This window comes from Homo sapiens, chromosome 17 (genome assembly GCF_000001405.40).
Source record: "Homo sapiens chromosome 17, GRCh38.p14 Primary Assembly".
Taxonomy (NCBI): domain Eukaryota; kingdom Metazoa; phylum Chordata; class Mammalia; order Primates; family Hominidae; genus Homo; species Homo sapiens.
Genome location: NC_000017.11, coordinates 34,542,368 through 34,683,232, shown reverse-complemented (window position 1 = coordinate 34,683,232; position 140,865 = coordinate 34,542,368). Strand labels below are relative to the sequence as shown.

The window sequence follows — 140,865 nt, the reverse complement described above, 5'->3', positions numbered from 1 at the left end:
AGTAGAAAACCATGTTTGGGAGACAATTCTACTTTCTTCCTCTTTACCATCTTAAACTCTGCCCCTCACTCCTTTCTTCCAATTAGGCTGAGAAGCCCAGGATGGTTTTGCTCTACTCAACACACCATCTTTCCTAGTCCTCCAAATGAGCTGATTGCCTGTCATTGGGTGGATGGTCATTGTGCCCTCTGCCTTAACTGGGAACTAGTTTTCTGGTGCAGGCTGTAGCAATGTAGCCAATCAGTGCAGGCATGCAAATGAGAGAATCCTGAGTAGCCTTTTCCCTGGCCACTCACCAGCAGAGTTTTAACCTCAGCTCTCTGATTGGTCTGTCAGAAGACAGCTTGAGAGTTCAGGCTCAATTATCTTTAATGGGCCAGTGGACAAGGGAGGGAACAAAAGAGTAGATGTTAGAAGAAAACAATATACTTTTAGTTCACTTGGGAATGCATCACATCAAAATTTTGCATTATGTTTGACTTCAAATACTTTTAACAATTAGTTGACTCCTGCTGAGTCAGATGGTCTGGGGAGTGGGAAAGGGTGTGGGAAGGGCAGACCAGGACAAACATGGATGGATGTGGTAGCTATCCCCCACAACTGACACTTCCCACATCATAACTTGTCTCCTTTTTGATTGGTGTCAGAGCCCTCTCTGTTGCCCCCTCCCTCAGATGTGTTCACTGGACCTCTCCAACATTTAGCATCAAGGCCCCTGGGTGTGCCCAGAGCAGGGTTCTGTGTGCACAGACCAGTCATGAAGATGGATTTTTCCCTGCAATAAATATCGACTGATTCATAAATCTGGTTGCCAGATTCGATCAAAGTCGCTGCCTGCATAATCTGGGAGCAGGAAGACGCCAGTTAATTCTGTATCAGGCCGGCTGTTTCTCAGTGGAAGATGTATAAATGACGATGTCTCTTAGCTCCCTGCAACTTGGGGGCTGTGTGATGGGGTTGGGGGAGAACAAATCCTCCCAGCTCAGGTGGCAAGTCTCTGAATGGTGGTGAAGACTAGGATGAGCCAAGGGACAGAAGGTTCCACAGGGCACGACTGCTGTCCTTTCCCCCTCATCAGCCCCTGGTCTCCTCCACTTCAACCCCTCCACTCAGACTGAAAGTAGATAATGTTGAACATCTGGATGAAAAGCAGAATCAGCCAGCCCCTTACCCAGATGTTTCTAAATACCTAGAGTTTTGTACAGAGAAAAAACACATCCTGACAATGATGAGTTTTCATCTTTTATCCAGATATTGAATGTCAGGTAAATACTGTCTTGGGGGTCCTTAATTACTCTTTCCTAGAACCCCCTTTTTCACTTGGGGTCCCACAAGCCCCTAATGGGGGAAGGCAGGAATTCTTGCTGTCAAATTCCCTTTGGATGCCTTGGGGAGGTTTCTCCTCATACTGTGGCCAGCTCTGTGGCTAGAGCAATAGGGTTTTGTTTAAGGTGGGAGAGAGAAGGGACCTGCCCCTCACTCTTCCTCATTTCTCCTCCTCAATCCCTCTGGCCCTTGTACTCGTTCCCCCACTCACCTTTTCTCTTACTCATTCATCCAGTTAGTCATCCTTTCATTTTCCTAGCAAATACTTGTTGAAGGCTAGGCATGTTGGCTCACACTTATAAGCCCAGTACTTTGGGGGAGATGAGGTGGGAGGATTGCTTGAGGCCAGAAATTCAAGACCAGTCTGGGCAACAAAGCAAGACCCCATCTCTACAAAAAAAATTAAAAATTTAGCTGAGTGTGGTGGTGCACACTTGTAGTGCCAACTATTCAGGAGGCTGAGATGGGAGGATCACTTGAGGCCCGAAAGTTAAGGCTGCAGTGAGCTATGATTGCAGCCCTGCACTCCAGCCTGGATGACAGAGTGAGACCCTGTCTCTAAACAAACAAACAACAAAAAGCCTTCAAATACTTGCTGAACATCCACCTCATGAAAGCCCTACTTCTCTGAGGCATCTTTCCCATGCAGGGCTCAGGATCAACATTCCAAACTGCCCCCTTCTATAAGAGTGACTCTAAGAAACCTCGGCAGGGGCTGGGGTTCCTTATGCCTCTTAACTGAGAGGCACAGGAGCTCACTGTGTCTAGCCTGGAGGGTTGGGGAGGGCCTGCAGTAGATGCAGCTGCTGAGGACATGGGCTCTAATTCCAGCTTGGCTATCAGCTCTATGGCCTTGGGCAGGTCCCTGAGCCACTGTATCCTCGCCAGTACAATAGGGGTACTGGTAGTAACAGTATCTGCCTCACAGGATTGCTGTAAGATAAAATAAGTTAATACATATAAGAGTTTGTGGGCTTTTTCCCCTTCATCCGACCAATTCTCTGATTCTCTAACACTGACTGGATGTCTTGCAATTCAATTTAAATCTGATATACTAAGTATCTGGAGTTACTGTCAGACACCACAGGTTAAGGACTCAGTCCCATAAGACCACCCACACCTCTGATGCCAGTCACAAGTATCAGCTTCTCAGGTTACCCTCACTTCTGTCTGACTTGGCTGCAAGATCAGCCACCCAATGGGTTCATTTTGCCCACTGGCCAGATAGAGCTGATTTATCAAGATAGAGGAATTGCAATAGAGAGAGTGTAATGTACCTATGGCTGGCAAAACGGGAGACTGGAGCTTTATTATTACTCAAGTCAGCATCCCTGAAAATTCAGAGGCTAGAGTTTTTCAAGGATAGTTTGATGGGCAAGGGAATGGGTGCTGCTGATTCGTTGTGGATGCAATCAAAGGGATGTGGAAAATGGTTCTTGTGTGCTGAGTTGGCTTCTGGGTAGGGGCCACAAGACCAGTTGAGTGAAGAGTTGTGGGTCTGGGTGGAGCTATCAAACATCAGAAATGCAGAAGCCTGAAAAGACATCTCAAAAGACCAATTTTAGGTTCTACAATAGTGATGTTATCTGCAGGAGTAAATGGGGAAGTTACAAATCTTGTGACCTCCATAATAATGGCTGGTAGTTGTTTATGTCTACATCTTAGCAGAATTCAGGCTCTTCTCATCCTTCTAACCTGGTTGGTCTTTCATTGTTTTACAAAGGTGGTTTAGTTTTGGGGAAGGGCTATCATCATTTAAACTATAAACTAAATTTCTCCCAAAGATAGCTTGGCCCAAGCCCAGGAATGACTAAGGGCAGTTTGGAGCTCAAAGGCAAGATGGGGGTTGGTTAGGTCAGATCTCTTTCACTGTCATAATTTTCTCACTGTTATAATTTTTGCAAAGACAAAATTTTGCAAAGGGCAAATTTCAGGAGTTCCCACAATCCCTCTACCAAGGGTTCAATAATTTGCCACAGTAATTCACAGAACTAAAAAAAAATGTTATACTTACTATTACAGTTTATTACAAAGGATACAAATGAACAGCCAGATGAAGAGGTTCATAGGGTAAGGTGCTGAAGGGTCCCAAGCGCAGGAGCCTCTGTCCCCATAGAGTTGGGATGCACCATCCTCCTGCCATGCAGACATGTTTGCCAATTTGGAAGCTCTTTGAACTGCATCATTTAGAAATTTCTATGGAGGTTTCATTACATAGGCATGATTGTGACCTTTGTTGATTAACTCAATTATCAGCCCTTCTCCCCTCCCAGCAGGCTGGAGAAAGGGGTTGAAATTTCCGAATCCCTCTGGTCACATGGCTGGTTCCTCTGGCTACCAGCTCCTGTCCTGAAGCTATTTAGGGGCCCAAATATCACCTCATTACTATAAATTCAGGTATGGTTGAAAGGGGCTCTTTATGGATAATCAAAGATGTTCGTATCACTCAGGAAATTCCAAAGGCTTTAGGGGCTCTGCACCAGGCACCAGGGACAAAGACCAAATATACAGATGGGGTTTGATGTCACAATTTTTGACTTTATGATAGTGCAAAAGCAATACTCATTCAGTACATTCCTTGGTCTACCATGCAGTTTTGTCCAGTAAGCTCATCGTAAGTCAAGGAGCATCTGTACTGTATTTTTCGTTATACCACAAAGCTAAAACAGTGCCTGGAGAGTGCATGTGCTCCAGTGTTGGTGGTTATTTCTACCCTGGACTGGAGTCCTTGACATCCCATTCTACCAAGGATATATTTTTATTTTTTATTTTTAAATTTTATTTGTAGAGATTGGGGTCTCGCTATGTTACTCAAGCTGGTCTCAAATTCCTGACCTCAAGCAATCCTCCTGTCTCAGCCTCCCAAATTGCTGGGATTACAGGTGTGAGCCATCATGCCTGGCTTCATTCTACCAGGGATATAAAGCACCTACTGTGTGCAGGTCACTTGCTGGTGCATGGAGGGTACAAATATCAGTCAGAGATAACCCCTGACATACCCTCCAGGATGTTCACAACAAACACAGAGAAAGAGCACTGGGGCTGGGCTGGGTCAAATGTTCCAATTGTTTGGAGAATTATGGGAAATTTCATGGAGAGAGAGGGAAATGGTCTTTGACTGGGTCAATGGAGGATGAATAGAGTGAATACTGGGGCTGGGAGGGTGTTCTAGGAGAGGCACTAGCATGAGCAAAGGTATGGGGGTGGAAAAGAACCTGGTCTGAGGAAGAGGAGATGAGAAAGGGAGCTGAGAGTGGGAAAGCAAGGAAGGGTGCTGTCACATTGTGGAGGGCCTCAAATGCCGGATGAGGGACTGAGCCTAATTCTGTAGGCAATAGGGAGCCATGGAGGGACTTGCAGGAGGGGTAAAATCATCAGAGCTGAGCTCCAATGTGGTTTCTCTGGCAGTGACATGATGATGGGATTGAAGAGGGGTGAGACAGACGGAGAAGGCCAAGGCCACTCTTGAGTCTGAGTGAAGCTATGCAGAATGGACAATGACCACACACAAAGCAAAGGGTAGACTGGAACCACACATAAAGCAAAGGGTAGACAGGAAAAAGAAGGGGCTGACCCCTGGGGCAAGGCAATGAGGCTGGATACACTATATCTCTTCTGGTAGCACCTCAGTTTCCCTCTAGGTAAGGGGAGTAGCTACCTCAATTCAGGAAGGGGCTCATGCAATTTGGAATAAAATCCCCATAAATCCACAGAATATTAAAGTTGGATACCCTCTAAGAGATGATACAGTATAAGCATGTATTTCATGGTGACAAAAATGAGGTCTAAAGAAGGCAAGGGGTGTTTTCATTGACACATGTCTTGTAAAGGGTATAGCCTGGACAAGCCCACCAATGGCCCTTGAGGGAGGTCCCAAACACACCCCTTCCCTTGGCCCAGCTAATTAAGTGCTATTAAAACCAAGTCAATTTCTCTATTTTGAATAGTGCTGCAATAAACATATGTGTGCATGTGATTTATAGTGGAATGATTTATAATCCTTTGGATATATGCTCAGTAATGAGATTGCTGGGTCAAATGGTATTTCTGGTTCTAGATCCTTGAGGAATTGCCACACTGTCTTCCACAATGGTTGAACTAATTTACATTCCCACCAACAACAGTGTAAAAGCATTCCTATTTCTCCACATCCTCTCTAGCATCTGTTGTTTCCTGACTTTTTAATAAGACCTGGAACCAACCCAAATGCCCATCAATGATAGACTGGTTAAAGAAAATGTGGCGCGTATACACCATGGAATACTATGCAGCCATAAAAAAGGATGAGTTCATGTCCTTTGCAGGGACATGGATGAAGCTGGAAACCATCATTCTCAGCAAACTAACACAGGAACAGAAAACCAAACACCGCATGTTCTCACTCATAAGTGGGAGTTGAACAATGATAACACATGGACACAGGGAGGGGAACATCACACACTGGGGCCTGTAGAGGGGGTGAGGGGCTAGGGGAGGGGTAGCATTAGGAGAAATGCCTAATGTAGATGACGGGTTCGTGGGTGCAGCAAACCACCATGGCATGTGTATACCTATGTGGCAGACCTGTGTGTTCTGCACATGTATCCCAGAACTTAAAGTATAAACAAACAAACGAACAAAGAAACCAAAAAGCCAAGTCAATTTCTCAAAACTGTACCAAGCACCTATTGTATATATACCAGACGCCTAGTTAGGTACAGGAGGTCCAAGTGAATGCCACAGTGTCTCCACCCTCAAAGAGCTGCAGCAGATGAGAAATAGAGACAAGCACACCCATAACTACACACAATGTGACAGTGCAACAAGAATTTCAACAGCATGAGGTACCATGCTCAAACAACCCTGCAAGATATTCTAGGGAGCTCTAGCTCTCCCTTTCACCCACTCTCATCTCATTTTCTGTCTGTCTGTGGCTATCTGTTGGCTCTGAGTATCTTTTACTAATTTTTTCTTTCAACACTCACACACTCACACTCATATACAACCTCCAGTGTTAGCATAGACCCTCCTGATTGAATAGAAGCATATGCTGCAATGGAGAGAAATGTGCAGCTATAATTGCCATAATAGTTGGAACTACTCAGTGGAAATTTCCTCTCTGGCCTGGCTTTGAATCCTGGTTTCCACTGCCCTCTCTCACACACTCTATCACAGCTGGGTGGTTTACAGGTACCTGGGTGTAACATCTCCTTGCCGTTTTCAAACACCTACTTGACTGTGGTCAAGGTGGTGCTAGCTAAACTGAAGACCAACCTCATTCAATGATGTGCTTCTGCATTAGGCACTGTTGGAAACTCTGAGGAGTGAGCAGGGAAAAAAATAGACAAAATCTTTACTCTCATGGAGCTTATGTGGAGAGAAAAGCAAATATATACAAAATAGATTCGATGGCCAGAGGTATGGAGGAGGAAATGCGAGACCATGGGACTTAGGCAATGGTAGGGCTGATTTGCAATTCTAGATAGTGTTGCTGGGGCAGTCTCTCTGGTCTCTCTGAGAAGGTGATATCTGAGTAAAGGCCCAAAGAAAGTAAGCCAAGCATATGATATGGGAGGATGTGAAGGCAGAGGGAACTGCAATTGCAAAGGCTAGGAGGCAGGATGGTGCCTGTGGCCTTTGAGGAACAGCAAAGCAGCTGATGTGGCTGGAGAGGAGTCTGCACTGAGGACAGAAGTAGGAGGTGAGGTCAGCGAGATCAGAAAGCCCAGGTCACCAAGGGCCCTGACAGTCATGGCAAGAATGTTGTTTTTACTCTGGGTGAGCACCAATCCCACAGGAAATCCTCTAAGACTCAAGCTCAAAGGAGAGATAAGCTTCATTTTCCTACTTGCAAGAGCTGCTGCCTCCTCCTCTTCCTCTCTGGTCTCCCTCTCCTTCCTTCCTTCATTCTTAGCTATGTCAGGAATTGGTGCAGGTGGCCTCCATGGCCCTGCACATTCAGCTTTCGTCCAGCACTATTCCGATGCCACCCATGGGCCAGGGCACATCCTCTGTCCTGGGGTCTTACTGCTGTCTTGGCCTTGGAATGGCTGGCTTGTCCACTTGGGTAGAGTCAGCCTCAGAGGGAAGTGAAGACAGGTCTGATCCCAGTTGAGCATCTGAGCTGCTAGTGTTGCCAATGGGCCTAGCCAGGCTGGCAATGAGATCAGCTGTCTGCTGACTTGCTGGCCTCTGGCACTCCTGACAGCATCCTCACACCCCCAGCCATGTAGATAACATTCCCTCAGTCTTTCTCATGTTTCCCCACCTGGTTGCTTTCTAAACTGCAGAATTTTTAAAAAAATCTAATCTAAGGGCAGTAATGGGAAGAGCTCGGGCTCTTGTGCCTGATGGCTTCTGATCCTCGATCTACCCTATACCTGCTGTGTGATCTTGAACAAGTTGCTGAATTCTTCTGAGCCTCAGTTTCCTCACTCATACAGTGGGCCTAGTGGCACTGATGCCTACCTCATGGGATTGTTGGGAAGACTGGATGTGATGATGCATGCAAAGGTCCTGGCATGTCACCAGCCCTCAGTGAACCTGGGCTTCTATGATGGGAGCAGCCACAATGCTGGGTAGATCCTGGGATCCCTGCCTCCCTGGGCATCAGGGGACCAGAGGCCCCAGAGCCTCTATTTCTCATGTCCAAGCCCCTGCTCTGGGGCCAGGGATCTCTGGAGGCAGCTGTGGTTCCAGCACTGCACTCTGGGCCCAGCCCCAAGCTTTGCAGTAACACAGGGACTGTCCTCATAGTTATGCCAGTCTGTGTTGGAATCAGTTTGGCTTTGGTCCTCTCTAAGGTGACATTTGTTGATCCAATCCGTTCCTCTTTTTCTCTTTCAGTGCATAGTTTCTGCAAGTATTAAAATATGACCATGTGCAGCAGAGTGAGGAGGGTGCAAACAAGGGAGTCAGGAAATCTGGGATCTCACCCTGCTCACCCTGGGGACCTGGGGAAGGCCACTTCTCCTCCCTGTGTCTCAGCAATCATTTCTGTAAAAGCTCCAGTTTGGCCCAGAGGATCGGGGGGGTCCCTCTGGCTGGGAAAAAAATCTATTCTGAGGATCAAAAAAAAAAAAAAACAAAAAAAACAAAACCTAAATCAAACCCAGGTTCTGGTGCCAAAGTCAAAAGCTTCTCATCTGTGAAAAGAGGTTTTAAATTACCCTGTGTTTAAACAGGAAGAGAGAGGGAAAATATTAATGGAGCTGAGACTGGAAAGTCCAAGTGAGATCCTGCTCTTCCAGCAAAGCGAGCGAGGGAGGGCGTGATTAGTATCTTCAGCATTGGAGCATTTTGATGTAATCTTTGATTTAAAAGGTTTTGCAGGTGCGTGTGTGGGGGTGGAGGAATAACTCTCCCTGCCCAACCTGGAGGTTCAGAGTAGGCATCAGGAAGGGGAGGGGGAGGAGATGGGCCCCCGAGTGGGACACCAGGGAGGATGGTGGGGCAGCTGGGGGAATCTAGCCAAAAAACCCGGTCTGAGAGTGGGGGTTGTCCTAGAGACTAGGTTGGGGAGTAGTCAGAAGAGGGAGGAGAAATTTTCCAAATCTAGAGAAGGAGTCAGCCTTGCTTTGGAAAGCCTGGCATCACCAGTGGGGTCTTCAGAATTTGCACTTGCCTTTTTCTCATCAATGTGTTTGAGCATCCATGCTGGGTACTGGGGTAGGGGTGGGGATACAGACTAGGGGAAGTATGTTGTGCCAGTGCAAACTGGGGCTGGGCAGGACCAAACTGGGGAGTGCCGAGGAAGAGCCTGAGGAGGCCTGGAGAGCATCATTGGATGGGGCAAGAGGTGGGGAAGGGGCATCTAAAGGCATTTGGGAGGTGGGAATTGTTACCCAGTTGGAGGACTGGAGAAATCAAATGTGGGCAGAGTGTTCCAGGTAGAAGGGCAGCAAAAGTCAAAGCTCAGGGGCTGGCAAGTAGGGGTCGGCTTGTAGAACAGGAAAAGGTAAAATGTCAACCATGGCTTCTAGGCCCACTGTCCATTCTTAGAGACCCAGGGCACTTAGAAAGGGCAGTCATGTACAAGGAACTCCATTCCTTGAAGGCACAGCTGATTGGACCAGGGTGAACCCCTAACCTATGCTGAGCCAATCACAGCCCTGCTTCTCATAATTGAGAATCTGAATCCTGATGGCAGGGAGCAGGTGAGGTGACAGGAGACACAGTGTGGGAGTGGGAATTGGTGCCAGACAAAGCAGAGCCACCTGCCACCCCAGTGCTGGGGCTGTGAGCAGGGAAAGCCGGTGTGCAGCAAAGAGCAGGAGAAGGAAGTAGGGCTGGGGAAAGCCTGTGGGACCTGATACGAGTTGTCCTGTTGGGTCCTTATGTTAGCATGTGTGGGTTTCTGTTCCTGGCCACCAAAAATCCCTGGGCTAAGACCCCTGGCTTGCTACAGGATGGAGCATGTGTGCTGGAGAGGTGTCAGGTGTTTAGAAATGAACTTGAGGAGTTTGGAGCCAGATTGGGCCAGGCTTTGAATGCCAGGCTTTGAGATCACACGTACATTTGTAGGCAGTGATGGGTGGGGAGGAGTGAGTCGTTGACGTTTTTGAGCAGATCTGGAAGCCCAAATGTAGTGGAAAGGAAAGGGTCTAACCCTGAAGTTTAGGCTCCAAGTGTCCCCAGCCAGAGAGCCCAAGGGCTGGGTGACAGTTCAGAGTCTTCTCAGTGCTCCATGCAAGTGTGGGCCTAGGTCTCCATGGATGAAGGAGGCAGTTTCTGCCAGAGTCCCTATGACAACCCCTCCTCCAGGATTGTCAGTCTTAAGTAACCTTCCACTACCCTACACCCCCACCACACACGCCCAATATCACCAGCCATCCACAAGTTCATCCCTACCCAGCTCATGGAAACAAGATCCTCCTTGAGCTCCCAGCATGGTGGCATCTAAAGAGCCCAGGATTTTAATTCTGATAGATCTGGGTTCAAATTCTGTCTCACATTTATAGCTGCATGACTTTCAGCAAATCCCTCAACCTCTCCAAGGCCTAGGGCCCTCATCTAAAAACCATGAACAATGATACTTCCTCCTTGATTTGTCATGAGGATTAAACAGTGTGATGAATACGAGAGACCTATTGCATGTCTGGCACATTGTGCAGACTCAGGGAGTTCACTTCTTCCCACAAGAAGGTGGGTCTGGTCAAGTCTGCATTGCTCTCACGTCCGAGAGGGTAGGATCCAAGTGTATCATGGGCACTCTTCTATTTCCAGTAATGATGGCATGTCTGGTGCTTTGTGGGTATTTAATGCATGCTCACTGAATAAATAAATGAATGTATAAGTGACCCCAAGTGACCCGGGTCCTGGACTCCAGAGGCTATAGCCTCTTACCTAACTTCCCCTTCCCCCACCATGAACATGCAATCTTCAGAGCTGCCCCCTCTGCTCATGTCCTGGGAACCCAGTTCCTTGTCAAGGTTTTCAGGGCCTTCCCTGACCTGGCAGACTGACCCAGCCTTCTCAGGGTCCCCTGGAACCAGACAAAGCTTCCAGAAACTCATCTCCCTGCCCAGTGGCCTCTTCCATTGGGGTCTAAATATCTCTTCCCCTGGCCCCACCCCAGGCATCTGGCTGAAGCCTTCTGCCTTCCCAGTGCTGGGCCCCTCTATGCCTGTGAGTGGCCCCAAGTCTGCCTCCCACTCTTGTACCTTGATGTCAGTCTTGCTGTCCCCAATCCCTCATCCTGTCTTCTTTCACCCTGCAACACTCTCTTAGGGGATTACCACCAATTAGAGTATAGCAGGTATCCTTCCAGACCTTTTTTTTCTACATAAAGTTTAAAATCCTCCCATAACATCCCCTTATACTTAACATAACATCCAAACTCCATTCCATAGCTGACAAAGCCTTGTGTGATCTGGCCATGCTTTCCTCTCTGACGTCTTCCTTCCCACTCACTTCCCAGGCTTCTGTCTGACGGTCTTCAAACACTGCAAGCTCAGGGCCTTTGCACAGGTCATCCTCTTTGCCTGGCACAGTCTTGCCCTGATTCTGACTAGCTCCTCATCACTCAGGTTTCCACAAGATGCCACTTTTTTGGAGAGGTCTTCCCTAGCCACACCATTTAATATTGCGCCCTATATTTTTCATAGCACGTAGTATTATTTAAAATTGTCACTTGCTGATTTTCTCATGTGTGATCATCTCTCCCTCTGGAATGCAAGGCCCATGAGGACAGGACCTTCTCTTTTCTATGACTGCATTATCCCTAGTAACTAGATGAGAAACAGGCACAGAAAGCTCTCAGTAAATATTTGTTGAAAGAATGAATCTTTCCATATATGTGAATAGACAGTGTTCGTTTACCGAAAAATGGGTCACACTGTAGGGTTTTGTGGCTTTTTTCCCTGGTTGTGTGGGCGGGTAATTTTCTGCCTTCCATGTTCACTGATCACTGTCGGCTTACTTGTCCATCACTGCCATGCTCTGAGAGTCCCCAGAGGGTAGAGCTCATGCACAGAAAAGGGAATGGTCTGTCTTTTGCATCTGATGGATCTGGCTTCCTGTCCTGCCCCATGCTGGCTCTGAGGCTGCAGGCAAGTTCCCTGCAGTTCTTGTTGCCTCAACTGGGATATTAATGGCTCCCACTTACAGGCTGCTGGGAGTGAGTGATGGTGTATGTTCAAGCCTCTTCCCAGTCAGCTCCAGGCACCAGTGCCACAGATGAGAGGTTTAACTGGGTCTTTAGCAGCCAGATCGTGGCTGTAAACACTACGAGTATTCCTCCTCCTTGACCCCTACAGCCCTGACCTGGGGCTTAGAGCTGTGGCAGCCTGTGGGCCCCAGCCTCCATCCCCTGTAGGGTGACAGGTGGGAAGGAGATCCAAGGGCCCAGGTGGGAAACTAGACAGCCCTGAGCGGCCAGCCTGGCCCACTCCCCAGCACCCTCCCCATTTCTGGGAAAGAAGAGAACAAAAATAAACCTCACTGCCATCAAGCAATTAAGTGGAAATCAAATAATCCCAAGGACAGAAAAGGCAATTAATAAAGGAGCAATGAAAACTAACAGAACTGCGGGGCCTGCGAGGAAATGCTAAGCAAACACAAACAGGGGCAGCGGCGGGGGGCTGTCTGGAGAGGGCTGGGCTCTGGGCTATAGCTTCTGAGTGTGAGGAAGAGACCCCTGCAGGCTGGGAGAAGTTGGAAGGGGGAATCCGCTAGTCTGACGGGAGAGACACAGCTTAGCCCGTGGGGAATCCTAGACAGACTGAGGACACAAAACTCCTGCCCTGGAGGATTAGGGATGGAAGTGTTTTAAACCACTGTTATGTGTCAGGTCTTGTACCAGGTGTTTTTATACAACATCAATTCCCAAGAAGTTTATTTTCAGCTTGACCATTCCATCCAGCACCAAACCCAAAGTCCTCCATCCCTACGGCTCACAAGGCCCTACTTAATGAGGCTCCCATCACCTTCAAAATCTTCATCCATAACCTGCTTCCTCCCACCACTCTGATCACCCTTCTGCTTCTCAAACACTCCAGGCACACTCTTGCCTCAGGCCTTTGCTCTGACTGGCCCGCTTGCCTGGAACATCCTTCCCTTAGAAATTCACAGGCCTTGATTCACTTCCTCCCTTTTTCTCTAATGCCACCACTTCAGAGAGGCCTTTCATGACCCCTTTTCCTAAAACAGCAACATGCCCTGTCCTTTGGTCCTTATACCCTTTCCCTGATTATTTTTCTCCATGACAGTTATCCCCCACACTGGATATTTTATATGTTGATTTGTTTTTTTTCCCCATCTTCCTCTTGCTAGGATGTGATGTCCGTGAGAGACATTTGGACTCTGATCCCCAGAGCTATAAAATAATAAATGTATATCATTTAAGCTGCCATGTTTGTGAATGTGTTACAGCAGCGATGGAAGACTGATACCAATAATGTTTGGAAGCTGCTTGACTTCTGAGTGGAAGCCCTGGCCCAGGACTTCTTCAGAACAGAGGGTGGACTTTGGGAGAGGACCATGCACAGGTCCTCAGTATCCTGGACTCGAGACTCGGGGTTTAGAGGGATAGATGACCATGGACTGGGCTCAGCAGGGAAGACCTGGTCAAGGGGAGAGAGAGAAGGGGAGGCACAGTGGGAGGAAGTCTCAGGTCTGTGACCTTGGCAATGGACAATGTTTCCCCTGCTAAGGCCAGGGCAGCTAGTGGTGGGGTGTTGGGGTGGAGAGTTTTCGCCAGAGTACCATGAAGCTACGCCCCTGACCCACAGTCCCTTGGCCATTGCAGGGCGCTCTGCCCTAATCCTGCCCCCTCCATGCCTGCCTTTGGCTCACAATAAGCATGCACATACCCCCACAAGTACAAAGGTTCGGCCTCTTGGCTCAAGCTGCAGTGGATCTTTGATTTTGATCCCGGCCTTACTGAGGTCTGGAAGATGAGGGGCTGTCCAGGGAAAAGGTCTGGGTTGGAAAGAGAAGCCAGCTAGGAAGGGAGGGAGAAGAAACAAGGGCAAATCCTGTGTTCCTGAGAAAGTCACTCTCCAATCTAGGACTTAATGCCTCATTCATAGAAATCAAACCTTCCCTGTTTGCCCCTCAGGGGTTACAAGGATCAAAGTAGAGACTGGACGTAAAAGCACTGGGTAGCAGGCAAGAGGCAAAATCTTATATTGAGTGCCCAGGAAGGGCTCAGGTCTTGGAGGCGGGCAGACAGTCAGACAGACTTCAGCTCCAAGTCTGCCCTGTTCAGACTCGCTGGGGGTTCTTGAGCACTTTGCCTAAGCCCTCTTGGCTTCCATTGCCTCGTCCATAAAGTGGGGACAGTAACTCAGGTCCACATCTCTTACCCACAATTTGGAAAACAACAATCCCCCAAAACCAAACTTTTTCAAAACTCATTTGCTGACAAAACTTGACTTTAAAGGACATGAGGCTGTAAACATATAGGGCTTATTTGTTTTGCTTTGTGTGCAGTCACATATTTCACTGCAGATACATTCATGCATTTGATTACAGGGCACACCCCTGGAGGCATTATGAAATAAACAGAATATCCACCGAATTACCTTCCAAAAATCTGGTTGCAAGAGTTTCTGAAGATGGATGTGGACCTATAGCACCTGCTCGATGGGGCTGAAATGAAGCAGTCCTCCTGTGACTCCCTAGATACAGTGGGCACTCAGTCAATGGCCAGATGCCCCTGTAAGGAGGCAGTAGTGTTCCCATTTTACACATCAGAAAATAAAGGCTTGGGAAGGTTAGGTAACTTTCTCAGGATCACCCAGCAGGTAAGTGGCAGAACTGCATTCAAACACAAAATTCACAGTCTTAGTCACTATACAGGTCACTAAATAAAATGTCCATTGTCAGGCGATTTGTTTTTCCCAGAGTCAATCCAGGATGAATTCTATTCATGACTTGTTCATCTCCCACTTCCAGCTTGGCCCTGGCCTCTGCTGGACACAGGACTCAGGGAAAGGCTGGTGGAGTCTTGGGCTCCTTCCTCCTCTCTCGACTTGATGCAGGCAGAGTTTGGGAAGCCACAACTACCATATCTCTGGGCGATCTTTGGCCTTGCACAGAGAGCTGGGTTTTGTTTTATTTTTAGAGAAGGGGTCTGAGCTCACTGCAGACTCAACCTCCTGAGCTCAAACCATCCTCTTACCTCAGCCTCCTGAGTACTTGGGACTACAGGTGTGAGCCATTCTGCCTGGCTTAGAGAGCTGTTATAGATCAGCACTGGGAAATGGATCTGTCCAGCCATTACCCTTCCCTCCTCCCCTGGACCATTCCCACCAAGGCCTCTGGGGATCGGAGGGGAAGGATCTTGCTTAATTGCACCTGGAGCTGGTGTGCAGGCCCCCTCTTTGCTATGTGGAGCCCTCATGGGCCAGTTTAACCTAAGCTCTTAAAGTCAAGGAATTGTGGGGCTTGGGTGGGGGGTCAAGGAATGCTGGCTGGGGGAGCCTCAGCACCACTGGATCACTTTGGGCCATGTGGGAGCATGGCCCATGAAGCTGGGGCCCCCAGTGATGTTCTCTGTGCAGCTGGGCGATTGTGTGCAGCATGAATTGAGGGCTTGGTGGCAGCCCACAAAGGGATCAGCCTTGAAGACTCAGGGCAAACAAGAGTTCCCTGTCCCCAACAACACTAGTGTTCCCAGCAATGCTCTGGAGCCCAGCCACCAAAGCCTGCTTAGGAACCAGAGGGATGGTGAATAAGCCCGATGATAGAATCAGGATCCAAGAGGATCTTGGTGATTGGAGCAAAGTCCAGGATCCAAGAGGATCTTGGTGATTGTAGCAAAGTCCAGCATCCAAGATGAAGCTTAACAGAAAGAAAGGGCAAGTCCTGCTTTGGGGGTCTCAAGAGTCAAGGCTGGGGTCAGCAGGAGTGACAAAGACCTGGGGGCTTCAGCAAACACACAGCTAACATCAGGCAGCAGTTATGTTTTTGGAGGGGGAGGTATAGATGCCCAAATAACTAATATTCTCCTGGCCTCTGTTAATACAGCAGCCAAACTAAAAGGCAAGACTGTTCTTTTCCAGGCAAGTCCAATTCCCAGTATGAGACATGGGAAGGACTTTGACAAAATGGAGTGTGTCAAGGGGATGGCCAGGAGGGGCCCTGAAACCATCATATTTGGAAGAAGGGCCTGGGGCCAGCACTGAACATTGGGGTTTAGAGTCAAGGATTTGGAACTCCTTATCTGGGAGGCTGCCCAGTTTATTTTAATTGCTTATTTTTTAAATTTTTGAGACAGGGTCTCGATCTGTCTCCCAGGCTAGAGTGCAGCGACACAATCAAGGCTCACTGCAGCCTCCACCTCCTGGGCTCAAGTGATCCTCCCACCTCAGCCTCCTGAGTAGCTGGGACTTCAGGCACAGGCACACACCACCACGCCCGGCTATTTTTTTTTTTTTTTTTTGAGATGGAGTCTAGCTCTGTTGCCCAAGCTGGAGTGCAATGGCACGATCTTGGCTCACTGCAACCTCCGTCTCCTGGGTTCAAGCAATTCTCCTGTCTCAGCCTCCCAAGTAGCTGGGATTACAGGCATGTGTCACCATTCCTGGCTAATTTTTGTATTTTTAGTAGAGACAGGGTTTCACCATGTTGGACATGCTGGTATTGAACTCCTGACCTCAGGCAATCCGCCTGCCTCAGCCTCCCAAAGTGCTGGGATTACAGGCGTGAGCCTAATTTTTGTATTTTTTTGTAGAGATGGGGTTTTGCCATGTTGCCCAGGCTGGTCTTGAACTCGTGGGCTCAAGCAGTCCTCCCTGACAGGCGTGAGCCACCCTGTCTGGCCCCAGTCTGTTTTAAGACAGCTGTAACTGGTGACATGTCAGGTCTAAAGGCTGAATGACATGGAAAAGCATGAGGAACTCGGGGTAGAGATGAAGAAGAACTTCCTAAATGCTTAGGAATACCAGCCAAGATCTTACCTTCCCTCAGGGTTCGGTTAAGAAAAACATCCCTGCTGTGGGATCAGGACAGGGGAATGGCTGAGATGCCCACAGGGTGTCCCGCCCAGGCCCACCGAGCAGGGAAGAGAGGAATATGGTGCAAGTAGGGTGAAGAGCCAGGGGTCTCAGCAGCCTCATCAGCGGGGTCCGTGGCCCCAGGTGGGAAGGAGGCAGCAGGGCGAGCCTGCGCACATATTCTCCCTTCTAATTATCCCCCCAGCCGAATTGATCTTCCAGCCTCCTCTCCTGCTGGTAGGGAGAGGCCTTGTTTGCTGCCTGCATGTTTACCAAGCAAATGGTTTTTAAAAGCTTTCACAGACACAGAGAACCCATTTAGAAGCCTGGGTTGGTAAAATTATTTATAGAGATTAATGGTTATCACTCTCGTGCCTCTAGGAAATCAGGAGCCATATGCCGCAGCGTGTGATCAGGGTGGGGTGGGGGTGCTGGGCCCCTCTGCTTCGGCTCCCTCCAGGCCCCACCTCCTCCTGCGGTCCCCGCTCTGCTTCCTCTCTCCTTTCTTCCTCACTGCCCCCTTGCTGTGTACCTTCTCTCCTGCACCTGGTCTCTGTGTTTCGTTTGGAATTTCGCGTTCTCTCCGACTCCCTGCCATACCCCTTCCCATCTTCCTCCGTTTTTCTATGTCTGTTCTTTTCCCTGTTTTCTCACTGCCTGTCTTCCTCAAGGTTTATATTTGGATTTGTAGATTTGTTTCTCTGCGTGGTTCTCTGCCTTTGGGACGCCCTCTGGCTCTCTCTCTATCTTTTCCTGTGGTTCGGTCTTGGTAAATCCCCCTATGTCTCTCTGTCATTTAATTTCCCCCCATTTCTCAATCTCCATCTCTCTCCCATGTGTCCTGTGCCCTTCCTCCAGACAACCGCCTCGGGCAACAGCAGGCGGCCTTCCTCACGGGCCTGCCACACATTCATCCTGCGCCAGGGTGGGGCCGTGCACGTGGGGGTGGGTTTCTGAGTGTCCTGGGCCTGGCTGCCTCCACCTGGTGGGGACTCTCATGGCTCCATGTGTGCGGGGACTTGAGGTGGGATCCTCTGCTCCCCTCAGAGAGACAAGGTGATATGGTTTAGAGAATTGTCCCCTCCAGACCTCAGGTTGAAATGTGATCCCCAATGTTGGAGGTGGAGCCTGGGGGGAGGTGCTTGGGTCATGCTGTGAACCCCTCATGAATGGCTTGGTGGCCTCCCCAGGGTACTGGGTACTGAGGGAGTTGCTTTCCGCTGGTTCACATGAGAGCTGGTTGTTCAAAGGAGCCTGGCACCTCCTCCTCTCTGTCTTGCTTCCTGTTTCACCATGAGACACTCCTACTCCCCCTTCACCTTCCTTCATGGTGAAAGCTTCCTGAGATCCTGGCCAGAAGAAGATGTTGCTGCCATGCTTGTACATCTGCAGAGCCATGAGCCACATAAACCTCTTTTCTTTATAAATCGCCCAGCGCCAGCTGTTCCTTTATAACAGTGCAAAATGGACAAACACACAAGGCCCAGGGTGGAAGGGCCCTCCATCCAGGGCCACCAAGTGCTGGAGAAGGGGAGCAGGGGAGTCGAGACCGGGAACCAGTGTACCGTGTAGGTCTCTTGTCCACCTCAGGCTGAGACCCCCAGGACAGGGGGTAGGTGCCAAGGGGACGAGCAGGGCTCCCAAGAGTCAAGGATTCCACGGGAAGCTCTTGAGAACTGGGTGGAATTTGAAGTTTCTCTGAGATCAGGTCCACCAAGGCCCTCTCAAAACAGGCCCCCACCCACCAGCAAGCCCACCAAGTGTCCCCGGGCCCTCCAGTCTCTGATGCAGGCCTTCCAGGGGAGGAATTCCCTACCTGTGAAGTGCTGAGTCCGTTTTTAGACAGCTGTGCTTGAGGAGGCATCTTCTCTACACTGCGCAGACACCCAGCTAGAGACTGCAGAAATTCTGGAAATAGAGTCCCTTATTCTGGGGTGCCTGGCCTGATGTGGAAGATGTAGCCTCCATGTGTGTGGGTGGAAGGAGTGCTTGGTGTCCTGGAGTGCGGAGACAGACAGACTGTGCTCCAGTCCAGATGCAGGTGGCCCTGGTTACTAACCGTGTGCCCTGGGCTACTCACTTCACCCCTTGGCCTCTTCCTCTGGAAAATGGGACTGGTGATCATGCACCTTCATTTCAGGGTTGATGGCAATGTGATATGGTGATCATGAACCCAAACTTGGGGTGAAGGAGGCTAAAGAACTCCCGTGTTCTAATTCACACTGCCCTACTTTCTAGCTGTGTAGCCTTATGCAAGTTACTTAACCCCTCTCAGCCACTGTTTCTTTGTCTATAAAATGGTGATAGAGATAGTCCCTTACACCACAGAGTTGTGAGAATAATTCAGTGGGGTCCTGTACACACAGTGCTTGGCTTCAACAAGTTACTTAACCTGTCTGTGCTTCAGTTTCCTCATCAGTAAAATGAGGATAATAACAGTGCTCCCTTCTAATGGTTGTGAGGACTAAAGGAAATAGCACAGTAAAGCATTTGGACCAGTGCCTGGTACAGAGGAAGTGCCACATGAAGGTCACCTATTGTCGTTGGCACGATGCTTGGGCCAGAATAGGTTGTGATCCATCTAAGCCCCACCTTCTTGGACTCTGACCCTCTCCTCCTTTGGAACCCTTCGCCCTGATCCCTGCCAGGTCCACCAGGCCTGAAAGAAGAGAGTGTCTTGGTTATCAACAGAAATGCCTTCCTGTTCCTCCTCTCTTCCAAAACTACATGGGGGAAAAGTGGGGGTACAGCCTGGGCTGCAGCAGGGGGAGGTGGGGCTGTGGTCTCCTGGGAAGATCTCCCTCCACTCTCCTGTTCATCCATCCATCCATCTGCAGGTCTGCAGTGGAGCCTCTAATAGCTCTTTAATGAACTTCCATGAAGTCTTTCACATTACCTGCCTCCCAGGACACCTGCTTGCTGCTCCCTGCTGGCTGCTGCAGCTCAGAGAGTGCAGGATAGGGACGGAGATGGGGAGCCCCAGGTGGAGAGGCCTCTCACCCTCCATATGCCCCTGGTGGGAGTGCCTGGAGCTCCAAGCTGAAGTCCCAGGAGGACTGTGCTACCTACGTGACCCCTCAACTACTCCAAGGGGGATACAGCAAACTGGGCACAGGACTCCTGGGATTTGGGGTACCCAGGCTTTTGTGGCCAGCCTCCTCCTCCTGCCCCATCTGCCATTCGGTTGTCCCATCCTTTTATCTTCCCCAGGAATTGGTGAGAGGAATTCAAACTGGTGGTAGTGGTGGGGGTGGAGGTGGAGGTGGGGTGTCCCCAGGTTCTTGTTTTCTGGCTTTGTACTTGACCTTACATTTAGAGACATTTTGGAATCTCCTTGTCATCTGGACCTCAATTTGCTACTTTACGAGATGAAATTAACAGCCCTGACCTCACTTAGCCTTTTATGGGGGCTGGGGGCGGGATTTACTAATTAATAATCTCTGTAATAGCAGACAGCGTTTATTCAGAGTTTACTGTGTGCTGGGCTTATGCTCTGATGTCTTACATGGTCCCACTGAGTGTTCACAACCTTATGAGGTAGGGGCTATTGTGCCGTGGTCCCCATCCTCCATATGGGAAATTGGAGTGGTCACACAGCGAGTAACTGGTGGAAGAGCCAGGATTCCAACTTTGCTCCAGCCCAGTGCTCTTTTTACTGAATTATTATGGGAGACTCTAAAGATCCAGGACCTTCGCTGGAAAAAGGTGATGATTTCCTCCCTGGGGAAGTAGGCGTCATGTGAGAAGGCTTTCCCTTGGGGGCAGGAGGGTGGTCAGTGAGGTGGGTCAGCTCCCGGGAGTCCTATGGGAGCCCTCCTTCCCATGGGAGGACTTACGGCCAGGTTTGCTGGGAGGGATGGGGTTGGCACAGAGGGCCTCTCTGGTTCCATAAGGCCCCACTTGAAGCCAGGGCCAGTTGGGCTGTGAGTCATGAGTCAAGACCAAGGGAAGGTGAGAGAGACCTGAGCTGGAAGCCCTTTTGCTTGGACTCTATTCTCAGCGCACCTGGCACCTAGTAGGTGCTCGGTTAGTGCTGCTTGAATGAATGGCTGACTGAGGACCCCCAGCAGAAGATCCTGAGTCCCCATTGTCTGGCCTCTAGAGCCCTCCTCTGTGAGACTCAAGGGCTAGGTATGACTAGGAAGAGAAAGGCCCTTTTCTGCTCAGAGTGTGGGGCTGAGGCCTCCCTTCAGGAGGGAACACGGAAGTCTTTCCACTCCCGTTTGAAAAAAAAAAAAAAAGAAATCTTAGTGAAGCAAATGCTTCATTAAGGGAGGGATGATAACAAGGGAACAACTACCTAGAAGCAGCAGTGCTGGGCCAGCCAGACGTTGGGGTGCACACCCCTGCCACTGAGGGCACCATGTCCGTAATCCCAACCATCTCAGTTTTCAGATGAAAGCTGGCCACTGCCATCTTGGGAGCATTAAATAATAATTGATTTTGAAAAAGTACAATCATGACTCTCATATGGAAATAAAATGAACATGTGTTAAAGATTGCATTTAACTCACTAATTAGTGAGGGACTCCATGAGATATTACAACCTGTTCAAAGCAGAATTCCAGGTACCTCCCATATATGGTCAGATACGGTATGCTGACACGAAATTACAGAGAGATAGATGCAAAGCCTAGTGATCTAGTCAGCATCCACAGGACAACAATCAATTGCATTCCTCTGCAGACAATTTGCATTTTTATGGACCAGAATTATTTGCATTATGATAAAGTTGGGACATGAATGTCAGCAAGGCAAGGGGCAAGGAAAGGGAGGGAGCCATCAGAAGGGACCTCACATTTTTGTTTTTGCACTGGGCAGCCCCTACCCAGGCTTGGCTTGCCCACTCCCAGTGCTAGGGCACAGTGCACTCGTGCAGGGCACTGGTACCTGTGCATGATCAGGAAGCAGGCTGAAGTGAGTGGCTAATCTGAGACCTGTATCTTACCTGTGGGTGAGCAGTTTGTGGCCTGAGCCCTGTACACAGACTAGGAAAATCATTCCCACAACCTCACTCCACCCTCTGCCTTATGGGTAAAGCCCATCAGAGGTAGTAGGGAAGCAAATGGAAGGCCAGGTCTAGGAGGCTGGGGATAGAGAAAGGGGAGCAGCCTTGGTGGTGGCAGAAGGTTGGGAACCTCCTGCAGGTGGTTCTAGTGGCAGGAAGGGGAGAGGGGAGGGAGGAAAGGTTTGCAGAGAGTGAAGGAGAACAGGGAGAAGAGGCAAAGAAAGGAGGAAAGAGGGGAGAAACAGAAAGGTAGCTTGATCTGAGAGTGGAAGTCCCAACCTGGCAACTTGGCCTTGATGGGTGGAGCTCTCCTGGGCCTCAGCCTCTCACTTGTAAAGAAAAGGTGAGATATGGATGAAATTGGAAATCATCATTCTCAGTAAACTATCGCAAGAACAAAAAACCAAACACCGCATATTCTCACTCATAGGTGGGAATTGAACAACGAGATCACATGGACACAGGAAGAGGAATATCACACTCTAGGGACTGTGGTGGGTTGGGGGGAGGGGGGAGGGATAGCATCGGGAGATATACCTAATGCTAGATGACGAGTTAGTGGGTGCAGCGCACCAGCATGGCACATGTATACCTATGTAACTAACCTGCACAGTGTGCACATGTACCCTAAAACTTAAAGTATAATAAAAAAAAAAAGAAAGAAAATTTGCATGTTCCCCATTCCTTCTGGCTTCTCTTTGGGTCTGCCCATACGTAAGAGCCTGGTGTTCCCCAGACCCACCAGGCACTCCCGTGCCTCTGTGCCTTTGCCTACACTATCCCTTGGTTGGAATGCCTTTTCTTCCTTGTCTGCCTGTCAAAGCCTTATTCACCTACCAAGGTCCATCCTTGTCTGAAAGTCACCTCAGCATTCTTAGGTCTTCCCAGGCATACTTGGTGGCTCCTCATTGCCCAGATGTGGTCATGGTATAAGGTGGTAGGCGAAGAGTAAGCGACTTAATGCCCGACACACTGGGTCTGAACTCTGGCTCTGCCCCTATTAGACATTGCCACCTTGAGCAAGAAATAGTCTCTCTGAGCCTCAGTGTCTGTATCTCATGGGCCAGACTTATTTGCTTTATTATAAAGTTGGGACGTGAATGATAGCAGGGCAAGGATCCAGGGAATGGGGAAGGATATCAGAGAGACCCCACGTTTTTGTTTTTGCACTGGACAGCCTCTACCCAGCCTTGGTTTCCCCACCATCAGTGTTAGGGCAGAGCCCTACTGTGCAGTGCACTGTGTATCTGTAGTGCACAGATGTGCGGAGATGGTTCAAGGAGATGATCCTTGTAAATCCCTCAGCTCTGTCCTTGGAACCTGGTAATCACTAAATAAATGTTGACTATTGGTATATATCTGTAAGGAAGCACATCTTTCTGGGCTCGCTGGGGGTAAATTCTGGCCACATGCCCCATGAAGTTGGGCTGTGTCTCATTTATGTGGTATCCCCATGCCTAGTTCAGTGCCTGGGCCTTAGCAGGCTGTTGAGGAATCCCTATTAGATGAAATGATTTTGGAAAAATAATGACAGGTGTGGAGGAGCAGGGAAGGAATGATAGGAGGAGAGACTCAGCTGGGCAAGGTGTGGAGGTCTGAGCTGCCAGGAGGAGCTGCCCAGGGCCAGTAATAATTGGCATGGGGGGGGGCAGGAGGAGCCCAGCTGAGCCTGGCTGCTGGTAGGGGAGCTGGGCTCTGGTTGGGGACTCATCTTTCCGTATAGGGGCCCTCTGGACTTCTTCCAGGACTTGGGAACCCTCCCTGGACAGATGGAGATGGGAGGTGGAAATCAAGCCACCTTGATTTCTCTAAGGAGAAAAAAGAAAACTTGATGTCTGCTAAGAAGTGCTCTCCTTTTTCTCTGAGATGGGGTCAGGGAGCACTATATTAGCTTTGTCCTAGTGCTGCCTCATATAAACTAAGGCACAGAGAAGGGCAACACATTGACTTAGGTCACATAGTAAGTTGGCCCGTGTGTAAAACGTATCCCCTTGAGTCACCTTATTTTACAGTCACAGAGTTGTGGGAGATAGGATCACAGAGCTTACTCTTTCCTTTTTATAAGTGAGAAGAGGGGAAGCACCAGCCAGGTCAAAGGAAGCTCCAGAGAGGAAGCAGTGAGTTCAAGATGAGGACTCCGTCCTGCCTTCTCTGTCTGGGGGTGGGGACTTTGCTCCAGGGCCACTCGTGATTTGAGAGCCTGGAGCTTGGTGATGAAATGGATGAAGGGTATTACTCTCAGAGCTCAGGCAGGGGCACCTCTGCCCACCGGTAGCTGGCTTGGCAACATCTCAGGCTGCTCTGGAAACAGAGGGGCTGGGGGCTGCCAGGACTGTTGGCAGCGTGGTGGCCACACTCTGGGAATGGGGAGAAAATGGGCCTTGGAAAGCGGCTCTGGGCCCCGGTCCAGCATCCTGGGCCTGTTCCTGGCAGTCCCCACCTGGATCCCAGCTGCTCTGAACCTGTTCTGTCACCACACAGGGTCCATCCTAGCAGCTGGCCCTGAGCCACCTCTTCCTACCCTCAGTCACGTTACAGGTGGGGACCAATTCATCCAGTTGCTCTTCCAGCCAGGGAACCTGGGGGCCCTGAGCCTTCAGCTTGTCTCTGTCCCTCTCCGTCCCTGTCCTAGCTGTCTATCTGCTTTGAGGAACCCTGAGCCCTGGATGCAGAGGCTACAGGGCCAGGTGAGGGTGGACAACTCTTTTTTCAGCAGGTCCTGGGCCTTGCAGATGAATAGGGGAGGAATGTGTGTGTGTGTGAAGACTAACCCACTCAGTGTTTGTATGTGCTTGTAGACGTAGTTAATCTTCACAAAAACGGTATGGAGTAACTAGCATTATTCCTATTGTGCAGACCAGGAAGCAGACTCAGGGGTGAGAATTCACCTGGGCAAACCCATAGAGCTTTGAGATGGTAGAGCCAGGCCTCAAATGCAGGCCTTTCCAGGCACGGTGTCTCATGCCTGTGATTCCAGCACTTCAGGAGGCCAAGGGTGGGAGGATCGCTTGAGCCCAGGAGTTCAAGGCCAGCCTGGGCAATATAGTGAGACACCATCTCTACAAAAAAATTTAAACATAAAAATTTAGCTGGGAGTGGTGGTGTGCACCTATGGTTCCAGTTACTTGGGAGGCTGAGGCGGAAGAATCACATGAGCCTGGGAGGTCACGGCTGCAGTGAGCCGTGATTGCGCCACTGCACTCTAGCCTGGGCAACAGAGTGAGAACGTGCCTTGAAAAAAAAAAAAAAAAAGCAGGCCTTAAAGCACATCACCTCTTTGTTCATTCCCATACCCCCATACCAGAGACCTCTCAGTGGGAGGGACAGATGCAGAGGCAAAGGTGCCCAACTAACATGATGCACAGGATAAGAGGGGTGACAGGATGGTGCTATGGGAACTCAGGGGAAGGGGCTACAAATTCAGATGACAGGGTAGGTTTCTCAAGGTGGGGCATTTGGAGCCAGGCCTTGCTGAATGAATGTGGACTTCTGTAGGTGCAAGAGTGAGAAGGGCATCTCCAGCACTGAGGGCAGCAATAATAAAGGCCTGAATATCAGTCAAGGAAATTTGTGCTGGATCCTGTAAGTTTTCTCCCTTGTGGATGTGACTGTTTGATTAATATCTGTCTCTTCTTTCTAATTTGTAAGCTCCATGAAGCCAGAGGGGATGTCTTTTTATTTACTTTTTCCTCATTGTAATTCTAAAACTTAGCACACTGTGGGCAGATACTAGATGCTCAATAAAGGTTTGTTAATGGAATGGGTAGTGCCTGCTTCAGCTTGGCACTCCAGAGCCCCTTCCTCTGCCCCGCTCTCCCAGGCCAGGCTCCTGGGCTGGAAGGTGGAGGCTATTCTGCAGCACTGGCCTCTGTTCTCTCTCCCTCCTTGGCCAGCCCATGCCTACCTACCATCTGTGGGGCCCAGGGCAAAGGGCAGAAGGGAGGCTCACATACCACATGTCTAAATACCTACAAGTCATTAATTCAGCAAGCAGATTGGTAAACAAAATATGTTTTATCCACCTCCCTTGGCAAGTATACCTTCACAATGACAAAATCGAAAAATATGTATAAAGCTTTGGTGGCAAATATTGAAGACAACTGAATTAAATTTCTCCTGTATGTGTGCTGGTGTTCTGTTGCGGGTTGCTGATGTTTAGATGAGTAATAATAGAAAGGCACATAAAAGAAGCCAGACCTAAGAGACTAGATAATGCTTGATCCTGTTTATATGAAGTTCAAGAACAGGCAAAAAGAATATAGGGGGATAGAGATCAGAAAAGCAGTTGCCTCTGAGGTGAGTTTAACTGACAAGGAGTATGAGGTGTTTCCTGGGACAATGCAGTTATCTTTTATTTAGACTGGAATGTTGGCATGGTGTATATACACTGAGCCAAACTCATTCAACTGTATACTTAAAATAAGGGCATTTCACTGTATGTAAATTATACCTCAAGTACAACAAAAGCCTTAATGACGTCAGAATCATGAGAAATTTAGAATAAATTGGTGTTAAAAATCACAGAAAAATTGGCTAGGCACGGTGGCTTATGCCAGTAATCTCAGCACTTTGGGAGGCTGAGGCAGGTAGATCGCTTGAGCCTAGGAGTTTGAGAGTAGCCTGGAAAACATGGCAAAAACCCGTCTCTACAAAAAAATACAAAAATTATCTGAGCATGGTGGTATGCGCCTGTAGTCCCAGCTACTAGGGAGGCTGAGGTGGAAGGATTGCTTGAGTCTGGGAGGTCAAGGCTGCAGTGAGCTGTTTTCGTGATACTGCACTCCAGCCTGGGTGACAGAGTGAGACCCTGTCTCAAAAAAGAATAATAAAAATTACACAAAAATAGATGTACTTAATGCTTAAATTATTACTCCATAAAATTTATTTTTCTTGCCATTATGTTTAATTGGTTAAAATTTAACATCAATTTTGTTAAAATGAGGATCTCCATATAACTTGGAACATAACAATTCTGAGTGACAGGAGGCACCCCATGTTCTTTAAGGGGGTGTTTGTGTGGTGTGTGTGAGTTCCAGCAGACAGCTGCCTGTTTTTAGAAAGTCGTATTGGAGCATATCCAGACCCAATTTTCCAGATATTGCCTAAGGCTGCTTTTGAGGTACAAGGGCAGAGTAGTTTTAACAGAGCCTGGATGGCCTGCAAGCCTGAAATGTGGCTAGTTGTGACTCACATAAAAAAATAAAAAGAAACAGGTGAAATTAATTTTAATAATATATTGTATTCAGTCCAATATGCCCAAAATGTTATTATTTCAACAGGGAATCAATATTTAAAAACTATTAATGAGATATTTTATGTTCCTTTTTTCATGCTAGGTCTCCGGGATTTGGTGTGTATTTTACTCTTACAGCTCATCTCAGTATGCCAGGCAACATGTCCAGTGCTGAATAGCCATTTGTAAACAGCAGATACTGTATTGGACAACCCAGGTAAAGGATTAGAAAATAAAATGCAATCTTATTCAGTGTCCAAAATTTGAAGGTATTTTTCTTAAACATTTAAGTTCAAGTATAGTACAAAATTGAAACATTATACTTATCTCACATATACTTTCAAAAAAGTATTCAAAATCACCTATAAAATTGAAAGGTGTAATTCACATCATGATTAATGAATATAAAAAAATTAAACAAAAACCATTTGAGTACAGCTAAAATTGTATTTAATTTTTTGGAAAACATACTTAACTATTATTAAATATTTTATAAAGATAAAACTGTTCACAACTGTAACATGAAATGTGCCATTTTTAAATGTAATCAATCAGCATCGTACTTTTTACGTGTAGACCTACGTATGTACCATATGATTCATACGAATTGCTAATGTAGAAAAATGTTTCTCAGCTGCCATGTCAACCATAGTAAATGCTACAAATAATAATTTGACAACTCATGAGTTCTTCCAGAACCATGCATTGGAACAGGAAGACAGCTAGAGAATGGACACTTGGCATTACTTGGAAACGATACCTTTTCAACAATCTATTGCATTCATGCTGTCAAAGAGCAAGGATTTGAAAAGCTAATTAATTATCTCCTTTCTTATCTAAGAGCTTCTGCTGCGCATACCCTCTCAACATTCTGAAGTGGAGCCTGATGTCACCAGCAGCAGATCCCAGAAATCTTCACAGCATTCTGACTCTGTTGTCTTTTCTTTTGAGAACCTAGAGCAAAAGATGTGGAAAAACATTTCCCGGGGCCTGAACAGTGTTAATCATGAAAGTAGATGTTTAGGATTATAGGCTGCATCATGACAGTGCTGAACATAATAATTCTGAGTGACAGGAGGCACCCCATGTTCTTTAAGGGTGTGTTTGTGTGGTGTGTGTGAGTTCCAGCAGACAGCTGCCTGTTTTTAGAAAGTCGTATTGGAGCATATCCAGACCCATTTGTCCAGATATTGCCTAAGGCTGCTTTTGAGGTACAAGGGCAGAGTAATTTTAACAGGGCCTGGATGGCCTGCAAGCCTAAAATATTTATTTCTGGTCCTTTGAGAAAGTTTGTTAACTCCGGGCAGGGGCCCCTTTTGCCTAGATCTGAAGAGTTCTCCTCCTTGAACCCCCTTGAACTGAGACCGAATGTACAATGGGGAGTCTGTCTAGACTTCTGCTGTAGTTGCAAGCTCTCTAAAGGAGGAGACCCAGGGAGCTGGGAAGATCTCCCAAAGCAGCTCCTCCAAATGCATTCTGAGGGCTACAGCTGTTTTCTGTAGTGAGTTTGCTGTCCCCATGGCATTTGCGATAATATTCTCTAACCAAAGTAAGCCAGTGGTCGGGGCAGAGTGAGAGAATGGTTCTCTTTGCTTCCCCTTTTTGCCAGGCCTTCCCCATCCTTTATAAGAACAGCCAGAGAGAATTTCCTACTCTCCTCTCAAGGTGCAGAGCTTGCACTAAGCTCTCTCTTCTGGCCCCAATGTTCTGGAGAGTGGTAGTGATGATAGTGGTGGAATGTAGGAGAGCTGGACTCCTCATCTGCCTGGGGGGCCTGATTCAGCTCTAGAGGGTGTGGCCAATGTGGCTGGAGTTGTGGGTAAGTGGATAAAGAGCACAGCATGTGGGTGGGGGCTGCTCACCTTGTTGTGCTGATGGTCAGAGCGGCATTTTGTTGGTTTCTGCACCTGTCACCTCCACTAGATGCATTGTTCTTGGCCAGCCCTTTGGGCCTACACGATGCTGGGCACATAGTGGATCCCCAATCAGCAGAGGCAGTCAGCCATCCATGGCACATACTGTATGCCAGGCACAGGTAGAGAGTTAGAAAATGAATCCAGAGGGTGTGTGCTCTCGAGTGGTTCACAGCCCAGTGGGAGAGGCAGAGATGCCAGAGCTCAGGCCCTCACCCTGAAGACAGGGTGCTCAAGGAAGTGCTTATTCTAGGACTTCCAAGCAGAGTGCCACAATTCAGCTTGGATGCTTCAGCAAAGAGGTGACAGACTGAGCTCCTTGTTGAATGAAATCTCGAACAAATGAGTCTGATGCTGGGGCCGTGAACTTTAAAGATGTGGGAAGGGATTGCTTCTGAAGTTTTAAATTGAATTCATTTAAAATGTTCCTTGGCTGAAAGTGGGATGGGAGGAGAGGGCCGGAGGGAGGGGCTGAGTATTGAAGAGATGCTGAGGGCAGGAGGACCCAGGCAGAATGCCAAGTTGGAGGGTGGTCTCCAGGGTCCTTCCCAGGCTCTCACCCAGCCACGCCTGCTGAGAGCTGGGGGTGAGAGAGATGAGCTGTCCTCGCTGGAGGACAAATCTCTGGAGGAGGGGATGGGGTTGGGCCGGCGCTGGAGCAAGAGATTGGCGCAGTGAGTGATGGCCCTGCCGGCTCCACTAACCCCACGTGAGGGATGAGAGGTGAAACGCCCCCTCCCCTAGCCTATTCCGGAGCTGGCTGCCACGGGACAGGGAGGGACTGCTTTTTCTTGGCCTGTTTGGGGGATGCAGAAACTAGAAAAGGCATCTAAAAGTGGCCTCCATGGAGCTTTAAGGGGAATCCATGGTCAGGAAGCAGTCATTGCATCAACCACTCCCCTGGATGGTGTGTAAGGGGTCCATGTCCCCTCCCCAAGTTAAGATCCGGGTTCTTCTCTCTTGCTTAACAGACGGGGAGGGAAAGGGGTTTGTCCAATGTCACATGGGATGGGGGGTGAGTCCTGGGGGCTGGGCTGGGTTGTGATCATCTTCGTCTCCCCATGGTCTCTGCAGCCTCTGACTAAAGAGGGGCATTGAAGGAGAAGGATTGATTCAGCCCTCCTGATTGTCCTCTACATGCCCTTTCTTCTGGTGAACCATGGGGCAGGAGGTCTGGGGGATAAAAGGTGGAGACAAGACCAGGGCTTTGAACAGAGTCTGGTGTGTGTCGCTGGATGGATGAGCCGTCCTTCCCATTTCCTCAGAGAGTCCTGGAAGTGGGGAGGGCTCTGGTGTTCCATGGAGCAGACTGAAAGCACCCACAAGGTCCACCCACCTGGGGTGGCATAAATGTCATCTCTGCACTCCCCTAAAGGACACCTATAAGGGGCAGGGGAAAGGGAGAAAGGCAGCCTCCTTGAGGGGTGACAGGATCAGAGACAGATTAGAAAGATGGCTCTGCAGCTAAAGGCTGTACATGGGGAGAGCCGGGCAGGGAGGCTGGGTAAGAGGGTGTCGTCATTATCCTGGGGAGAACAAGGGGTGGGGAAACAGAGTAAAAGATCCAGCAGGGGCCTTATGCTGGTGCTGGGAACATTAAAAATGTGGAAAGGGACTGCTTCTGAGGCTTTTAATTGAATCCATCCAGTCCTAATCCTTGTGTTGCCTTCTTGTCACTTAGGGAAAGACTCATCTCTGCACTGGCCTCAGTTTCCCCATCTGTAAGATGGGAAATCATCACAGCAGCAACCAACTTAGTCAGTGAGGCCTGAGAACAAGAGGGCAAGCAGGCATGAAAGTGCTTTGACATTGCAGAGAATAGATGGAGGGACTGTTGGCAAGGACTTGAGAAAGGTTTTATAGAAAGGCGTGATGGTGGGGAAGGGAGGAGGTGATGGGGAGTGTCAGGAGATGGGGGAGTCAACTCCCCTGGAGGCGTCCTAGTTGCTTTCCTGGAAGCACAACGCATTTATTTGACAAGAGTATTTGATACAGTCTTCTAGGAGGCGGCCTCTGATTTGGGGCGAAAGGGTGAACTTTGGCTTTCTTTGTGTTCCAGCCCAGTCCTTGATTGAGCTGGAATGCAGATAACTCGCTATCAGTGAAGCTGACAGGGAGGCAGTTCAGAAATGTCTCTGGGGGGTGGAGGTGGGATAAAAGCTATTCAACTACCTAAAGCCCAATCCAAAGGTAAGAGAACCACTAGGAACACTGAGATCAGGCTGGGAGGATCTGGGACGGCTCCTGGAGGAAGTGACTTGTGGGCTGGTCATGGGAAGGATTCCAAGACTGATGCGGAGAGAGAAACAGCCTGAGCAGAGGGGCTGGCTTCGGGAACCTCAGGGGATCCCAGCCATTTTTCTCCGGAACCACCTGAGAGGTGAGAATGAATTGGATATGGAATGATGGCTCACCTGACTTTCTAACTTTTGGTTCTTGGAGGTGCATGTGGCAGCGCCAAAGGCTCCCAGCTAGTGGGTCCTCCCCAAGAAGCCCTGCCATCGTGGGCCCAGGGACGTGGATACAGTGCTTTGTCCCAGCCTCCCAGCCCTGTAGGAAGACTGCGAGCTGGGCTGGGCTCCAGGCTGCTCTCTGCAAGGCTTGCCTGTTTACCACTTCGCTGCGGAGCAGATGGATGACACGAAGGCCACATTTTTCTCCCATAGCAGTGGGGAAATGAATCTCACCAAGTGCTGCTGACACCATCCTCCCAGGTTCCACATCCATCGTGGACCGGGGCTGCTGACAGAGCACAGGCCCATCCCTCAGCCCTGCGCTGGGGCCCAGGGGAGAGAGTGGTGACAGGGCGAACATTTAGCATCTCTCCCTTCCTCGGTGCAGCCCTTTCCCTCCCCCAAGATCCGCCCACGCCACTGCGCAGTCCCAGCCCCGTTCTGCTCCTCCAGGCCTGGGGGCATTGAGGGCACTTGGAAACAGATGCTCCCAGGCAGGGAGATGATGAGGCTGTGATCTGGGGAGAGGCGAAGAGAAGGCATTGGCTACAGACCTGACATCCTCACAGTCTTAAAGCATGATGAAGGGTGGTCATTTCCCTGAAGCACCCAAAGGCCAAGTCTGCCCAAGAGTGAGACTACTGGGAAGATGGAAGATGGAACAGTGGTTAGGAGAGCTGGATTTGAATCCCAGCCCCTTTATTAATAAAACTCTAGGACTTTGGAAAAGTCACTCTACTGCTCTGGGTCTTGTTTCTTCCAATATTGGAATGGATTCCTCCCGGTACTAGGGATTGGTGATTCCAGACTAACAAGCACATGCTAGGAATTTAAAGACAAAGTACTCATGTTCACTGTTTATTGAGCACTTATTATGTGCCTTAGACTGTATGGAAAAGATCACTGATCTCCACAACCATCTTTAGAAAAAGTCAACTTCACCCCCATTTTACAGATTAGGTAACAGATACTGACTCAAAGTCACATGCAAGAAATAAGGTGAAGAACCAAGATTCAAATCCAACCCTGTTGAACTTCAAAGTCCTTTCTTCTTGCTAGATGACATGTCTGTCCCAGGGCACAGCGAATCTTGGAAGCCTGCATGTCAGGAAATCTTGTTGAGGAATTGAAATGAGGGATTTGGGAATCCTGAAAAAGCCGTTTGGGAAAGTATTTCCATTCCTGGCTTCAGTTAACACCTAGCATAGCTTCATCTCATTTAGTCCCTGTCCTTCCACCTTTCTCCTGCATCATATCTGTTGTTCTAAAACCTATTGGTCTAATCTTCTTGAGCCACTCCCTTTGGAAAAGTCTCTCCTGGTACACTCTGGGTCAGGATAAAGTCCAGACCCTTAGGACTGCCTTGCCTACCTGCCCTGTCTCTCCTCTCCTGCCATTCCCAGCTTGCTCACTGAGCTCAGTGGGACAATCCTTGTGATTTTCTAAAATTTCCCAGGCCCCTCTTGCCCCTGGGTCTTTTCTGGGGGTCTAGATTTCTCCTCTTGCCAGCATGAGTTCTCCTTATGTTGTCCAGAAGAAAGTTTTGAACCCTTACTAAAGCCTTCCCCATCTATTTGCCCATCAGACTTCATTCCTTCCCTGCCCCGCCCCCAACCCCTGGAAAGCTGTCTGGGTGAGAAGGTCGTCCAGGTCTTTTTACAGGAGGCTGAGTCTGAGCAATCAAAGGCAGGGGTTCTCCCAGTCTGGGTGTAGAGCTCGGCTCCTGCCACGCCTGCCCAGAGACTGTGGGTTGTGGGCAGGTTAGGATAAGCAGGAATCCTCTACAGGGTTGATTGGACCTCACAGGAGCTGCCTCCCAGCCTCCATGGCTTCCCAGCGAAGGATAAATTAAGCTGTTGCACATTCATTTCCTTCCAGCAGAAGGACGGGGAGTACAGAGTATCCCAAACAGAATCGTCATGCTCCAATTCATATCCACATTGTCTGGGAATGCATTATGGGCTAGTTGGGGTTAGAGATTTTATTTCACTTTATTTTGGTGGTAACTTCCACTGCCTGCTGAGGCAAGCGAGTGGCCTTGTTTACGTTAAAAGGATCCCCCTTCAGGTGTGACCTAGGGCGGGATTCCAGTTGGGACCCTGGAGCGGGGATTAGGGGTTAGGAGGGCCTGGGCTGTGACTTAAGTACAGTTCTATACCTTACCTCAAGTTTTCAATATGTTCAGTGTCAAGGCCACTTAGAGAAATGAATCAAATTCAGAAAAGTCAGTGTGCAAGTGTGCACACCCACATTCCCTTTGTGAATCATTTCAGGGGGCTGTGGACTCCCTGATGTCCTTCACAAACCTCCAGTTAGAGCCCTTCTCCAGGGTTTGAATTCAGACTCCATAACCAATGCCCTCCCCTCGGCCATGCCCTCCCTTCCCAGTGTTTCTGACCAGGGAAGAGTCCCTGCCTGTGAGTCTCCCACCCCACCGTTCTCCCACTACCCCCAGCTAATGGCTGACTGTCATCAGATTGTTGGTGATGGGGTGGTGGGCCCGCCTCAGCCTGGGAGTCCTCTCAGCTACCTCACAGGCCCAGGGCAACCCAGGATGAAACTGGCATGCTGGGCTGGAGGCCTTGGGCCCCAGGAACTTACTATGTTGGGCTCCCTTTCCACCTGAGAGGGAGATGCTCACTGATGGTGCATGCCAGCCTGTGATGCTCAGTGGGCCATCCAGCTCCCTGTGAGTGAAGCCTCTGCCCCTTCTCACATCCCCGCCAACTCAGAATTAAACACACGTATGAAGCTCCTTCTGTGTGCCATGCCCTGAGCCAGATGCAGGGATACAGTGTTGACTAAAACAAGGCTTCCGTCCTCATGGAGCCCTTCATCCTAGTGGGGGAGACACACAGCATTTAACAAAATCGGGTGTCAGGTGGGGGTGGGTGCAGGCAGGACAAGGGCACAAGCTGGAGGGATGGAGAGTGACTCAGGGCTGCTATTTTGGGTAGAGGGGTCAGAGAAGGGCCCTCTGAGGAGGGGATAGCCAAGCAAGAATCGGATCACTGGCTTTTCCCACTGGTCCTCCAGTCCTGGATCAAATCTTCAGGATGTGAGTTTCCACAACACTGACTTCAGAGGCCAATGGGTCTGGGAGGAGACAAACAGAAGACAGCTTTTGGGTCCTGCCCTGGGATCTGGCAGCCTCAGCCAAAGTCTGTGCATCTCCTTGAACATACAGGTGGACACCCCCAAGACCAGGGACTGCAGCCCTCCCAGGAGGCTCATCATCCTGAGGTAGGAGGTGGGACTTGACTCTGGAGGTGGGGCTCGGACACTGGACTGAATTGAGGCTAGCTAAAACAGGGATGGGGAGGGGAGGAGGTGGTGAACTGGCATGGTGGAAAGGGAGGCACCTTTCCATAAGACATGCCCACCAGTGTGCCTTGCCAGTTTACCATTGCCATGGCAACACCCAGAAGTTACTGCCTCTTTTCGTGGCAACGACCCAATGCCCTGGAAGTTACCATCCTTTTTCTAGAAATTTCTGCATTATCCTGCCCTTAATTTGCATATAATTAATAGTGGGTATAAATATGACTGCCACCCTGCCTTGGAGCTGCTACTCTGGGCACACTGCCTATGGGGTCGCCCTGCTTGGCAAAGAGCAGTACCTCTGCCGCTTCAGTAAAAGTCACTGTCTAACACTACTGACCCACCCTTGAATTCTTTCCTGGGCAAAGCCAAGAACCCTCCAGGGCTAAGCCCCAGTTTTGGGCTCACCTGCGCTGCATCAATACCAAGGAGTAAGCATTTGCAGATGAGGCCCATGGATGAGGCATGCTCCTCCCAGGTGGTGTCTTGCCATGGAAAGAGACTCCCTGCCATCAGAGACAGTGGCAATTCCTGGTGATACCCAGCTCTGAAAAGGGTATAGGCTCCTCTCTCTTCTCTTGCCCTGGTTGCCCCGACTGCAGAAGCTCTTTCCTCTGGAAGGGGCCCAGGCTGGTGTGTCTGGTAGTCCCTGTCCCAGTGCACAGCCCCTTCAGGGGGACTAAGATGCAGGTCTTGGAAGAGGAGAGGAATGGAAGGATGGAGTGGGGAGAGGTGGCAGCCAGCCAGCTTGTGAACACAGCCCAGAGAAAGGCTGGCTGTGATAAGCTCCCTGCTGCAGGGCCCAGGCCTTATCTCCACCCTGCAGATAGACATCTCTGCTGGGCTAGAAGCTGAGGCCCACCATGGTCCTTGGAGTTCTGTGCCTGACTGAGGAGTGGGAGTGGGGCTGTGCAGGGCCTGTAAGCTCCCTGGCCTGCCTTAGCCGAAGGCCTGGTTCTATAGCTGAGTGTCCAGGGCCTGCCCCGCCTAAGCATTCCTATCCCCAGTTAGTGTCGCCTGGACAAAGAAGATTAATTTGTTGTGCCTCCTCCCCTCTACACGAAAGATTCAGTTCAGACCCCTTATTTTAGAGTAATTCCAGGAAAAAACCCGTCTTGAAGGATGCTTTAAATGTAGCTACCCTTGACACCACTTTAGAGTAAGCTCTTTTTTGAATTGTCAAACTGATGGCTTGAACTCCTCCTGCCCCAAATTAGCAAAACATCAATATCTTTCTTTGGGGTACTTCTAACATCTTCTCAAAAGTACCCCTGAGAGCTGACTTAGTTCAAGAAGGAAGTCCTGACTCTAAACACCAAACCAAAAAATGAAAAATGTTTTAAAAATTAGAGTATCAGATGGAGGATCAGATCAGATCTCCCTGTCACATCCCTTTAGAAAATTCATCTTTCTTTGGAAAATGATAAAATAATAGCTTGCATTTACTGAGGTGAGATGTGGGCCAGACATTTTCTGTTATTCACAGGCAATAACTCATTTATTCCTTACAAGAACCCTATGAGGTAGGTGCTATTTTATCCCCATTTCATAGACAGAGAACTGAAGCTCAGGGAGAAATCAATTCTGCTGCCTTCCACGGCCAGGCCAGATGGAACCTGAATCGCATGAGGTGCCCTTTTGTCCCAGCCAGCCTCCGACAGGCCTCTCTCCATCCACAGGAAGGGTTTTAATCATCTCTCCAGGATCTCTGTCCCTTTCCTCCCAGAAGTCCAGGGGCACCCCTGAATGAGGGCCTCTGTTCCCAGGTTGCAACTCACCTGGCATCAGCTCCAAATAAATCATTTCATGAGAGTTAATAACATAGTCCCTTTAACTGCAAAGTGTTTTCACATAGAGAGCCCGCTAGTCTGCTTTAATGAACAGATAAGAATCTTTGTCATTAACTCAGTTGTTGGCTTGCATGCAAATGGCTATTCTTCTGAGTGCCATGAGACTATTTATGTATTATTTTAAGTATGGAGTAGATATGCTCCTGGTCACCCCTCCGTCTGAGAAGCTCTTATTCCAGTAAGGACCTCTGAAGGCCATTTACACAGATGGGCAGCAGTTCCCCTCTGCAGAGACCCCATGGGTACACTAGAGTCTGGAGGGCTGCTCTCTTTACTCCAGCCCCTCTCCATTGGGCCCACGCCTGAGTTTGGCAGCCACCCCTGTGACCTCCGCCTTCCCATTAGCTGCCTCTGGTTATTACTGTACTAGAGCTGTGTGGCTCCAATAGCCAGGGTACACATGCATACATGCAAGTGCGCATGTGTGGTGGGTGTGCGTACGTGTGCCTGCATGTTTGCACCCTGTGAGTGTGGCGAGTGTGTGAGCAGAGTGCTTAGAGAGTGTGCCTTTACAATGTGTGCCCTGTGAGCATGCAGGGAGTGTGTGTGCATTCGTGTGCCCTGTGTGCCCAGTGCCCACAGAGCCCATCTCCTGTCTCCTGACAATGGCTGCACTTTTGTCACCAGGTGTGATTGATGTTTTGCCGTGTCTTCCTGGAGTGGGGTTTTCTGGGGTGGAGGGTCGCCCTGTGGCCCTGGCATCACTAAAGATCTCGAGGATCTGCAGCTGCTGGAGCATTATTTCCTCCTTCTCCTCTCCTCTCTCCCCAATCGCTGGGATATGTGATCCCTGCCCAGTGGGCTAACAAGATTCTAGCTCTCCCACCCCTATGGGGCCTGCCCTTTCCTTGGCAGAATGCCATCCCACAAGGGATAATTCTGGAACTGAGCCTAGAGAGGGAGGGACTTTGGAAGGAGCACTTTGTGGCCAAGTGTGTCTATGTGTAGAGAGGGTGGGCTCAGGAGGGCCCTCCCCTGATATCTTCCAGGCTCCCGTCAATGTTGATGAATTGCACCCCACCAGGGGAGGGGTGGGCTGGGCTCTCTGCTTCTTGGAGTGGCAGAGTGCATTGAGATGGAGGTGGCGGGTAGTGAGGAGGGCAGAGGCAGGAAAGAGGGACCCTTCCCTTGCCACTTTCCACCATCTTCAACCTTCTAAGCTCCCTTCTGCCCTCTCTCCCCTTCCCCTCTTCTGTGTCTGGATGTGGAAGGGTCTGTCAGGTGGGGTCAACCCTCAGGGCAGAGATTGGGCCATACAGCTCTGCTACAGATGAAGGCATGAAGGCTGGCTCCCAGGACATGCCCACTTTTCCTTTGTTCCCTGTCAACTCTCCTCGCTGGCAGCTTCCCTCACCTCCCACCTTGCAGAAGCTGTGGAAGCAGCCCAGTGCCCCTGTCCCATGGGAACCACAGGAGGGCTGTTGGAAATGTTTGTAATGGAGGAGAAAGAAAGCCATTCTAGAATTGCAGAAGGTCAAGAGGGAAAGGGCCCTTCCAGCCCCACAGTGGGGCCCAAAGAGGGCTGCAGGGGCTGCCTGAGGTCACACAAGAAGGCGGTGGCAGAGACAAGGCTCTAATTCTGCTGGCCTCATCCTCAGGGGACTCTGCAGCTGTCTGCCTCATGCTCCAGAGCTGGGATTAACATAGGGGGCTGAGGCCCCCTCTGTGCTCCAGCCCTGCTCAGTGGCCAGGGAGGGCTGTTAGACACTGGTGATGGTGATGCTTGAACCCGCTTTGCAGACAAGTTATGGTTGGGCCCTGAATGGGGAGGACACTCAGAGAACATTTAGTCCAGACCCATCTCACAGGAGGGCAGAGACCCAGGAAAGTTCACACTGTGACTGGAGGTGCCCAGGGCTGCTCCAGACTCTGAGATCTGAGGGAGGGTCACCTCTTCCGCCTCCTCGCACCCACTCCTCCTCTCAGCCAGGCCCCCAAGACTCCATCCCTCCAGTCAGGCTAAATGCATCCCTGCTCCTAATCCTCAGCTTGTTTTTGACATCCCAGCCATCTGGTGGGCCCATTCTAGTACCTCTCCTCACACCATTTCCACCCTTCTCCAGGCTACCTCTCTGATGAACTGCCTGGCTTCTGCATTTGCTCCATTTCCTCTTCTCAAATTACATGCATAGGTTACTTTGCACTTATTTGTATATTTCCCTGAATGCCTGACATCATTTCTTCATGGTATGACTAGTCTCCCCCATCAGACTGGGTATTCTTCATGGGCCAGTGTCTTGTTTTCTCCCTTATCCTGGGAGCTGCTGTAGGACAGATCCTTTTTCTCTTCTTTCGCCTGAGCACTCCTTGTGGGCAGAGGATAGACGACTTGAAATTTCCAGCTCTGTCTTAACCCTGAGACTCAGTGCCTCTCTAGCACACACAGCAAAGGGGTAGTTACCATTCCCATCCTCCCTTTCTCCTTCACAATGCCCAGCCTCCTCCGACACAGCAAACCCCAAACCCACAGGAGCACCTGCCAATGGCAGCACCATATAGAGGATGGCGGAGCTGGCAAAGCTTGGAGAATAGCTGGGGACCCCTGAAGCTTGTTACTGCCCACCTCTGCCACCTCCCACCACACAACAACTGTCCAAGAGGATGGATGAAGGGAGGGTGTGAACTGGCAGATCGGGGTGTGCCCAGGCTTCATACCATGAGACCCAAGAACCATCAAGACGGAAGGGACAGCACTGGAGGGACCATCTGGCTCCTGGCCTCTTGTTGAGGGTCTTGGCTTGCTCCAGATGTGGGTGGTACCAGACTCGTGGCCACATGACCAGTCAATGCCAGAGTGAGAACCCCACTAAGCCCCTGTAATCCAGCCTAGCACTCTTGCCACTGCATCAGAATGATTCTCTGAACTGCCAGACTCCACTGAGGAGGACAGTGTGGAGCAGCAGGGAGACTTTAGAACTTGGAGCTATTATAACCTGGGATTGAATCCCTGCCTCTACTATTTATTTGCTGGGTGGCATGAGACAAGTCATGTAACTTCTCTTCTCTGAGCCTCAATTTCATCATCTGTAAAATGGGCATAATAATAATACCTACCTTACTTGGTTATTGTGAGGGGTCAATAAAATGATGGCTATACAGTGGTTAGTAGGTAATGAGCTCTCAGTGAATGCCAGCGGTTATTTAATACTCCTACTTCCTCTGTGCTCACTACTCTGTCAGATCTGTGGCAAGGGTATAATAAACATTCACTGAGCCGATGTGGCAAGGATGAGGGCCATAGGGGATGGCTTCCACTTCCCAGTTTCTCTTGCTTAGCCCGAGAGGCTGAAGGAGCAGACAGTATCCCAAGGGAAAGGGCAGGTGCTGGCTTATGCCCATCTCCTTACATGAGGCATCTCTGCTTGTGCCACCAGCTCTCCAAACAAGCTCAGCTCGGTACCTTGCTCAGGAAGGTCTGGTGGTTCTCTGCTTTCAGGAGTTGATGGTTGTCTGCTGTGATAGTCAGCTAGGGATGGAGTTCCCAGTGGAGGAGGGAGTCTGGTTCCTCCAGCAATGGCAGAGGCCAAGCATCTGTGGCATATTCATAGTCTTCCATCTGCCCCAACACTATCCACAATCTGTGACTTAAATGGGGGTCCCACAGCCTAGACCCCACTATTGAGAACATCAAATCCTTAGAGACCCTTCCCTCTTCTTCTCCCACTTAAAAATCTCTCCAACCTCATTCCCTTCACTTTCCAACATCATCAGTTGCCTCCGGATGTAGCAGAAAGCAGGTAGGTTTGGAGCTGCCCGCCAGGTCACTTCTAAGCTGAAGGCACGTTACTTGCCCTCTTTGTGTGCTTGCCTCCTTATCTATAAAATAGCCATAATTCCTATCTTCCACGACTCTTGTTAGAAATACGAGTGTTGCCAGGGTGGCTCACACCTATAATCCCAGCACTTTGGGAGGGTGAAGCAGGAGGATTGCTTGAAGCTAGGATCTCAAGACCAGCCTGGTTAACATGGTAAGATGCCATCTCTACAAAATATAAAAAACAAAAATGTAGCTGGGAGTGGTGGTGCACACCTGTAGTCCCAGCTACTCGGGAGGCTAAGGCAGGAGGATCGCCTGAGCCCAGGATGTCCAGGCTGCAGCACGCTGTGATTGTGCCACTATACTCCAACCTGGGTGACAGAGCGAGACTCTGTCTCAAAAATAAATAAATAAATAAAAGGAAAAATAAAAAAAGAGAAAAAAAGAAATACAAGTGTTGGAATAGCAGGACCTCTTCAGGGAGGCCAGTGGACACTGCCTAGAAGTGGTGATTCCCATGTTTTTACATATGGGGACACCAGGGCTCAGAAATAGTGACATATTGGCTAAAGGTCACCTGGCAAATGCACTGTCAGACTCCAGGAGTCCCTGCCAACCTATCTTAGAACATTTTGACCCTTCAAATGAGAGTTTCCTTCTCTAGCCTACTTATTGTGTTTTCCATTTTCTCAACTGGGCTCCAACCCCACTTCCCACCCCCCACTCCCTGAAGCCTTCTGTTAAGGGGAGCACACTGAACTGAAGTTAGTGTTTGTTAAAGACAAGCATGGAGAAGCGTCCAGGGCTGGTGTGGAGAGGACAGTGGGAAGCGTGGGGCTGGGGCTGGGGCAGGGTGGGCTCCGGGCGGTTCCTCTGAATCTCCTGGTCTGCCTTCACCAGCCCTGGCTGTCTGAGAAATCTCATTTTGCTAGCGAACTGATTCATGGGCCTGGCTCCCTGGTGCTCCCTGAGCAGCTCTCTTGTCAATAACTATTCTTTACAAGGTCCCTCGATTCGTTTTCGGGGTTGAAGACAAATTTTTAAAGAGGAGTGCAAGGACCGGGGCCATTCCAGAGGGGCTGTTAACTAAATGTCCTGCTGCATTCCCACCAAGCCGGCTCCCGCTTGAACTCCACGAGGGTCAGGAGTTGGCGTTTCTTGCAATTGCTTCTGAGTTCTCGCATTTGGACAGGGGGTGAGGGATGAGGAGAGAGGGACACAAATTACAGGACAGGGCAGCAGGCATGGCTCTGGCTCTGTTCCGAGTTTGTTGTGTGCCTTTGGGCCAATTGCTCCTCCTCTCTAGGTCCTCGTCTCCCTGTTTGTGAAACCCTGGGTGCCTGCAAAAAGCATTCCACTTTTCTCCTTGGGGTGGCCTGGTCTCCGAAGCTTATCTGGGAAAGAGATCTCTGCAGCCAAGCAGCTCATGTCTCCTCCTCATCGTCCCTGTGTGGGATGTATAGTTGCCGAATTCTGCAGCCGAATACCAGTTTGCTCCCAGCTCTCTGTACCTACTGCTCTGGCTCAGGGCCTCATGCTTTCTGCTGCAGCATCCTCTTAACCGATCCTCTTTCCCCTCCATCATTCCTTCCTTCACAAGAGCTAAACCTCATGTCTGAGCCTGATTCCCATCCTTGCTGGACCGATCACCCTCTCTGGTCTCTGCGCCTTTGCATGTGTGTTTTCTGTGCTTCCCCTCTCACCAGGGACTCATGTTCCAGGCATAGGGAAAGCAAGTGCAAAGTCAGGCAGCAAAACACAGGGTGTGGAGTCTGTAACTTCTGTCCTCCTTACCGGACTGTCCCTGGCCTTGTCCTCAGCAAACTCAGCTTCAGTTGTCTTCTCCTCTCCTCCTTTGTGCCCTGTCAACCCAGGGTAAAGGTCTGTCATCATCCCAGATGACAGTGGGCAGATGACTTGTCCATCTTCCTTACGGGGCTGGGGGCTCCTTGAGGACGGATCCACAGTTTTGCTTCCCAGACTCCCCATCAGGGTCCAGGGTGTAGCAGGAGCTTAATGCACTGAAGAAACAAATGCTCCATGTTCCAAGTTTCACAGCAGCAACCCACCCCACCTGGCACACTTCCCCAACGTAAGGTATTCTTCCTCAACTCACATCCCTGCCCTCCTCATCTCTCTCTTATAAGAACTCCAAGGGGATGAGGTGATGAACCTCAAGTAAGGTGGTAGAGTGTGCAAAATCCCCCAATATGGGATAATGTGAAAGCCATTTAGAGTTTGCATTTGGACTTAATTTGGTAGGCAATCATTTGTTGAGCACTTGCTGATTCCAGGCACCAGGTTAAGCACAAGCGGGTTAAAAAATGACTGAGACCCCCATACCCTTCCAGGAGTATGTAGTCAGGGCAGTGTTTGAATGGCAGATATCTGTTGTTCTGGGAGCTCAAGGAGACCCCCCCCCCGCCCCCGCGCCAAGCTCCCCTGTGGTTCTGCTTTGGGCTCAGCTTTCTGGTAGCTCCTTACTTGCTGCTGAGTTGCACCTGTTCTTTGTTGCTAAACGTATCTTGGGCACAGCTGGTCAGTCTCTAGTCTTCCTTTCAGACCTATGCCTTGCCTGAAAATTAAGACCTGGTTGTGCCAAAGTCCATTCATTGATATCCTCTACGCGCAGCTGTCTGTACTAGGCATGCTGTCTGCGGGAGCTGTGCAGAGTGCTTTCCATACATGATCCTATTTAATCCTCACAACCACCCTAGGCTGCACCATCAGCTGAGCAGATGATTGTGGGAGGCCAGGCTTCCTTCCAGAGTGGGGAACAGCATGTCTGGGCAGGTGCCAGTGTAGCCCCAGTTCTGCTGCTGGCTGCTTCTGGGACACATGCTGGTTAGTGTTCCTTTCCTTTCCAAAAGTGGCTGCCAGAGCCACCTGTCTATGGGCACTGGAGGCTGGCCAGGTAGCCTTGGCTGAGCTCCTGCCCCTCTCAGGCCTGAGCTCCTGTGCCCCCTAGGCTGCTGCCTGTGCTGGGGTGTGGGCTCCCAGGGCCTCATGACAGGCTGTGTGCACACTCACAGGTCAAGTGTGGCATAAGATGCAGCTAGTCCGCGGCCCACTGGTGGGGAGGGGCACCCCAACATGCCTGTGCTCTCTCCTGCCTGGTTTCTAACATGTAGATCCCCAGGCTTTCTCCATCAGCCGCAAGGGGGAGAGAAGGGAGGATTCCCTGAGAGGTGGTTACAGGGAGGGCCACCTCTGAGAGGTGGGCAGTGAAGGAAGCTGAAGTAACTCAGGTAGGCACACCAACCCTCTCACCTCTCTCCTTAGTTTTCTGTGCCCCCCAGAAGACCTTTCTCTGCAGTCCCGAGGCCTGCCCTTCCCTCCCCTGAGCCAATCAGAACAGAGCCTTAGAGGAAGCACCTCTTTATAAGGGCACATTTGTGGGTCAGCGGATTCTTCATCCCTTGACCTGGGCATCCCAAAGTACCAGAGGGTCTTAAAGGACCTGCATGTTGGGGGAGGAAGAGCGGGACCACAGCCTGGTCTAGCCGAGTTTTGGTCTCATGTCATGTAGTGTGCCCACAGTGTGTGAGTGTGTGTGTGTGCATGTGTGCACTTGCTTGTGTATGTGTGTATGTTTGCCCATGCACATAAGGAAGAGACAGAGCCAGCCACCATGTACTCTCTGTTCATGGGAGCTGCTGCCCCCACCTCCAGTCTGACCGCTTCCATTTATTTAAGAAAAATCCGACACAGTGGTGGGTAGAACCCGAGAGAAAAATGGCTGTGGGATGGGGTAGGGGCGACACTGGCTCCCTTCTGCATTTGCCCACCCTGAAGTCCCTCACAGCATTCCCTGGTGCCCTCTACTCCCCTCCCGGGTTCCGTCTTGTGGGGCATAGGTGGCTGCCTGCCCTGTGCTGCAGAGGGAAGTCGCAGTCAGCAGGGTGACGGGTGGCTAAGGCGTAGTAGTGTTGACCTTGCTGTGGGGGACGGGGAAGGCAAGGAGGTCCCCAGGCCTCTGGCTCTGGGGTGTGATTTGGCTAGAGATGGATCCAGGACTCTTTCCCCTTTAGGTCCCTGCCCAAAGCCCTTGGGGCAGAGGTGGGAGTCCTGAGAACTCAGGAAGGTGCCTGGCTTGGCACCAGACCTCTCTGTAGAGTCAGCTCCCAGGTCCTGGGAGGCACCCGAATGCCAGCAGATGCTACAACTGTCCCCCTAACCCCCAGATATTTCGTCCACAGCAAGATCCTTGGCAGGGCAGGCAGCTGCCACCTCCCCACCCTGCAGGACAGAAATCCCTGAATATTAGTTTGAGGAAAGTCTTTGTGCAGCCTGTGACACAAGACCCCCACAGAACCCCCTGCACAGGGGGACGACACGGGGGACGGGAGGCGGGCCCGGGACACAGCGTGGGCCCACCTGACCCCAAGCTGGACCTCCTTGCCTCACTCTTGGGGCAGGGGGTTGCTTAAGATGGGAGGAGGTTTGGAAAGGGCAGAACAGAGGCTGGGGTTGCTTTCCTCCTTACGAGCCACTGGAGGAAGAGCCCTCCACCTGCAGGGGGCAGAAGAGGGTAATGGCGTGAGGCGAGGGAAGGCCCAGACACTGAGGCGGCCCGCTCCGCACGGAGCCAAGCTGCAGGGGCAGGGAGTACAAAATCAATTCAGCCGCCCAGAGTCAGTGTGAACCGGGGTCCCGGCTGTGTCCTACCCCGAGCTGACCCCGTTGGGGGGGGGGGTCCCTGCTACTCCGGCTGGCGCCTCTATGCAATCTCTTTGATTCTGCGCATGTAATTGTGCAGGTCCGGGGGTGCAGTGGGCCGCGTGGGGCCCGCCACATCCGGGCAGCCCCAACCCAGGTCCTCTTCCTCCTCCTCGTCCTCTTCGCCCGCGGGCACCGAGTCATAGGCCAGCTCCTCTGACGGCAGCGTGGTGAAGGTGGTGAACTTGACCCGCTTGCGCTTGGAGGTGGGCGAGCTGGCGGGGTCCTCGGCTTGGTCTCGGGCTGAGCCGCCCGAGGAGCCGTCGCCCCTGCCGTGCACCTGGCTCTGGACGCTGGTCTGCGAGCTGCCGCTGCTGTGGTGGTCGCCGTGGCAGAAGGCGGGCACGGTTTCCAGCGGGTTGCCTGCTGGCGGCGACAGCTCTCCTTGCACCCGCAGCGGCTGCCCGTTGCCCAGGAACACCCAGTGGTGAGAGTGGTCCATGCTGGTCTGGCCCTCGGGCGGGATGCGCTTGTGCCGGTAGCGCAGCACAAAAACGATGCAGTTGATGAGGAAGACGAGGATGGCGAGGCAGAAGACGCCCAGCAGCGCGTACATGCCGATCTCCAGGTCTGTCAGACCCCGTGGCACCTGCAGGAAGCCGGTGGGCAGCGGCAGGAAGTCTTCTGTGGGTGGCACGACGGGGCTGGCGGTGCCCGGGCCTGGAGCCTCCGGTGCGGGTAGCGCAGAGCCCGGCGGGCCAGCTCCCCGGGCCTCGTCCTCGCCCCCGCCGGGCCCTGGTTGGCTGGGGCCCGGGTAGTCATAAGTGGGGTCCTCCTCGTCCCTCCCAAAGTGCACCCGCAGGCCCACAGGGGTCGTGGCGAGCACACTCTTGCGTTTGGTTTTCTGGCAGCTCTCAGCGATGGTTAGCTCTGCGCGAAGCAGCTCCCCTGACCCCTCGGCCTCAGCCACTACCAGAGGGAAGGCCCGGTCCTGGGTCACAGTGGCCACATGCTCATCCAGGCTGCTCACTAGCAGTCCATAGTCTCGTGGGCTGTAGAGGGAGAGTGGGGCTGTGGTGCCATCACTGTAGGAGAGCCAGAGGCTCAGTAGGGCTTCCTGGAGGAGAAGGAGAAGGAGGGGATAGGAGTCAAAGAGCTGGTTCAGCTGGCTTCCTGCTAGATCCTGGGCTCTGTAGGGGCAGGGACCACGGGTCTCTGGCTCCCTGCTGTATTCTCAGCACTGGAACTGTGCCTGTGACCTGTGGCGGGCATTCAGGAACTACTGTTCAAGTGAGAGTCCTCCTCACAGGGTGTGGGGAGGGTAAATCCCAGACCATGGCATCCAGGCCTCATACTGCTCTGAGGATGCCCTTGTCCACTTCACCCTTCTCCCCTGGATAACCTAAAGGTAAGTTTTGCCTTGGGTCTAATTCAAGTCCCTTCTGCTGCTGGAATAGCTCCATATCTCCATGCCTAACCTTGGGCTTACCCCCATCAGACAACAGGCTGTTGAGAATACACACCCCCTCCCCACTTCTGCCTGTTGGCTAAAACCTTCTGAGGATTGCCCTCCCTCCAGATGAGGAAGCAGGGTTCAGAGAGAAGTGATTGCCTTGGGGTGATGGAGTGAGTTAGGGACAGAGGACCCGTGTCCTAACTCCGGGCTCAGCACTTGATGCTCACCTCCTCACTCCCCAGGACTCTCACCTGTCACCTCCTCACTCCCCAGGACTCTCATCTGTCACCTTTCCACTTTCATCCTGTGGCTATGCCTGTGGTGTATACTTGGGGCTCCAGAGTTGAGTGAGGGTACTTCCTGGGGGTGATGTGGAGGTGACAGCCCTCTGTGAATCCAGGAGGGAGACCCTCAGAGGGAACATCTCAGGTGGCAAGAGCAGCAAGCAAGACCTTGCTCTGACCTCCCATGTAGATGTTGTGGCCATAGGGTGGGCAGTTGTGCAGGGCATGGAGGGCAGAGATCCTCCATTTCCTAAAGCCCTAATATGGGGACTCTTGGTGCTAGGGCAAAGCAGAGCCCCCAAGTTCTCCTTCCATACCACCAACTCCCTGGCTGGTGGGCCAAGGAGCCAGTTACCTGCTTGAGGAAGCTCAAGGTCTGTTGGGCAGCTGTGGTGGCTAGGATGGTGTGGCTGCTCCCAGGGCTGGGCCGCAGGGAGAGGGCCAGGCTGGCCACCACCTGGGCCTGAAGCTGTGTGATGCTGACCTTCTCCTCAGTCACCGTCAGCAGCGTCTCCCCGAGCACAGCCTCCGTCAGCGGAGACACCACCTGAGGCAGAGCGGGACCGGGGTGGGAGAGAACCAGGAAAGCACACCCCCCTGCCCAAGACCCCCAGCTAGGGAGAAATCCCAGCACTGCTGGAAGAGGGGCCTGAAGGGTGAGGCAGGCTGGGAGGCAGGACTTCGCAGCTCTGCCTCAGGTCTGCAACCAGGAACCAGTGTCCAGAGGTCATGAGAGGGTCGGGGGCTCACAGGAGCCAGGCGGGAACACAAATGAGAGAGGTGGGCCAATTCTAAGGAAAACAACAACCCCCGCATGGTGACTAGTAGCAATTGATGTGCAACCTCAATGTCAGGGAGACAAAAGGGAGTGGCGACAACTTAGAAAATGAGGGAACTCATTCTCGTGTATAGGAGGCACCAATACTGGCTTTAGCTGATTGTTACCAGATTCATTTTTTGTGAAACCAGAAATCTCTATATATTTTTTAAATGAGAAATCTCCCAATTTAAAACACATTGGATCAATTGTTTTACAAAGAAGATATGTCTGCAGGCAGATTCTAGCCCACAGATCACAACAGTTTCTTAGGTAGATGATTTCTATCCAGACACCCAATTGTCAGGGTAGAAACAAGTCAGGAAAGGTCAAAGTTGAGTTCCTAGATCACCAAATGCACCTTCCTGGACTCTAGGCTGGCTGACTCTCACCTGCTCCCCCTCTGCTCTCAGGGAGGGGTCTGCTTGAGTCACCCACACTGAGGATTGATAAAGGTTGATACAACTTGGAGTGAGAACTTTTACCAAGATGAAGCTAAAAGAGCCTGACCTTGGAATTTCAGACAAGGGGCAGGCAGGGAAGAGTGTTCTGGGGGCCAGTTGGGGTTAGGAAAATCTGAGTTCTGCACCCACAGGTAAATAAGGCTCCCGACACTGCCCCTTTGTGCTGGGACAGAGCCCATACCTACCTTAAAGGGGGTGGTGCCTGGCTCCAGTCCTGCCAGCGTGCTGCTGTCCACCATGTGTGCCACTCGGGGATCGCCCACCCGCATGAAGTCACTGACTAGGTCGGTGACCTCCACCAGCCAGTCCGGGCCTAACATGGTGACCACCTGGTCAGTGCCCTCGGATGATGTCGTGTGGAACTGGGTGAAGACCTGCAGGGTGGCATGCTGGTACTGCAGGGTGCAGCCACGGCTTGCACTCTGCCGCCGCTCCTCCTCCTCCTCATCCTCATCCTCGCTTTCCCGGACTGACCTGGGGTGGGGACATGCCATGCTGAAGGCTTCTCACCTGGACTCTGACCTGCACAGTACACACCCCGCACCCTTGCCCTGTTGGGTCCTCCCAGCTTCCCAGAAGCTCTGCAAAAGCAAGCTTCCTCTATGGCTCATGCCTTCCATCTCTAAGTTGGGAACCAGGAGTCCCAGCCTTTTCTCTCCTAGAAAAGTACATTCTTGACCCTACCTCCTGTCCCTCTCTGCCTCTTCTTGGCTTAAGCCAAGCCTAGGAATAGCTGGCGTCAAATCCTAACAGCAACTGCTGCCTCTTCTTCAGTACTAAGTTTGTGCCTGGCACTGTTCTAAGCTCTAACCTGGAGCAAATGTGATCCTTCTTACAGAATGCCAGAAATCTTAGCTGAATTGTGTCCTGCAGTTGTGTGGAAACTAAGCAGGACCTGTAGGTGATGAACTCGGACATTTAACTGAGGAGATTTCCAAGCAAGGTGTGGAAATCGTGGCCTGGTTTCCTCTTGCTGCTTTTAGTCAAATGTGAGAGGAGAGAGACACATAAATAAACTGTTAAGCAAAAGGGAACCTGGACTTGATGATTTGGGAAATTCTCAGCCTGTGCACGTTGCAAAAAATGCTAAAATTGAGAGGTTTACTGCCAGGAAGGTGTGCTTTGGTGAGAAAGCCAAGTGTTTTTCTCTGTAGCTAGTGCTTTGTTAGTGTACTGGAGGATCAAGCAACCAGAATATTCATTCACACAGAGCATTCTTTTACCTGGGTTCATTAATTTATTCCTCACAAAAATCCTATGAGGCAGGTGTTATTGTGCCCATTTTACAGATACGGAGATGGAGGCACAGAGTGGTTATGTAAGTAGCCCAAGTTTACACAGCTAGTAAATAGCAGAGGCAGGACTTAAACCAGGCTGTCTGGCTTCAGAGTCCGCTACATCCTTGCTACTCAAAGCAGTATCGCTATCACCCAGGAGCTGGTGAGAAATGCAGAATCACAGGCTTTACCCCAGACCTGCCCAGTCAGAATCTGCATTTTACTGAGATCCCCAGGTGATTCGTGTACACATTAAAGTTTGAGAGGCACTGGTCTACACACCTTACTCTTCCAAATCTCTCTGAGTTGAACTCAGCCCAATTCTCACTTGGCCACCTGTTTCTCTCACCACCTGCTTCCCTCTCCAGCCCCGCCCACCTCCTGCTCTTAGCTGCCTGTCACTTTCCTCTCTTCTCTTCCCTGCTGTGCTTTTCTCTCCAGCAGCTCTGAGTGGGTGATTGGAATGCGGTGAGTACACATGTATGTGCCCCACGTATGGGCACCCAGGTGCCTGAGCCTACAAGCCCGCAAGGGAGCCTGGGTATGAGTCACAGTGTGTCTGCACTCATGCACTCACTAGTGTGCCCTTGGTGTGCCCAGGCTGGGACACATGTGTACAGGTGTGTCTGCTTCATTTTGTCTGCCTGACTGCAGGCAGTCTCTTAACCTGTCTCCCCAGCCAACTCCTTTCAGTTCATCCTTTAAGACTTAGCTCAAGAGTTGTCTCTTCCAGGAAGCCTGCCTTGACTTCTCCTGGAGGGAGAGGGGGTTCTCTCCTTGTGCCACTTGATTCCCTGCACACGGGGCTTCCCACCCACCACCATGTTCTGTGGCATGCACATGCCTTCCTCCCCTGCTGGACTGAGAGACTGGCAGGGTCAGGCACTGGCCACATTCACCCCATCTCTCAAACACTTGCCAGTGCCTAGCACACAGTAGCTGGTCAATGAAAGCTTGTTGACTGCACAACCAACCTACAGACTATGTATACCAAGGGCCTTATACCCATATGCAGATCAGACTGTGGGCCGAGGCTGTATCCACCCATGAGTTTCCCAAGTATCCGCCATGGGAGAGGGGCTGTACCTCCGGTCGGGGAGGATAGGTACCCTCCAGCCCTTCACTTGGCTGAGGCGGGCATCTGAGAGCTCAATGTGCAAGGGCAGCTTGGGGACCCAGACTGTCATTTCCAGGGGAGCATTGAGGACGTCGTAGCGGAAGGTGACCCTGGCGTTCATGGACCCTCGAGACTCTTTTCCACTCACAAACACGTAGTCACAGCTGCTGGATACCTGGGGGAAGGGAGGAACAGTTGGCACATCTTCCCTACAGGTCTTCCTGTGAGGCAGTGCGGAGGACTTCAGTCTGACAACCAGGGCTGGAGGGAAAGTCCTAGGAGGCTGAAGGGGAGGAGGCCAGTGGAAGGAAGCACTGATTCCTCTGGGAGTCCTGGCTTCTATCACTGCTTCTGCTCTTTCTTGAGATCACCTCTTGGTGCCCACTGGGGGAGGATTTTGTTCCTTAGTAAGGAGCCAACATGCAAATGCTTTTACAGGGGCTGTTCCTGACCTGCCAGAGCCACGCTTTGGAGGACGCTCCAGGGTGAGGGCCTCTCAGGGCTGGCTCCCCTCCCCCAGCAAGACTGACGGGGCTCTGGAGCCAGGGGTCTGGCAGGTAGAGTCCTCTATGATGCAGAAAAAGGACATGGGCACTTGACTGGGCAGGGAGGAAGTTGAGGTGCAGGGGATGGGGATGGGGGGCAGACCCATGTCCTCCACGGCCTCTCTGGCATGGCTGCCCCAGGAGAATGGGCAGGTAGTTAATTTCCGGTGAGGGGGGCTGCTTAACCAGGTGTGGAGATGAGGGAATGGGAGAGGAAAACTCAGGACCTTAGAACCCCAAGCACAGACGGGTGAATGGCTGCCACCAATGGATGTGGCTGTTGTAAATGCCTGCCCACCTGGATACTGACTTGCATTCCTAGAGGTTCCCTGGATGGAAACCACATGCCTGCTGAGTACATCTTCATTGATACCTGTGCCCACTCACAGAGGTGTCACTGCCAGTACTTTAGGGCAAATGCAGATGGCTCTGTGTGTTAAATATGCCCACGCACACACCTGGCACCCCAGAACGGATCCTGTGTGTACATGCATCTAGGTGCTCATGCTGGTGCACGTCCATGGGTGCATGGTCTTGAGTTTGGGGGAAGGTCTATCATTCAGCTGGTGGGCTGATGATGCCCTGAAGGCTCTGGAAGGACCCAGGGGCTCTGGGACTATGGTTTATCCATGGAGATGAGCCCCTGGGGCATCCCAAACGCTGCCAGCTCCCATCATCATCTCAGAGGGGTGGGTGGAGGGATGGGACAGCAGCCCTGCCAGAAATGCTCATTTCCCACCTCGGAAGGCAAAGAATTCCAACGCAGACCTGTAAATTCCACTTAGAATGTGGCAAACTCCGTAAAGACCTGAGTATATTTCATCAAGATTTGTAACCAATTTCATTTAGAATCTTCTCTGATTACCCCTTGGTTCTGGTCTGCTCTGGAGCTGGGATGGGGGAGTCTGGGTGGCAGAGAAGGTGCTGGGTGAGGGCCCTTGGGAGCAGGCCTGTTTCTTCCCATCCCAGTCTTCCAGCAGTGGACAGCTCACAGGCTTCTGGTGAGGCTTCTCTGAAGGGGGTGATGCAGTGGAGCGGGGGTTCCAGACCATCTACTCTGGCTCCCTTGGAAGGCATCCTTCCTGGATCATGGATAGATGAGGTGAGCCCCATGCTTCCCAGACTTGGAGGGACCCAAAGGCAAAGCATAGAGAGAGAGACAGCAGGAGGGAGCCCAAGTGACAAGGAGGAGAAGGACATCTGCATTCCAACTGTCCTGCTTTCCTTCAAGCTGAATTATTTACAGGAGCAAGAACAAATTCAGTTGTCTAACCATCTGATTTTGATGCCTACTGGAGGGTGGCATAGTGAGTGGCTGGCCCACCCCACAGTTACCAGGGCTGGACATCTGCTCACACCACTGCCCACTCTACTGCCTCCTCTTCCCAACTCACTTCTGACCACTGTTCAAAGCCAGGGGAAGGAGGGAATCTGGAGCCCTCTTGGGGAGGTGGCAAACTGGGTCATTGAGTCAGATGAGTGTCATGTGGGCTGGGCTGTGGGGGACCTGGGGCCAAAGCAGGTCCCTGGGAAGGAGCTCAGGGGTGGGGTGGGAGCTCACGGCTGACAGGAGCCTTTAGGAGTTGGAGAAGCTGGAGCGTGTGTGCCGGGAGTGGGGCCCTCAGTACACAACCTTCATGCCTGGCCTAACTCATATGTTTCTTGAGGCTTCTTCCTGAGCTACATTGCCTTCATCTGATCACTTGCACTCTGGGTTCACGGCAGGTCTTTGAGGGGTTGTCTCCCTCACCCACCCCCTGCTGCCTTGCCAAGTGTCTGCACACACCAAGGTTCAATAATGTCTTGCTAGATTGATTTCAAGTTGTTGACACTGCTTTCTCCCCCTCTGGCCTGACTGTCTGTTTCATATTCCTACAGGAAGCCCTCCAGGACTGGCCAAAGCAATATCCAGGGGCAGGAAGAGGGAGTATCATGGGAGTCAGTACACTTGAGAATCAACCCTTTCAGAATGGTGTGGTGAAGCTTGGGATGAAGTAAGGCCAGTGCTGTAGGAGGAAAAGGTGGGGGCAGCTGCTGCAACAGAAGGGGTCCCAGCACAGGGAGGCCTGGGTTCAGTGTTAGAGGATGAGTAAGAGTCAGCCACCTGGACTCTGGTTTGAGGTTCTACTCTCCTGAAGGCCTAGGGCTTCTTCCCCAGGGGCCCCACCTCCAGGATGCCCACCTTGATGATGTCTTCATTGTCAGACTCGCATTCCACTAGGGCGGAGATGTCCAGGACGAGGCCATTCACCTCGATGGCAATGACCTTGACAGGGATGGCCACTGTCCGGCCAGTCAGAATGGCCGTGTTGATGATCTCTGTGTCCTGCAGGGAGGAGAAGGGGGGGGCTCTACTTGTGGTCCCCTTCTGTCCTGGGACACACTAGCCAAGGCCCCAGCTCCTGGACGCTCCCCCCCCACTCCTCAGATGCACATCCTTCCAGTGGGGACACTTGCACCCGTGTGCAGGGATAGGCAACCACCCCTCCTGGCACTCCTTGACAGATGGTCTGCTCACTCGGGCTTTTGCAGGAACCTCAGGGTCCACCTCACTGTGCTGCCGGGAAACAACCCTTCCCCAGGCCCCTGCCATCTCCTCTTAAACAGCTTCCAGGCTCCTCAGGACTCACACAGTAACATCCAACACATGCCTGGCTATTCAAGCTGCCCTGGGCTGGCCCCAGACAATCATTCCAGCCCTACCACTCCATGACACTCTTTCTAAATCTATAGTTCTTTTGAACAAACTACTCATATTCTCACTACTGTACCTTTGCCCAAGTAATGCCCTGCCTGGGACACACCCTGCATCTCTGGGAGGCTCCCTCCCAGGTGACCTCCAAGACTCAACTGCATTGCTACCTCCTTCTGCAAACTTCCCATCAGTGGTCCCTCCATGGTGACATCTCCCACCTCTGCCCCCCTGAGCATCTGCTGTCCTCATGGCCCGACAAATATAAAACACATGCATGCACCTTCTCACACAGGCATACCTGGGCATGGCAGGAAGTCTCACATATACACACATGTCAATTTGTACATATACTCAGTGGTTCACATTCTTGTCACACAAATGTGCACACATGCATAGACCCAGGCATCTTCTGGGCTGGTCACCTGCCTGCTCACCATGGCCAGGGGCAGGATGGCTTGCACATCCCGCTGAATGACCGTCAGCTCAGTGACTGCCCGCTCCAGGTCAGGCAGGGCGCCGTGGCCACGGTAGTCAATGTGCCACATGATCCTCCGCTTGACTGACTGGCTGGTGAAGTTCTCCATTTCAAAGTCCAGCTGCAAGATCTCCAAGGGGCCCTGGCCCTCCCTGCCAGGGTAGGGGAGGGAAGGAGAGCAGAGGATGAAGGGCTGGGAGCAGCCCAGGAGCTCAGAAACTCTCAGTGGGGACCCCACCCCTCCCCGGCAGCTGCCTGATGGGGCCCTCTGGGCCTTCTCCAGCCCATCTGAGGTGCTCCAGCCCCAGGATCCCACTGAGGGGCCTGGACCTCAGAGACCCCAATGACCGAGCCCCAGCCCTCCCCAAGCCTAGCCTCCTCCTTCAAAGATTCCCCACTCCTCTCAGATGGCTGCTTTGCGAAGAGGTGGGTAGATGCACCACCTCGGGCTCACCTGGGGGGCAGGGGTGTGCTCTGAGCCCAGGCCACATCCACGGTGGCTGTTGAGTGCTTTGCCCCAGTCAGCAGCTCCGAGGTCACATGCCACTGGCCACTCCGTGACTTGGTACCTAAAAGGGTCACACCCTTCTTGGCCTTCACCCTGGGACAAAGTGGGAGGAAGAAGAGGGAGAGGGTCAGGCTACAGCCCAAAGCTGCCTGCCTGGCCACCATCACTAGACTGTACTGGGGGGAGGGGGAACAGATAAGCTAAGTTACCCCGAGTCCTGGATGTTTCAGATGAATGTTTCAGATGAACTTGGGGAATCTGGTATCACACAGCTGAAAACTCTGACCCTCGGTGAAAGCTGCAATCCCTTCTACCGTATCCCTGCCAAGTCTTTGCCTAATCTCTACTGGCATACCTTAGTGACAGGGGACTCACTACTTCTGCACACATCCCATTCCATTTTCAGAAAGACCAAGAAAACTAGAAAGATCTTCCCTGGATGTAGCTGAGCTAAAACAGCCACAGGCTCTGCTGGGCAACAGAGAACAATTCCCCTCTGTCCTAACTGTAGTAGTTCTTCAAAAAGCTGGCGAGGTGAGTAGGTGTTCTCTGAATCTTCTTTCCTTCAGTGCCTCCAATTGTTTTTTGCCATAGTTCTGAATCACCTCACAGCCAGTCACACTCCTCTGGACACTAAATGTGAAGTATCCCATACTAAATACGACACTTCAGCTGCACTCCAATGAACATTGGCTAAAGCAAGGTGATTGCCACCTCTCTAATTCTGCAAGCTCTACTCCTATTAATGCAGCCCAAGATCTCTGATGACTGATTTCACTTATGTTCACATTCAGGTATCAATCACTGAATGAGGCATGACCCTTTCCGACAGCATTTAAACTTGAAGGTAGGACACTGAGGAGACAGGGAAATACTTAAAGAAGCTGCAGGCTTATAGTGATGTTTCAGGTCCAAGGCATAGTGCCTGGGGCTGAGGAAGCATTTTGGTGGGTGTCCTCAGAGTCACACAACATAACTCAAACCACAGATTCCTAGTGTGAAATATTATCATTTTTGGGGTGGATGTGATACAATTTAAGGCATTTTTGAGTTTGCAAACTGTGTCCTTTTCAAGGTGTAGAAGGATAGAAAGAGCTGGGAATTCTGAAAATTTTTCTCCCAACTCTAGGACTGGGGCAAATGTCCCAAAACACACACACACACACACACACACACACACACACACACGATTCTTTTGGCTCCCAGCCAAGAGGCTGCTCTCTGGACCCAATTTCTCTTCCTTGGCCTCAGTCTCCTTGTCTGTAAAATGTCTAAGGGCCCTTCTAGTCCCAGTTCTATTATTCTGGAAATCTATGCTTGTGAAACTGATATTTCCTCTTTACCATGATGCCATTTCTATGAGATCCAGAAATAGGGGCAGGAATGTTTGTTGCCATTAGACAGATAAGAGCCTTGAGGCTCCAATAAGCGAGGTATCTTCCTGAGGTTGCTCAAGTGCTAAGTGACAGATCCGGGATTAGGATGCTGGACAGGGATACAGCTGGGAGGTCCCCCCACCCCCCAACCCACCCACAAGGAGTCAGGTATGCATTTGATCTTGGAAGGGAAACCAGATCCCCACCCATCTTCCCTACTACCTGAGTGTGAAGTGCTCCACGCTGGGGCTGGAGGGCGAGGAGGAGTTGGGGGCCAGATAGAGGAGGATGCTGAGCACTTCCCCGGGCTTGAGGGGCCGGTCTGGCAGGCGGATCATCAGGTTGCTGTCCAGCCTGTGCTCCTGCAGGGTCCTCCTGGGGGGCGGGCGGAACAGGCTGATGCTCCCGATGCGCAGCAGGGGGTGCTGGGTAGGGCTTTCCGCTCGGGCCCCCACCCCGGGCCCGGCCCCCCGGCGGGAGCCCCCGCAGCCCCCCGACGCATCAGGGGCGTGGAGCGTGTAGTAGAGCTCGGCCTGCTGGCTCTCCCCCGTCGCCTCGGGCTCCAGCCCGTCCGGGGACTTGCGGCGGGCCGTGGGTGGCGCAGCGGGGGCTGGGGGCCCGAACCAGGCCAGGGGCAGCTCTGCCCGCACCAGACAAGTGGCCAGGCCCCCGCTGAGGCGGCAGGAGCTCTTGACTTCCCGGGCATCCCGGAAGGCATGCAGGCGGACACAGGGCAGCCGCTCGGTGACGCCGAAGTCGTCCCAGTCCCGGCCGGCTACGTAGAACAGCACCTGGACCACGGGCTGCGAGGCGGGCACGTGCGAGCGGACGATGAAGGCCCGCACCTTCCAGTTCACCGTCAGGCGCTCGGGGATGTCCAGGGTGCTGGACGGCTGCAGGAGCTCCCGCGCCACCACCTGGCTGGTGCTGAAGGGCCCCAGAGAGACGTTGAGGACCGGCAGCTCCTTGGTCTGGAACACCACGAAGGGCTCGGAGCGCTGCAGAGAGCTGTTGGCGACCGCGGGTGACGGGGGCCGCGCCTCCCGCAGGAAGAAGGCCAGCCGCGTGTGCGACAGGCGGTAGCTGACTGGCAGCACCGGGCTGGCCTGCGGCCCCGGCGGGCTGGGGCTGGCCGGGTGGGAGCGGCCAGAGGCTGGGGACAGACAGAGGAAAGAGGCCCAGGGTGGTCAGGAGAGGCCACGCTGGGACCCCAGGGTGCCCCCAGGCTCGTCTCTCCCACCCCACAGAGGGCTGCCAACTCCTCTAGCTGGGCAGGTTCAGCCTGGCTGTCCATCCTCCGGTGGGCCCCAACCCTGGCTCAGGCCTGGCTCCCAGAGCTCCAAGCCTGGCACCCCCTTTGCTGGTATGTGAATTACCCTCTCACCCACCGCTTCATTTATTTACCTGCGACATAGGGGTAAAGATAATACCGTCGCAAAACCTTGTGAACCTTCAGGAGGTTCTATCCCCAGCGCCCTCACTTGTAAAACAAGTATAAAAATTGTTTCTGCCTCAAAGTGCCATTGTGAGGACTTTCAAAGTCGTGCGCATAGAGGGCTGAGTGGACTCTGGTGCTGAAAAGAGTCCCTGTGATCCCTGTGTATCCTGCACTGCGCTCCGTGTGGGACAGGCCTTAGCGTATTTCATCCTCAGATCAATGCTCTGAGGTACCTCTTATTATGATCTCCATCCACGCGACCAGTTTTCTATCAGTAACTTCCTTTTTGAGTGCCAATCCTAACATCTTACAGATAAATGAACTAAGGTGCAGGACACTTAAATAATTTAACCAAGTTATATGGGCAAAGGGGCCAGCAGTGGGACTTGAACCTGGGGTCCCCTGACTCTCGAACCCAAGCTCCTTAGTATTGTACCTGCTCTCTCAGCTGGTGTAGGGTCCCCAGGGATCCAGCTCTCTCCCTTCTCCCTTTGGCCACAGACTATATAACCAGGAAATTTTATCCTCAGTCTCCCACACCTAAACATGGGCCTCCTCCCTCCTCTTAACTGCCTCTCCCTACCCACCAAGGAAGCTGCCAACTTCTGGCAATTCCACCTCAGGCTGCCCCTTGTCCTCCCTCCCTGCCCCCATTCTGGCCTTACTGCTGTCGCTATGACGACATACCACTGGCCAATAGGGTCTCCCCTCCTCTCTGGCATTCTCCTCCCCCACACAGTAGCCAGAGTATTTTTTTCTCCTGGACACAAATCAGACATTGTTGCCCCTCTCACTCCCAGCCCAAAACTCGTTGGACACTGTCAAGGAACAGGAAGGACCCAAACGGAGGTTTGAGGTTTGAAATCTTATTTTGGATCTCCCCAAGAACCTCCCGAGTCACATTCCTCAACTGTAAAAACAGGACAATGATAACAGTAATGCTGGTCTCGCAGGAGGCTGTGTTGTCATTTGTTTTGTTTCTCAGAATCAAATAAGAAAGCACTCTATAAATTGTGCAACACAATGCAAATGTGTGTATATCAAAGAAGCGCTCCTATCTGCTTACAAAATAAAATCCAAACTCACTTTGTACCTGAGTGTGACATTCAGGGCCCCCTACACAAGGCGTCAGGATCCTTTTTCTCCTAGGACTCCTCCCAATCCCCTGCTGGTGGCGTAACTGGACAACTCACTCACCTTCACACTCACGGCTGCTGCCTTATCTCCCCTCCTTTGTTCATGCTGCACCCTCTGCATTAGATTATCTCCTTTCCTATCTGTGCATATCCAAATCTGAATCTTCCTCCAGGGTCCAGCTTCAATGCCACCTCCTTCATGAAGCCCTCCAAGATGTGCCCTCAACTCCTGGGGGTTTCCTCAGAGCTTTGTCCTTCTCTGAAGGGACCTCCCATCCTGCCTGTGTGGGAGTTAGTTACCTACCTGGCCTTGCGCCAAGAAAGCCTTCAACAAATCATGGCTGATCTACACTGAGTGATCTGCAGAGACCTATGTCCCAAAGAGGAGACTCCTAGTCAGTACTAGATATTACTTGCAGTTTATGCATATTTATCATTTTACCACTGTCAGTTAAACCTTGGCAGTTTCACAAACATTCACATCCAGTTCCTCGCAAAAGCGGTGAACTAAAAATTCCTTGCTCTTGAGGCTCTGGTCTCAATATCCTTCAAAAAAATAAAATCTGCAGTAATCTTCCTTGTTCAAAAAATAAGGCAACAGGCTTGGGGCATGACAAAGGCCCTCGGGGTCAGTTGTTTTAAGAGGCGTGGCACATGCTCTCACCACTTCTCCTGTGGCATGCTCGGAAGGACGTGAGCAGCCCTTAGGACCAACTGGGGAAATCACCGGCAAGAAATGCTGGGAGCTGATGGTGGGGTGGGGGTGTGCAGCAGAGTCCAAGTGAGGACAGGAAGTTGTTTGCAGAGATGGGGAGAGCTTTTCTGGCTGGTGCCTAGGTCTCATAACGTGTCCCTGCAGCCTGGGGAATGCTGGCCCCGAGGCCAACTGTGGAAATGCAGGGTCCACATTTGGACCCTGCTTTGGAAGCAGCAGCAAGCAGGCGAACCAACTGGCTTTGGGACTCAAGTGCAAGCCCTCTCCCTGCCACAGACTCACTGTGCAAGTTGCTTTCCATTTTGAGCCTCCATTTCCACCTCTAAAGTTGTGGTGGTGACATCAGTCCCTCCCCCTCACAGGGATGTTGAGAGTAGCTGAAAGACCAAGAACAGGACATCCTCTGGGACCTGCAGAGCAGCCCAGGGCAGGGGCACTGCTGCATGTATGGGGAGGTACAGGGCCTTTGAGTGCTGAGGCCAAGGTGGGGCCCCACGCTCCTCCCTCTGGGCTGGGAGAAGGGCAGCTGTGGTCAGTGGGCTCTCAGTGCTCACTATCCAGGCTGTAGAGGGACGGGGGGGGGGGGGGGAGCGGGTACTAGCCCTGCCTTAGTTATCCATCCCCTGGAGACCCCAGAGCTGCTAAGTGGCACTTAGTCCCCTTTGCCCTCTCTTACTGTTCCAACTTCACGGCTGACCATCTGGATTCCTTGGAGGCACGGCAGGGGCAGAGACCACCAGATGGGCACCGGACTCAGAGGGGCATGAAGGAAGGGATTGGACAATTGTGACTGCATGCCCCACCCGGATCCCCTCACCCCCCCTGGGGGAGGACCTGGTCTGGCAAAACCAACATCCTGGATCATCCAAACCATTTGCTGTTCTTGGATTACACTGAGAAAATATTTCTACCCCAGGGCCTTTGCATTGCCGTTCCTCCTGCCTTGAATTTTCTCCCCTTGATATTCAATGTTTCTCTCCCCCTCTCTTTTCTCTCTCTCTCTCATCAATCTTTGTTTAGGGACATACTCCTGATCATTTATCTAAAGTAGCGCTGTCTCTCCCCCAGCCCCACCACTGATCTCTCTCTATCCCTTTTCCTGTTTCATTTTCTTCATAGCACTTACCGCCACTTACCTCTATATTATATGCATGTGTCTGTTTCTGCCAACTAGAAATTAAGTTCCACAGGGGCACAGACATGGCTTTACTCCCTGCTCTATTTTAGTGCTTACAACATGGCCTGGCACATAGCAGGCAGGCCCTCAATATATTTTTGTTGAAAGAATGAAATTCTCTGAATAAGCAGCCCGGCAGTGACTGGGATGCTGTGAGGGTAATGAGTTCCTTGTCAATGGGGCATCCAAGAGGAGACTGGGTGGCCACTGAGGGGAGGGCTCCTGGCACCAGGCCTAGGGGCTCTGGACCCTGTCAGCAACCTTGCAGATAAGAAAGCTGAGTTTCTGGAAGGGGAAGTAACCTGTATCAAGAAAACAGCTGGCATTCAGAAGAGGGAGCCGGAAAGCTGACATTAGGGCATTGCAATTTTTTATTTATGTCACTGTGGCCCACAGCAGCCTCTCCCATCACCACCATGAACCATTCCATCCTGCTGGGGCCCTTCAGTCTCCTCAGCATTGGAGCAGGGTGGGTCCCTGAGACCTAACACTAATCTCTGCTCTCCCACTCACTTGTTCTGGAGCTTAAAGGAACCTGCTTGATCTCTCTGGACCTCAGTTTCTCCTGGGAGGTGGAGAAGGCCCTGGAAGCGTTCTGGTGTGGCTAGAGAGGGAAGAGGTAAGACTGGTGGAATGAGCAGATCAGTTGGTCTGTCAAGTTTTCAGAGACACTAAATATGTGCTTGAGTGCACACACGCGTGTGTGCTAACATGCACTCTGGCCTGCATCTCGGCACAGAGCTCTGACTGCCAGACATCATGGAGCATGGCATGGGAGGAAAAGCTACTGGAAGGTTCCTTGAAGGAAGACAGATGTGGGGTGGGGAGAAGGGAGGCTGATCAACACAGAAACTGAGGTCAGGCCAGGACTGGAGGTGGGAGAGAAGAGAGGTTGTGGGGGAAGGCACTGCTTGGACCCACCTTGGACGCACAACACTAAGGTGTGCCTATGCCCTCCAGACTGACCTGGGAGGACACACACACACACACACACACAGGCTGGCACCTGCCCGCCCCCCACTTCCACAGCAGGCTGCCCATAACAATTCCGTGGGCCTGGTTCTGAACCCTGGCTCCACTGGGCCCCCAGGCTGCAGTTCTGTTTTGACCCCAGCTTGCCCTGCAGACCAGTTTGCCTGCTGCCTTCCTGCTGATGACCTGGGCTCTGACTTGGTCTTCAGTCATTTGGGTCTGGCCCTGGGACCCTCTCCCTTGCTGCCGTCTCCTGAGAAAAGGGGCTTCTCCATGTCTCCTCTGACTTATGATGGGGTGTTATGGGCTGAACTGTGCCCTGCCCTTGAGATCCTAACCCTCCGTATCTCAGAATATGGCTGTATTTGAAGACAGGATCCTTAAAGAGGCTACTAGGCTTAAAATTAAGCTGTGAGGGTGGGCCCTAATCCAATATGACTGGTGTACTTATAAGAAGAAGAGATGAGGATGCAGACACACACAGAGAGAAGTTGTGAAGACACAGTGAGAAGGTAGCTGTCTACGAGCCAGGAAGACAACCCTCACCAGAAATCAATCCTGCTGACACCTTGACCTCAGACTTCCAGCCCCCAGAACTGTGAGAAAATAAATTTCTGTTAAGCCACCCAGCCTGTGGAACTTTGTCATGGCAGCCCTAGCAAACTGATACATGGGGATTTGGTATTTCTGCCCCTCCGAGCCTCAGTTTCCCCAGTAAAATGTAGAGACAACATACAGGGGGAGGAAGACAGGCTGGGATCATCCAGCTTTTGCACATGGGGATAATGATGATGACTGAGGTGTTCCCAGCTCTCCCCAGCCTCCCCGACCCCTGCCAGACTGTGCTTAGCGAGGGACCCTTTCCATATGAGCTGGACCAGCTCTGTTCTTCTCACAACCCAAAAAGACAAATACATGAATAGTGGCTTCACCAGCTCTGCAGGAGGGTATCTGACCCAACAAGACCCAAGAGCAGACTTGCATGTGGGAGGATGTGGGGGTCCCCCTCATCCTTCCATGCCCAGCTCAGCCACTGCCTCCTCCTTGAAGCCTTCGCTGATACCTCTCACGGCCACCATCCTAGTCATTCAACCCCTCCTCCTCTCTGCCACTGTTCTGCTCTGGCCAGCTCTGACTCTGACAGATCAGGAGGATCCTGGTCCTGGTATGAGTGAAACGCATGTGATCTGGGAACTCTCTCATTAGTCACTTCTGTGATTGCTCCCCTGGGGCCATGAGACACTGGCTCCTGTGTCCCTGTGCCTGCACAGAGGTCTCTCAAGCCGTCTCCACCATTAGATGGCACATAGTTGTTTTTCATACCTCTGCCTATGCAGCTGAACTGGGATATTGGTGTACACTGGGGCTGGACCAGCTTTGCGTAGTACAAGGTCAGCTGGCTGAAGGAGAGGTGATGACTTGGGCCCGGTGGGCCCTGAACACTGCCCTCCCTAACCACCAGGACAGGGCCTCTATATATAATACTATAGAACAGTTGGTGTCTTGGACAAAGATGCCCAACTCAAGTGGAACACAGTGGGTGCTGAAACAAATGTCAATTCCATACTTTTCTGAGGTTGGGGGTACCTGCCCAGGCTTGCCTTAGGTGTCTGGGAGCACAGCAGGGGCCCTCTGCCTCTCCCAGACAACCTTCTCCCCAGGTGCAGAGGCCAGCCCCTACCTTATTGGGCACATAAATGAATCTCTGTGGAAGCTAGGGCCGGGCAGGCTAGGGGTGGGGGCTCCCCTGGCCATGTCTCTGCTTCTAATCAAGATCTGATGCCTCCTGCTTCTACCTCTAATTGTCTCCAAATTAAAACTAATCTCTTGCAAATCAGAAAAAAAATTGTCATTAGGTTTGGTGAGTTTGTGGTTCAGAGGCACAGCAGGTGTGCCAGCAGGGCTCAAGGGTGCTGGGCTGTGCTGGGAGGGAGCTTGGCCTGCTCACCTCTGTGTGCACATGCACATGCATCCACACCAGATGTCAGTGTTTAGGGATCTGTTAGCACTTGCTCCTGGGTTTGCCTGAATATAGGAATCAACCAGAGCAAACAAAACAACAGCAAACAATGCCTACGGAAGGGCCCAGGCTTATACAGTCAGAATTTCCAGGGGACAGGCCTGGTATCCACGTTTATGAAGCACCCCAGGCATTGTTATCATGGCAGATGCTTGGAACATAGCACTAAGTAGGAAGGGTTGGTGAAGATGCTGAAGAGGCTGTGACTTGCACAGCATAACGCTGACATTGCTGATAGTTAATGGTGACAAGTACCCAGAGCCTAGAACAGTGCCTGGCCCATGTAGATGTGAAACACCTTTTTTATCAAATCTACGAATGAATGAATGAATGAATGAATGAGAGGGGGCATGAGCCATGATTAGTGCCTATACAGTGAGAATTTCCAGGGGACAGGCCTGGTATCTGTATATTTATGAAGCATTCCAGGCGTTGTTATTATGGCAGATGCTTGGAACATAGCGCTAAGTAGGAAGAGCTGGTGAAGATGCTGAAGAGGCTGTGACTTGCGCAGCATAACGTTGGCGTTGCTGATAGTTAATGATGACAAGTACCCCGAGCCTAGAACAGTGCCTGGCCCATATAGATGCAAAACACATCTTTTTGTCAAATCTATGAATGAATGAATGAATGAATGAGAGGGGGCATGAGCCATGATTAGTGCCAGTGGTGAGAATCCCAGGTGCTATGTGGTCCATGATGAAGAGGCCAGAAATAGGCTCTGCCCAGCAACCCCACCCCAACCCAGACCTGGAGGACCACAGGAGTGGTATAACCTAAGGGAGTAGGACGGACTGGCCCTGGGGAAACACCCCCAACCCAGGAGACCTGCGGTGGAGGAAGCTGAGGCCAAGGGTATAAAGAAGAGGGCTCTGAACTGGGAGGAAGGATGCCTGGGTTCCAGGCCTGCTCTTCCTTGGCTGATTGGCAAATCTGACCTAGCAGGTCATTTCTGCTCTCCAGGGCCGTACTTCCCCCTAGGCAAATGGGGAATTATTAGCCCATGATACCAAATCATTCCTGTGGAGCAGAGCGTTGCAGTGGGAAAAACCTGGGTCTTGAGAAAGATGTTTCATTTTTTAAAAAATCAGCGATACCCAGTGTTAGCAAGGGGCTAAAGAACTGGTGCACTCCTCTGCCCTCCTAGTGGAGGGTGAACTAGGTAAGCTTTCTAGAAAGCAATTACAAAATATGCTTTAAAGGTCTTAAAACTGTTCATGCTCTTTGACCCAAGAAATCCTGCTTTGGGAATCTAATAAACAGAAATCTGCTCAAAGATTTACAAATGTTGGCCGGGCATGGTGGCTTACTCCTATAATTCCAGCACTTTGGGAGGCTCAGGAGGGAGGATCGCTTGAGACCAGGAGTTTGAGACCAGCTTGGACAACAAAGCGAGATCCCATCTCTCAAAAAAAAAAAAAAAAAATCACCAGACGTGGACCTGTGGTCCCAACTACTTGGGAGGCTGAGACAGGAGGATCACTTGAGCCCAGAAGTTCAAGGCTGCAGTGAGCTATGATCACATCACTGCATTCCAGCCTGGGCAACAGAGTGAGACCCTGTCTCTAAAACAAACAAACAAAAAACAAAAAAATTTACATAGATGTTCACTGTAATGCTATGTTTATAGTAAAAAATTAGAAACAACCTAAATGTCAAAAGCAGAGTTAGATTAAATAAATGCAAATGCATAAAAATGGATATATGCAGCCATTGTAGATCAAGTTTTCAAAAATAATATTTACCTGAATGGGAAAATGTTCACAAAATAGTGCGAATTAACAAAGCAGGGCATTAAACTGGCTATATGGCATAATACCAATTTTATGTACAAAGATGTAAACACTGGGAAGAAATGTATCAAAATGCTAATGGTGGTTATCTCTAGGGGGTGGGGATTATGGATGATTGCTATATTTTACTTTATGTTTTTATGTATTTTCCAGTTGTCTGCAATGAACACACATTGCTTGTAAAATTAGAAAGGGAAAAATAAATGCCATTTAAAATAAATGAAAGTGTTTGAAGTTGTTCCAAGAATTTTTTTTAAAGAGGAAATCCTTAAAAAAATAAGAAAGAGCCCGTTTGGCTTTGGAGTCACATAAACTCTCAGTCAAATTTCAGCTCTGACATAGCTGTGTGTCCTTGGGCAAGTTACTTAACCTCTCAGAGCCTCAATTTCCATACCTGTGAAATGAAGAGCTTAGAACCTATTTCACAGAGTTGTGATTAAATAAGCAAATTGCTCGCTTGGTGTAATTTCTGGTACAAAGTTGGTGCTCAGTGTTCATTCGTTCATTCATTCATTCATTCATTCATTCAACATTTATTGGTTATTTAGTTCTGAGAGGAGGGAAGTGCTCACCTGTTTTTCTCCTGCACTTGGTGCATTGTCTGGCTCACGCAGGTCTTCTGCCAAGGTTGGTTAAGTTAAATAAGACAAGTACAGAGATGACAGGCACATGGAGCAGTGTCCCAAAGGCCTCCAAAGAGGCACCGAGGCTGGAAGGAGTGCCAGCTGTTGAGGGGCCCTAGAATTTGGCCCAGAAAGCTCTGTCACTGATCTGCTGCGTAACCTTGGGCAGTTTCTTTCCTTTCTCTGGGCCTCAGCTTCTTTCTTTGGGAGAAGAGGATAGTCCCTGCTCTGCATGCCACATGAGTGACCTAGAAGTAGGTAGCGGTTATGTCTGCAGGGAGTTCTGGACTAGGTAGCAGTCAGCTGGCCGAAGGAGAGGTGATGACTTGGGCCCGGTGGGCCCTGAACACTGCCTTCCCTAAGCACCAGGGCAGGGCCTCTATGTATAATACTATTGAACAGTTGGTGTCTTGGACAAAGATGCACAGCTCAAGGAGCAAACAGAGGTTAAAACCCAGCCCCGGCTCTGCTCGCCAAGCCCGGTGCCTAGTGAGGGGCTGCTTTTGTATCTTTCTAAATTGCACAAAGATACCACCTAAGCTGGTCCCCACAGGCATGTCCCCACCCCAGGCTGGAGCTGCAGTAAACCACATTGGGCCAGAGGGGAGAAGAGGGGTCCAGTCCAGAGACAGAGGGATGAGTGCCTCCCTGAGGTCTGGGGTCTGAGGGAGATGTCCACCCCATCCCCAGCCCTGTAGCTCCTCCCTCCTCCAAAGCAGCTCAAACCTTCCCCACCACGAAGCTGCAGACCCCATCTCTAGGACCAGCCTGGGTTCTCCTCTGGCACAGGCTAGTGTCTCCCTCATCAACCTGGAGGCTCCACTTTCCTCTCTCCACCGTATTCCCAACACTGAGTGCCTCTGGGTGACTGCAGCCTGGGCTGCGCTAGGAGCAGCAGGAGCCCCAGAGCAAGGACATGTAGCCGGGGAATACATAATCACTGACTCCATGCTGTGGCCACTCCCTCAGTGGGTGGGTGGGAGGAAGAGCCACTGAAGCCACCAGCAGCTAGCAGCCCCCAGATGGCTCTTGCCTACTCCCTGGCAGGTTGTAAATCCTGGAGAAGCAGCTTCCCAGTACTGTTATCCACCCCACCCCCATGCTTGGCTGGAACCCAATGTTGGAATAAAAGTCAGCTGTGGGGAGGGGCCAGCAGGAGGGGCGCCCCTCCTCCACTTTGCCCTGAATCCCCTCCCAGGAGACCTCCTGCCTGCTGACTCCCAGCAGCTCTGGTTTCCTGCCATCTGCCTGGGAACTCCCCATCTCTTAGCTGAAGGGATATCAGGGTCCCTCCCGTACACCTTACAGATGAGAAAAAAGGGTCACAAAGGTTTGGGTCAGGCTGGCTCTGTCATTTCTTAGCTGTGTGATCATGGGCAAGTGGCTTCACATCCCCCACCTCAGTTTCCTAAACTGTACAACGGAGTGAGAATAGCCCCTTTTTCACTGACTTGCTTTGCTAACAAAATGCCTATGTTATAAGATTACCTGTGAAATGTTTCAGCGGTGCCTGGCACACAGGCAGCCCTCTTTAAATGTTAGCTGTTCTCTGAGTGTTATTATCATCGTCATTAAATGGATCCCCCACACGGCCTCCTGAGTCAGGAGGCAGAGATCCTCCAAGACCCAGCGACCGACTCCCCTCTCTCCTATATGTGAACCCAATGCGAATCCTCTTGTGCTCTGACTGGGGCTCAACTTGCCTGCCGCTAAGGGTGGAGACCCTGCTGTTTTTTTTTAATCCCTGGCACCTAGCACAGAGTCTTACACATGGTCTGTGTGGAACAGAGGATTGTCGAGTGAATGAGTGAGTGAAGGAATGACTGGGATGGCCCTGGGAGGTGGTTGTGCTAACACACACACACACACACACACACACACACACACATCTGTGCCAGTCTTCCCCTTGCAGGCACCCTTGCTGTACCCCATCCTGGGACATCTATCCTAAACTGGCCACTCCTTTTGCTCCCTCTGCCTAAAACCAGACCAAGCCTGCTGCTCAGTGTGACTTCCTCATCTTTGAGAGTAAGGAAGGAAGGAAATCACAGAGACCTAGGCAGAGGAATCGGGGAGGGGGGTACTAAACTACAGATTGGTGAATGAAAGAATGAATCAAGCTCAGCTAACTTGGGGGCTAGGTCTGCTTCCTGAAAGCCTGAAGGAGGACGAGGGTACTAGAAGGACAGGTGGCCATGAGACCCCAAGAAGCTGCCACCAGGACAGCCCCTGAACTGGCCTCCTAGTCCTGCTCCTGGGGAAACCCAGGGAGGGAAGACTTGCTGAAAGCATACAGCAAGGTGGTATGAGAGACTTACTGAAAACCAGGGCTCTTGTTTCCCAGTTCCCTGCTAGTCTCAGGGGTACCTTCCTCTGGCCCCTGGAGCCTTGCCACCTATGGGGAAGCAATCCCAAGAGGAGGCCAAGGAAAGGTTCCCTGGTCCTGGGAGATCAGCTGGGCCATGGTCCCTCCCTTCCCCTCTAGACTCTGCTCCCATGGGATCCTGTAAGCTGCACATGGCACTGAGGGACAGAGCCTCGGGGCACATGATAGAGAAGGAGGGTGAGAAGGAGTAGTTCAGGATAGGGTGATGTGGACCTCTAGGGGCAGGGACTACAATATGTACAACTCAGGCTGGTGTCCCTGGGCTGGAGGGGTCCCAAGGCAAGAGGGGCTTGGAGTTTGGAGGCCCAGTTGTTGCATGGAGAGTCCAGGCAGAGGAGAGATATCAGATGTAGGGGACAGAAGCTCTGGCCCTTCCAAGTGCACAGTGACCCCAGGCCCTCTGTGGTACCTGCTCTGTGAGCCTGCCCTGCAAGTTGTAAGCCTGTGTCTGTTAGTCTGTCTGCATCTGTGATTTCAGGATCAGGACCAGAGACATCAACAGGCTTATGAAGACAAGAAAGGCTTTGTACTTCCAATCAAGCATCGCTTACCCCTGGGAACAGCTCTTTTATTTCTGAAACACTGGAGGGACCCCACCCTCACCCTTACCCCAGCAGCGACCTGCAGGGCAAACCCTTGGCCCTAGAGCTCAGTCTGCCTAGCTGTAATGGGCTTTGATGTGAGGTCCCTTTTGTGATGGAAAGGGCTGCGTGGGGGTCTCAGGGATGTAGGAATAGGGGTCAGGAGGTTTATTTGTCAGCAGGTCTGGAGTTGGCCAGCGGCTGTGCAGCTAGAGACAAAAAGACACTGTTGAAGAGCCTCTCTTTCCTAGTGGAAAAGATACTCCCTACCACCCGGCTGCCTGGTGCCCAATCCAGGCCACATGAAACAGAGGGCTACCTGCTCCAGCCAGCATGATGAGAGCCCTCACCTTCACCCCCCAGCACCCTAGCCTCCTGTGGGGCCCAATTTCTTGGATCTCAGGATGACCACGAGGGAAGGGGGGAACAAGGCAAGGAGGCCACACTGGTGTGCTTGTGGGAAGGGCCTTTTGGAGACAATGGCCTACCTTTGCCAGCCTAGTCCTCAGCCAAAAACAGTGGGTTGTGTTTGGGGGCGGGGAGTGTCAGGGAAGGCAGCAGCAAGGACAACCTCCTGAGGATCAGGCTCCAGGGAGAGGGTCTGGACTACCTCCTACAGTCACGCCAGAGAGGAGAACTGCCACCAACCCCCCAGGGCCTGGAGTGTAGGCTTGACCTGCTCTGCTGGGCTACCTACCCATGGAGGGCTGGGGGAGGGAGAGAGACCCCCGCAATAAGGCAAGGGTGCAGAAGCTAGGGAGAAGGGCTGAGAACAGGGGAGAGGGAGAGAAAGCTAGGGTTCAAAGGAAAGAGATAGGGGGAGGCGGAGAAAGAGGGGACAGAGAGGAAGGAAATAGGAGATAAGCCTGGAGAGAGAAAATAGAGAAAACCCTATCCTGGAGTCAGGGGAGGCAGTGGGGGGCTTAGGGACTGCTGGACGGACTAGTAGTGAGGTAGAGCCAGGGCCAACCGAGAAGGCCCAGGAGGGAACCTGAACAAACCTGCACAGCCCTGGCCTGGGAACCCAGCCAGCTAAGCAGGAGCAGCGGGGGAGGGGAGTGCGGGGGAGGGGGCTGCTCTCAGAGTTACACTAAATGACTAATGTGCATTATCCTAATTATAGCAGAGCAAGCTGAGCCTTCCCACTGGCACAGCCGCCTGCATCTCCTAATAAACAATTAGCCGCAAACAACGGAAAAAGAATGTAAGAACGCGCGCGCGCGCGCGTGTGTGTGTGTGTGGGTGTGTGTGTGTGTGTGTGTGTAGAGAGAGAGAGAGAGAGAGAGTGTGAGTGCCACCATAGGCCTGCAGTGGGTGGAGAAGGTTTTGGAGCTGGGCTTTGGGAGGGGAGGCTCTGGGGGAAGCTGGGGAACCACCTCACCCCTCCAGCCCATTCAGCCCTGGGCAAGGTAAGAGCTGCAACAAACAGCAGCCTTAGAGGTGCAGGGTGGGGGACATGGGGTCCCCCTAACATTTAGAGGCTGCCTCTGGAGTGCTAGGTACTGGCTGAGTGTCACCCCAACCTCACAATAACTCTGGGAAAACTGCATCTTTCCCACCCCACTGCCCCCCCCAGTGACGGAACCAAAGCTGAGAGAGGCTGAAAGGCTTCCCCAAAACACACAGCTGAGGTTAGGCCCCACCGGCCCTCCTGATTTCCCTGGTCCTGGGCTCACTTCATGGGAGCAGTGAGCCTGGAAGTTGGGGACCAGGTGTAGAGATCCCCTGAGCTATGATCCCAGACCTGAGCTGGAGGTGGGCTTGGTCATGAAGGTGGGACTTCCTCACTGCTCTGCCAGGCACTTGTGTGTGAATGATCTCTGATGTTTTGACGACATTCCTGAGACTTGGACCATATTCTGATGCCTGTTTTAACTGAGGCCTAGAAAAGGGAAGATATTTGTTCAAGATCCCAGAGGTTTAGTGGCAGAGAGTGGGCTTTGGAACTCACACTCCTACCTCTGAGTGGGGGCTCTGCCGGGGCTCCACAGTTGGGTCCCATAAGCCAAGGCCCCTGCTGGAAAAGCCAGGGCATTTCCAGTTGGGGAGGAGAGTGAAGCAACAGCAGAGCACATTCCAAGCCCCTCTGGGCACCTGCCCCTGGAGGAGGAGCCTGCTTTCCTCAGCCCCGAATTGACCACTTCCTTTCTGCGCTTTGAGTCTTAGCTTGGTTTCCCTGACTCAGTTACATGCTGTCTACTTTCCTAGTGTCTTCAGTGGCCTCCAACTCAGGGCCAGGTCACATGAAGCCTAGAGAATTGGGTGGCTGGGAAGGACAGCCCCCTTCCTGAGCTGGTCTCTAGGCAGCAGGTGTGTGTGCGTTGAGAGTAGGGCAAACTCTGGGGGTCTAGGGCACTGCCACCTGCCAGGGGTGACTTGGGCCTCAGTTCACCATCTGTGGAATAAGTAGGCTGATCAACTTGTCCTGGTTTGCCTGAGACTACTACAGGTTTAATAGTAGACCCTCGGTCCCAGGCCAACTGGGACAGTTAGTTACCCTCAGAATGAGGCTAACCTCCCTTCTCTGCCCCATAGGGTGGTGACAAGGCCCAGAAAAGAGACCTGCAATGTGTGCAGAGGTGACTGGGGACTGGGCCAGTTTCTTCTGTTGGGGGTGGAGGATGGAAGCCCCTGGAATCATCACCGTGAATTCAAGACACTTAGTCTTTGAACCTCAGCTTCCCTATCTACAAAATGGAGCTAACAAAACCTACCCATACATAATTGTTGTGGAGTGAATATGGGAATCCAGGCAGAGTGCTTCTCCTAGACCCTGGCTCGCACGTGACGTCCCCACTCTCCAGCTGCCTGGTCTTCCCCACAGGGCCCTCCCTGATGGGCTCTTTCCTGTTCTAACCACCCCTCCAAGCCTACGCCTTATTATACTTGGTTTCTCTTGGCACGATATTGATTGATTGACAGTTGTCTGGCTGCTGCTTCATCAGCACTTCTAACTCAGTGCTGGAAAGGGGCCTTCAAGACTGTAGTTCAAACCACTCATTTTCCAGAAAAGACTAAGGTCCAGAGAGGAGAAAAAGCCCACCCAAGGTCTCACAGCTCCCTCCTCTCCCATCTGCCATTCTGTCTCATTTTAGCTCATTTCTCATCTCTTAGGGCTGCTTACCTTCCTACTTCCCAATCCAACTTTTCCACAAGTGTTTCCTTTGTCCCACCCCTGCCTGCTCTTGAGTTCCCTTCTCCCACTCCCCAACCCACACCCCCAGGTCTGGGCATCTCCAGTCATACTCTTTCTGCCTCTGTGCCTTTGCACATGCTGTTCCCTCTGTCTGCTGTGTTGTTCCTCACACATTCCACCTGGTAGGTGTTGAGACAAGAATAAAAAATTCCAGGCAGCAGTTTCACATGACTAGAGGCTATGGGCTGATAAGACCCTGAAAAACAGGTTGTGAATCAAGTTGGCTAAGACCGACTGGACCCAATATGGCACTGGATTTGATCTAGGTTTCACCTAGGACCTCATTATCCACTCATTAACACACTAAATCACACATCCACCAGTGCCATGACAGTTCTGAGAACATCCATATTTGGTATAAAAATGAATAGCACCACAGTTCCAAGAAATCACGACTTTTTCAGGAGTTTTCATTAATATTCCACCCCTCAGTCAAAGAAATCCATAAAGGTAGCAGCCCCGACCCACTTGCATGATTCTCTTGAGTATGCTCCCGCTCCCTGTTCTTGAGTGTGTACTTTTCCCTTTGCAATAAATCTCTGTGATTTCACTGTTATTTGACTCATCCTTGAATTCATTCTCACAACAGTGTCAAGAGCCTCGACACCAGCTGCTTTGCACCGGTGTTTGGGGACCTCCCTCAGCCCACCAGTATCAGTGTCACATGTCCTTTTTCTCGCAGCATCACCTCCTCTTTGAAGCCTTCCTTGACCACTACACAAGGGTGGGTTAAGCAGGATTCTGGTCTGCTCACATCTGTCATTCTGTATTTTTTCTCTGCATTGCAACTGTCGGTTTGCATGTTTTACTTTCTCTTAGATGGAGGCCCTGCTTTGGGCAGAGACCGCGCCTTTCACCATGCAGCCTGACTGCCTAGTACAATACTAGATTTGTAACTGACACCCAGTAAAGATATTCAACAAATAAATATTTATTCAGCCCCTTCTCTGCACCAGACCCTGCTGGGAACTGCCAGGGAGACAGAGATAAAGAAGATAGTTTCTGCCCTTAAGGAATTTGCCGGCTAACAGGGAGATCAGACAAGTACATAAATAACCATGCTAAAAGGTAGGAAGTGCTGCTAGGCTTCGGAGAAGTGCAGAGCTCCCTGAGCATTCTGAGAGCCAGATGCCCACAAAAGAAAGGCTTTCAGGGGCAGGAGTCATTTGAGTAGTAAGATCTTGAAGAATGGGTAGAAACTCGAGGACTGATTGGGTGTGGTGGGACCTGGGTGGGTGGGGTCAGGGATGGAGGGAACAGAGTGGCAAGTGGGGTCCAGGGATTAAAGGCAGGTTTGGATTGAGTGGCATGGAAGAGGGAAAGCAAAGAGATGGGGCTGGACCGGCAGGTTAACACCAAGAGAACAAAGGGCTTTGAATGCTAAGCTAAGGAGTCTGTGGATTTTATCCCAGGGGTTTTGAAACTGTACTCCTTAGAGCCCTGGGGCTCTGCAGAGGAGTCCCAGGTCCCAGGGTCAGCTTTTATTGTCATGATTTTTCACATAGACTGTTGCAAAAATAATAGATCCTATACTTGTAAAAGTTTGCCCATCACGGCATGAGCAATAGGGAGCCTTTAGGGTTCTTGAGCAGGGGAATGAGACCACAAGGTGGTGCTTGTCTTTGTCTCCTCCACATCCACACATACCACACACACTTGGACAGCAGGGCAAAGGCAGGGGAGGCAGACAGAGCTGCCGTTCCATGGGGCTGGTGCATAGGGCGAGAGGCAAGTGCTGTAATTAAGTTCTCCAGCTTAAGTTATCTCAGCAATCTGTCAGGTCCTGGGGAGGAAAGAGCTCCCCTGCTCTGGTTCTGCTCAGGCATCCTGAGGTAAAGGGGCAGGTGCCACTCCCCTCACCTGATGACCTCATCTGCTCACAGTTGTGTTCCTCTTCCTCCCCACCTCTCCCCATCTCACTTCACTTCCGTCCATCTCATCCTTTTTCTCACATTCCACACCCTTCCTGAGGCCTTACCCAAGCTCTGCGAGGAAGGTTCAGGAAAGGCAGGGCAGCCGGAGGCTTCTCTTCCAGGCCACATGCAGAACTGGGCACAGACCTTCTTCAGACACCCCCCAGACTCCATACTCAAAACATGCTTTCCTCACATCTGCTTAATGTGATTCACCCCCATTTTACAAAATTCTGAAATCCCACCTTCTCCAGGAAGACTGTCCCGACTGCTGTAGAGCCAGGCTGGTTAAAAGGTTTTTCTCTCTCATGCCAAGGAATCTGAGATGGGAATGACTCAGGATCTGAGTCCAAACTCAGAGGAAGAAGAGAGCCATGACTGATTAAGGCTGTCTGCTGCGAGTGCTAGATGGGAAACAGGGGCCTCCATGTCATAGCTTTACTGTCCTTAGCCTTCTGACTACAATAATCAGACGGGGTATTCGGCTGGACATTTTTGAGGTTCCCTATGAGGCCACAAAAGAGCAGATGATATTGATATCTTCTTCAATGCTAAGGCCACCTGCTCCCCTGTCTCTGCGAAAAAGAGGTCTTATGTGGTTTGAATGGTCCACGGCTGCGTCTTGCTGCCAAGCCCCTCCATCCTGATTTCTGAGAGGAGGAGACAAGAAGGCAGATAACAGAGTCATATCCCCAACAGTTCTTTGCAGACTCCAACGTGGGGTAAGTGTACAGTCCCACTTGGAAGGACAAGGTTTTAGTTTCATGAGTACAGATATGCTAAGTGCTAATTCCATCCTGGGTTGCATAATGAACAATAATAACGGCCACAGCACCATTCACTGGGTTCTTGCATGTGCCGAGTGGTTTATGTATTCTACCTTCCATTCTCCCATGAGAATATGCATCCGTCTTCCCAACTGTATACAGGACACTGCAGCTTAGCCATGTGCAAGATCATCGCTAGTAGATGATGGATCTGGAACTCAAACTCAGGTCTGACTAGCACCAATGCATCTGCAGAGCGTCCTGGGGAAGTGTGACATTGTGACGTAATAAGAAATATATATTTGGTTTTCATCCCTGTTCCTGACACAGAGCTCCTAAAACCCTCAGAATTTCTGAGTGATAGGGGTGAGAACAGCACCTTTTGTTATTCATGATAAGCCCTTTTCAACTAAACCTGAGTTTATGCTAATGGAGTGACTCCAGGAGGTTGTAGCTGGTTGCCAGGGGAACCAGCTTGTGATTAGAAGGTTGAAACCTTCAGCCCCACTCCCTGACCTCCAAGGAGGGGACAAGAGCTGGAGACTGAGCCAATCAACAATGGCCAATGATCGAATCAATCACACCTACATAATGGAACCTTTATTGAAAACCTACCTAAACTACGGGGTTTGGAGGTCTCCCAGGTTGGTGAACAATATATCCGTGTGCTGGGAAAGTGGTACACCCCAACTTCAGGGGGACAGAAGCTCCTGCACTCGGGACCCTTTCAGACCTCACCCTATGTACCTCTCCATCTGATGATTCATTGTATCCTTAATAATAAACTGGTAATAGTTAAAAAAAAAAAAGATTTTCCTGAGTTCTTTGAGCCATAGCAGTAAATTATTGAACTTGAGGAAGGGGTCCTGGGAATCCCCGTCGTAGCCGAGTCAGACAGAAGTGTGGTACCTGGGCACTCAATACTTGCAACTGGCATCTGAAATGGGTAGCAGTCTTGTGGGACTGAGTCTTTAACCTGTGGAGTCTGTGTTAACTCCAGGCAGTTAATATCAGAACTAAATTGAATTGTGGACACCCATTTCATGCCCACAGAGAACTGGAGAGTTGCCTTGGTGTGAGGAATAAAATCCTGCACATTTGGTGTCTGAAATATTGTGAAAAGAGGAGCAGGATTTTCCTTTGGGAAGAGATTTGTTTGTTGCTGCAGGAAGAATAGGGGTCCTCCCCAAGTCAACCCTGGTTCCCCCATCCTTCTCTGCCTGAGCACGTGTCACCTGGCACCATGTTGCCATGTCTGTCTCCCCTGTGGTCTGTGGGCCCCTTGAGGAGGTGCACAGTGACCCTATCTCTGTATCCCCGGTCCGCAGCTTTTACATAGTAAGTTCTCCCTAAATAATGGTAGAGCTAAGATCAGTGCATAAAAGTTTGGGGAAGGCTGTCTTGGAACCAAAAATGGGTTAGTAATTTCTCAGGGTCAGAGCTGTAATGAAAGGAGCTGCCTTGTAGCGTACTGAGCTCCCTGTCCCAGGAAGGATCCCAGCCACCTGAAGCTGATTGATTCCCATCAGGGATGCCATGCAGAGCCTTCTGCACAAGCAGCTGGTTGGTCTGCATGATTTTCCAGCTGTGAGATTCTGGGAGGTTGCCATTCTTCGGAGCTGCTGCCTGCTGTGTGGAAGGCGGAGGAGGAAAGGAAGGAGGCCAGGAAAGGAGCAGAGAGAGAGCGAGTGAGTGGGGAGAGGAGGGCCCTTGTACTGTTTTACGGGCAGAGGAAGTGCAGCCAGGCAGGTCACACAGGGTTGGAGCTGGGAAAACTGAAACAGCCATGTCTCTCTGCTCATTAGTGGTGGTTCTGGGTTCAGGAATGGCACATCACTGCCCCAGCCCCGGGTGGCCCAGCTCCTCCAACTTGCCAGGGGACCTATGTAAGAACCATGGTCTGAGAATGAGACTGGGCTCATAGCTCCCTAAACAGCCCTCGTCCAGGGACTGGGCTTCCAGGAAGTCTGTGAGGGCGAAGGGGAGGTAGAGCTGTGGGGCAGAACAAATCCAGAGCTCTGAGCATGTGTGCATCTCCTAGTTCTGCCCAGCTCTTGCTTTGTGGTTTGGACAAGTCTCTTCCCCTCCCTGGGCCTCAGTTTCTATGCTTGTGAATTCTCAGGCCCTTTCCAGTTCTGACTTCTGGACTACTCTCTTCCTGTGTAGTAGACTGAACTATCAGTCTCAATCTTTTATTTTTGTTTATTTATTTTTTGAGATGGAGTTTCGCTCTTGTTGCCCAGGCTGGAGTGCAATGGTGCGATCTCGGCTCACTGCAGCCTCTGCCTCCTGGGTTCAAGCGATTCTCCTGCCTCAGCCTCTCAAGTAGCTGGGATTACAGGTGCTCACCACCATGCCTGGCTAATTTTTTTGTATTTTTAGTAGAGATGGGGTTTCACCAGGTTGGTCAGGCTGGTCTCGAACTCCTGACCTGAGGTGATCCACCCGCCTTGGCCTCCCAAAATGCTAGGATTACAGGCATGAGCCACTGCTCCCGGCCCAGACCCAGTTCTTCACATTGCTCTGGAATAGCATGACCCGGCCATACTCCTGCCATGGCTTTGTTGTAGGTGGAATCTACTTCTCCACCTCCTGATTTGAGGCTCAGTCATGGGACTTGGTTTAGTGGATGAGATTTTAATGAATGGGACGCATGTAGAGGTTGGAAACATGCTCGCACAATTGGGCCTTTTCGCCACGAGAAGAATACGTCTCAAGTAGCGTCGGTTCTAAAGAGGTGGAGAGAAGCATGAACAGACCAAGACCAAATCAGCAGCTGGGAGTCCAACCAGCTGAACCCAGCCTAAAGCAACCAAACCCCAGACATCTGGTCGACTCACGAGAAATAAACACTCACTGTTTCAAGCCATGGGATTTGGGGGTGGTTTGTTACGTGGCTTTATCGTGGCAATAGCGAATAAATCTTCTTTCCTAGATGCTTGGAATCCTGGTGCTGATGGTGGGGGGCTTTGAAGGATAACCTCAGCCCTTCCTCCGCCTGTAGGCAAAGCTATTGCTTAGGAGAGCCACAGGGCTCTTCCCTGTCTGTGTTCAGCCCAAGCAGGACAGCAGGGTGGGGTCAGGATGCTGTGATGCTGGGGGTACTTGGGGGAGGCTGGCTCAGTGGGGCCTGTTCTGGATGGTGAGGGAAGGCCTTCCATAGAAGCTAGCCTGGAAGGGGCCACTCCTCCTGGCTGACCCCACTCACTGAGGGAGGTGCTGAGTACACCTGACCACTTTATTCCAAAAGGAAATACCTTTCCGGGCCCAGCTTTGAAGCACCGCATGGTTCCGAAGCTGGGCTGAGCCTCACTTATTACACGATTCATGCTCTGAGGGCCCCAACAGCCCGTGCGACAGTAGGTGACAAGGGACCTGAATCCACTCACTTAGGACGTCATGGCTGATTACATAAGAAAATACAGGCAGCTCTTTAGGAAGTGGAGGACAGGCACATCCCTCTCAGTGCAGCCTACGAAATCACAGGCCCCATCCAGGATCACCCAGTGATTCTGGACAGCTTTGGAAGGTGGGTTACAGAAAGTAGAGGTCTCCAGCTTAAGTTTTGGGCTCAGATAAACCTGGCTTTGAATCCCAATCCAGCCTCTTTCCAGCTGTGTGACCTTGAGAAAGTTGTTTAACCTTGCTGAGCCTCAGCCACCTGTCCTTTAAAGTGCTGACAACAGTAACATCCAGCTCATGGGGCTGTCGTGAGGAGGAAATGCAAGTGCCTGGCACAGAAATGCTCAGAAATAAACATTAGCTGTTGCTATTAATAATAAATCATTCTCATTAGACTTTGGACTTCATCTTCCCTCAAAATGCATTCTTTCCCTTTCTTTGCTCCCTCAAGGACTTACTGTGTGCCAGGAGGGGCACAGAGAGGTCAAAGTTGGTTTCTGAGGGGGACAGACCCACAGAGAACTAGTGGAGATGCAGAGCTGGAAGCCTGCAGATGGTCATCTGAGTTGGGGGAGGGGGCAGAGGGTGCGCACATGTGTGGAGGGAGAGGATGAGACGCAGGTGATGACACAGGAGAACAGGCAAGGCAAGTTCAGATCACAGGGGCCTTGGATGCTGCCATGAGGAGCTGGAAGGATCTCATCCTCCACACAGACAATGGGAGATGGAAGCTATCAAATGTGGATGGATGCCGGTGACATGGTCAGATTTTCATTTTGGGAAGGGCTCTCTTGGCGGATGGTGTGCTGGGGAGACCAAGACTAGGGAGAGCGCTCAGAATGCAGCTGTCATGGTCCAGGGGAGAGATGTGGAGTCCCCAACAGGCAGTAGCAGCAAAGAAGGAGCGAACCCTTCCTAAGAAGCCATTCTGAAGAGCTCAGACTCTGCCTGCACTTGGTCCCAGCCCCACTGTTATCAGTGCTGTGTGACCTTGGACATGTTACTGCCTTCTCTGAGCCTGTGAAGTGAAGACAGTACAAGTACTGTTGTTGTGAGGATTAAACAAAGCCCTTAGAACAATGCCCAGCACTCAGGAAGAGGCTTACTTTTGCTGTTACTCTGAAGCAGCACAGTCCAAGGGGGCTCCAGGGCAGGAGGGAGTAGAGGGAGGGGTGCAGTTGTCCTGATGTGGCTTCTAGGTAGAGGGAGGGTGGCTCCATTGAGTGAGGGAGGGGGATGAAAGAAGGGACCAGGCCTGGTGGCGGAGGGGGCTGGTACCCACAGTGAGGAACTCATGGAATAGCCACAGGAGATGGTGGACGAGTGGTCAGCTGCAGCTGGGACAGTGAGTATGGCTGAGATGGCCAGGGATGGAGGCCCACAAGGGCATATCACTGAGGGTGGCAGGCACTGCAGAGGAGCCACCATGAGGCTGAGAAGGCAAGGCTTAGGGAGGGGAGGACAGGAACACCCAGGGGGAAGAGCTGGCCAGAGGAGGACCCTGCCACAGCCCACACAGGGAAGGAATGGCCTCTGAGGCTCCAGACCCAGGTCCACTCAGCATCGCTGCCTGACACCTCTGTGTCTTCTGCCTGCTGGATCCCTGTGCAGGAGCAGGCATGGCACACAGCCCCTCTTCCTGCAGTCCCTGGAATGGCATGGAGGTTTCTGAAGTATGACTAGGAAAACAGTGCTCAGTTGAGCCTGGGAGTCATACTCTAGCCTCTGTGGAACACGACTATACAGGGTGCTAGCTGTGGGGAGCCATCTCGCCTCAGTTTCCCCACCAGTAATAACAAGAGGGGGTTGAGCCAGCCCTTCCCTCAGGTTCCTTCTGGGGGTCCGAGGGTCTGTGTCTGTTACCCTCCAGGCTCCTGCCCTAGAGGCCCTAACATTGCAGTGGAGGAATCTGAGGTTACACACATCTGATACAGACACTGCCTTATCCCCCAGGAGGATGGCTACGAGGTCAGGGTCTCCTCTGTGCATCACTGTCTCGCAACCTGACCCCTGCCCATCCCACTTTCTGTCAGCCTAGATGCAGCCACGAAAAGGACTTAATGCAGGTGACTTAACACCAGAAGATGACCCCCTTCCTGTGTAAGACAGGCCTAGGCTGGGAGGACACAGCCTCTGTGCCTCCCTGGGAGGCAATGCCACCTCCTAGCCCCATGTAGCTGGCTCTAGTGTTTGACACCAGCATCTCCAGGAAGATCTTGGAGAGGCAACTGGCATCTCTCTTTGCAATGACAGTCCACTTACTTCCATCCCACGTGGACCTGCTTCCCCAGCTTCTGCCCTTGGCGCCAATGGTCCTGGCCACAGATGGGTTAAGGAAGCCATCTTGTGGAGTTTGAAAGGGAAACTCAGCTAATTCTCTCCTTCGTGGACACTAATCCTGCTGTGTACAGCTCCCGGGTTCTCTTCCCCAGAAACCACAGCTCCTTCCCTTTTGACCCCACTGCCCTGGGTGAAGCCCTCCCTCTGCCAGATTGACTCCATGGGGATGAAATTGGAGCTGCAGCCTCCTGCAGGGGATGCTGAAGCTCTGGGTCTTCCTGTCCTTGCCAGTCTCCAGTGTGACAACATGTCCCACCTGCTCTCACCTGTCAAGAATGGAGACAGAGAGGAAGCACTCCATCTTCTAAGCTAGAAGGGAGAAAAGCCTCCTCCTCCACCCTGGCCCCTGTCAGGCCAACTCTCCAAATGTGAGAGCTGCAGGGGCCTACTGCAGCCTTCCTCTTCAGCTCCTGGGATCCCAGAGATGGGTAAACTGAGGCCCAGAGAAGTGAAGGGGCCTCAGAATGGACAGAGCCTTGTGTCAGCCTTGTCTCTGACCTGTGCCCAATATGCTGCTGCCTCAATCTCTTGCGGGCTGGGCCAGCCCAGGGGGCAGTGGGACATGAGAGCCAGCTTAAAGCAGCACGATTGTTCATTTCAGACTCTGTCCTCTCCTAGACTGGGAGGCCATGCGGAGGCAGCTGTCTCTCTCTGGAGACAACATTTTTTGGTCCCTGCCTCCCCCATTTTTTGGGTACCAGATGGAGCCTAATGGGCTGAGGAAGTGGTTTTTAAATGGTGTTCCCTGGAACCCCTCAGGGGGCCATGGTAGCAGGACTCCCAAGGGGCCAGACCATGGACCCAGTGCCTTGTGGAGACTGGAGAGGAGCACTAGACTGTGAGTCCAAATGCTGGGGTCCCCCCTCTCCCACTAACTTGGAGTAGCACCCTCTCTAGAGGACCCCTAATTGCTCATCTGTGGAGTGAGATTAACCCTGAGGCATCGGCAGGGATGACAGCTGTGGAGGCCCTCGGGCAGGACAATGAGAGGGGTCACAAGGTTGAGGAAGGTACTCGGGCCTGGGGTTTTGGGGTGGGGAAGGGAGAGGTAGCCCTGTAGCCAGGAGACTGCCTCCTTCCTCTTCTCTTCCCTCTGAAGCCCCAGAGGGGCTGGAGCCATTACAGAGAAGAGACTTCAAGTCAACAAAGACAAATTGGCTTAATTGACCCAAATTAGCAGCAGGGAGGGCCCTGATGGCCCAGCTGCTGGTGCATTTAATCACTGTCACCCTGTGTGGTCAGGGACAGCCCCCTCCCACAAGGCCATCAGGTTCGTCTCCCTTGTGAATTGCCCCCTCTCTGGAGTCCTCCATCAGTACAAAGTAGGGCTGGGACTTTGGGGACAAAGACAGCCTCCAGCCAGAGGCCGGAGTTCCCTGCAGAGCTGACAGCCTGGCTTCAGTAGAGACAGCCCAGCCTGGGACAGGGCAGTCAGGGACTGGGGGATCTCCTCCAAGCCCCTCACTCTGAGTTCAATGGCTGCCCCAGGGAGAGGGAGGGATTCACTGGGAAAGGCTGACTGTAGTACCCCCACAAGATGCGGTCTGCCTCCTGGGCTTTCCAGAGGCTCACAGAAGGGCAGGCTCTTCCCAGGCCTCTGGACCCGCTCTGCTTCTCTCTCTTTCAGCTTTTTGTCTATTTCCTCATTAATGCTGGCATGGAGGGTGTTGGGGATGTGGCAAGAATCAAATTGAGATCTCCTGAAATCCTCCTGAAAACTGCACCCCCTGGGATTCTTGTTGGCTGTTGCTGCCCAAATTTCACACTGTGAGAAGGCAGGAAGGCCATTTGTCCAGCCCAATGGCCTCCTGGATTCTGCCTGCTCCCCAGTGGAGACCAGCCCTTCTTCTCTCCCAGAGCAAACATGGAGAGAGAGTGTGTGCCGTGAGCTGGCGAGGGCCTAGGGGCTTGAGGCTGCCAGTGACCTCCTGCTTCCATGACCTCATGGCCTCTGTCTCACAGCTCTGCCTCTGCAGGTGCATCCATCACTTTCCTGCTTGAAACCTTTGACCTGCTGGGGTTGCTCTTGCACACCTCGGAAAGGCCACGTGCAAGGTGCCCTGCTGCTCTGGGTACTTCACAGCTCCATCCTGGACTGCCAGTTCTGCCGGGGCCGCACTCCAACTCCTGGCCCTCCTGCCCTAGACCTGTCAGCCTTCTTTGGCTTCTCCTGGCTGCTTCTCTCCTTAGCAGTCACTCAGGCCCTCCTACCCCGACCTTGTTCTACTTTGCCATCTCCATAAATGCCCCACTGGGAATATCAATCCAGGTGCCCCATGGCAAACCTCAGGGCAGACTCCCAAGGGTGGATCCCCTGCTGGGTTCATTAAGAGCAGAACTCTCTTTCCCCACCCTGCCACACACACACACACACACACACACACACACACACACTCATATACGCTCAAACTTAACAAACGGGCTGCTTATCAAAAGTTCTTTAGAAATTAGCTATTAGAGCTTGGAAACACATTTCAATACTTTCCCACACAGGGACTATATTATCAGTAGCAGTTCAGTAGTAGTAGCAATTATCAGTAGTTACGTTTCCAGGTTAGCCCACCAAACAGAGTTTACCCATAATTCCTTCAGTCAATATTTATTGAGCATCTACTATGTGTCTAATGAGACTAAAGAGTGGTTCTAAGAGTATTATCTTGGATTCTGGGTCCTAGAACAGGGGACTAAGTGAACGAGAGGAAGAAAAGAAGATAGGAAGTGAATAAAGGTTCCCTTTCAAATCATTTAAAAATAGGACATACCTATCTTCCACACTTTTTCTATGTTCTTCTTCCTTCCTGGGGTCCTGTCCTCTGGCCCCAGGGCCTCCAAGCCCCCCTCCCCACCAGGGCCCCCAGCATCAGGGGATCTGCCCTAGGCCTGTCACGATGCTGGAGGGCCTTATAAAATGCAGGTCCCTGGGACCCTCCCAGCCATCCTAATTCAGAAGTTCTGGTCTAGGTGCTGAGAAGGTGATTCTGGCCCCCTCCCCACTCCCTCCACCACACTTGGGAAGCCTTGCTCTGACAGTGAGTGAGGCTCAGGCTTGATTTCCCATTAGAAGCACCTGGGATCCCTGGCTGTGCCCAGATTAGTGAATTCAGAATCTCTAGGGCTAGGACCCAGGTACTGGAATAAAAAAAATGATAATAATAAAAAATAAAAATAAAAAATAAAAAACTCTTCAATGTGCAGCCAAGATTGAGAAGCACTGCCTGAGTTCTAGTTTTCACAAAAGTGTTGCCTTTCCCTGCATCTGAATCCACCAAATTCATTACGAAATTAACACCTGCCCTGTCCCCCTACTCTCCCCTCCACCCACTGCTGGCAGAAGCAGTGGCATCAGCCATTCAGTTTGCAAGTGTCATCAATGAGGTTGGTATACCCTAAAAGCCCCAACACAAAGGCCACCATCAGATAAACCAGCCCTGAAGGTGAGGGCTGGATGCGCCCCATGATGGTGCAACTGCGCTTATGGCTAGACAGTGGGGGTTGAGCAGCATTAGCAGGTGCCCCGTGGTGGGGTGTTCCTTATGCAGGTTTCTAGAATGCATCCTAATCTGAGTCATTCATCTTCCATGCTCTGATTCTCCACATACCCTCTTGCTGTGGGGAACCCCCCACCTCAGTTTCTACTGAAGATGCCCACTCTGGACAGAACCAGGAACCTCACTCCCACCCATCTTGCAAGGTTTTGCCTAAGGTTTGCACTGCTCCAGTTGGGGCCCTCCCTCTCTGTTTCTCCTTGGGACCCCTGTCTATGCCTCAACAGTGCTAGTTATTTTCATCCGCCTGGACTCAGGTCAGCTCCTATGAGCAAGTGTCTGTAAGCTCTGGAAGTGTAAGTAAAGGTTAGCTGAATGAATATCTGAGGCTGGGGGCCAGGGTCTGCAGCAGCCAGGGGCTGGACTGGATCGCTCAGCATCTCTTCTGGCGGGACAATCAAGAGTGCTGTAGTTCAACACCTCCCCACCCCAGGGAAACCCAAAATTGCTAGGCCAGGGCCAGGTCCCAGCCTGGGTCTCAGAGGCTCCTGCTGAGAGCAGGCTCACATCCCCAAGTTGGTGGAAGGTAATTTCAACATTTGTAACAATTATTCACTTAATTGGGTTCCAATTACATCAGAGAGGAAGCAGAGGACTGTGTCTGTGTTTATTCTCCTCCTTCCACCTTCTGCACATCAAAGGGAGTGCAGGGAGGATGACAAAGGGGCTTTATCTCATCTGGAACAATCCCGCCTTCTGTCAGGGGTGGGCAGGGCTGTCCTGGGTAGGCCCCGCCTCTGCCTGCTGAGCTTCCCTGGGGCCTGCATTTCTAATCAGGGGCTGGACTTATTCCAGTCCTAGAGGGTGCTGGGTACCCAGCAAGAGCCAATCCTTCTCCTGGGCTTCACCCCCACCAGAAAGCAGAGTGGGGCCCCAGGTAATCAGGGGGCAGATAGGTGATGGGACTCTCTGATGGGACTGTCTCCCCCACTGTGCCATGTCTCCCTCACTGTCCCATCACCTGATGGGCTCAATAGCACCACCCAGACCCCTCTCCCCATGGCACAGTGGAAGTGGCCTTAGGAAGGGATTAAATTCACCAACAACTTGCCAGCTGGGCTCTCTGGGGGTGTCTCAAGGCCTTCCATGGGGTGACAGGGGAAGGTGGGACAGATGAGACCTTAGGGAGGTACCTCCACTCTCTCTTCAACCAGTAGTTCTGCTTTTACCAGTATCATATATGCATTATATATAATACATGTATTATATGTAATGTATATGACATATTGTAATGCATTATCTATTACATATATAATTTACTGGCTAAAAATGTTTTAGGAAATCATTGATTTAGTCCAATTCTGTCTCATCTCAAACAGGGAAACTGAGGCCTGGAGGGAGGGAAGGGACTTGCTCAAGGCCACACCATCACTTTAGGGGCTGAGCTGCTAGGATTGAGGTCTCTGGGCAGGATCTCAGCCCCCAGTGACCAGGAGATGGCAGATCTCCATGGGCAGGAAGTGTGGAGGAGAGCATGAGTGGAGGTTATGGATGGAAAGGTGGGCCAGGCCAGAGGCTCATGGGAAGCACCAGAGCTGGTGGGGCCCTCCTACCTTTGGCCTCTGCTTCCTGGCCCACACTGAAAAAAGGCTGTGGTCATGAAGATCATGATGGTGGCCAGGAGCTGAGGCTGGGTTCACCTCCATGGGGTGTCAGCCTTGGGCTGGATGCCCTGCCCCAAGAAGAATCATGCCTGGGGTCTCTGGCCACAGGACCTCCTCAAAGGGACCGCATCTGCAGAAGGACACATATCCAGTCAGTGTCTGGCACACAGTCGGTGTTCAGGAAACCTTTGCAGAATTGAATGAATGAATGAATAGTTGACTGAATCAATGAAAAAGATCCTAAGATCTTTTTCCTAGGAATCAGGACCTAGATTTCTAACCTGGGGTAAAATAAATGAGGCTCTATAAAGGAGCTGGATGCAGAACAAGGAAAGCTAGACTCAGAGGGGCTTCTGAGTGCCCCTGGAGCCCTGCCCCAAGGGAATCCCGTCTGTTGGGGCAGGCACAGCCTCTACTGGGGAAGCCCCTAGTCTGAGAAGGAAGCAGTCTTGGACTCCTCTGGAGGAGTCCCCAGACTGATGAGGGAAGTGCAGGTCTCCCCTGGGAAACTCCCCAGTCTGGTGGTGGTAGGGGAAGGGAAGGGGAGGATACTGCTGTCCTGAGGAGCTCCCTGTCTGATACGGTGGCTGCAGCCCTGACTTGGGCAGCCTCCTGCCTGAGGGAGGAGGCAGGGCTCAGGCTGAGGCATAGCTCCCCCTTCCTAGCTTTGGAGCAGAGGGGCTGCGTGTCTGGATGCTCGGTGGGATGGAGCTGGGAGGTGCAGCCAGGCAGGAGGAGAGCCATCGAGATTCCGGTCAGGCAGGCAGTCACTGAGTTATTATTATTTCTTTCTTCCTTTTTTTTTTTTTTTTTTTTTTGAGCTACTTAGAGCAATTTACAGAAATCATTTAGGGGCCATTTAGGGAGAAGAGAAAAGATGAAGACTTTTAAAGGCAAAGCCTAGGGATGGTTTTATGCTGATCAGCTTTGCAGAGATGTGGAGGAAAATCTGGATTCTGAGGAGGACCTGCAGGGTTCTGTCCCACACATCAGGGCTGGGAGACCCTTGGGAATAGCCAGGGACCAAGGAAAAGGAAGCAAATGATGGACCAAGGGCTAAGACACATGAGGAGAAAAGCAACTGCCAGGAATGAGTCAGCCATTCCCTGCCTCAGTTTCCCTTTTTTGTGACTGGGGCACCTGCATAGGTAAATTTGATGGCACTGGGACCAAGCTGAATGGGTGTGACACATCCTCTATGACACTAGGGGCTGGAGGCCTAGAGGATTAGGGCCCAGGGGGAGTAGAGGACACCGTCTCCTGAGCTAGAGTCCTGCTCTGCTAATTCTGTCTCTGTGACCTGGCAGTCCCTTCCATACTCTAAGCCTCAGTTTCCGCATCCACATAATGGGAATCATGATTGCCAATTTCATGGATGAGGCTTACATGGTGTAAGATGTTTAGCCATTTTTAAACTGCCAAGGGCTCCACACTCCTTGGTCATGGTGGGGAACAGTGGTGAACTGCAAGGAACAAGAACCTGATCTTCAAATACCAATTCCTCTTGCCACACCCCAGACAGGGGAAATCTCTCTTCTAAAGATGGCCTTCACTGGGCTGGAATCAGAGGCCTGCACTGGTTGCCTGGGGAATGCAAGTTGTGCGTGTGTGTGTGTGTGTGTGTGACAGAGAGACGTGAGAGGGAGAGAGGGGTTGGGGTCCGAGGGAGGGGAATGGAGGGAAAAATAAGAAAACCAGTCACACATTTAGCAAAGCCTTCCCCATAGTTCACATTTCATGCTGTTTGTGATGTGATTATTGGAGATGGAATCTGGTTACTCAATGTAAATACCAGGCCTACTGAGGCGCCTCCCCAAATACAGTCCCTGAAGAAGCCAGAGGTGAGGTTACCCACAGCTGTGACCAACCAACTTCCTTCAGCAATTGTTGGCGTTGCTGCCCCTGTCAATACCCTCATGTGAAACCAAAGAAGACACAAGAAGGAGACCACTGGCCTGGGAGTCAGGCACACGGGTCTTAACCCTGGCTTTATAACTCCTCCCCTCTCTGGACTTTGGTTTTCCCATCTTTAAAACAGAAATGGTTCCAGGTGAGAGGGGCCTGAATCTCCCTGCCAGCCCTTGTCCCATGTTTCTTTGACTTTAAGGATCACACCTCATTGTGAAGCCCTCTGTGCCACAGTCCAGAGAGGAATTCAGAGTACACACAGGCTCTCAGTGCAGGTCCACACACACTGATCTAGTGCCAGCTGTATGCAGGGCACCCTATAAGGAGGTCTTCCCATTGGCTGGTACCAATAATGAGGATAATCAGAGTATCTGTCCTGTTTATTGAGCATCCAGGCACATGCTGGTACTTTACATCCATCAGCTCATTGAATTCTTATGATCTAAGAGGTGGGCACTGTTCAGTATAGACCACCTTACAGGTAAGAAGACTGAAGTTTAGGGAACAAAAGTGACCCCTATCAGGTTGCTGTCAGAGCTGAGGTTCCCTAACTCCTAGGCTGTGCTCTGTTCACCACACTGCAGTGGCTGAATGGGCAAAGCTCTGGACGAAATGTTACTCCATGATGCTGCTGGAGCTCAACTCATCAGTTCACACAGATTTTGGCAGTGGTTCCTACAGAATGACAGGAAGCCATACCTGGCCCTTTCCAAAGTCCGGGTAGGCCAGTCCCTGCTCCTCCAGCACCCTGGCATCGATGACACTGCACTGAAATTATTTGCATCCTTGTCTCATATCAGCCAGCCACTGTGTCTTCATCTCTGCATGCCTGGTGTTTGTCACAGTGCTTGGTGTGCAGTAGGTGTTCAAAAACATGCTCACACCTGTAACCCCAGCATTTTGGGAAACTAAGGCGAGCGGACCACTTGAAGCCAGAAGCTCAAGACCAGCTTGGATAACATCATTAGAATTCCATCTCTAAAAATAAAACCTCAAGAAACCAATTAGCTGGGCATGGTGGCATGCACCTGTAGTCCCAGCTACTACTCAGGAGGCTGAGGCAGGAGGATCACTTGAGCCCAAGAGTTCGAGGCTGCAGTGAGCTATGATCATGCCAGAGCAAGACCCTGTCTCTAAAATACAAAACAAACAAACAAAAAAACATGTGCTGAATGAAACAATAGCGAGTGTCTATTTGAGCACTTCCTACAAGCCAGGCGCTGCTCCAAGCACTTTACATGCATTAACTCATTTATTCATTACAGCAACTCTATGAGAAAGGCACTCTTATTATCCCATTTTATAAACGTGGAAACGGAGCCACAGAGAATTTAAGCAATATTTCCAAGACCACACAGCTGGGATATGGCAGATGAATGTGTTAATGAGTGAATGAAGGAATACATTTTCTTTCTCTGGTTACTGCCAATCATGCCACCCAGTCTGTCTTGCTAGTGACTCCTTGGGTGGAAAGGGTGAGCAGTTGCGAAGGAGTAGGCTCCCAGGTTCATTCATTCATCCCGCAGATCATTATTGAGCATCTCCTCTGTGCCAGGCCCCAGGGGTTGGGGATACAGCAGTGAACAAAACAGAGATGGCCTCTGCTCTCAAGGGCTTCCATTCCAATGGAACACATAACCATGTCATATGTCAGGTGAAGGGAAACAGAGCAGGGTCAGGGGACAGAGTGAAAGTGCACAGGGCTGCTTTAGATAGAGGGGGACCAGGGAGGGACCTGAAAGAGGTAGGAGGTAAGAGGCGGGAATCGTGTTTATTCGAGGGGCAGCAAGGGCCAGCCAAGTCCTTGAGGCTCTGTGCCTGGCATGTCAGGGACAGAAAAGAAGCCAGCGTGACCGGAGACGAGCAGGTGAAGGGGAAGATTGGGTCAAAGAAGTAGTGTCGGGAAAAGGGACAGATCATGCTGGTGGTATGAGCTACTGTGAGGACTTTGGCTCTCACTCTCAGTGAGGTGGTTCTGAGAAGAAGGGTGATGATTTGACTTGTGGTTTGCAGGATCTCCTGGCAGAGCAGAAGGGAAAGTGGCCTTAGGAGGCAGCTGGAAGCTGCCTACCCCGGCCCTAGAAGCTGCTGCCTCTGAATGGATGGGAGTCATCATCGTCAGCACAAATCATGCCAGAGCTGAGGAAGGGCTGAGCAGGCACTGAGCTGGGCAGGGGATTTCCAAGAAGGACAGCAGGAGGTGAGTGGGCTCAGCTTATCAGTCCCAGAGCACTGACTCTGGGGCCCTGAAAATACCTCCAATAGGAGAACTGGGTATGGATAAGCCCGTGGGCAGCATCCAGCCCTGTACTGTCCTGTTGGGTGGCCACTCACCACATGTGGCTGTGGAGCAACTGAAATGTGGCTAGTTGGCATGAAGATATGCTGCTGGCAAGGCAGAACGCACAGGGGATTTTGAAGATTTAATACAAAAGAAAAGAACAAAGTATCTCATTCATAATCTTTTATACTGATTACACGTTTTTATTTTTGATTGTTTCAATATAATTTTTTTTTAATGTAGAGATGGAGTTTTATTTTGTTGCTCAGGGTGGTCTCGAACTCCTGGTCTCAAGGGATTCTCTGGCCTCAGCTTCCCAAAGTGCTAGGATTACAGATATGAGCCACCAGGCCTGGCCCTGATTACATGTTGAAATGACAATTGTTTGGGCATATTGGTTAAAACATACTATTAAAATTAATTCCACCTGTTTCTTTTCACTTTTTCTCATGTGATAAATAGACAAGATTAAGTGAGATACGTGGCTGCTGTTATATTTCTATTGGACAGTGCCGATGCTGCTCAGCAACCTCTATTTCAAAGACAAGAAAACAAAATTCCACTGGGAGGAAGGGTTTATCACAGGGCTTGCAGTTGGCTGAGAGAACAGTGGTGGAAAGAGCAACACCAGAGGTGGGAATGTGGGGAGGTGGGGGACCCTCTGGGTGGGTCTGGTTTGTCTGAGGTGACTCCTAAGTGTTCCTTGATGCCAATGATACCATTATGAAATAATGATTATGGCAACCATTTACTGAGTGAGCACTGACAGTGTCAGGCGGAGTGCATAACTGCAGTGGCCCCATCCTCAACAACCCTGCAAGATGAGTAGGTTTTTCTTCTTATTGTTTGCACATAAAGAAACTGAAACGAAAGAGTAATATGCGTATGGTTACCTGGCCATCCTGCTAGGAGTGGATGAGGAGGCTCCTGCTCCAGGATCTTCAGGGTTCAAGCCTGTATCTCTCCCCATACACCTTCAGGCTGCAGATTAGGGAGGCCTGTGTTCCTTGTCAGAAACTCCCTATAACCCTAGACCTGCTATCTGGCAATGGCAGTGCTGTCCTGGCAGTGTGTAGACAGACTTTATACCCACCATGGGGAGGAAGCAAATTTCAGGAAGCAGTGGGCTTGCCAGCTGGGTGCAACTTTGGCATTGTGATGGGGGCCGGCTGCTGGACGCAGGAATGCCTCCTCCACCCCGGTTGGGCTGCAGAAGCACTGGGAACATGGGGCAATGCCTGTGACTGCTTTCCTGGGAAGGAAAGTGGGGAGGGAGGAAGGGTGGGGGCCAGCAGCTGGCCACTGCTGTTTTTAAAACAAGCAGCATGTTGCTAAGAGGCATCAAGGGTTAAAAAACAAAAATCCCAAGCAAAACAAAAAACCCAACCACCAGAAAACAGCTCTCCGGGAAGTCTTTGGCACTGTCTTAAACATGCTTCCCAGCAGTAAGGCCTGGCTCTAGGCAAGAAAGGATGGAAAGACACCAGTTTACCGAGCCCCTCCAGCAGGCACGTAGCATTTGTTCTGGATACTTCCAAACACACCGTGGGATCTCATTCATGCGGCAGCCCAGCCTGAGAGAGGATATTACTCCCAGTGCAGACAGGGGAGGAGAGGCTCAGGGAGATGTCAGCAAGTGCTCCAGGGTCACTCAGCTACACTGCAGCAGGGCAGGCAGCCCACACCATTTCAACCTACATTTGTGTGACTTGAAGACCCACCATGATTCTCTGACATGACTGGTTCCTAAGACCTTCCTGGGGCCCAAATGCTGACAGTGACACCTGTGTGGATCCGCTCCTTCAGCTGCTGGCTGACTGTTGGATGAGGAATGAGGAGGTAGGCTGGTTCTCCATTAAAAATAGTGAGGAAGCCTGGATGTGGTGGCTCATGCCTATAATCCCAACACTTTGGGAGGCCAAGGCCAGAGAATCACTTGAGGCTAGAAGTTCGAGGCCAGACTGGGCAACAATGTATTTGCAAGACCCCAGGGAGAGAAAAACTTAAAAGTTAGCCAGGTATGATGGCATGTGCCTGTAGTCCCAGCTACTTGGGGATGTGGAGGTGGGAGGATTGTTTGAGCCCAGGAAGTTGAGTCTGCAGCCAGCTGTGATCATACTACTACACTCCAGCCTGGGTGACAGAGCAAGACTTTGTCTTTCAAAAAAAAAAAAATAGTGAGGGAGATCCCATCTCTCTCTAGGTTCTCCTACTTGGCCATATTCTTCAGAACTCCTGACTGGACCGTAAGGATGCTCCTGTACACCAAGGGGTCAGAACTGGCTGTGAAGTCACAGGCATGTCCCTTCTGCTCTCCAGGAGTTGGCTGCTAAAATAATAAAGACACTTCCACGTACTGAGCCCTCGTGCTGTGGGCTCCTCACCTTCAATTTGCCATCCAGTCTTACAGAGGTGGAAACCAAGGAGTGGAAACCTAAGTCAGGCTGCTGGTAAGCGGCAGAGTCAGCACTCACACTCAGATGTATCCCTCTGGTTCTAACGGTGAGCTCTTTGTCATGGGGTGGCGCCTCAGATGACTTCTGGTGCTCATTTCCCATCCCAAGGCCCCCACTCCCAGATCAGATGCTGCCAACACTTGCTTCAGCATTGATCCAATCTGCCAATTGTTCCCTGATCAAGTAATTATTGAGAACCCTGCTTTGATGATGTCACTCCCTCACTCCATAACTCTCTACACCTCCCCAGCACTTCATGGAACATTGGGCCAAAGTCTTTAAAGATCACCCAGGTAAAGAGTTACCAATTACATACCCTGAATTTAGCATTGTATCTTGCTATTTCTTCACAGGCATTTTGGCTCTCTCCCACCAAGACTCTGAGAGTTCGCTGGCCAGTGACCATTTTTGCCCTGTGTTTTTATCTTATCCAGGGTATCAGACAAACAGTAGATGCTGGCTGATTAGTCTTCAGAAGCAGAATTCTTGAACTTAGTCAAGGGCTCCTAAAGTGGCACTTCTTCCATGAAGCCTCCCCAGATCCCTCTAACAGTTATGACATTTCTCCCTCTTCCTCCACAATGCTCTGTATCCTTTGCAACATGTCAATGACTCCGCATTTTATTACAATCTGTGCAGATGTGGAAGTGAGGACAGCAGACAGGTTGGTTTTAGAGCTGAGTGTAGGGAAAGGGTGAGAGTGGAGGAGGAAAGCTATGAGTGTCGGGACCAAGCCAAGAGAATAGAGTCCATAGCCAGCTCCGGGGGGGAGGATTCCTGGTGTCCAGCACAGGATGTGGCTCATAGCAGGTGCTCATTTCATAAGTGACCATTGAAATAACTAGCTAGTTCAATAACTGCTCAGACACAGGTGTGTGGTCAGTGGTGGCTGGAGGTGGGGGCGAACTTCCCAGGCAGGAGGGCTGGCAATGCCCCAGGATGGAGCCCAGCCCTCTGCACCATGCCAGTACCCTTGCCTCTCACCCCACCACCTCCCACAGCATTTCAGACCTCTCATGCATGGGGCTGGCTGATGGCAGTTTTTATCCTGCCGAGTACAGCCATAGAAAATTGAGATCATTTCTCTGCTGTGTTGGCAGCTGAGAAAATGGCCATTTTTCCTATTTCCAATCCAATAGTTCCTTGCTTTTGGAAAAAAGACCCCATAAGCCAGCCTCTCTCCAGTAGAGACAGGGCAGGGGACAATGTGGTCATCCTGGGGCAGGTCACCTCCTTGGCTAGGAGGGTGGGCTGCAGCCGTCATGCGGTGGCAGGGCTCCGGTTGTGGGTGGAGGGACTACCAACTAAGGCATTTGCAGACATAGAACGGCAACAGGCAGTAAGGTCAGAGCAACAGGTAACCCAGGGCCTTTGCGGGGTGCTCAGGGACTCAGAAGAAGTTGACTTTGCAGTCCCTGAACACAAGGACCCCCACACCTGCCACTATTGCACTCCCCAAATCAGAGTGGTGTAAGATCAGACAGGCCAAACAAGTGCATGTAATCCCTGCCCCTGAACTGATTTTTTGTAAAGGCAGGTAATTAGTAAGAAAATCCAAATCTGTGAAATACACTGAAGGTTGCTTAGCATCCCATATGCCCTGGGCAGATGAGAACAGCCGGCATGTGGCCTCCATCATGACAGCTCCCTATTTCCCTCAGCCTGCCAGTCACTGTGACTACAAGGGCGCCCCTGGCCCTTTCCCCTCCCTCCTGGTCCGTCCAGGTGCTCTGCCCCGCTGGCCTCCTTGCTGTTCTTTGAATGGTCAAGCCCACTCCTCCTAGGGCTCTTATCCTGACTGGTCCCTCCACCCCGAAGGCTCTCAGATATTCACTTAGTTTCTCTCTTACCTCCTTAACGTCTTTGCCAAAGGACATTCTATCAACTGATCATTGGTATTAATGCTACGCATCCCTCCCCTGACATACACACCCACCTCAGATTTCCCAATTCCCCTCACCCTGCTTCCCTGCCTTTAAAATAAATAGCACTTGCCTGTAATCCCAGCACTTTGGGAGGCCAAGGTGGGTGGATCACCTGAAGTCAGGAGTTCGAGACCAGCCTGGCCAACATGGTGAAACCCCATCTCTACCAAAAACACAAAAATTAGCCAGGTGTGGTGGTGCACACCTGCAGTCTCAGCTACTCGGGAGGCTGAGGCAGGAGAATCACTTGAACCCAGGAGACAGTGGTTGCAGTGAGCCGAGATGGCACCACTGCACTCCAGCCTGGGTGACAACCAGGGTGACAGAGTGAGACTCCGTCTCAGAAAAACAACAGCAAAACAACAAAAACCACTCGTTGCCTTTGAACATATATAATTCACTTATTCAATGAATTTATTATTTACTGTCTGCCTTCCCCACCCACAATATACATAAGAATGTATATTGTGCATCCCTCCTCTGACAAACATACCCACCATGAATGCAGGGATTTTTGTTGTGTGCGCTGACTACAACCAAATGCCTAGAACAGTGCTTGGCACGTAGTAAGCGCTAACTGAATACTTGTTGAGTGACAACGTCTCTGTGTGCCTGTATGTGCACAATGATTCATTCATTGATTCATTTGACAAGTCATCAGTTGCCTAGTTTATTCCAGACATCACCTCCCAGACAGACTCTGGGAATACAGAGGCAGAGAAAAGATCACACACGTTCCAGGTCTATTTGAGCTTTTGGCCAGCAGGAAGCCAGGCAATGCAGAATTAAAACCACGGCAAATCTGCAATGAGTTGCAGTGGGTAGTGGGTCCTTGTTCTTAGAATAGGGATGGGCTTCCAGGAAGAAGTGGTGGATATGCTCTGCCCTGACAGCTGAGTAGGCAATGGAGTGGAAGAGTGTGAGTGTTCTGGTCAGAGGGAACAGCATGCACAAAGACTGTGACATGCAAAAGAGCATGACTTATTCGAGGGACTGAAAGAAGCATGGAGGGCAAGGGAAGAGAAAGGCTCAGAGGAAACTGGAGGGTCAGTGGGCCCTGACAGCACCCGGCAGGACTCACTCAGGTATAAGGGCCCGCATGGCTGGCTGCCTGCATCTGTGCTGATTCTGTTGGCAGGAGACAGAGAGGTATGGCAAGAAGACCTCCGAAGGCAGGGTCATGACTTCAAAAGCCAGTGCAGCCAGGACTCTGTTGAGCCTCAGCTTTGCCTTGCATAAAAAGGGGATCACAGTGCTGCCTTCACATAGCAGCCAATGTGACAAACAAAGCCATCATGGATCTGAACTGCAGAAGAGTTAGAATGCTCAAGCTTAGCAGTGTGTGGCCGTGACTGAGTGGGTGTGCACATGAGTGTGCACCTGTGCTCCTACCTCCCACCAACACCATTCTTCCACCATGACAAGGCCGCTGCATCACCTGTACCAAGCTACTAAAAATACACTGGCTTCTGGACCAGAGCCAGGCTCCCCCAAAACCCTGGGGGCTGAGGTAGGGAAGGAGAGACCAGGAGGGGCTGAGAAGGTTGTGGGGTCCTCAGTCTCTGGGCAAAGTGGTCATCAGTCACTATCAGACCCTCACCACGCAAGGAATAAAGGCTACCCCTGAGATCTGGAGCTGTGCCTCCCTCATCTTATTGGGGCCTCTCTGAAGATGGAAATTTGCCTCCCTTGTTATACTGGGTGCTCCCCAAGTGCAAGAACCATTCCCCCCCACTGCCACAGCTTTTCTTCTTCAGAAAAAGAGAGAGGTTGCCGCTCTGTGACTGTGACTAATTCTGTTTAAGGGTTGGCCAGCTCCAGGGCTGTGTTCCTGGGGAGGGGTTTAGGAGTAAGGTGGGGTATCCTAGCTGCCTGTTCTCTCAGGGCCAGGGCCCCGTGGGGTCTGATGTTCAGTTCTGGGAATTCTTGGATGGAGATGCTGCTGAGAACCTGGACCATTTTAGGAGTCATCCTATCCATCCTGGTAACCTCATTCTCCAGCTCCAGTGGTCGTGAAAGATAGGCCCAGGGAAACAGAAAATCTGAGAAGTTCTGCCAGCAAGCACACATCCTGCCCACTGCCGTCAGTTTGAACTGAACAAAAAAAGTCATGTAAGAGAAGAGAATAACCAGCTGCTCATTCTCACAGGCCAAAAAAAGTGTGGGTGAGAATGCAGCAGGAAGGATTACAGTTTGATAAAAAGCAGAACTTTTTGAGGGCAGGTAATGTCCTAGATAATTTAGGCAAAAAGAGATTTTCTTCAATTATCTTTTCTACTTCCCTTTTTTTTTTTGCATTGAATTATTCATCCTTGCACTCATTCATTCGTGCAACAAGCATTGAATTATCTAGGTAACTGCTTCCATTTTCCACTTCATCTTGCTGGGTTGTCTGCTAGCCAGCAGGGCCTGGGATGGAAGTGTGTATGGCAGAGAGTGGGTGGGAAGTGGTGGTGGTGGGGAGCTGAAAGGGTCAAATGACACAGCAGAAAGGAGATAATGATGCCTGGACTCGGACTGTGGGTGCTGAGACCACTCTAATGGCTTGCTTGTCCCCCCCCACTTGTTGCAACATTGGCTCACTTGTCTCAGTCCCCCCTTTCTCTGGGCAGTGCATTTGTCCCCCAGAGACCCGTGCAGTAGCTAGCTGAGTGTTGGTGCTCTGTGATACACTGTCCCATCCTTGGGGACTGCTGGAGTATGGCAGAGCCAGCTGAATTGGTGATAAGAAGGCCTACTTTTCTTTTCATTTAAGAAGACAGAGAAGGAAAAATTTTAAAGAAATTTATGTTCCTAAAAACACACACACACACACACACAACTGGTTCATTAATCTCTTATTAAAATTCTGTGTTGAGCATGGGCAAGGAAGAAGTAAGGAAGACCCTGGGGAGGAAACGGGGAGGAAGAATACGATTCTTCCACTTGTTAGCATCGGCTGCAGGAATCAGGGGAGAGAGGCGTGTGCTTGGGGAGAGAGGCGTGTGCTCTGACAGAGAAAGATGAGGGAGGTAAGAAGGGGCTTCTTCATCATAGAACAAAAGAGTTGGGAGGGGGCTTGGAGGGCACCGCCCCCTCACATTTGGGAGAGCAAGAAAACAAGACCCAGAGAAGTAGGTGAAATTCCTGTGGCTACACAGCAAACTGATGACAAAGTCAGGGTTTGAACCCAGATATCCTGTATCCTGAGGACTGTGTGATTTCAAACTGCTTTGAATTTCAAGACTTTGGACCTTTGTCTCATTCCCCCCAGTTGGACTTTGAGCTACTGAAAGAGCTGGAGGTCAGGTCTGGAATCCCTCACATTTCTTTCATAGCACTTGGTAAGGTTTATTAATGAATGCTACTAGTAATTGATTATCATGACTGCTTGCAACCAGAGGCTGGCTTGAGGCTAGAAGCCCATCACTGGAAGAAGCTGCAGAGAGAGGGGATAGTAGAGGTGATGGAATCTGTTGAGGAGTCTGGGGCAGACAGCCCCATTTGGGCTCTGGTGCTTGTTCTGATTCCAGAACAAACTTGCAGAGTGAGCTTGGCCAGTCCCTTCCCTGTGTGTCCATTTCCTCATCCACATGAGGTTGGATTTGGTGGTTCCTCTTTCAGTGTTTTGGACATCATTATGTGCAGGGCAACAAGGTGAGACCCTGCCCGCTACTACACACTCCCCTGCTCCAGGTAGGTGGGCCAGACCCCAGTGGTGGGAGTTGGTGCCTCTCAGGGTTTCAGTTTCTGCAGCATCGCCAGCACTCACTACCAATCTCAAGTCCAGGGTCTGTCAGTTCCAGACAGGCCCCCGGCAAGGGCCTAGGAGACACCCAAGTCCAGCTCTGGTATTCCACAGTGGCCTTATCTCCCACAGCGAAGCACCAGCCGTCCTCAGAATGGATTCCAATAAAGCTCATTTCCTGCCACCAAGTTTATAACACATCCCCACCTACTGGTCTTAAACATTAACAAGGCTATGTTGTGAATACGGCTGCATGTGGCCAGAAGAAAGATGGGTGTGGGAGAGGCGAAGCAAGCATCATCCCTCACGCCCGGCAATAAAGGGGTCTCCCAAGGGCTGGTGCTTACCCTGTCCTGCTGTGTTCCTCCTGCATCTCCAAAAGGGCTCAGGGCTTGGGTGATCGGGGGATGGGGTAGGGGTGTGGACACAACCCGCAGGAGAAACTCAAGGTTGCTGGGCTGGGGATCATGGAGGTGAGGACACGTTTTGAGACCATGTATTCAGAATGACCCTGGACACTACATTTGTATCCTGTGAGACCATGTCATAACATGTCACCGGAGACACATGGGTCTTGTATGTGCCCACTCAAGGGGCATGGCATGGGCCTGCTCCATCCTCTTGCTCTCTTTGTGGTATCTCTGCCTGTCTCCTCCCCTGCCCCTCTTCTGCCCTCTACCCCAGAGCTCCCTTTTCAACTGATGCTGGGAGGGTCCCTCAATACAGAGTTGTCCTCCTACCCCATCCATTTCTTCTGAGCACCTGCTATGTGTCAAACACTGGAGAGCCATGCAAACACATAGAAGACATGGCTCCTGCCCTAAATGCAAGAACGTGGGGATCAGGAGGATTGCACAGGTAAGCATGCCCATGTATACCCCTCACACAGCAGCCTATGAGGAAAAAGTGCTAGAAAAGTAGCATGAAGTACCAAAGAAGTCATGGAAAAAGTTCATTTATTTCTATCAGGGTATGGGGACTGCTGGTGAGAAGCTAGGGGGTAATCTACGGAGGCTCCCTGGAGGAGGTGACATTTGAACTCCGCTTTGAAGGTTAAGTAAGAATTTCTGGAGGCAAAGTATTCCAGATGGAGGGGCTGGTGGGTGCAAAAGCAGAAAGGCAGGAAAGTGAGAAAAGCAATACCTCATAGGGCACACGGAGGATGGCGAGAGGCCAGTATCTTTGAAGTAAAGATGTGGATTTGGACAAGATCATAAATGGCTTTGGATGCCAGGGCAATGAGTGTGCCCTTGATCCTAGAGGCTGTGGGGAACCAGTAATTGTTCCTGAGTAGTGAGCTGACATAATCAGCCCTCTAACAGATTTATCCACCACGCTGACCCCTAAACTCCTATTCAAACTAACAGTGGGGCTGGGAGTCTCCCCAAATATTAGATACAAGAAAGTGGCCTTCACAGATGTTCCCTGGAAGAGGGCTGGAGACTGGGAACAGTGTAGAGGTGCCCAAACACACCACTCTGCCTATCTCATGGGCTGAACTGGGCCCTGAAAAGGTAGTAAGGCTCCATTCACACATGGTCTCTGTCCAGGAGTCCTGGCAGAAACTGGAAAGGGGAAAGAAAGGCCAGAGACCACGCTGCCTGTGGAAGATGGGGAATGTGAGGGAGGCAGCCCAAGGTCACCCTGCCCGGTGGCGCCAGAGTCAGACTGAAACCCAGGCTACTTGGCTCCCAGTCTGGCTGTGTGGTCAGAACCCTGTGACCTCAATTGCCTGCCAGGCACAGAAAACTGCAACTGTCCCTCTATCTCCCAGCATTTTAGAAAAGCCCCGGAACCCCAACCAAGAGTCAGTTTAAAGGGAGACTAAGTCCCCGGACCCTATTCTTAACAGAGGGAAGGGGTGGCTACGTGGGTGTCAGGCAGCCCTGGAGGAGGAGGGCAGCCCAGGCAAGATGGGGTTTTATTGTGGGGGGATTTCTATCATACTGGCCTTACCCATCTGGGGGATCCCCCAAGTTTTAAGTATCTGCTGGCACCCTTCTCTGAGGCAGGGGAGACTGAGACATGCGATGGAGAAGAGAGTTCAGGACTCAGGGAAGGAGGTTGGAAAGGAAGCCAGATAGTCAGGAGGGGAAATGTCCGCTCAGTAGGGCGATTCAGACCCTACCTCCTCAAATACCTTCTTTCTGCTCAGGCAGCCAAGCCCTCTGCCCTAGGTGTGCTGTCACTGTGTTAGGCACTGGCTGTGTGGAGAGACAGGGAATAAGCCCATGGCTCTGCCTCCACCAATCCAGGACTACTGGGGCACAGAGAGGGCACTGGTGCCTAAGGAAAAAAGGAGGCCAAGGCCAAGACCAAGGGAAGGCAGCCAGGACGCTAAGGCCCAGCTGGAACTGCGTCTTAGGAACAGGCAGGATTCTGGCAGGTGAGGAAGGGAAAGGGATCTTTAATTCCAGGCTCAGGGATCGGGAAGGTGGGCAGAGGGACCCTAATGACAGAGTTTGAGCTGCCCATCATCAGCGTTTGAGGTGACGCCATGGTTGGGCTTTGGGAAGGGAACTCCGACAGCAAGATGTAAGAAGAGGGGAAGAACCCACCTAGACTCAGGCCTGGGTTTCTGGGCTTCCTCCTACTGGGCAGGGAAACTCCCTGCCGGCCAGTGCTAGGTCACAAGTGCAGCCCATGCAGCTCCAGTGCGCAGACAGGCAGCCCACCTCCCTCTCCCCCACCTTCATTCTCAGTGTTGCACACAGAGCCTAGAGATTTCTGGTTCCCCGCTATGCTCCCACTTCGCCCCACCTCACCCTCGCCCCCCTGCTGGCTCGCTGCTCTGCCTATTCCTCCCATAGAGAACTGAGGTTAGCTGTCTCTGGTGAACTGAACGCAAAACAACCCCCCCTGGTGTTACCTCAGCCGGGAATAACCAAGCCACCCATAGAGGGAGGTCTGCCTGCTCCCCGCCCCCCTCCTAGCCCCAGGACCCTACGATTCCGAGAGCCCCTCTTTTTCTTATTCTCTCAACCTTGAGAATGCGCTTTGGTCAGGGTGAAAGAGGCCGCTGGTTAGAGACCTTGGGCACACTCCTGGCGAGCTTGAGCAGGCTCTTAGGGACTGGGCAGATCTGGGCAAGAGCTGAGCCCGGCACACCGAGGGCGCTCCACCAATGCGGAGAGCCCACTGCCCCCTCCATCTAAGCGCCCTCCATTCTGCCTGAGGCTCACCCCTCAGCGTGGAGCATCGAAACACCCCCGCCCCCCAACCCCGCCACGCCTTGCTGGTTAAGAAAATGTATCCCAGGTCGGCTGGTTTCACGTTAGGAGGGAGCAGAGGGCCCCGCTTCTCCACTCTCCTTTCGGAGCTCTCTCCCTCCCACCTCGGTCTGCTCCCCTCGCCTCCTGGAGCGTCTCCAGCTTGCGGAAGGCCCGCTGCAGCCTCCTTCCCTCTGGTCTGATTTCCCATTCTTGGGGGCTGTTCAAAAACCCGCTGCCCCCCACCCGTATGCCCGCTGTCCCACCGCCAAAGCGCGCCAACCTCAATCCCTCCTTCTCCCACCCCCTTTACCGCGGAGCCCGGGGCGAGCCTGGGGAGCAGACGCAACAGATTGCAGAATGCGAGAGCGCGGAGCCCGCTCCCTCCGCGCGCGGCCCGCGGCCCACCGCCCCGGCCTGTGCGGGTGCCCAGACCCCCGCCCTCCGGGCTCGCCTAAGCCGGCCATTTAGATGCAGCTCACAGGACCGCGGGCGTGCGAGCCGCGGCGGCTCCCCGGCCCGGAGTCAGTCCACTTCCCTTCCCGAGGACCGCCGCAGGAAGCGAGGCGACGGGCGGCGCGGCCCCGCACCGGCCTGCGCGCCCGGGGCGAGGAAAGACGCGATCCCGGCGGATCCCAACAGCCCCCAGCCCGGCCGGCTGCAGGGAGAGACGGGGGCGGGGGGCGGCCTGGACGCGATCCGGAGGATCCCTCGGATCCCTCTAGATTTCCGTGGGCGGACACGACCCCAGACCTTCGGGTTCGAACCCTTCTTTATAACCAGGAGAGGACTGGAGCGACACCCTCCCCCCACCCTTTTCTGGCGCCGGGCTCGGTCCCCTCAGCTGAGCTCGCCGGAGGGCTCGGGGGCTGGCGGTAACTCGAGCTGCAGCCAGAGACGCCAAACCCGGAGTGGCGGCTGCGAGTCCAGGGGGTGTGGGTGCTCCTCTCCCCAGTCTTCCCCGTACCCCCTCCAGTGGCGCCTGCCGCATCCTCACCCCCAGTCCGCGCCGCGACACTTACCGTGGGCGAGTAGCGCTGAGAGGCAGAGCAGGGCGGCGCCGCCGCGGCCCGACATCCCCGGGGCCATGGCCGAGGCGGGGGCGGGAGGGGTCCGAGAGAGCAACAGTCGACGACGACTTGGCCCCAGGCTGGGCTTGGTCACATCCAACTCAGGGCTGCCGTGGCGCCCGGCTGTCTCAGATGCAGCTCCGGGACCAGAGAGTGCAATTCGGGGACACTTTGCGGGGAGGGGGCGTCCCAGGCGCTGGCGGCTACACCCTCGGAGCCGGTGGGGGCGCAGCTCCGGGCGGGAGGAGCCTCCACCTCCCCCAGCTGGTGCCCCCTGCAGGATCTGCGAGGCGCGGGGGGAGCTGCACGTGCAGTCCGGAGCCCGGTGGCCGCGGGCGTCCCGGGGGCTACCTAGAGCCCAGTGCTGAATCTCCCGGCCTCACGGCCCAGCTCGAATCCGAACTCACTCGAGGGTGCCGACTTCCAACGCAATCCCCAGTTTCCTCGGTTTCGGTAGTAACCGCACATGGATAGCGCCGCTTTCTTCCTCCAAGCCCCTGCAGCAGCCCAGCATAAAAATCCCAGGTCAGGTGCAAATGAATGCTGTCTTTCTCAAAGAAAGAGAAAATCCAGACAACTTTAATCCATCTGGAGAAGGAAAAGTTTCCGTGCGGTGCTGAAACTGGCGACGCCGGTCGCCACCACCCTAGGCGACGCCCAGACCGGATGCCCGAGGCGGGCGGCCAGATGTTTGTCCCCTCGCAAGGCTCGCTCCTCCGCTCCAGCGCGCTTTCTCCAGTCTGGATCAGGGCCCAGGCTCCACACAGGCCGGCTCAGCGCCTCCTGCCCAGGCAGCCGCTCGGCGGCTGGGGCAAGGGTGGCGCGGCCAGAACGGGCTGCCCCATGTAGATGGGGCTTGGAGAAGCGAGGGAGCGAGAAAGCCGGCTAATGCGCCCTGCCCCGAGCCCTTCCTGCCCAGGACGTCGACTCCAGCTTGATGACCATAAACGCTGTAAGATGCAGAGGGGCTCCTGCAGCTCACGGCAGCTCCGGGCCACCCCGCTAAGGTCTCGCTGTCTCGGCAGAGAGGCGCGCTGCCCCGCCTCGCTCCTCGCCTTCCCTGGGGGAACCTGCACAAACCTTGAACTTTTCTGGGGTTCAGAGTCTCCGACGCCTCCTCCCCGCCGCCCCCACCCTGTCCCCGGACGCCCGTTCGCCCGCTGTCTCGATGCTGCCGGGCATCGGCTCCCGCTCCCTCCGAGTCAGTTTGGGCGAGCGGATCGCCGCGCCAGTCCGGGCTGCGGGCGGTGAGACGCGGGCGCGGCGCCAGGGGCCAGGGCAGCCGGCACCTGCGCAGCTTGCGGCCAGGGAAGCGGCAGCTGGTGCCTACGGGGCCGAGAGGAGAGGAGGTGCTGGCAGGGGAGCCGGCTCCCCATGGACGTGTGTGGGGGAAGAAGAAGAATCGAGGAGCAAAAAGGAAGAGGAGGTGGGGGAAGCCACAGTTGCACGAAGCAGCCGCCGCCGCCGTCGCCGCCTCCTCGGCGCTCGCGCCGGCTGCTCCGCCGTAAATGACTCGAGAGAGACACACACACTCGCGCTCGCCCGCCCTCCTCCTCCGTCCGGGATTCAGCGCCCACCCGGGCAGAAGCGGGCGCCGAGCTTGGCGCGCTCACTCCCACCCCTCCCAGATTCCCCGTGGTCACGTGGCCCCCGAGCGCGCGGCCCACAGCTCGCGCGCCACGGAGACTCCCCGACTCCTAGCTCCCCCTCCTCTGTCCACGTGTCCATTCCGCATTCCTAGCCTGGCGGCGCGCGCGGCTCCTTAATGAGACTCGGGCCAAGGGCCGACCTCGCGATTCCGCTCGCCCCTATTTTATGTTTGATTTTTCCTTCCCAACGCCGGCTAGCGCTGGGACCCGAATGGGGCCGGCCAGCTGCGGCGGGAGGAGCCTCCACCTCCCTCAGCTGCGTTTCTCCAGGGTAGACGCCACCGCAGTCACTGATGTCCCTTTTCAAAGGATGCACGCTCCCCACCGGGCGCCGGAGGTGTTTTGCAGCCGCTCTTCCAGAGGCGCGGGTAGGGGGCACCCTACCCCCACCCCCAGAGTTCGCTGGGCACTGGCTGGGAATCAGCCTCGCTGCTGTGCCCAGCTCCTCTCGGGCCGCGGGGGCTCTGGGGCTCAGCTTCGTGCGGGATGGGTCCGGGGCGCAGCTGTGGGAAACCTATTTATTCTGTTGCTGGGGAAGGAAGACGGAGAAGAGGAGGGGACAGTGCTTTCCTACAGGTTGTTTAGCAAGCCTTTAAAGAGGCATGAGGTGGGGGTGGGGAACTGCCCCTCTTGCATACTCACCCAGGCACCTGCTGACTAGCGGGAGGGGTGGCTGGAGTGATATCTGTTCCCACCATCAGGCCCTTTCCATTAGAGTGCAACCTAGATCAGACCCGGCAAGTCAACCTTCACACCTCATCTGTCAACCAGGCATCGGATCCATGGCAATGATTTTATAGCTTCGTTGGGTATCAACTCCAATCCCCAGAGGGTGAATTTCAATCCTACCCTGCTCTGGAGGGACAGGGTCTTCAATCCCATGGACATATCCCTACTGGGGAGGATATGGATCTTGAGGGTCACCCTTCCATACCTCTGCACTCAACTGGAGTGAGAGTGTGGGGCCAGGTCAGAGCAAAGCCAGCTGGGGCACTCAAACCGTGCCCTCCATCTGCCTGACTCCATGCTAGCCCTCTTGACCCTGAGAGTTTCCTTTCATCTAGGACGGTGACATTTTGTTTTTGGAAAATGTGCTTGCATTTTTCATGGAAGGCTTCCTCCTCCCTGGCTGCTGGCTGTTGCTGCCTCGCTTGGTACTGGGGCCTGTAGAGGGCTGCTCTGGCCCTTCCCCCACCCCTACATCTGTCTGGAGCTGGGGGGAGGTGCAGCCTGAGGAGAGCTGGCCAGCTCTTGGAGGCCCTGGGGATAGAAGGTGCTGGAGTCGTCAAAGAAGATTATTCTCATTAGGCCCCTAATGCCTGATGGCAATTAATGTCACCCAAGGGCTTATTCACCAACCCCCTGAGAAGCAAGCTAGCAATCAGGCTCTGTGTGGGGGAGAAAGGGGGAAAGATCCACCTCCTGAGGCAGAGGAGGGCTTCAGGAAGAGGAGGAAGGAAGCAGGGAGGGCCCTCCATCCCTGCCCAGCACCCCATCAGAAGGGTCATGGAGCCTGAGCATGGCCAGAAGGAAGAGACAAGGTGCTTTTCTGAGCCCAAGACACACCTTACCCTGTGTTGTGGATCAAATTTCCTTTCTCCTCAAATGTTCCCAGTTGACGCTAGGGTCTGAGGGGCAGCAATGTTGCATCTCTCCCAGCCATCTGTGGAAATAGCACAGTGTTCTGGTCAGGGTGGGCAGGGACTCAGACATAGAATTCTTCTCTCTGCAACCCCATCTCACCCCACCCCATAGCTCTTATGTGACCTTCCTTTGTGATTCAGTTTCTCCTCCTCCCTCCCTGTCTCTGTCCCTCCCTTTCACAGTAGTATGGTGCATATCTCCAACATCACAGGCATTGTAGGTACAACAGTGAGCAGGACAAAACCAGCTCTTGTCCTCATGGAACTAACTTTCTAGAGGGGAAGGCAGACACTAAGCTTCTAATTGCTTGCAATTGTGGTGTGATTTGGCATCATGCACTTCGCTCATCTTATGGAGAAGACTGAGGCCTGTGGTTGGAAAGGGCGAGGGAGCAGCCTGCTATCTTTAGAGAACACAGTTTCAGCCTCAAGTTCTTCCTGTACCTCCGATATGGATCTACCCTTCCTGGATTGAAGCCTTGTGCCAAGTCCATGGGCCTGATGATCCTCTGACTCTCCAAATGCCAGATTTTCCTCCTCCTTGCCTCAGGGAAGTGAAGGGCAGCCGATAGCCCACCTGGAGAATAAAATATGACTACAACCTGCAGTGCTCCATGGACCTGTCATTCTCAGCAGTGTAAATCCTACTGCTCAGAGAGAAGGCAGTTGGCACAAGGTAGACAGCCAGTTGTTTCAGCTATTCCAATCCTGCATGTCATTTACCTGGAAAGGGGTTCTATACATTCCCTCTGCCTTTCCTACTACCCCAGCAGACTGCCCTCGGTCTCACCTGTTAGTCCTAGTTACGGATTCCCAAACAGCAATGCCACTGGAGCTTAGATAAGGGGAAGTCAGAGGAGCCACCCCAACTGGAGCCCGGGCTGGAGAGAGGACCTGGCATGTGTGTACTCTTCTATCCCAGATGAGCACCTTATCAACTTAAGGTGGTAGTGTCTCTGCTGTTTCCATTCTGTTTGTGTCTTCTGGACAGAGGATTGGCAATGGTTGGAGGTTATCTCAGTCACCAGTTCCCAGGTGATGCCTGGAAGAACCCTGTCCTCCTGCCAAGAAGCCAGGCAGCAAGTGGGGTTCTGTCCCAGGCCCCGGTGCCCTACATGGATGCTTATCAAGGACCCATACATAAACTGGCACCCACTTCCTCCCATGCCTGACCTGCCCTCATGATAGGCCAGGTGACATCTGTCCTTCAGCATGCCTCTGTTTTTCAGAATGTCTACCATCAGGAGACAATCAGATGAGCCAATGTGGAGCATCATGAAGACATGTTCCTGGGATCATCCTGGAATCCGACTCTGTCTCAGCTCAAGGGGGTTCCGAGATTTCCTAAGCTAGCCCTCTCATTTTACAGCTGCAAAAACGGAGGCCTGTTAATTCAGTCATTTTATGAAATCCTTTGAAATTTTTATTGAGCTCTAATTGTGTGTGAAGTATTATGGAATGCTTCTGTACTGGAATGCATAGGTTGAACAAGACAGAAAGGCCCAGATGGCAGAAGTTCAAGAGCTTTCACCAACCCATATAGAGAACCTAGTAATATTAATGACTAATGTTAATGAATCCATGCTTTTTACGTGCCAGTCACTGTGCCCAGCATTTTGCATGCATTATCTGAGTCCTCACTACAACGCTGTTACGTAGGTACTGTTATTATAACCATTTTCCAGATGAGAAAACTGAGGCTCAGTGAAGGCAAGTTTCTTGCCTAGGGTCATAGAGCTATAAAGTAGCAGAGTCACAGCTCAAAAGCACATATATGTGATTCCAAAGCTCAGATACGTAACCCATTTAGCCACTTTCACTGTGATATGCAAGGGCCCAGGATTTCATATATAGCAAAGCTATCATTTCTGGGTGGACATGTTTAGGGGCAGTGGGGTACCAGGCATAAATAGGCTGTTCAACACGGGGAGGGCAGTGTGTGAAGGAGGCCAGCACAGGGGCTCTGGGAACACAGGCACCTCTGATGAGAAAGTAGTGTTCTTTCTGCAGTACTGTTCTGAGTAGCTCAGCCTCTTGTTCCCCTTCCCCAGCACCCAGATTCACACCTACATGCTGTTAGACATTCACCCCATTTAGTACACAGTTATGCATACACGTGGCTATTGTAGCAATTGTCGAACTTTCACCCTGCAGCTGGGCTGCTTTGCCTTCCCCTGTAGGCTGAGCTCCCAGCTTAGATTCCAGCACCAATAGCTATTTGTGGGACAGGAGAATGTCAGCAGTGAAGGGCAGCATGATGGCCAGCATGTGGCTTTCCCAAGCAGAGACCTGGGTTCCAGTCCTAGAAGGCAAGGCAACTGTATTAGTTTGCTCATGCTGCTGTGACAAAATACTACAGACCAAATGGCTTAAACGACAGAAGTTTTTTTTTCTCACCGTTCTGGAGGCTGGAGTCCAAGATCAGCGTGCTGGCAGGGTTGGTTTCCCCTTAGGACTCTTTCCTTAGCTAGAAGATGGACACCTTCTTGCTATGTTTTCACATACGGTCATTTTTCTGTGTTCATGAATCATGGTTTATCTTCCTCTTCTTATAAGGACGCTAGTCATATTGGATTTGGGCCCCATGAAAATGGTTCATTTTAACTTACTCACCTCTTTAAAGACGTTAGCTCCAAAGATTGTTGTATGCTGAGTTACTTGGGGTTGGAACTTCAACGTATGAATTTTGGAGGTAGAAGATATATTTGAGAGTAAAAAGGGGTTCTGTTAACCCATTTATGCCTGAGGTTGCAATTTTTTGAAGTTTTGCAATCAGATCTTGGCAATGACCTGGAGCGGTAGGATATAAATAATTCCCACATGCTTAGCATTCCAATAATGGAACACTAGGCATAAATGGGCTAAAAATTACTTTGGAGCAGCAGTCTTAAATGGACCATTTAGGGCAAACTGGAACATATGGACACCCTAACATTCTGGCCCCATCACTCACTCTACAGCCATCTTCTTTTAAACCACTGCACCTCTCTGAGTCTCAGTTTCTTCATCTGTTGAATGGAGATAATCATATCAACTCCCCCAAGCAGGCACTTTTAAAATACTAGTAAATGCATACTGATTACCTGACAGTACTGAGCACCACTGCATGCTCTGTAAAGGTTAACCATTGCTATTATTGAAACCAAACTGCTCACTGAGGTCTATGGGCCTATGTGATTTGACCCCTAGCTGCTTTTCCAAATTCATTTCTTCCCCCTTCCCCCTTCTCCCTTCTATTTTATTACACTGGCACCACAAAGGCCGCCCAGCAGTCATATATCAAGCACATTCCTGCCTCAGGGCCTTTGTACCTGTTGTTCCCTCCACCTGGAATGTTTTCCCCTAACCCCTTGCTCCTTTACTTCATTCAGGTTTTTGCCCAACTGCCACTTCCTCAGAGATACCTTCCGAGATATATGATGAGCTGATATAAAATAATGCAACTATTGTTCTACCTCCATTGCTTTATTCTTTTATGCTACTTTAATTGGATTCATAGCAGTTGGTATTTTATTTTAGAATTGCCTGTGTATCTATCTGTCTCTTCTGATAGAATGTAAGCTCCCCAAGGGCCAAGATTCTGTATGAACCATTCACCAACGTATCCCCAGTGCCCAGAATGGTGCCTGGCATATGTGCTTAACAAAATAAACTGACTGGATTATTTATCCATATTCACTTACTTCAGTAACTGGGTCTTTGATTTTACCCAGTCCCGATAATTGGGTCTTGGGTCTGTGTTCCCATAAGGGCCCTGCCTGGCACCTCACTTCCATGATCTTCCAGAGCCTGGGAGCCCACAGCCCATGCCCCTGATGCTTCTCTTGGCAGTCCCAACTCTTACTATGCCCTTTTCCTTGTGGAGGCTGGAGTTCCTCCACCTGCCATGTCAGCCTCATCCTGACTGGTAGGGCTTGGGCTGGGACCCCAGAGCCCTGATTCCTCCCACCACTTCCCACCACCAAGTCCTGAAGGACAGAGACATCTGCATCTCCTACCATTCCCCAACATGACTCCTCTGCCCCAGCCAGGCCAAGCCGAACTCCCTGCCGCCACCATCACGAGGGATGCTCCTCTTCATGCCAGGCTCATTCTTCCCTCCCCACCTTTGTTCCTGCTGTACCCAGCTTCCTTTGTGTTTTTCCCCACCAATTAAAATCGTGCCCATCTTCACGTTTCAGCTCAGGGGTCTTCTTTATAAAGTTCTCAGACACATTGTGAAATGGTTATATGGCCTCATGGAAAAAAAGAACAAACAGAGATTTTGGAATCAGGCAGGGTTCAAGTTCTGACCACATTTCCTTCTGTTTAGTTTTTCTCTGCACCTTGAGTGCCTAGTCATCACTATACAGTAAATCCCCCCTGCAATGGGGTCATGTTCTCATTAAGATTATTGCTCAGAATCCACCCCCTTCCTATTTTTATAGATAAGAAACCCAAGGCCCAGAGAGAGCTAGTGACAGGTCCAAGTCCACACAGCCAGTTACTGGCACAGACAGGAATATAACCCCATGTAAGGATATGCCTGGCTCCCTGCCGCACGGTGTGCCCATTCCCAAACTTTCACTGCCTGGCTCAGCCCTGCCTCAGACATGGAAACCCATCTTTTCTTTCCTAGAGAGAATGAGGCTCCTTGGATAATTATTTCAGGGATTTATCCCTGATGCAGTGTGGATGCTAGACTGACCCAGACCTTGGACTCCAGTTCTAGCAGTTGCATTTATGTACTCATCCAGTCATTCAGCCTCACCTTGGACATTTCTTCCTCTTTGAAACCTTCCCTGACACTGCCCACACCCCCATCCCTATTCAGTTCACCTGCAGGGCCGTGCGTCTCCCACATCTAAGCAGCTTTCAGATCGCCTTGATTTGCCTGTCTCCTCCCATAAAGGGGAGACCCAGGAAGGCAGGCACTATCTGCGTTGACCCTTGTTATGTGCCCCTTGCCTGATGTCTGTTGAGTATTCAGTTAATGGCTATTGACTAAGTGAATTATTAATCACCTACTGTGTGTTTGGAGCTATGCTAGATGAATGAGATGGCCTCTGCCCTCAAGGAGTTTGCCATTGTGTGGGAGAGGGAAGTGGGCAGACACATAGGATTATGATGCACAGTGGCAGTGGGTGCTGCCCTGGAAGGAAGCACAGGAGCCCTGGGGCAGGAACGAGGGGCATCTAGTTCAGCCTAGGACATGAGTGCTGCAGGATATGAGAAAGCTTCTTGAAGGAGGTGACTTTGAGCTACACTAAGGGAAGGACAAGCTGGTTTGGGGAAGTGGGGAGAAGAAAGGGAGGGGAGGAGGCTGCTTCAAGAACAGAAAATAACATTTTAAAGCCTGGATTCAGGGAGGACATGGTGTGATCAGGAGACAGTGAGTGTTTCTGCATGGCTGGGGCATTTGAGAGCTGGGGCAAAGCTAGGAAAGGGGCTGGAGAGGAAGCAGGCCCATCGCCTCTGTGCCCAAAGATACCTGTCTGTGGTGACATGCACGCTCGTGGTTACTATACTCAGTTATACGACTTCACACGTTTGGGGCCAAAGACACTGGGAGGCTTATGAAACATTTTATCAGTGTGTTTGTGCACAGTCCCTAACCCCGACCCCACACATTTGTGCACAGTCCCTGACCCCGACCCCACATTAATGCCCAACATTATTTGGGCAGCTCAACTCTCTGCAAAATGGGTTACCTTCTGTACTGGCTGCTTACAGATCTTTTTACTCCCATTTCCCTAGAATCTCTACCTTTAGTTCCTCTTCAGGCATCACACTTCCTCCATCCCCCACCCCGTGGCCAGCCCTGACTCTAGCTGTCCCCTTTCTCTTCCTCCCTCTGGCCCACGTGGACAGTAAGCTAGGACCACCCTGGGCACCCAGCCAAGGGAGGATTTGGACTTGAGCCATGCAGGCTGGGCTCCGCTGTCCCCTCCCTCTCTTTTCCTCCCCACCCCCATACAGCTTCATTTAATTCCAGGGCAAAGCACTTGCCTAATGCGAGCCAGAGAAAGAGAGCAAGAGCCAGAGACGGAAATACAGAGACGAAGAGAGCAAGAGCCAGAGACGGAAATACAGAGACGAAGAGAGCAAGGACACTTTCTTTGCCACAGCCCAGCAGCCAAACGGCAGCGAACTCTGATGTGGTTACAAGCTCCTCAACTTCTTGTTTGTTGGCCAACTTGGCTGCCAGGTACAAGTGGGAGAGGAAGAGCCGGGGGCCCAACTTCTCTCCATGGCCTCCTGATCAGCTGCCCGTGACCTCCCAGAGTTGTTGAGCCAGCTCTGCCTGGCTCCTGGGGTTGGCAGTGCCCAGGATTCCTGAACTGGGCAGGAGGGCCAATTGGGCCTGCTGGGAGGGTGAGAGAAGGAGCCAGGCATGCTGAGGACTGCAGAGGAAGCCGGGTCTACTCTGAAGAGGGGAAGCCCTCACATCATAGACATATGGCCAGATGGGCCATTAGAGGCCATCCTGGTAACCTGTGAGCATTACAGGGGGAATGTGAGGCCCACAGCAGTGGGTATCTTGCCTGATTTCACACAGGAGCCCATTTCAGAGTTGAGATCAAAACCCAGGTTCTCTTTCCAGATCCTTTAAGATGGGAATCCTGCTTTAGGTTCCCACCCTACCTCCCAAATCTGATTCTCAGCTCACTTACGTCTTCCTCTTGCTAAAAACCCGTCTATGGCTCCACAATGCCCACAGGATTAATCCCAAATTCCCCAGATTTACATTTAGGGTTTGACACATATTTTCCAGCCCACCCTCCCCACTTTTAGCCATTCTTCCCCAAAAAGTCATGCCTTTCTCTGCCGTGGTTCCCTTTTGCTCTGCTGGAATGCCTGTTCCTCCTTCCCCATCTCTTCTTGGGGCCCTTCTGTAAAGGCTCTTTCATCCACCCCAGGTGGAATCAATCACTGTCTGCCTCATTGTTAGAATCCATCTGATCTTTGTTTAGCCTTCCTCTCATTCACGTATAAAATCTGTAGGGACTAATGTGGTTTGGATGTTTGTCCCCTCAAATCTCATGTTGAAATATAATCCCCAGTGTTGGAGGTGGGGCCTGGTGGGAGGGGTCATGGGGGGTGGATCCCTCATGAATAGCTTGTTGCTGTCTTTGAGATCATGAGTGAGTTCTTGCGAGATCTGAGTTACATGAGATCTGATTGTTTAAGAGTGTGGCACCTCCCACTTCTCTCTCTTGCTCATGCTCTCACCATGTGATGCCAGCCCCTCCCTTTTGCCTTCCTCCATGATTGGAAGCTTTCTGAGGCCCTCACCAGAAGCAGATGGCAGTGCCATGCTTCCTGTGTAGCCTGCAGAGCCAGAAGCCAATTAAACCTCTTTTCTTTATAAATTACCTCAGGTACTTCTTTATAGCAATGCAATAATTGATTAATAGAGGGACACAGATTACATTTTGTTCATCTTTAAATCTTCCATAACATTGAACACAGCGGCACACATGGGGTAAATGTTCCTAGACATTTACTGAACAAACGAATGTATGGCAAAAGAGGCAGTAGTTCAGATACCACAGCCCTGCACTCTCAGTTACTTTCTATCCAAAGCCTCTTTGAAGCTTCTCTATCATCTTGAGTGGTGTGTAAATATTATCTACACTTAGAGAGGAAGCTGACTGAACCTCCGAGAGGGAAAGTCACTTGTTCAAGGTTATGTAGCTAGAAACTGGCAGAGCTGGGATTTGATCTCAAGTCTATTTGTTTTTAAAGCCTGTGTTTAATTCACCAGCTCACAGCACATCTGATTATAAATGCCCTCTGAGGCTGATCTTCCTGGGAATTCTTGTGTCCGCATCAACATCCATCAGCAGGGGATCCTCAAGGGGATTCTGGGGGTACCTGCAGAGTGTTTTCCTCACTTGGAAATCCCCCTTCCCTCCCCAGGCCAAGTGAAGTAATGTTCTAGGCTTGCAGAACAGAACACAAAAATTAACCCTGGTCTCACGGGGGCCCTGTCCTCGTTTCCATCTCACCATCTGTCTCTCAGATACTCTCAGATGGTCACCAGGAGCTGTCATTGGGTGGTTCTGAAGCCAAGTTCCAGAGCCAGGCTGCCTGAGTTCAAATACCAACTTGGCTATCTACTAACTATGTGACATTGGACAACTTACTTAACCTTTCTGTGCCTATTCCTCATCTGTAAAATGGAGATATTAATAGCACCTACCTTGTAAAGTTGCAAAGCACTTTGGAGCAGTGACTGGCTCGTGGTAAGTGCTCTGTGCACGTTTGCTATCATTGTTATCCACATCATGTTCTTCCTCTGAGATGCAAGCCTCAGAGGATTTGTTTTCTCTTCCTGCGAAGAGTCATCTCTGTTTCTTTCTGTGTGTTCTGGATAGGCCTCTTAAATACTCTAGGCCTCCCTTGTAAGACAAGGAAGCAAAATTGGGCAGAAAGAACGGCTCCAAGGAAAGCCAAATCAAAGTGACTTTTGTGGCGACAAATGCTTAATAACAACTTTACAAATCCAGTTGAATTACTATGAATAACAACCCTCTTTTTTTTTTTGTATGGATACCGCGCCCATCTCCCAGAGAGCACCCAGCTACAACCCTGAAATCCACCCAAAAGAATAATTACTGGGAAAACAAACTAAAAATAACCCCATAGGAAACAGTGCCAGCTCAGAAGCAGCTCTTCGGAGGTGGGGGCGTTCAAGGAACCTCTTCTGTTGCTTCTGGGATAATAGATTCTAATTTTTAAACCTGGAGTTGTCTTGGGGGTGAGTCCTGGCCCCTGCCCCTACAATCTAGGTCGCCAGGTTGTCTTCAGTATGCTTCCTGGGCATCTGACCTCTGTGCTGCCTTCTGGTGGTCCAAAGAGGGGTGTGGCAGATTGGGGGCCCCACTCCTGGTCCCCGATGCTGACTCGGTTCTTACCGTGTGGGACCTGGGTTGCTCCCTTTCCCTGTCCCTTGAGTTGGACACGCCCAGAGTCCACTGTCTTCCACTGAGGGTCTCAGTGTGTCAGACGTTCTGTGTTTCATATACATGACCTCAGTTCCTTCTCAAGGTGGTTCCCACTTTCTTGGTAAAGAGAGGAGGCTCAGAGAGGTTGAGTCACTGGTTCAAGGACACACAGGGAGGAAAACATAGAGTTAGAGTTGGAACCCAGGTCAGGCCTGTCTGACATCAGAGATTACAAACATTCCTCTAGGAATCCCTGCATTGAGGGGCTCAGCTTCCCGAGGTCTTCCATCGGGGGGAATGCAGGGGGATACCCATGATGCAGCAGAGGCCTTGTGATACTCCCCTTCAGATGGAGTATTACAAAGCAAGTGCTGTGTCTCTGCAGCCAGGGAGGGGCCATGTCTTCTCTGTGTCTCTCAGACTGGGCTCTCGCCAGGAAGGGCTGTGTCTCCTCATCAGAGAGGAGGGTCTTCTTCCTATCAGTCTGGAAGAAGCTCCACTGTAGAGGCATCTTCTCCCCTCTAAGTGTGTGGGCTGCCTCAGGGAAGGGCTGGATGTACTCCATCAGGCAAGGGCACTCCCTGCGGGGGGCTGTCTCCCAGCTCTAACCAGGTTCCATCAGCCCTGTCCTTGGTCTCCCTTTTCCCAGCGATCACCACCTGGGACTCCAGAGTTCCCAACCGAATGCTGACAGCCGACTAATGGGAAAGACAGCAGGATAAACATGGGGCTCCCCTTGGCAGGGACTCAGGCTGTTTCGTTCCTCCAGCAGAGATGAATGCTTGTCCCTGGGAAGGATGATGGCTTTTCTACCTGAGAATGCTGCTGCTGCAGTTCCTTTTGATTGAAATGTGTCCCTGTGGTGATGAGGCGGCTCTGAGGACTGGTGGCTGCTAGTTTCCGCTGCCTGGTTCATAGGCTTTGTCCATCTACAGAAGATAGATGATGTTATTCCAAGCTGAGATGATGCAACCAAGGTCAGAGTGAAGCATTTAATTGGAATGTCAGGGGCCGGGGCCTGGCTCTGCTGAGAGTGATTGATTCCCTAGCGGTCCTTGTCAAAGATGCAGCCATGGATGGGGGAGGTGGTGCAGGGGAGGCCAGGGCAGTAGGAGGCTGCCAGCCGCTGTCCCCTTGTGCACTGAGGCCATTCAATAGGCTTCTGCATCTTTCAGAGGCTATGCCTTCTACAAAAGGGAGACTGAGGTACAACAGATGGGAGGCATTACAAGGATAAGGACACTGGAGCTCCGAACTTCAGCCTTTAGTTCTGTCCGACAGCTCTGTTTCCCTCCTGCTCTTAATCCCTTCTAATCCCCTGACTGGTCCTGATCCTTTCTCTGTGCTAAAGAGAGGGCAATGGGAAGAAGCACTGGTTGCCCCATGACACAGAGAACACTGCCCATCTTACAGCTGCACTCCTCTGGCTCCAGCCTGCTGTGGAAGGGAAGGGTGTCATCAGAGGTTGGAAGCCACTGACCCTCCATCTATGCATGCTAGGAAACTCTTCTCATAGTCTCCAGAGCCTAAGGGATCATTCCCATGTTGGGGAAATTGAGGCTGAGAATTGGGTTTGGTTCTACCTTGTGAGCAACCCTCTTACATCCCATAGTGGTCTTGCTGCAGAAGTCAAGGAAGAGCTAGGGTGTGGGCAGCAGGAAGAGCTCTGGCTGTCCTGTATTAGAAAGCTGGATGCAGGGTGGTGCTGAATGGAAGGAGGCCGAGGCAGGAAAACATGAAGTGTTCCAGGTATAAATAGCTATGGTGACTGTGTGTGCTCTCCTTTCCTGGGTGTAGGAGTGAGTCCAGGGAAAGAACAGGCTGGGGAGGTGGCCAGGGGAGAGCAGCTGAGGCTGCAGAGAGGGAGGTGACACACATCGGCTCAGCATAGAGTGGCACCTGCAAGGAAGGGGCTGGAGGAGATGGGAAGGCTGAGGGGTCTGGAGCTTGGATCAGGGATTTGGGGTAACTTGGAGGAGAAGGTGTGATTGGAGGCCTGGGTTGGTATGGGGTGGGGAGAAGTTCTTGGGTATGAGGTGGAAGGAGTGCTGATGTCTCCAAAGCATGCTCACTGTTTTATATGTCACTCTCAGAAGGCTGGATCCAGGGCATTACATTTTGTTTTTGTGAACACAATCACCATCATCACTATTGTCTTCCTCATCTCAACTCTCATCACCACCATCACCATTGTCACCATTATTACCAGCATCACCACCACCATCACAAACATCACCATTATCACCACCATCACCACCAACATTACCATCATCATAACTCTCATCACTATCATCACCACCATCACAGCTCTCACCCCCATCATCACGAGCATCATCATTGTCCCCATCATCATAACTCTCATTACCAACATCGCCATTATCACTGCCATCATCACTAACATTATCATTACCCTCTCATAATAACTCTCATCACCCTCGTTACTGTCATCACCAACATCTCCACTATCATCACAGCTCTTGTCACTAACATCACCATCATCAGTACCATCAATAACCTTAACATCAACATCATCATAACTGTCACCACCATCATCGCAACTCTCATCACCAGCATCATCATTCTCATTACCACCACCACTGTCATCATTACCACTCTCATTGCTATCACTACCATCATTATCATCATCATTATCAGTCATCAGTTATTGTCCTTGTCCTGCCTTCCATTCCTGCTTGATGCTTTATAATTTATTCCAAAATACTTCCACATCCTTTCTCTAATAAGAAATTAATCAGAGACCTTTGAAGCAGGCAGGATTGGTCTAGTTATCTCCATTTCACAGAAGAGGAAACTGAGGCTCAGAGATGGTAAGTGACATGCCTGAGGTTAAGCAACATGTTCACTTACTCTTACTAGAACTGAGTTCTTATCTACTGATTCAAGGCTCTTCCTAGTGCACCTAGCTGCTGTAGAATCTCCACTGCCTTCCTTATCTTGTTTCTCCTCCTTCTACTTGGCACCAATACAAACTGGTGTGGAAAACTCTAGTTTTGATAAAACAAGAGAGGCTTTAGTCATAGTAGTACAAAACTGGATGTATGTTCATGGGTAAGTCTCTTCCTCATGTTGGGCTCCAATTTCCTCATTTTCACAGGTACCGGTTTGGGCCTGATAAAGTCCAAAGGCTCTTTCTACTCTGCTAGTCTATAACGGTGCCACAGAAAAAGAGTCATATAAACAGAGAAAAAAAATAGAAAAAGACAGCGCGACAGAGACGTAGACACACACAGACCAAGGCAGAGACCCAGAGAGACCTAGGAAGACCTAGACAAAAGACTCATTAAGATCCAGGAAGATACAGAGAGAAATAGAGACAGAAAGCAGCCAAGAGACAGAGTACACGTCAAAGAGGAGATTTAAGAGGCAAAAAGCCTAGAGAGGAAAAGTAAGTTTTTGAGCAGGACCAGGGGGCAACTGATCTGTGTAGTGGTCTCTGCTCAGGATCCCCACCCAGAGTTCTCCAGGGAGAACTGGCTAAAATGAGGACAGACAGTGCAGCCTGGAGATACTTCTGAAAGGTTTTTGGCTGAATTGGCAACTTCTATGTGTGTATTGTATGTGTGTGCTTGTCTGCATGTTTGAATTGTGGGCTTCAGAATGCTTTTTTTTTTTTTTTTTCAGGGACCAGAAAGGGTGTTAGGGCCTCCTATCATGGATTTTTACCTCCCTGCCACCTGGCTTTCACAGCAGCAGGCTTGCTGATTTGGCTGCCTCTGTCCTTGACAAATTAGTCCAGAAAAATAGGATGTGGAGGTAGTGGGGTGATAGGTTTAGGCTGCATTCATAAAGGAGCTGTGGTGGGGGCTCCCAGTTGTTTATAGGGAGTTAGAAACGGCTTCTTCCCTTCTGTAAGGTGGGGAGGCTTTCAGCCACAGAAGCTGTGCAGCACTGGATTAGAGACTGGACTCAAGTTCAGCTTGGACTCTCATACAGTGACTTTGAGCAAGACTCTTGCTCCTTATCTACATGAATAAGTGGGAATGAGTGAGCTCTGCCTTCCATGAGTCTGGGAAATAAACTTTCTTTAGTGACTAGCTCCCATTAGTGCACTTTGTGCCCCAGAGCCTCTGATTTATGGGCAGAAGGGCCAGGGCTACCTCCTCCATGAATGTTCTGGCCCACACTGCCAAGCACTTAGAGCATCTTCCCATCATCTGTTTAATTCAAAAATCTTGCTTTATCACTTTCGTTTTTAGAATCCATCTATGGATACCTATTGCCCTCAGAATAAAGTCCAAGTACTTCCTCTAAGGCCCTGTAGACCTGCTGCAGCACTAGACCTGGAGGTGGCTGAGCTACTCAAACCCCTCTGTTTCCCTTATCAATCTCATCTGTGCAGATTCCCTAGTGAAAGGGCAGCCACGGGTCTCCCTGGGTTTCAGCTGGCTGGACCTGGGGTAGACTTAACTCAAGACCAGGCAACCCAAGGCTCCAGAATTACTAGAGTTTACGGAAGAATCCAGGAAAATGAGGAAGAGTCAGGGCCTTAAGAGGTCATGGCCAGCACAAGCTAAGAGGAGGCATAAGCCAAGAGGAAGCAGAAGCTACGAGGTAAAAGGAAATGACCTCCCATTTTTGGCAGGTTTTGTTGAACGTGGACTTGGCTAAGGGAGTCCCCAGTGATCCTAGAGATCCCTTACTCCTTGATGAGACACACACACTTGTCCTGTCAATGCGCCCCCATTAGTAGAGGGAATCTATTCTCAGGACATAGTGAAGTGACACCGAAATACTTGTCCCCTGCTTGCTTTTGCACTTAATTACCCCTACTCACTCCTTTCCTCCAATTCTGCACCTGATGCTTTAGCCACAGATGGCTGTGCTCTCCGAATGTGCTGTGATGTTGAGAGACTCTGCACTTGCTATTCCCTTTGCCTGGAATGCCACCTCCCACCTGTTCCCAGGATGCTCACCTTTCAAGTTGCCTTCCCTGGGAGGTTTTTCTAACCACTTCCAGCCTCAACTGCAAAGTTGATTACTCCCTCTTTTGCCCCCATATGTCCCTGCAATTGCTTCACAGTGCTTGGTCCATGTCTGTCTTTCCGTTTAGACTGAGAACTTGCCAAGGACTGAGACCATGTCCTTCATTTTTGTATCCCCAGCTCCTGGCACAGGGTCTGCTAGAGAGAGGATATTAAAGTTGTGTTGAACAAATGGATGTCTTTAAATGTTCATGCAATTACATGGGGAATGTGGGAGGAAGACCAGGTTGGGGAGGGCTGGGAGAGAAGATAAGTTAGGTTTGGACCAGGCTGAACTTGGTGTGTCTGTGGACTTGGGCATGGAAATACACAAGAGGCAAGGAGAACATGAGCTAGGAGCTTGAGAGAGAAGTTTGGACCAGAGAGCAATTTGGGAGCTGCACACTTATGGGCAGCAGTTGGAGATATGGGGGTGTAAACATGTGCTTGGGAAAAAGAATAAAGAGAAAAGATAAGGAAGCTGAGGAAGTATGGGCTTGAGGAAAGCAGACCCCCACCTCTTCTTCTCCACCCACCTGATCTGGGGATGCCCACGAATCATTCTGGACCCAGAGGCAACCATAGTTTGCGGGAGAGGCAGATTCTCAGGATGAGGGTACCTGTGCTACCTTGGAAGATCTCTTCTTCATCAAGTCCCTACGTTTGGGGGGATAATTGTTTTCCTCATTAATGAGCATGCATATAAACCACTGAAGTTTTCCTTGGCTCACTCCTTTCCAGGTAGGCAGCATTCCCCTCTCTCCTTTCATGCGTAAAGGATGTGCCAGTGTCACTGCAAGGCATGACAGGACTGCAGACACCTGATGACAGCAGGAGGCCGACAGGGTGGGATAAACTGAGAGGTGGGAAAGTCCAGGCTCAGAGGCTGGGGCCAGGGTGGAGGATAGGTGTCTTCAATGCCTTAACCCTTGGAGAAGAATAGCCACCCTTTCTAAAGCATTTGGTATGTACCAAGCATGGTGTCTAGCACAGTACAGGTGCTATCTCCTCGACATCTTTTTTGGTAGGGAGCTTACCCTGTTTTGCAGATGAGGAAACTGAGGCTCAAAGAGGATATAACCATCCACAGTTACATAGAATTGTTGCAAAACCAGCTTCCAAATCCAGATCTCTAGGACTCCATAGTCCAAGTCTTCCCTGGAACATCACCCTGGGAGGGAAGCTTTCTCAGGACCAGGTGTGCTTGCCACAGCAGGCGGATCCACCCCAGCAGTTCTGGCTGCAGAGCATAGCACTCCCCTTGTTTTGAGCCATTGCTGCTGCTTCTTTCCTCCTTGTGGCCATCATTAGTACTGCTATACAGCTATTTCCAGCTGTCCCCACCTGTTCCCCACCTACATGGTAGGATTGCTGTGCCTGGTCCTCTTGAGTGGGGTTTTGTGTTAGTTCTGTCTCCTCACTTTGTGAGCAGAATTGGCATGTGTCACTTCCAGACCAAGCGCTTAATTGCCAAAGTAAGACCCTCCAGAGCAATCTTCTCCTTCTGGTAGAGTGACTGGCAACATGCAAGATGTTAGCCACTCCATCAGTCCGGGGCCCAGTGGCGACCCTGAGCAGAACCTCCTGCTGAATGGTGATGGAAATTTAATGACAACAAGATGATTTTGGGGTTGTTACTGCAGTGTAACATAGCCTATGCTGAACTGAGATGTAACTTTTCTCATTGCTAGAAAAAGTCATGTAAACCAGTTTGCTCCCAAGGCTCTACCCTTGCTGGCCCCAGAACCATCTCTCTCTGAGCACTTTCTTCAAAGAATTCTGGCATTTGTGAATGTTCCCAAGAAAACCAGACAGAGATCCAGATGCCTCTCTGATCACAGAAACTGAAAGCCAAACTTTCTGTGAAGTTCCTAGATCCATGGTACTGCTGTCAATATCTATAGATAGTTTCATAGTTTACAAAGACCATTTATGCTTGCAAATATGCCCAGTCCTAGAAACAATCCCTCTGAGGGAGACATAGTTGTTACCATTTCACAGAAGAGCAGAAGGGAAGTCAGAGGAGTTAAGGCTCCTTGGCCAGAGCTGCATGGTTCTTTGAATCACTCACTATGCGACTTGGGGCAAATTACTTAACATTTATGTTCTTCAGTTTCCTCAACTGTAAAATGGGGATAATCATAGTGCCTATCTCATATGAATGTTATGTGTATGAAATGCGATAATATACATGAAAGCATTGAAGACTATGTTAGGCTCTTGTAAGTGCTAAATAAGTATCTGCTGTTATATATCATTGCTGTCACCATCATCACCATCATCATCATCAACATAATCACCACCATCATCACTATCACCACCACCATCATCATTGTCATCACCATGAATACCACCATCATCATCACTACCAGCATCAGTATCATCATCATAATCATCACCATCATCTTCATCACTACCATCATTGTCATCACCATCGTCACCATTATTGTCATCATCACCACAATTATCCCCACCACTGCCATCTTTATTATCATTCTTATGGTTCTGGACATATCACTTCAACTCTCTGGGCCTCAATTTCCTTACCTGTGAAATGGGCACTGTAAATATTTGCAAACCGTATAATAATTATAGGGTTTATTGAGTGCATTTCATGTGCTTGATACCATTCTAAGTTCATCATTCATTACCTCGTTTAATTCTCATGAGCACCTCCGAGATCAGATTATAAATAGCAGAACTGGGATTCTAACCCGGGCCATCTGACTCCAGAGTAAGTCTCTTAATTACTACCATATAAACTTTATATGGTAGTACAACGTTTGTGTTTTAAGCTGTTATTACAAGAGTCTGAAAGTTAAAAAAATTAAAAAGAGTTTACAAACTAAACAAGTTACAGTAAGCTAAGGTTAGTTTATTATTGAAGAAAAAATATTTTTAATAAATTTAATGTAGTCTAAATGTACAGTGTTTATACTTATAGTCTCAAGCCTCCTGAGTGGTGATAAGTGGCATATGCAAGGTAGCATGTAATGCTGCAGGATGTTTCTCGGGCCTTTAATAAGTAAACTGATGTGTGAGCTATGTGAGTTCATGAGTGTTAAATGTCTGTGTGTGCACACTTATGTGTGAGTGTGACATGCTATTTAAAGTATATGCAGTCATGCGTTGCTTAGTGATGAAGATACATTCTGAAACATGTATCATTAGGTGATTTCATTGTTGTGCACACATCATGGAGTGTACTTACAGAAACCTGGATGGTATAGCTTACTACACACCTAGGCTATATAGTATGACCTCTTATTCCTAGGCTACAAACCTGTGCAGCATATTACCATGTTGCATACTGTAGGCAATTTTAACACAGTGGTATTTGTGTATCTAAACATATTCAAACATAGAAAAAAGGTAGGGTATAAATACAGTATAAAAGATAGAGAATGGCACACCTGTATGGAACACTTACCATGAATGGCATGTGGAGGACTGGAAGCTGATCTGGGTAAGTCAATCAGTGAGTGGTGAATGGACTTGAAGGCCTAGGACAGTACTGTACACTACTGTAGACTTTATAAACACTGTACATTTAGGCTACATTAAATTTATTAAAAATATTTTTCTTTCTTCAGTAATAAACTAACCTTAGCTTACTGTAACTTCTTTAGTTTGTAAACTCTTTTTAATTTTTTTTTAACTTTCAGACTCTTGTAATAACAGCTTAAAACACAAATGTTGTATAGCTGTACAAAATATCTTCTTTCTTTATATCCTTAATCTATAAGAGATTTCCTATTTAAAATTTTTTATTTCTTTTGTACTTCATAAAGTTTTTTGTTAAAAGTGAAGACATGAACACACACATTAGCCTGGGCCTACACAGGGTCAGCATGATCAATATCACTGTCTTCCACCTCCACATCTTGTTGCACTGGAAGGTCTTCAGGGGCAATAACATGTATAGAGCTGTCATCTCCTGTGATAATGGTGCTTTCTCCTGGAATTCCTCCTGAAGGACCTGCCTGAGGCTGTTCCTGAGGTAGTGTCACTCTTTTCAGAAACGTATCCATGGTAGTTTGCTTGGTTGTTTTCTTTTTTCATCATAGATTTGCTTGTAAGCAAATAATGCACCATGAACATTCCTCTCTATTAATGCAAACCTTTTGTTGTTAGGGTCTACATTTTCAAACCTTTTAAGGAGCTTGTTGCGGTCTGCAAAAGCTTCTGCTAAACTCCTCACTGTGAATTTTCTTCAGGGTTCTTTTTCTTCTCCTGTACTTTCCCTTTTTCTTGCCTCTTCTTCAGCTATGTGATCCTGTTCCAGTTCCAACAATTCCTCCTTAGTCAATTCTTCATTAACCACCTCTGAGAGCTCCTCAATGTCATCCTCATCCACACCCGGGTTGAAGCTGTTTGCCATTTCAACCACAGCCTTGTTGATTTTTAATCCCCTTATGCTTGGAAAATCCTTTGAAGCTTGGATAAACCTCTTGAGTGTCTTCTTCCAGATGCCATTCATACACTCATTGATGACATCACTTAAGCCCAAGCAAGGTTCACGATGCAAAGATGTAATTTTTCCAGAATTGCGTCAATATCTTCTCAGTGCCTTCCTTAGTTGTAGCAATAGCCTGAACAAAGATCTTCCCTGAGCAGTAGGTCTTACAAGCTGCTATAATTCGTTTCTCCATTGGTTGAATCAAAGAGGTGGTGTTTGGAGACAGAAAGACCACGTTGATATTGAAATGAAGATCACCAATAAAAGAGGGATGTGTGGGAGCATTATCAACAATAAGCAAAATCTTGAAATGTATGTTATTCTCCAAACAGCATTTCTCTATTTTGCTGGCATAGCAACTCAAGGGGGCGTCTTGGAAGAGGAGTTGGGTCATCCATGACTTATTATTGCTCCTGAAGTACACTGGCCATGTGTGCTTATTGATATGCTTGAGGCCCTGGGGTTCTCACTGTCCCAGATCACAAAGGGTTTCAATTTGTGGCCTGCAACATTGTCCCCAAGCAAGATTGTCATCCTGTCCTTAAAAGTCTTGAAATCTGGCATTGACTTGACCTTCTTTAGGATTAAAGTCCTTTCAGGCATCCATTTCCAGAATAGGCAGCTTTCATCCATATTGAAGATTTGCTCTGGCAAGTAATTTTCCTCCACGATCAGATTGCCAGAGTTTTCAAAAATTCTTCAGCTGCCATCACATCAGCACTTGAAAACTCACCACTCACTTTCACAGAATGTAATAAATAATGATTCTTGAATCATTTAATCCACCCGGGGCTAACAGTAAATTCAACATCATAGTTGGGTCCAGCATCTTCTTTCAACATCACGAAATTTTTGCTTTGGCAGTGATCATCACGGTGCTGGGAGGGATAGGCTTCTGTGTCTAGTCTTCAAATCAAGTCATTAGAAATTTCTGTCTATCTGATATGGGCCCTTTTAGAACTTTTGTTAGTATCATTGCCTTCAATGAAGCAGATCCTTTAGCAGCTTCTGTCACTTTGATCTTGTTCTTCAAGATTGTAGCTATGGTGGAATGACACATGCCTGACTGATGAGCAGTAACCATCACTGATTCTCCACCTTCATAGTCCTTAATCACTTTTAATTTTGTTTCCAGGACAATCACTTGATGTGGCCTCTTACTGGCAACATTAGCAGTGGATTTTGTTCACTTTGGGGCTATGATGAACAAAACATTGTGAGGTTAAATCAAGCACAAGAGAAAACAGTGCAATCAAGAAGTGCAGTAAACGAGATATATGAGGCTGCTGCTGGAGTAACACAGCATACTGTTTTACAGTAAACATTTTTTTTAATAAGTAGAAGGTGTACACTCTAACGATAAAAAGCATGGTATAGTAAATAGATAAACCATCAACACAGTCCTTTATTATCATTATCAAATATTATGTACTATACATAATTGTACATGCTAGACTATTATACAATTGGTAGTCCTGTAGGTTTGTTTATAGCAGCATCACTACAAACATGTGAGTAATGGGCTGTGCTACAACATTACATCACTAGGCGATAGGAAATTTTCAGCTCCATTATAATCTTATGGGACCACCCTTGAATATGCAGGCTGTTGTTGATTGAAACAGCATTACGTGGAGGATGACTGTATTTGATTCCTGTTTGAGATCTGGCAGGCTTTCTGTGCATGTACTGGCTCACCTGTAATATTGTTTAATGTGTGATTCTTGGTCTCTGTGTGTTTCAGTGTAAGTCATACAGACATTTGTGGGTGTGATGCCATGTGGACCAAGTGTGTGAGTTACCATGTGAGATGTATAGGCCACTGTGGATGTATTTGTAATGATATGTGAGCTATGTGGTCTGATTGGGTATGTGATACAGTGTGGCTGGTGCGTTTGTGTGTGTGTGTGTGTGTGTGTGTGTGTGTGTGTGTGTGTGTGTGTGTGTGTATGAGAGAGAGAGAGAGAGACAGAGAGAGATCTGGCATGCAGTGTGCTATCTGCACTGTCTGGCTGTGAGTCTGTGGTGTGTATCTGGGTGCTGTGAGTGTGTGTTCACTTGTGCATCTCTGTAGGAACCAGTGAGCTGTGCATATGTGTGTGCGTGCATGTATGTATGTTTGTGTGTCTAGTCATGTCCCTGTACACAGGGTATTGTTGTGTGCAAGCATGTGTATCAGTAGGCAGAGGGCTCTGTGTCTCTAAGAGCCAGAAGGCCGGTGCAGTGTGGGTTGAGGGAGCTGTGAGTTAGAGGGTTTAAACAGGCTTCTTGGCTGGCCTGGGTCCAGCTCTCCCCTCCCAGCTTCTGCAAATACTGCCTAGCAGATGCACTGAGTTTTTATACACATGGAAACAGCCCTTTAAATATTTACCCTCCAGCCTGGTGGAATGTCCTGCTTCTCTTGCCTGCCCTCCCTCCACAGGCACTCAGCTCTCCTGCTGCTCCCTGGGGCTTAGCTTGGTAGGTCTCTGCTGCCCCTGGGACTCACTCTGGATTCCAGGAGTCAGTGAGGAGGGAAACCCTAGGAAGGCTGAAGCCAACACAGCTCTCACTCTGGGTTGCATTCCTTAGCATGGCCTTCATAGCTGCCTTCAGATCCACTCAACTCCCTTACACAGTCACGGCATTTACATTTCATTTACTTCACTTTTACACGCAGATATGCCCAAGTCAGCCTCACCACTTGACACTCACTTCCACCTCCTTTCACAGGTCCAGCCCTTCACACCTCTCCAGGCTCCTCCTCTTCTTCCCTTGCCAGTCTTAGGAGCTTCTTCCCCTACTCCCCTGACCCATCCAAGACACTGTGAGCTGCCCTCCTTCCTTAAGGGCCAGGAGATCCCAGCCACGAAACTCTGTCCATGGTTCTGAACCGTCATACCTGGCAGATGCTTCGCTCCTTAACCTTGGGACATTGGTGGTAACTCTTATCCAAAAGTTCCCAGGAATTCTGAACTGGGTGAAGAGTTAGTGGTAGGTGAAATAAGATCATGTGCATATGTGTGTGTGTGTGCTCACACTGTCTCTGAGGGATAAAATAGAGACAAAAAGATAAAGGGAGACAAAAAGGAACAGACAGAGACAGGCACAGAGCCATAGAGAGAGATAGAGGAGAGAGACAGAGACTGTGAGACAGGCAGGCAGGGAGACAGATAGGAGAAGCCACTGGAATGTCAAAAGTGCTGACAAGTAATCCTACTTACAAAGAAGGCATCTTATTTTCCTCTGGGAAGCTGGAGGAGTACATGACCCCTGATTCTACATGCTGCAACAACAGCTCAGGTGGTGCAACTCCCTGCCAAGGTTTATACTCATTTAAAAGAAGAGTCTAGTAGTGTAATCTTGTGCCTGGATTTAGGATCCAGGGTGGGGCCTCAGTGCCCACCCTAGTCCAGGGCTGGCATCCTGGCAGGCCACTGTCTTTTGTCTTCCGGTACCATCCAGGCCTGCTAATCCCTCACCTCCCCCACCTGCCCAGGCTGAACAAAATTTTTAAGGTCAGATATCATCTGGAGGAAACAGCTGGACAAAGGTGGACTCTGCTTGCTGCCCAACCATGCTTGACATCAAGGTATGGGAGACAGGAGGGTGGGGACATTGTCCTCTTGGCTCAGGTTTCCTCCCCCTTTCAACCGTGCTGGCTTCTCCCACCCACATAGGTGGCTCCATGGATTACTTTCCTCTTGTGTCATTTCCCAGGCACCATTTAACTGCTGGACATTCTGCTAGGCACAGAAGTCACAACAGCCACCTCAGGAGCTTCACAGTCACCTTGGGAGATGGCTGTAATTTACATTTTACAGATAAGGCAGCTGAGGAACAGAGAAGTTAAGTAACTTGCCCAGGGTCCCACAGCTGCTAAGTTGCCGAGCCAGATTCAAATGCAGATAGTCTGGCATCCTCTCTGAATGGGACTCCTCCAAGGCTGATGTGTAGCATCATCCACTGGCAGCTCTCAAGGGTGGCACTATGTGGTTGTGGAGGCAGCACAGGCTTCCAAGTCAGAAGCCCTGGAAGTGGTGGCCCTTGGGGTTTCCACATTTTCTGGGAGGATTCAGTTGGGGCCTTCTTAGCCTGGCAGCCCCTCCTTATGTCCCAGGCAGGGGTACCCAGGATGTCAGGGGAAGGAGGTGGCAGCAAAAGCCCAGCCCGGATGGGCTGGTGGGTTCAGCCGACCATGAAATACCACGGCCTCCAGCTGCAGGTACCCCTGCCTACAGTGGCAGAGCCCGCCTGGCAGGGCAGGAGCCCAGCTAATGGCCATGTTTATAGCTCAAAGCATTATTAGCTCTTAGGAGTGCTCAGCCCTCGCTTGTTGTTGACAGCTGAGCTTATTGATTGAGTGACTTGATGTTTTTGTTTATTAAGTGCCCGGAGTGTCAGCAGATTTGGACCAGCCTTGGCTAGGTTGGGGAGGGAATGTATGAATAGGGGAGGCTGATGAACACATCCCAGCCTTGCTCATTTGTTCGGGCACATGTGTTGGGGTGATGGGTGTGTGTGTGTGTGCTTCTTGACCGTCGTGTTTCTGAATGCAATTTTAGAAGAACGAACCTTGGTTTCTGCACTCAGCAACCATGGAACAGCTTTTGGGGGGAACTGGGATTTGGATTTGGGAGGCCTGGCTTTGAATTTTGGTCTTATCTTTTCAAGCTGTGAGCTTGGAAAAATCCCTTACTGTCTCTGAACCTTGGCTTCCTTATCTGAAAAATGGAGATTAAAATAATACCAGCTCTGCCTACCTTTGAGACTGAGAGTTAATGAGGTGCAGCAGTTTGCAAACTGTAAAGTGCTGCACACATGTCAGCGGGTAGAACTGTTGTGAGCTGAACTGTGATGCCGTAATTACATTTATGTTTAGGAAACAGGTTGGTGGAGCAGAAAATGAACAAGAAGGCAGACCCTGGAGGACAGTTGGGAACTCAGGCTCTGAGGTGCCTAGACCTGCTGCTGCTGCTCATATTTTAGGAGGTCCCTGACACAGACCAGGGGAGGAGGGTTCCAGACCTGGCTCTGGCATCAAGGTGCTGTGTAGCCTCAGGAAAGTTGATTATCCTTTCTGGGATTTCCCTTTTATTTGTCAAAAAAAAAAAAAAAAAAAAGGCTTAGATTCAATGGTCTCTAAGGCTTTTTTCAGCTCAGCCTTTTCATGAATATAGGAATCACTGAATCTTTTCAATCCATATGCGCAGACATTGGTGTGATTCACATTTAAATGTACTGGACTTGAGTCTCTATGTTCAAAATAGCCTGTGTTTAAGTTTCACCGTGCATATCCACAGGGGTACACATGCCTCTGAGCTAGTGTGTGTTTGCCCAGCTCCCCCCAGTCCTGAACACATATGTGCCCGTCCATTCACTTTTTGTTAAGGCAGAGGGGCTGGGAAACCAGCTGCCTCCCTGGAATCCAGCAGCTAATGGGGGAAGCCCATTTTAATCACTGACAACAATACAGGTCCATTAAAAGAACAAATTAACTGCAAACCCAAAGATTACTTCTGTTCTGCTGGTGCTTGGTGAAGGGCGGTTGAATGCTGAGCTCCATTTGCTAAATGGGCCCCCACCCTCAGGCATGGCTGCTGCCAGGACAAGCTGGCCTGGCCTTTCCTACTGCTCTTTCTCCTCCCATGCAAGTCCTTTGTAACTCCTGTCAAAGCCCTATCCGAAGCTACTTCCTCTGTGAAAACTCCCCTCATCCTTCCTTCACCCCGGGTTGGAGTAATCCCAGAATGCCTTCCTCCTGGCTCTGACATCCTAAGCTTGGTGGAAGGAAGCTGGCCTTCCCTGACTCCTACTTCAGCTTGGTATATTTCCCCACTTTTGATTCTGCTCTCCATTATGGGAGCATCTTTTTGTTGATCACTTGGTTGTTCGTTCATTCATTCATTCATTCACTCACTCACACATTTAACCAATATGTTTTGAAGACTCACTGTATGCCAGATTGTGTGCTAGGCTCAGTTCCTGCCCTAGAAGAAGGGAAGTCTCATGCTGTGCAGAGTGGGAGGGAAGCAGAGGACAGAGTACTGGGTCCTGCTGGGGAAGGTCAGGCAAAGCCTTACAGAAGAGGTGGCATCTGAGCAGCAACTTGAAGAATCCATGGAGTTTTCCAGGTGTGAAGGGGCACAGGGGACTCCGTTCAGAGAGACCAGCATGAGCATTTAGAAACAGGTCCTGGTGGAAGGCCTTGCATAGAGTGAGTGCCCAGTTAATGTTATGGGAAAATGAAATGTTTATAAAGTGTCCACTATGGGCCAGGCAATGGCAGGTGCTGGAGCGGCAGCCCCAGTTTCCTCATCTGTGAAATGGGAATGACAGTGTTACCCACCTCCCAGGGAGAGAAGGTAATGGATATGACGTGCTCAGCACAGTGCCTGGCACCTGGTAGTATCAGGAGGCAGCTTGGGGCTCTGCTTCCTCCTTTCTTTCCTTTCCAGGGCAGGAGGGAAATCAATCTCCCTGAGGCAGGAAGGCCATCCTGGGCAGGCAGAGGACCAGACTGCTGCCCTTCCCCAGGCCTGGTAGGGGATGCCAAAGGGAGTGCCATGCCCCACAGGCTCGGCTTCTGAAGGCCAAGTGGAAACAGGTCTAGTAGCAAATCACCTGCATAATGGAGAGAAAGTAGAAAAAAATCCATTTTGGGTTTTGGTGTTTGGATGTAGGATTTAACCTACCCTACTAAATCCGGAAGCATGCTTTTCTGTGTGGTCTGATATGGGGTGGACATGAGAGAGAAGAATGAGGAATTCACACCCCTCCATGGCTACCATCTGCCTCCAGAACAAAGCTCATGTCCCTTGGAGGGGCAGTTAAGGCCCTTTCTAAATGACCTGTCATCTCATCTTTAGTCACTACCCCCAATGCCTTCCACTCCAGCTGCTCCAGACTATGGGTCTCTTCTGGCAACAAACAGCTGCTGTTCCAGACCCCTGTGCCTTTGGATGTGCTGTTTCCTCTGCCTGGAATGCTTTTTCTGCCACCTCATTGCAGAAAATGCTCACTCATTCCTTAAAGCTCCATGAAATATTATCTGTCTGGAGAAGTTTCCACCGAGTCTCCTTGGGGAGGAGGACTCCCTGCCCTCTCTGGGTTACTGTGCATTCCCTCAATTGTGAGATACCATCGATTGTGAGATGCACCATCGATTTAATAATAGCTTTTGGGGGAACAGAAACCCTGCTCTAAATGTATGTATTTCCATCTCAGAAATGAGTAAGTGTTTTTGAAAAGTGCATTTTGGAGTCAGGGAGAAGCAGTCAGTGCTTCTCTCATCGCACAAAGGCCACAAGTATTGACTCAGGCATTCACTCATCCAATCAATCAACAAATCAATCAATCAATCAATCTTTATTGACCTCTGTTGCAGGCACTGAGGGGGAGCAGTTAACGAAATCAAATCTCATGCAGCTTATATTGCATTGGGAGAAACAGATAGTAAACAAATAAAAATATAATTGAATCTAAATAATCTAAAAGAAAGGTCATAGTAAGTGCTTTGAAGAAATACATCAGGTTAGGAAGATGAAATGAGATTGGGGCAGTTCTTTTAGCAAGGGTGATCGGGAAAGCATCTCTGAGGAGGGGATATTTGTGCAGGCTTGAATGAAGTGAAGGAGTGAACCATGTAGGTATTTGGAGAGGAACATTCCAGGCAGAGGGTATGGCACGTGCGCAGGCTTTGCAGTGGGACTGTTCTTGGTGTGTTTGAAGAACTTGTCTCTGGAGTGGCACAAGTGAGGGGTAGTGCTATGACATGAGGTCAGTGTGGTGGACACATCCCTGAGACAAGGGCAGGTGTGCGATTTTTATCCTAAGTGCAATGGGAGGGTTTTGAGCAGGAGTGTGCCATGAGCTGCTTGCAGACTGGACCCATATGCACCCAGGCCTGTCAGATTGTAAGTTCCCAGAGGGCAGGGACCGCAGCACTTATCTCCATGCCTGGCATACAGTAAAGGTGTGTTGAATGAATGTTGGATAGCTTGGGATGATAGTCCCAGGTGGGAATTCAAGGTTGAGGATATAGTGTGAGTGAGACCTGGGGCAGTGCAAGGGATGGGAGGCCCTGGCACGTAAGACCACCTGCTGATGCGACCCAGCCCCCAGCTTCTGTATGGATTCACTCAGATTCCAGAGCCTGTGGACCAGGGGACGGTTCCCACGGGCAGCCCTTGTCTTAGTCATCTCCACATGCACCATGGTGCTTCCAGGCAGGTCCGGAATGGAACAGGCAGAGGCCAAATATTTGTTAAAGGAGTTGATGTGAAAATAAACCATCATTTTATCTGTGGTGCTTCACAGTTCATCTTTCATGTGTGTGTTCTTATTCAATCCATACCTTGAGCCCATTTGATTCCCTTTTTACAGATGAGTCTGGGGCTCAGAGAGGGTCAGGAAGTTGCCCAGCCTAAGCAAGCAGAAAAGGAAGGACTCAAACCAGATGTCCCAATGCCTTGTTTTCTTTCCTTTCTCCTCCATGGTTAGAGTCTAAAGGACGGTGTAGCCTTTGAGTTCTGCACTTTAGTGCAGTAACAGAGATGGTGTTTTCTGACCCCTCAGGGGGGACACAGACTTGAAAAGCTCAAGTGTGGTAAAAAGAACAGGCAGATGGTATATCTGGACTGGGAGCTGCCCTGGGGAATCTGGACTATGCCATCACTGTAATGCCTCTGCTCCCAGTCAGGTGACCTGGATTCTGTTCCCAGCTCTGCCACTAGCTCGCTGAGTGACATTGGGTGAGTCTCTACCCTCCCTAGGCCTCAGTTTCCAAACTGGACCAAAGGCAGACCTAGGGGAGTGTGTCTGTCCTCCCTTGCAGGCGGCAAGTGGCTATATCTTCCCAGAGAGGCCTTTGCAGGAGACCTAGTGTCTTGGCCAGCATGCTCCACTTCGGTTCTCAGCGGCACTGCTATTGCCCACTCACCTGAGATACTGGGAGACACCAGATGCCCCCACTGCCTCACTCCCACACTCAGTCACTGCCGCCCTTTGCTCCCTCCCCATCCCTTGAGTTTGGCCCTCCTTGGTGTCTGTGTCAACATCCCTCACTGGTCCCAGCCCTCGCTTTTCTCAGTGGATCACCGCAGCCACCTCCTGACGGCTCTGCCTGGCCCCAGGCACCCTCACCTCTAATCCATTCTCCATACTGCGGCTAGAGCGATTTTTCCAAACTTCAATTCTGGTCATGTCAACCTCCTGCTTAAAACACTTCCATAAGTTCCCTTTTGCCCCCGGGATAAAGTCCAAACTGTTTAGCATGGCTCACACAGCTGTCCATGGCTGGCCCCTGCCAACTGTCCACCTCCCTCCCTCCTTCCTCCTCGGCTTCCAGCTCTCATTCTGTTCCCAGCCCCACTGAACTCTCTGTGGTTCTTGGGCAATGCCACATCCTCTCTTGCTCCCCTGCTCTGCACATGCTGCCCCTTTGGTCTAGAACATTATCCTCTGGTCAGTATCACTTGCCACACCCAGGTCTAGGCTCCTGCGAGTCTGGTTAACACTTAATTGCTCTTCAGAACTCAGCTTTAAGCAAACCCCTTCTGAAACCCTTTACTCTTCCCACCCTTCACTGCTGGCCTGGCCAGGCCCCCTTAGGCTGGAGTCATCTCTGTTATTCGTCCTTTGGCACTCAGTTTCTAGATGACAGGAATCTTGTTCATCTCTGTACCTGCAGGTACTATAGTTGCTCAATGAATATTTGAGAGGGAAAAATATCCCAAATGAATGAATAAATGGATGGGAAAGCATTCGTTCACACTCACTCATTTATTCATGTGTTTATTCAACAGATGTTTGCTGATTACCTACTAGATGCCAGGAGCTGGGGGCAGCACAGAACTGAACATAACAAGAAGGTCCTTGCCCTTATGGAGCTTGTGTGCCCACAGGCAGAGGAGTGAATATTGTCTCTTTCTTTTGCAGCTCTGAGGTTTTGGAACTTAGATATTTTCTCTGCTTGAACCATTGAGAAATCCTTTTGGGTGAAGATAGCAAGACCTGTGCTAGGGTTGGGGCTGGAGCTAGGGCCAGGCAGGAACCTACTAACCTGCTTGGGGCCACCTCCCTGGCCCTCCTGAGGGTGTTACCTCCTCAGAGGGCTGCTCCCCTTCTCCTGCTCCTACTCTTCCTCTTCCTCCTCTCCCCTCCTCTTCTTCAGCTGTTCTATTTCCAAGCAGGCAGCTTAACTTAGGCCTCCTGGTTGGGCCTTTAATTTGGATTTATTGCTGGCTGTGATTGTATGTTAAACAAACTCTAGGCGATTATTAAAAACATGATTATTGCGGTTTATGGTCCTGCTTGGTCCTCAGTGGGTTTTCTGGTTCTGAGAGCTGGCCAAGACTCTCTGATACAGTGCGAGAGGTGAAGACCTCCAGAGTGGATCCCCATACCTCCCCAGCCTCGTGACACCTCTGGGGGAGGAGGGGCCGAGGGGACTTCTAGGAGAACAGAGAACCAGTGGAGGTGTGGTGATGTGGCAGGAGCACTAACTGGGCACCCAGGAGGCCTAGTGTCAATTTGACTCACAACTCTCCTCCTCCTCCTTTTTAGAGACAGAGTCTTGCTCTTTTGCCCAGGCTGGAGTACAGTGATTTGATGATGACTCACTGTGGCCTCAACCTCCTGGGCTCAAGTGATCCTCCCACCTCAGCCTCCAGAGTAGTTGGGACTACAGGTGTGTGCCACCGTGCCTAGCTAATTTTTTAATTATTTTTATTTTTTATAAAGATAGGGTCTGGTTCTGTTGCTCAGGCTGGTTTCAAACCCCTGTCCTCAAGCAGTCCTTCTGCCTTTGTCTTCCAAACTGCTGAGATTATAGGTGTGACCCACACCATGCCTGCCCTTGACTTACAATTTCTTTGGGCTTCAATTTCCACATCTGAAAACCAGAGAGTTGGACCAGATAACCCAGTGCTCTGAGGACTGAAACCCAAGTACCTGTTGGGGGCTGGAGGGTCTTCACTTTGTTCCACAGAAAGACTCCAGCCAGGGGCACCTATAAGCCAGACACAAACAAGAACATCCCATCATGGGCGTCCAATGAAGATCCACTCACTTTCTTAACCTGGTCATGCTGACTTGGAGAATGTCTTTCTGTGGTCAGATAAGCTGACATCTGGTTTGGGTGACCAAGGACACATCCAGACAAAGGCATTGGCAAGGTGAAACTGATGCAGAAGCAGGCAGGCTCCTGGCCTGGGAGCTAGAACCCTTGGGCTCCAGCCCCATCTCTGCTACTGATTGGCTGAATGGCCTTGGGAAAGTCACTTCTCCATGCAGGGCCTCCGTTTCTTTTTCTCTAAAGAAAGAGTGGACTATTCAGTGCTATGCAAACTTTAAAAAGTTAACAGCATCTTTTTTTTTTTTCCAAAACAGAATCTTCTGTAGCAGCTAAAGAGACAAGGTGGATGAGGAAAGGAGCTACTGGAAGCCCAGAGGAGAGTGTTTGGCCCAGCAATCTCCCTTCTTCCCCTTGCATCTGCCCAGGCTGGAAACACTGGGCTCTCCCAGGAGCTCTCAAATACCTTCCTTTAAAGTCAGTTGTGATGCTATCCAATTCCCTTTCCATATGTTAAAGCCCTCACTTTAGAAAGAGTGAGGCCTGCCCATTGCCTCATCGATCCTCCCGACCTCCTTGAAAAGGACAGGCAGGCTCTGACTCCTACTTTGCAGAAGGTAAGGCCCAGGCTGATGAAAGGTTGTCTCCAGAGGTGGGATCAAGCTTCCCCAGGCAGGCTGCTGCCCTGGTCTCTGGCCTCTCTCCACGGGGTGGTGCAGGGTTCAGCATATAGGCCTGTGCCATGCCCTCAGTGCAGCTCCAGAGGTCTGCACCACCTGCTGGCCTCCTGTTCCACCTTGACTTGGCTCCTCAGGCAAACACTTGGGCCAATCCCAAGCCTGATGAATTTTTGATGAACTTTGAGTAAAGGCACTTTTAAAAATTCAGAAAGGTAGGGAGGTGCTGGGAACCAGGGAGGCATTGCTGCTGCTCCCCTCCCCCACTTCTCCTCATGAAGCCTGAGCCCTGGAGCATGTGGGTAAGGAGAAGGGCGGGACACAACTGAGCCACCCAGACCAAGTGAGCCTGCAAAACAAGGCCACTGCCCTGGAGAAGGCTTTACTCTAGCCTTTCTGATTGGAGCAGAGGCAAATTCCAGAAACAAAGGATGTTAGGTATGGAAAAACAGTTAGAAATATCATCTAAGTCTAACCTCCTTGTACTATATTGAAGTAAGAAACTGAGTGTCATAGAGGCAAGGTGACACACCCAAAGTCAAGCTCAAAGGGGCCAAGAAAGGACAAGACCTCAGTCCCTCTTTCTCCCATCCAATGCTGAGTTCACAGGCCACTTCTGGACCCAAGTGCCTGAGATAGGCTTCCTGACCCAAAGTCAGAGCTTTGCATTCCAGTGCCCCTACCCTCCAATACCCCAGTAGAGCCATTTCCAGAATGTTCAGAACCCAGGGACAGACTGGTCATCCCTCAGTAAAGCCTGGAAAGACAGAGACTTGGGAAAGTGGGGAGACAAGTGGCAGCTCCCTACCCTGGATGCTAGTTTTCACTGATGCTAATCAACAGTAACCCCTCAATTCTCATCCCCCCGGTCCTTAGAGCTTAGAGGAACTGGGTCTCCTCCTCCCTCTGTTTATACCCCAAACCCTTCAGGTTACCTTTCTGTGGCTTAATTTCCTCCTTCCATCAGCCCTCAATGGCTCTTCCAGCCTGGTTTGGCCTGGTTAAAATCATGTCCAGACTGGCTTGGAGTCCTCTCAGCTGGTGGCTGGATGGAGAGGGACTGATGTGCAGTCAGTGATCTGGATTCCAACTGGGGTTCTACCAAAACTAGCTGTGTGACTGTGGCCAAGTTATTGAACCTCTCTGAGCTTCTTAAATGGGAGATGCAGAGAATAAAATGAGACAAAACAAGTGAAGACCTAGGAAGGAGACACAGACCAGGTGCTGCACACATGTTGGATATGTTGCTTTCACCTTTTGAAAGGGCATTTCCCACATCTTACTTCACCATCTTCTTTGACTCCCCACCATGGTTGATCTCTTTAGAAATCCTCATAACCTGAAGATGGAGCCGGCTGGCATACCGCACAACTTAAGGGGGCACCATTTATCTTATTGAATAGCACATGTGAATGGCACATCCTGGAGTCAGGGGGCTCCATGTGAGGCCCCCGGCGGGGAAGTGGCATGGAAACCCTGGGTCTTTAGCATCTGATAACTCTCTTGGGCTTGTTTTTCCTGCTGAAGTTCCATTCCCTTCTCTTGGCAATGATACCTGTTATCTTGTCTGGTTCTTTATGTATTTTGAACTTTACTCTGAGAACTGAGATTTCAACTTGATTCCCATAATTTAGACTTCAGCTTTTGGAACAACTTCTGTCTTCACCAGTGTGTCCTGCTTTGATTTCCAAGCACGTAAGATTCTAGAGACACATTTTTTGGTCTATTTCAATTGCACATTCATAGGACTTGTAAATATAAAAGAGGCCCATAAACTGAGAGGTGCTGGGTAATGGCCTTTAAAACAGTAGGTTTTATATCAGAATCTGAACAGTGGTCCCTAAATCGGGCATCTGGGTTTGTGCCCTCCAAGTCTTCAAACCCAAGGTGAGATTCTGCGTGTGCTTCAAGATGTGTCTGGAGGATCATAATGCAGGAAATACAGAGCCCAGTTTTATGTTCATCTTTATCTTTATATTTTGAACCCTGGCCCTTCTACTTCCTGACTGTGTGACCTTACACACACTCCATCACTTCACTGAGGCTCAACTTTCTCATTTGTAAAATGAGGCTAATAATTACCCACTGGCATTATAGGGCTGGGGGACAGATATCTGAGATAATTTTTGTAAAATGGCTGCCATTCCATACACCCCAAGATGTTGCTTCTTGCCCCCTCCTCATATCACAGAAAAGAAAGTGGAAGCTCAGGGAGGTCACGTTGCCAAAGATTGTTCAGGCAGCTGGGATTCACATCCAGACCTGCCTGACTCTGAAGTTCATGCTTCACTTTCCAACCTAGCTTTATTGAAATAATTTTTAAAATTGTAGTAAAGTATACACAGCATAAAATTTACTACTTTAACCATTTTTGAGGGCGTAGTCCAGTGGCATGAAGTATATTCACATCGTTGTGCAACCATCACTACCATCCATCTCCAGAACTTTTTTATCTTCCCAGATTGAAACTCTGTCCCCATTATACAGTAACTCCCCATTCCTCCCTCCCCCAGCCCTGGTATCCACCTTTTTACTTTCTGTTGCTGTGAAGTTGACTATTCTGGGTACCTCATATTGGTGGAGTCATGCAATCTTTGTCCTTTTGCGACTGGCTTGTTTCACTTAGCTAATGTCATCAAGGTTCATCCATATTGCAGCATGTGTCAGAAATTCCTGTATTTTAAAAGGCTGAATAATTTTCTGTTGTATGGATGTACCACATTTTATTTACGTAAGGATATGTTTTCATGCACAAAATGAGCCTGGTACACAGTAGCTGCAAATCATGATATTATCATTATTGGTAATTATCATTCAGCTACTTGACTATTACAACATTTGCTGTAAAATTCAATTCTTCTAACAATATTAATAGTAGTAGTGACAATAATAAATGCTTACCAAATAGAGACATCCATCCTTTTTCCATCTGAGGATTTCCTTTGTCCAGTAGGCTCAAACTCTGGCATGCCTCAGAGACACACAGGGAGTTTGCTAACCACACAGATGCCCTAAACCATCCTGATGTTTTTATTGTCAACATTCTCCCTGAAGTCTGTTGTGCACCAAAGTTCTGAGCACCACTGTCCTGGTCTTTGAATCTTTCCATGGCCTACCATCCCTGACAGTGTCTGGAAAGATGCCACAAGACCAAGGTTGGGAGGATGTGTGGGCAGAGGAGTGGAAGCCCGGAGGCTCCTGGGCAGCTTCTCTGAGACCACAAGCTCTGGCTTTGTGACTGGTCCTATTCTGACCTCTCCTGTGTTGGAAAAGCATTTCAGCCCTTTCTGGGGGAAATGCGTGATACAAGAAATGACCTATTCAGACCTGTGATTGGAACTCAGGCAGACAGCTGTATCCCTCTGACCTCCACCCTCCCATTGGGTTAGGATAGAATTTTTGGCTCAAGGCTGGCATAATTAGGAGGTTTGGTGAGCAGGCTGGTTGGGGCACTTTGTTTGTAACTCACCTTGGAAAGGCTTCTGGCATCATCTTCCACACAGAGAGCAGGGAGTGTGTATGCCCTGGAACCCACATGTTCATCTTTCCCAATTAAAGTGCACCATTAGCTCCATCTTTAGACGCCCTCCTCTAATTCCTCCACTCAAAGTTCAGGCAGGAAGTCGATGCTGGCTGCAGCAGGGGAAGCACCAACATCTTCAGCATCCCCTTGGCCAAACTCTGTGGGAAGCTATGGGTCCCAGAGGAGGGTGGAGAGAGTGATTCCAAAGGGGCAAATGGAAGGTATCACTGCTTTCCCATCTGCCTAAAAGTCCTTGCCTTCCCCTGTTTCTCCCTTGTCGAACTGGCAACCTCCTACTTATCCTTGAGGACTTAGCCCAAAGTCACCTCTTCTGGGAAAGCTTCCCTGACGTTCCTGCCCTAGGAAGCTTACTGTTGTATCAACTGCATGATTAGAGACCATTGCTTATTTATCCCATTACCCTGGGTCTTTTGTTTTGTTTTGTTTTGGTTTTGCTGAGGGAGTGGCGGCTGGAAATGGGAATCTCAGGTAGATGTATCCATATTACAAAGGTATAGCTAAAAAGTACACCACAGCATTTTTACTAAAGGATTATATATTCGCACTAAGAATCATGTTCTGGTTAAGAATTCCATCATTTTGTGTGAGGCCCAGTCACAGATTTAGGCTGTGGTTTGTTGTATTGGTCTAGAGATCAACTAGGGATTTTAATGTGACTAAAATAAGGCAGGCCATATGTGACAACATTCAGAATTCAGCATAGCATCTTTCTCATGCCTTCCATTTCCTTCCCGTCATCTTGTTTTCCTTGTAGCCTTAAGGACAGATATCCCGGATAATGTTCTGGTGATGAACAACTATAGTTTTACTGAAAGAAAATTATTGTGTCACTTTAAAGTTAATAGTTTTGAAAAAGGGAAAAAAAGAGAGCCAGTTAAAGTCCAATTGCTTATTCAAAATGGTTCTCCCAAATCTTGTCATGGTTCTGCAAATCCTACTCTAAATTCTATCCTGTGACTTTGTTACTGCCCAAGGACATGACATTTACAGAAACCAATAGGCATAGACGAAAATGTCAAATTATTGATGCCTATCAAGGTAGTTTAAAATGCCCCTAAACACCTGGGATTATCTAGTAAGTACTCCCTCAGTTCAGGGTCCATATCCTTCATGTATAATAGACAGTCCTTTCTCGAGGCCCCCAAAATGTCCATTTTGACCACTCAAGGGTTTATCAGTTGATATTTACAATATAGAGAACCTACTATGTGTCAGACCTTGTGCCTGTGTGCATGGCGCCCCCTGGAGTTACAAATCGGAATAGCACCAATTTATGTCAGGTCCGTGCAGTGCGGAGGGGCACTTGGAGCTACAATTGGGCTCTACCTGTGGATTTTCTATTTTAAATCTAATTTTGGAACATTTTGAGATTTACAGGAAAGTTGCAAATATGGTGCAGAGAGTTTCCGCATACTGCTCCCGTGGCTTTAGGGGCTCTTCCTTAGAACAGCCTAGAGAGGAAATTATCTCTCTGGTCTCAGCCTCAGGATTGCTTGAGCATCTCCAGAGCTATTTTCAGACTGTATTTTTAGGAACACTGTATATTTGACAACTCCCGGGCTTTCTCCTTTTGCATCAACTGCTAGGAAGCTCAGCGCCAAGTCTGTGGCTTAATTCTAGCAAAAGTGTAGAAACTCTCGGCAGATATTTTGGGTATTAACTTTACCCTTGATTTCATCTTGTTCTTCCTGCATCATTTCCCTTTCCTCATTTACTTAATTTTCACTTTGTTATCTGTATTGAGCTTTGCTGGCCTCTTGAAATCGTTTTTGGGACACGGTTGGGGTACAT

General features: G+C 50.6%; 1 protein-coding gene and 1 long non-coding RNA gene across 2 annotated transcripts, besides 9 other annotated features; one reads left to right on the top strand and one right to left on the bottom strand.

Moving 5' to 3' along the window:
- TMEM132E (transmembrane protein 132E) lies at window positions 43,915-103,651 on the bottom strand. The gene is made up of 9 exons (NM_001304438.2): window positions 102,090-103,651; window positions 56,176-57,106; window positions 54,524-54,670; window positions 54,029-54,221; window positions 53,082-53,225; window positions 50,324-50,529; window positions 48,146-48,434; window positions 47,035-47,226; window positions 43,915-46,056 (listed from the first exon to the last, which is right to left on the bottom strand). The coding sequence occupies exons 1-9, from the start codon at window positions 102,154-102,156 to the stop codon at window positions 45,001-45,003; spliced, it is 3,225 nt and encodes a 1,074-aa protein (NP_001291367.1). The 5' UTR covers window positions 102,157-103,651; the 3' UTR covers window positions 43,915-45,000.
- Window positions 66,679-67,279: an enhancer, noted in NCBI's record as "H3K4me1 hESC enhancer chr17:32942973-32943573 (GRCh37/hg19 assembly coordinates)". NCBI's record gives its function as "activates a minimal SCP1, AML or CMV promoter by ChIP-STARR-seq in primed H9 embryonic stem cells {active_cell/tissue: H9 hESC(primed)}" and the evidence as "EXISTENCE:reporter gene assay evidence [ECO:0000049][PMID:30033119]".
- Window positions 69,940-70,518: an enhancer, noted in NCBI's record as "H3K4me1 hESC enhancer chr17:32939734-32940312 (GRCh37/hg19 assembly coordinates)". NCBI's record gives its function as "activates a minimal SCP1, AML or CMV promoter by ChIP-STARR-seq in naive H9 embryonic stem cells {active_cell/tissue: H9 hESC(naive)}" and the evidence as "EXISTENCE:reporter gene assay evidence [ECO:0000049][PMID:30033119]".
- Window positions 81,303-82,091: an enhancer, noted in NCBI's record as "H3K4me1 hESC enhancer chr17:32928161-32928949 (GRCh37/hg19 assembly coordinates)". NCBI's record gives its function as "activates a minimal SCP1, AML or CMV promoter by ChIP-STARR-seq in naive H9 embryonic stem cells {active_cell/tissue: H9 hESC(naive)}" and the evidence as "EXISTENCE:reporter gene assay evidence [ECO:0000049][PMID:30033119]".
- Window positions 85,045-85,864: an enhancer, noted in NCBI's record as "H3K4me1 hESC enhancer chr17:32924388-32925207 (GRCh37/hg19 assembly coordinates)". NCBI's record gives its function as "activates a minimal SCP1, AML or CMV promoter by ChIP-STARR-seq in naive H9 embryonic stem cells {active_cell/tissue: H9 hESC(naive)}" and the evidence as "EXISTENCE:reporter gene assay evidence [ECO:0000049][PMID:30033119]".
- Window positions 90,948-91,448: an enhancer, noted in NCBI's record as "H3K4me1 hESC enhancer chr17:32918804-32919304 (GRCh37/hg19 assembly coordinates)". NCBI's record gives its function as "activates a minimal SCP1, AML or CMV promoter by ChIP-STARR-seq in naive H9 embryonic stem cells {active_cell/tissue: H9 hESC(naive)}" and the evidence as "EXISTENCE:reporter gene assay evidence [ECO:0000049][PMID:30033119]".
- Window positions 103,627-104,162: an enhancer, noted in NCBI's record as "H3K4me1 hESC enhancer chr17:32906090-32906625 (GRCh37/hg19 assembly coordinates)". NCBI's record gives its function as "activates a minimal SCP1, AML or CMV promoter by ChIP-STARR-seq in naive H9 embryonic stem cells {active_cell/tissue: H9 hESC(naive)}" and the evidence as "EXISTENCE:reporter gene assay evidence [ECO:0000049][PMID:30033119]".
- On the top strand, window positions 103,864-109,110 carry TMEM132E-DT (TMEM132E divergent transcript). Its single transcript, NR_160787.1, has 2 exons — window positions 103,864-104,362; window positions 105,613-109,110. It is a non-coding gene; the product is annotated as a TMEM132E divergent transcript (long non-coding RNA).
- Window positions 104,163-104,699: an enhancer, noted in NCBI's record as "H3K4me1 hESC enhancer chr17:32905553-32906089 (GRCh37/hg19 assembly coordinates)". NCBI's record gives its function as "activates a minimal SCP1, AML or CMV promoter by ChIP-STARR-seq in naive H9 embryonic stem cells {active_cell/tissue: H9 hESC(naive)}" and the evidence as "EXISTENCE:reporter gene assay evidence [ECO:0000049][PMID:30033119]".
- Window positions 114,573-115,772: an enhancer, noted in NCBI's record as "BRD4-independent group 4 enhancer chr17:32894480-32895679 (GRCh37/hg19 assembly coordinates)". NCBI's record gives its function as "activates an origin of replication core promoter dependent on BRD2, P300/CBP, MED14 and CDK7 cofactors, and independent of BRD4, by STARR-seq in HCT116 cells {active_cell/tissue: HCT116}" and the evidence as "EXISTENCE:reporter gene assay evidence [ECO:0000049][PMID:35650434]".
- Window positions 126,536-126,736: a silencer, noted in NCBI's record as "peak2810 fragment used in MPRA reporter construct". NCBI's record gives its function as "represses an SCP1 promoter by STARR-seq MPRAs in K562 erythroleukemia cells {active_cell/tissue: K562}" and the evidence as "EXISTENCE:reporter gene assay evidence [ECO:0000049][PMID:32103011]".

Bases quoted from the DNA above. Each gene is read 5' to 3' on its own strand.
- TMEM132E (NM_001304438.2), bottom strand. From the start codon at position 102,156: ATGGCCCCGGGGATGTCGGGCCGCGGCGGCGCCGCCCTGCTCTGCCTC. The intron at 50,530-53,081 runs GTGGGCATCCTG...CCCTTCCCCCAG, and splicing joins ACAATGAAGACATCATCAAG to GTATCCAGCAGCTGTGACTA. The intron at 46,057-47,034 runs GTAACTGGCTCC...CTTCTCCTCCAG, and splicing joins CCTTGAGCTTCCTCAAGCAG to GAAGCCCTACTGAGCCTCTG.